Here is a 144179-nt window from a genome sequence, read left to right as displayed (position 1 = left end):
AAATTGAAGATTAATCTTCATTTTAAAAGAGCTTATAATTATGAAAAAAGATCTAAAAGTAAAACATCATTTTGTAATTTGTAAAATTTCTTAATGTCAAAGATGAAGAGATCTCAAAAGTTGCCAAGAGAGGAAACAAAAGCATAATGTACAAGAAAAATAAAAATAGATCATTGTGAAACATTTCATTGCCAATAGTAAATGCTAGAAAACAGTAAAATAGAGCCCTCCAAATTCTAAAAAATTATTTGCATCCTAGAATTCTGTAACTAATGAAACTAATGTGACTAGTCACATCATTTTCAAATTTGTGAGGATTCTGAGTGTTTATCTCTTTATTCAAGTTAGTTATTTGAGGATGTACTGCAGCCAAAAAGAGGTTCAGTCCTAGAAAAATGAAGATATAGGTGGATCTAAGAAATGAAGGAACCAAACAAGAGTCTAATTAAAAGAAAGATCAGGATGACCTTTATGCCAATGAGAAAATATTTAAAAAATAGTTGCCCTCCAATCAGGAGAGTTTCAAGAAGTGAATAGATTCCAAAGAGCAGTTAGAATGATGAAGAGCTGGTCAGTATCAATCTCATTTTTCTTCTCTCAAGTCAAAAGACATTAAAACTTCAGAAAGCAAACAAGGATACTGTGTCCCAAATATAAAACAAATTGGAATTCAAAGTTTAAATTCTTTCAACATTTAGACAAAATTAGAACTATTTATATTCATTATAAAAAATGCGTTATCAATCTTGATAATATAAAATTTAAAAATAAAATACCTTTATACTATACATCTGAAAAAATTGAGAAGAAAAAAAGGGAAATGACAACATGTAACACTATTAATAATTTTATTTAAAAATTATAATAATTAGTTTTTTTAATGTGTTAAGGGACCGTATGTAAATTTATTTGTGGTGATAAGACTATCAGAAATTAGAACAGAGAATAAACGTGCACTACTTCTATCTTTATTAATCAAACATGAGACTTCCATGAAGATATGAATGAAAGCATTGGTTACGTGATGTCATTCAACACACTATTCAAAGGAAACCTCTGAAAACTGAAGCAGGGATCTGTACATTAGTGGCATAATGTCTGGCATTTAGCAGCCCCAAAAGAAATATTTATTAAGAGAATTAATACTTTTTCCTTTCTGTTCTTCATTTCCCATCTTGAATCATTTTTTGTTTTGTTCTGTTCTGTTTTGTTTTTGACAGAATTGGTGCACACACTATTAAAGTTAAGTTAGATTTTTGGACTCAATTTGACATCGCTGTGTAGCACTTACAGTAAAACTTATACCAAGTAAAATATACCAAGGAAGGAAACAGATGTCATCTCAAGGAAAATACATAGAAATCTCTAATGAATGGTTTTCATGAAAATTAAAGTCACAGTTATGCAGTAATTCCCTGAATTGACTTTTGGATTCTTCTTAAAAGAAGAAAAATATCTAGTGGAGAACAAGATGATGCTTTCTAATCCTATGTCTGTCTTCAGTCTGATCAATTAGAGAGATAGATTATTGTCCATCTGAGTGGCTAGATGGTCCATACTTACCTAGTTCTTTTCTTTGACATCATTTCTATCAGTTGTGGGTATACAGTTTAATTATCCAAAAGTTTAGTTTAGCCTCCCCATCTTTATTCAACATCTCAAAGCTATTTAATAATTTAGCTTTTTCAACTAGCTGCTTTTCAAACCTCAAAGAATGCTTTATGAATGAACATAAGCCCACACAACATTTCTAAGAATATTAGAACAATATTCTCTACATATCATTTTCCTCTTTACTCTCTTCATATATGACCAGAGCTCACTATTTTCCAGATTCTCAGTATTGACCCCTTTCTTCAAATAATAGGCTATTTTCAACCTGATTTGAAAGGGTAAATTCTGCCAAGAGATGACCTTTTCTTTCAAGTGACACCTTTTAAAACATAAAATGAGAGAGCAACTGATTTGAAACAATTAAGGAGTTAGTTTTCTTCATCATGACAATGCCATCAATGAGAGAATTAACTGTTATTTCTTTGCCTTTATTTAGATAGTGAGCTACTTCAGCCAGAACTGCTGGATTCTATTACTATAGCTGGTTGGGCTCATTGAAATTGATATAGAGTTTCTTGCTGTGTAAATTCTTTGTATTTTATGGCTATCACATGAAATAATGTCCATTAATCAAAGAGAGCGAAGTTAAACAGAAATTTGTGCATTTGTATCTTGTCCCCCCTTGGAGCCCATGGTCCAGGCTCTGGCAAGTTGCTCAATTTGCCATTTTCAGGGATATTTTTGCAGAATAGCCAATTTACCTCAGGACCAGAGTGGCTTACACTGAGTGAAATAAATGACAGGCATGCCATAGCCTGTCAGCTGCTGGAATTAAGTCATGCTAACTACCACAACTGCAGAAAGGGGTGGTTCAGAATTATAAAATGGAAGAGATTTATGGGATCATGCAACATCATCATTTCCTGTGTGAGAAAAGTAGATTCAGGGATTAAAGTGTTTATTCAAGGTTACACAGGTACTTTATCAAGGCCTTATGGTGTTGTGATTTCTTTATACTCCACCTGCTGACCACATTCAGCTGCTAGAATGAGCCTCTGCCAAGCCAGTTTTGTTACATCCCTCCCCTCCCTGGAAACCTTTAGTGGCCCCTATTGTTTCTAATGTCAGAGCTGTGAGGGTTGAGCAGCTGGTGGAAGCAAGCTCTGTCAGGTACCAACCACCTACAATGCGAAAGAAATGGTCAACTCTAGTACCAGCTAGAGAAGTCACATGACACTGAGACAGATAATTTTGGTTCAATTCACAACTGCATCAGTAGCACAAACTCTGTTGACTTTGAATAAGCCTCTCTGACAGTCTGGACCTTGATTTTCTCATCTGCAAAATGAGCAGGTCAGATCTAATGGATGTCAATCATCACCTCCAACTTGAAGAGTCAATGGACCATGGCTTTCTTCGAAATCTTCCAAGTTGAGACTTAACATACCCACAATCCCTTTCTTCTGAGCATTTTCTGGCCTTCTCTTTATTCCAAACATAGAATGAAAACTTCGTACTTTTCCAGTCTGAATCTTGTAATTTTCCACTGGTGAAGGACAGCCAAACTAGAGAAATAATTGAAATCCAACATTACCCTCTACTCAACGAACTTATTTTGTACAACTTTCCTCAACTCCATTTTGAATGATCTTTGTTTTCCAGCTTGATCCCCCCCACCCCGCCCAGGATCTTCCTTTCCTCTAGCATTCTCTTCCTTCCATAGGTTCATCCTTTACTACTGCCATCTTTCCATTCCTCTTTTCAGCCTTTCCCTTTCCCCTCTGTATCTTCTTACTTTGTTTCTTTCATTCTACCTTGTTTTCTTTCTTTCTAGTGACAAACATTACCTGTCTGTAGCCACCATCAAAAACAAGGATTCTTTTGCATTCTGGAAAACCAATCAGTCAATCAGAAGAATTTCCTTTCAATTCTAAACCCTCTGGACTGATGCGGAGCAGAATAGGAATTCTTAAAAGGACAGAGAAGGCAATTTTCCCCAGAGCAGAGAAATAAGATTTCTAGCAGGAAACGACCCTGGCCTTTGTCCTCTAACTTAACAGAATCCTTAACCAAACTGTTTTATTCGTCCAGGGGGAATCACCAATGTAACTTTGCAGCAAATACTCTCCTGAAATACTTGGCGATCTTGCAGGAAATCCCATTTCACTGGTTCCTCATGAGTCGTGTCTAACAAAGGAAAAAAAAGGACCAGTGTTATTCCATGTCAAGGAAAGTTAGCAACCCAGGCCGAAAGCACGTCTGAACACTGACCTCTGGGTAGATTATCAATCATGCAAGGGCTGCAGCTTCAGGATCCCTGAGCCTCTCACACTGCCCCCCTTTGACCCTTGGCAAGTAGCTTTTCTCTGCAGTGAGAGATGAAAAAGAAAAGAGAATGGAGGAACTGAATACAAGGGGAGAAAAGAGGTGGAAAAAAACCCCAGTAGAGTAGGAGATAGTAGAAGATAACAAAAAGTGAAGGCCCTCCACAAGGGAGATTTTATTTGACTGGATTTTGAAAAGTGTTCACAGAATATGCAAGCTGAAAACCCAGGATTCATTGCGCGGTGGTTCCCAAGGCATTGTTTTCTTTCCATGCAATTTCTTTTCCCCAAGTCTTGCATTTGCAGCAGCCTTGGTTATGGTTTGGGATATTTCATCCATTTGTGACCTTTCCCTCCTGACACCCTGCTTACAGGCAAGTGTTCATGTCAGTTAACTTTCCCTGTTTTCCCCAGGTGACCTTATGAATTTCCAACAGGAAAAATACAAAATCGCCAATTTGTTTTTTCATTACCCAGAGGATAAACACAAAGTGGGGAAGCCTTTTATCTTGCCGCACCGGCAAACCTCCTCATTACTCAGCATCGAACAAACATTTACTAACGGTTAATAAATCCAGCGCATAGCTTTCTTTGTGCAGGGAATGTCCTGCCATCCAGGGCAATCTCTCATTAAGGAAAAAGAAATAGAACATACTCATATTTTATTCATGGGCTCAGAATCCCAGAGAAAAAAGTCCAAAAATTTATAGACATGGAGAAACCCAAAGCAAAAAGGCTTGTCCTTTCTTATTTCCAAGGCCATCTTCTGACTTCTGACTCTCAGCCTTTTTGAGAAAGTGCTGACCCACATATTCAGTAGTACGAACACCACCACCATCTCAGTTGGCAGTCTGAGGGCTAACATTGAGCCCCAAGACTTTCTACCACATCCCACAGTTAAAAGGGACTGAGGTTTATTAAAGCATAGCCCTGAATAAGTCAAATAGGTAATGCATTTTTTGTCATCAATCATAAATATCCTCGCAAGGCTATTTAGTCTTCCTTTCCCAGCTTTCATCTGCTGAGGTGTCTGGGCAGAAGCTACATTAAAGGCATCAGCATAGCCACTCCAGTAAGTTTTAATTTACCAATGATTCCTATTTTTGCTAGCCTAGAAAGGCTTTGGTGATTTATTGGACCTGAGCAGAACTCTCATCCATTATAGTTTGTCTTAACTTAATCAATGGTATCTTCTCCCTTCAAAGCACCTCACCTACAAACTACGTGGTCACCATGATAAATGTGCCCGTTTGACTTCTTTTCCTGATTATGGTGAATGAAGCATCACACGCAACTTGATACATTCTGCTAATGCTGGGGCTGCAGTGTGGATATGGCTGGAGTTATGTTGTGCAGCCCTGGCTGCATGGGGAGCTAGAAGGTGATTGGATGGGGGTGTTGACTGAGCGATATAATTGATGATTGAGAGTAGAAGAGAACCACAGGGAATTCTCAGTTTAAAGGATCAACAAAGCAAAGCAGTTCCCGTTTATTGACAGAGAACTTTTATCCTCCTACCAACAACAATATGCATTCCTCCTCCCCACCTCCATCTTCCTCTCTTACTCTCTCTCTGTCTCTCACACACACCTATACACACGCACACCACAGAGAGCCACCATCTATGCAGAATGAATATGTAACTTAAAATACCTTTAAGTCTAAACCCTTCCTAAACACAATAATTAACAGAAATAAGACAAGGATATACCTGAACAAATAAGGACAAGAGGAAATACAGTCTTAACTTTTGGTATAAGTAATACACTATAGTAAAAGGAAACAGAATCATGAAATGATCAATTATTTTTCTATATGGCAGAAATGTCTTATTTTTAAACGGCTTATGAGAACTGTTCAGGATTAATCTCTAGATTTTACCTGTGAACTTTCTAAATACGTAATTGTTTGAAAGTGATAGGGCCGGGGATTTAGCTCAGTGGTTCTTGTGCCTGCCTCGAAAGCACAAAGTCCCGAGTTCGATCCCCGGTACCAAAAAAAAAAAAAAAAAAAAAAGTGATGATCATGAATTTAAAATGTTATTTTCTTGAGCAATTTACCTAGGTTTTCTTCTTTGAAAATTCTGAGGTCCTGCAAGGAAGTGGTGGCTTTATTCATTTGCAACCTGGTAAATGTTTTCCTAAGGTCCATGTGTTAAAGCCTAGGTCCTCAGCCTATGGTGTTATTGGGAAGTGGTGGGAATTTTAAGGAGTGGGACCTAGGGAAAGGAAGTTGGGAGTGTACCTTTGTAGGGGATATTAAGATCCTAGCAATTACTTTCTCTGTATATTTGCTTCCAGGCAAAGAGAACAATGAACAATACTCCTTTACCCCATTCTCCCACCATGATGCACTCTGCCAAACAATAGGCCCAGACAATCATGGACTGAACCCTCTGAAACCATGAGCTAAAATACATCTTTCTTCCTCATTAGTTGCTTATCTCAGGTATTTTGTCATGGGATGGAAGCTGACTAACACAAAAACATTGGTACTTAAAAATGAAGCTGTTGCTATGACTAGACCTGATGATATGGTTTATAAGCCTTCGGAACTTTTGAGAGGAATTTGAAGAAGTTTGGAGAAGTAGCCTAGAGAAAGCCTAGAATGCTCCAAGCAGAGCTTAAGGAGAGAGTCTGGTGAGGATTCAGAACAGCAGAATGCTGATATAAATAAGGACAGTACAAGTTATGCTTATAAGGTTTGAGATGAACAGAAGGACTATATTGGGAATTGGACTACAGTCCACCCATATAACATATAGCAGTAAAATTGGCTTTCATTTGTTCATACTCTGAGACTGTGGGAGGCTGAGCTTAAATGAAATATGCTAGGTTATCTGGCAGAGGACATATCAAGGAAGCAAAGCAGTTATGGGAATGGTTTTAGCTAAATTACAGGGTAAATTTGAAACAAAAAGCAAAGTGGAAAGATTTGAAAAATTCACATCTTGGTGAGAAGAGGAGCCTGCAAAAGGCTAAGGAGCATGTAGAGATTAGAGCCCTTTTAAAAGAAAGCAAAGGCTCTGTACCTGGAAAACAGGAAAGGTGCCTTAAGGACATCTCCGGAATTGATAAGGCTCCATACATCAGACTCAAACATGTGAAGGTATAAATGTAATTCAAAGACCTTCATTTGAAAAGAGACCCCTGGGGAACTCTACTCCCATATGCCCATCTGGAAAATTGTTTTCCTGGAATTTCTTTTCCCACATTCGGCCATCAAAGCACTCAGAAGCCACTACAGCCTGGTTCAAACTGGCCCCACTACAGTTGACACTAGAGACACACTTTGGTAACCCAAGAGAATGGTTATGTAGGGAATAGCCATCAAGAACACAGAGACAGGGTGTGTAAGCCATTAGAAAGACATGTTCTGCCATAGTGTTTCCTGGACAACAGATGTGGAAACTCAGAATTTAATGTTTCTCTATTGGATTTCAGTCATTCTTTGGATCAATTCTTTCTTCCTGGGTCTCTATTATTTTGGAATGGGAATGTTTACCTTGTGCCTTTGTATCTTGGGATTATGTAACTTGTTCTTTTGATTTTTACAGGTGCTCAGAGCTGAATTTTCCTTGAGTCTCAGAGGTGACTTTGGCCTTGAACTTTTAAGCAATTCTAGAGCAGTTAAGATTTTAGGGACTTTTGGAGAGGGTCTAAATTAATTTTGTATGGTGAGATGAATATAAGCCTTTGGGGACCAGTGGTGAAACACTATGGCTTGGATAAGTGCCCCTAAAGGCACATGTGAATCAGGCTTGGTTGCTATCCTTTAATGTTGTTGAGAGCACATGGAACTTTTAGGAGATGGGGTCTAATAGAAGGAAGTTAGGTCCCTGGGGTGAAGTCTTGAAGGAGATATTAGGATCATGAACCCTTGTTCTCTCTTGGCTTCCTGGCTATCATGAAGTGGCAGCTTACACTGTCACATGTCTCCACTAGGACATACTGTTTCATCCAGACCCAAAACAACAGGCCCCCAAGAATCATAGGATGAAACCTCTAAAACTGCGAGCTAAAATAAACCTTTCTCCTTATAAGTTATTTATCTCAGATTTTTAATTTCAGCAATAGAAAGCCATCTAGCACATAATCCTAGCAATTAAACCAAATGTTTGATCTGCTTAAGATATTTACATTCTAACAGCAAGTCAGCTTGAGCTTATCAGTGGGCAAACCCACTGATGAATACAGTGCCCCAATGATCCAGCAACCTTCCAAACACATGAGGATTTGGGGACATGCCCCAGATCTACACCACAACATAGTGAACATATTTTATTCTGTTCAATGCATTAGAATAGGCTGTTTTTATAGTGTAGTTTGTGGAAGAACACTTGTAAGAGGGCAGAGGACATTGACAGTCAAGTTGACAGGTTAGATTGGGGTCAGCAAAAGACCTCCCAGAGAAAATCCTACTTATCATCTGTTTCTGTAGGTCATATGAGCTGTACATATGACATATTTGAAGTATTTGATGGGGTAATAAAAAGTAGTAAAGAAGAATGTGTAACAGAAACCATATGTGTCCTATAAATCCTAAAATATTTACAGACTATTAAAAATATTTAGAAAAAGTTTGCTGGCTCCTGACTGAGATGATATTAAGCAACCATGGTTTGAGAATTTTTGAGTAAAATGTAGTGTAATGAAGGCTGATTTTTAAAATGTTGGTGGTGTTAAGGATTGCACACAGGACCTCATGTTAGGCTGTACTAGCAAGGTGCAGCCCAGGGCTGATTTGTACACGTGTCACTCAGAAAAAATTAGAGGAAGAGCTGTACTCATAGACCTAACATAAGATCAGCAGTTAGTGAAAAGTGAGAAGTTGAGCCCACCATCTTTTCTATCAGTATATAAGTTCTTTGAAGCTAATACATTTACAGATATTTCTGGGAACAAGCATGATTTTATAAATTTTTATTGTTTCATAAGAAGTATTTAGTTTGGGTTTATTCCTGCAAAAGAATTAATAAGGTATAGAAATTTAAGTTAATTGAACATATTATTTATTTACATTATTGCTTCTATCATTATAAATGTGTCTGCTGTCATTCTAATCCATTTTTTATGTTAGTCATCAATCTCTTTCTGTATATGTAAATTTTGTATTTGTATTTTATGAGGACCTATGTACTAGATTCAGCTTGTTTGAGGCAGCTTGAAAATGAATACTTTTTTCAATCTATGGGTTTATGTGATTTTTAATTAAGAAAAACTTCCAGCTATCATTTCTTTCAAATCACCTGCCAACTTCCCTCACTCCTTTTAAATCTATTAAAGCTGTTGCAGAAATTTCTCATTCTGGTTTTCACATATATTAAAAGTTATTTTAAAATTTTATTTCTTTATCTCTGGATGATTTCCCAAACAACTCTTCCAGTTTTCTAATTATTTTATTGTATATGTTCACAGATTATTTGCTATAATTTGTCCACTTGTGTTTCACTGTAGAAATACTATTTGATTCACCTTCATGTCTCTCACTATTTTTCATAAGGTCTTAATTCACCATTCTTGATTTAGTTCTTTCTTTTATCTCTTCAAATATTTGAAACATACTTTACTGTCCCAAATTGTACTCTTTTATATATACTGGTCTCTTTGAGTTTTGTGTAAGAAAAAGTTATAAACACCAGCCACTCGCAGAGCCGCACAGGCAGAGCCGAACAGGCAGAGCACCCTGGCCTGACTGAGCCCAGCTCTGTCCAGCAGGCTATGCCCACTTGTGACCAGGAGCCAGCCATGGCCACTTATTATCAGGAGCCGGTGAGGACCCCCTGGGCACACAACAACAGAGGGCCCCCCTGCCTCTGGCCTCTTGGCTGTGCAGCTACCTGGTTCCACATTACGGAGGCACATGGGGACATAAAGGCCATTGTCCTGAGCTGCAGAACTGAACAACAGAGAGAGAGACTCTCTCAGGCTCTCTGAAGAAAACTGAAGCCCACTAGAAAAATGAAGAGAATCTCTGCAATAAAGGCACACCATACCACCCTACTTGGTAAGTTGGAGAGATCATCACCTCCTATCGGAACCTGGACTACCTTCAGAGGAAAGGCAGCTGGAACCTGCAATAGAACCTTGCACAGTTCAACCCTGCAGGAGGACAGGGAGCTCAACTTGGGACTTGCAGCCAGAAATCTGCCTGAATCTTACTGAGACTCATTGACTTATATTGGCACACTGCTGCCCATATTGGCTATTGTGACAACAGAGACATACCCTGAAGAAGGCCCTTCACTTTTATCTTCTGTTATTTTCAAAATTATTTTTTTACTCTTATTTTTAATTTTTTTCTTCTTTTTCTACTCTTTTAAAATTTTTATTTTTCTCTTTTTTCTTTCTTTTCTCTTTTCTTTCTCTCTCTCCCTCACTCTCTTGCTGTCCCACATTGTTCTTCATCTCCCTTTGTGTTCCTGTTCTGGTCCTAATTCCTATTTCTTCTTTGTTTTTCTTTTCTTCTCTTTCCTTCTCTCACCTGTGTCCTCTGGCCTCACTGCTAACCTTCCCCTATCCTTCTATCTACCTATCCCTCCCCCACAAATCCTTGTGACTCCCAATTCTGAAGGGTAAAGTTGCTATATTGAAGAGCTTAGTCACTAGGAACATATGTTGGGTTGGTCCATGATTTTGATCTAATTCACAGTTAAAGGTGATAGTTTAGTAACTACCACAAATTGTCATTTTCTAAGAGGTACTTGATGGTATTGTGTTGCTGATTGTATCACTTTGGCTAAGGTGTTGTGATTGATCAAATCAGTTGTGCTTCCTGGTATAATGAAAATGAGATACACTCAAAGCCATTAGAAACTCAAAACCTAAAGACCAGGTATATCTGGAAGACACCTCTGAGAAGCAATCATTCCATAAGGGTTCTAAATAGAACAATAAAGATACTTACAATAAGCAACTTCAAAGTATCAACCCAGGAACTAAACCAAGGACAGTACCACAAACAAAAATGAGAAGTCATTTAAGTAAGGTACAAACTCAGACTTCCACCCACAAAAGACAAATTCTGGGGGAAACAAGGTGGAAATATCTGATAATCAACCACTTGGAGACCCTGAACTGATAGCACAGGAAGTAACAAAACACATGAATGAGGCTCTAGAAAAATGTACAAGAGAAATAATCTCTCAGATAACTACAGAGATGGTGAGCAGAGTGAAAGACATGATTAGAGGCTCTAGAACAGAAACAGATAAAAAAATAGATGAGCTCAGAAATATGCTGGAAGCCATGATTGCCCAGTGTAAGAAAGAAATGGAAGCCATGAAACAGATTCAAACAGATATTCAGGAGATTAAAAACTCCATTGAAAGCATGCAGAGCACATTAAGGGAATCTAAAGATAGAATATCAGATATAGAAGATAAGATTGCAGTTAAGGACCATGACAACAGAGATTTCTTAAAAATAGTAAGGGACCACGAGAAATCAATTCAACAGCTGCTAGATGATGCAAGGAAGAATAACATAAGACTCATAGGAGTCCAAGAAAAAACAGGAGAAAGTACAATTGACATTAAAATACTGTTCACAGAAGTAATAGTAAATAACTTCCCAGACAGAGGTAGGGAGTTGGATGTACAGATAAGTGAGGCATATAGAACTCCATCCAGCCATGGCCAAAAAAAAACTACACCTAGACATATAATAGTCAAGATCCCAGAAACCCAACAGAAGAACAAAATTCTACAGGTAGTTAGAGAAAAGAAACAAATCACCTACAAAGGAAAGCCCATCAGAATCACAGCAGATTTCTCAACACAAACCCTCAAAGCAAGGAGAGCCTGGAGTGAAGTATTTCAAGCCCTAAAAGAAAATAACTTCCAACCTAGACTGCTGTATCCTGAAAAATTATCTTTCAAAATTGATGGGGAAATTAGATACTTTCACAACACACACAAAAAAAACAAATGAGAAATTTCATGAACAGCAAACCAGTGCTCCAAAAACTTCTAAGGAATATCCTGGAAAAACACAATGAAGGTCACAAATCCATGAGGTCCAACAGAGGGAAGCCAACAGGCAAGGTAAGAAACTAGAGGGAAAGGGGGAAAAAATAAATAAAAGAGAAAACAACAGTAAAACATCATGACAAGGATGAGTCAATATCTATCAATTATAACTATCATGTTAATGGTCTCAATTCACCAATCAAAAGAAACAGAATGGCAGAATGGATTAAGAAGCAAAAGCAAGCAATATGCTATATACAAGAAACACACCTAACTCAAAAGGAAATTCATAGACTGAAAGTAAAAGGATGGAAAACAGTTCTCCACAACACAGGAACCCAGAGAAAAGCAAGCACAGCAATCTTATTTGCAGACAAAGCAGATTTCAAACCAAAACTAATTAAGAGAGACAAAGATGGTCTCTGCAACCTTGTGAAGGGAACAATCCAAGAGGAAGAGATGACAATCCTAAATATATATGCACCAAATACGAATGCCCCCAAATATACAAAACAAATATTAATGGACATGAAAAACCAAATAAGCACTAATACAACTGTAGTGGGGGACCTCAACACCGCTCTATCACAAATAGACAGATCATCTAGACAAAAAATTAATAACAAAATTCTAGAACTGAACCAAGCTATTGAACAAATGGACTGAATAGATGCTTACAGAGTGTTCCACTTCACAAAATCAGAATACACATTCTTTTCGGCTGCACATGGGTCATTCTCCAAAATAGATCACATGCTAGCTCATAGGACATGTCTAAGTAAATGTAAAAGAATTGAAGTTACCCCTTGTATATTATCAGACCATAGTGCAATACAATTGGAGATCAATAACATAAGAAACTGCAAAACTCCCACAAACACATGGAAACTGAATAACACCCTCCTGAACAAACAATGGGTCACAGAGGTAATTAAAGAAGAAATTAGACAGTTTCTACAAGTAAATGATAATGCCAGTACAACATACAGGAATCTATGGGACACAAATAAAGCAGTTCTATGTGGGAAATTCATGGCAGTGAATGCCCATATTAGGATAACAGAGAGAACTCAGTTAAATAACCTAATGCAGAACCTCGAGCTCCTAGAAAAAGAAGAGCACAACAAACCCAAAGCTCATGCAAGAGAGGAAATTATAAGGATCAGAGCAGAAATCAATGCAGTGGAGACTAAGAGAATGATACAGAAAATTAATGAATGAAAGAGTTGGTTTTTCAAAAGAATAAATAAAATCAATAAGCCTTTAGCCAACCTTATCACAAAAAGGAAAGAAAAGGCTGAAATCCATGCAATTAAGAATGAAAAAGGTAAAGCCACAACAGACCCAGCAGAAATCCAGAGAATCATCAATACCTACTCTGAGAACCTGTACTCTAATAAAATGGAAAACACAGAACAAATGGACAGATTCCTAGATACATATGAATTGTCAAAGTGAAATGAAGAAGATACAGAAATTCTAAACATCCCAATTACAATCAGTGAAATGGAAAGCATAATAAAATATTTGCTAACAAAGAAAAGCCCAAGTCCTGATGGCTTCAGTGCTAAATTCTACAAGACATTTAAAAAGCTATTGCCATTACTCATTAAACTCATCAAGGAAATTGAAAGGGAAGCAAGGCTTCCAAATTCATTCCTGGAAGCAAGTGTTACTTTGATTCCAAAACCAGGGAAAGACCCAACCCAATAAGAGAAATGCAGGCCAATCTCCCTAATGAACACAGATGCAAAAATCCTCAACAAGATACTGGCAAACAGAATACAGAGGATCATCAAGAAGATCATACACCCTGACCAAGTTGGATTTATCCCAGGGATGCAAGGATAGTTCAACATTTGTAAATCAATAAATGTAATACACTATATTAACAGAGTCAAGGACAAAAACCACATGATCATCCCAATAGACGCAGAAAAGGCATTTGACAAAATCCAACACCATTCATGATAAAAACCCTATAGAATATTGGAATAGAAGGCCTTTATCTCAACCTGATTAAGGCTATCTGAAAAAAACAACAGCCAGCATCATACTAAATGGTCAAAAACTGAAAACTTTCATGCTAAAATCAGGAACAAGACAAAGATGCCCACTATCACCACTCCTGTTCAATATAGTTCTGGAAACATTAGCCACTGCAATTAGACAAAAGAAAGAAATAAAAGGAATAAAGATAGGAAAGGAAGAAGGTAAACTGTAATTATTTGCTGATGATATGACACTTTACATAGAAGACCCCAAAAAACAGGCCAAAATACTTCTAGACTTAATTGCCAGATTCAGTAGAGTAGCTGGGTACAAGGTCAACACTCAAAAAACAATAGCCTTCTTGTACACAAATAACAGACTCACTGAGAGAGAAATTTGGGAAATAATTCCTTTTTCAATAGCATCTAAAAAAGTGAAATATCTAGGAATCAACCTAACAAAGGAAGAAAAAGGCCTCTACACTGAAAAAACTACAGCGTTCTGAAGAAGGAGATTGAAGAGGATACAAGAAAATGGAAAGAGATCCCTTGTTCCTGGGTAGGAAGAACCAATATAATGAAAATGGCCATACTTCCAAAACTACTATATAGATTCAATGCAATGCCAATTGAAATTCCAACAATATACTTCACAGAACTAGAGAAAACAATCCAAAAATTCATTTGGAACAGAAGAAACCTAGAATAGCAAAAGCAATTCTAGGCAACAGAGACATGGCGGGGGGCATTACAATCCCCAACTTGAAACTATACTACAAAGCTACTGTGATAAAATCAGCATGGTACTGGCAAAGAAACAGACCCAAAGATCAATGGAATAGATTAGAAGATGCAGAAACAACTTCAGACATACTCAGCCACCTCATGTTGACAAAGGAGCCAACCACCCTCATTGGAGGAAAGATAGCCTATTTAATAAATAGTGTTGGAAAAACTGGATTTCCACCTGTCAGAGATTAAAACTAGACCCATGTCTATCACCGTGCACTAAACTAAGATCGAAGTGGATTAAAGATCTAAATATTAAGTCAGAAACACTAAACTTGCTGGAAGATAAGTTAGGTAGAACTCTTGATGACATTGGCATAGGAAAAGACTTTATGAACAAATCTTCGGTAGCATGGGAGCTAGCACAAAGAATCAACAACTGGGATCTCATTGTATTACAAAGCTTCTGCACTGCAAGAGAAACCACCAACAGAGCTAAGAGACAACCTACAATGTGGGAAAAAATTTTTAGCAGCTGTAGCTCAGACAAAGGTCTACTATCAAGAATATATAAAGAACTGAAAAAAATCAGATCTCCCAAATTCAAAGACCCAACTCAAAAATGGGTATCTGAAATGAACAGACATTTCTCAGACAAAGAAGTAAAAGCAGCAAATAAATATATGAAAAAACGTTCAACATCACTGGTCATTCGAGAGATGCAGATGAAGACAACACTGAGATTCCACCTCATCCCACAAAGAATGGCTGCTATCAAGAAATCAACCAATAACAAATGCTGGTGGGGGTGTGGAGAGAAAGGAACCCTTCTCCATTGTTGGTGGGAGTGCAGACTGGTGCAACCACTGTGGAAATCAGTATGGAGATACCTCAAAGAACTAGGCCAAATGGTCCCATTTGGCCCAGCTATTCCCCTGCTGGGAATCTTCCCCAAAGAATTAAAAGAATCATACCACAGCGATATATGTGCACCCATGTTTATAGCTGCCCAGTTTGTAATAGCTAAAGCTTGGAAACAGCCCAAGTCCCCATCAACTGGAAACTGGATAAAGAAAATGTGATTTTTTAAAATAAAACGGAGTACTACTCAGCCATAAAGAATGAGAAAGTAGAGACATTTATAGCTAAATGGATGCATATTGAGGCCATACTCTTAAGTGAAGTAAATAGGCCACACATGTGTAAATACAGAATAGTTTCTCTAGTGTGAGAAACTGAAAGTGTAAATAGGGATTAAAATGATTAAAATGAATAATTGATAATTTGAAATAGGAAGAAAAGGTCCAAAGATGAAGGAGTGAAGGGAGGGGAAGGGGAAAGGAAAGGAAGGAAAGGAAAAATTATGAGGGAAAAAAATGGAAACAAAGTCTATGTAAATAGGGAAAGGTGGAAGGGGTGAAAGGCGCACAGGGAATGGGGAAAAATTAAGAACCAAGATACATCATGTACAGGTACAAGCACCCAATCTTAAATGTAAACATATTGTATACCTAAAATGTGCCAATATAAGAATTTAAGGAAAAAAACAAAAGAAAAAGTTATAAAGATTAATGAAAAAAATCATAGGAGTGGGTAGAATATGATGTGTAGCCTTACATCAATTCAGTATTCATGGAATACATCACAATTTTTATTTTTTAAAAATTTTTAATATATATATTTATTGGTACATTTTAGGTATAAAATACATTTACATTTATCACTGGGTGTTTGTACCAGAACATGATGCATCTTAGTTTTTATTTTTTCTCCCATTACCTGTGCACCCTTCACACCCTCCACCCTCCCCTATTTACATAGACTTTGTTTCCATTTTTTTCCCTCATAATTTTTCCTTTCCTTCCTTTCCTTTCCCCTTCCCCTCCCTTCACTCCTTCATCTTTGGACCTTTTCTTCCTATTTCAAATTATCAATTATTCATTTTAATCATTTTAATCCCTATTTACACTTTCAGTTTCTCACACTAGAGAAACTATTCTGTATTTACACATGTGTGGCCTATTTACTTCACTTAAGAGTATGGCCTCAATATGCATCCATTTAGCTATAAATGTCTCTACTTTCTCATTCTTTATGGCTGAGTAGTACTCCGTTTTATTTTAAAAAATCACATTTTCTTTATCCAGTTTCCAGTTGATGGGGACTTGGGCTGTTTCCAAGCTTTAGCTATTACAAACTGGGCAGCTATAAACATGGGTGCACATATATCGCTGTGGTATGATTCTTTTAATTCTTTGGGGAAGATTCCCAGCAGGGGAATAGCTGGGCCAAATGGGACCATTTGGCCTAGTTCTTTGAGGTATCTCCATACTGATTTCCACAGTGGTTGCACCAGTCTGCACTCCCACCAACAATGGAGAAGGGTTCCTTTCTCTCCACACCCCCACCAGCATTTGTTATTGGTTGATTTCTTGATAGCAGCCATTCTTTGTGGGATGAGGTGGAATCTCAGTGTTGTCTTCATCTGCATCTCTCGAATGACCAGTGATGTTGAACGTTTTTTCATATATTTATTTGCTGCTTTTACTTCTTTGTCTGAGAAATGTCTGTTCATTTCAGATACCCATTTTTGAGTTGGGTCTTTGAATTTGGGAGATCTGATTTTTTTCAGTTCTTTATATATTCTTGATAGTAGACCTTTGTCTGAGCTACAGCTGCTAAAAATTTTTTCCCACATTGTAGGTTGTCTCTTAGCTCTGTTGGTGGTTTCTCTTGCAGTGCAGAAGCTTTGTAATACAATGAGATCCCAGTTGTTGATTCTTTGTGCTAGCTCCCATGCTACCGAAGATTTGTTCATAAAGTCTTTTCCTATGCCAATGTCATCAAGAGTTCTACCTAACTTATCTTCCAGCAAGTTTAGTGTTTCTGACTTAATATTTAGATCTTTAATCCACTTCGATCTTAGTTTAGTGCACGGTGATAGACATGGGTCTAGTTTTAATCTCTGACAGGTGGAAATCCAGTTTTTCCAACACTATTTATTAAATAGGCTATCTTTCCTCCAATGAGGGTGGTTGGCTCCTTTGTCAACATGAGGTGGCTGAGTATGTCTGAAGTTGTTTCTGCATCTTCTAATCTATTCCATTGATCTTTGGGTCTGTTTCTTTGCCAGTACCATGCTGATTTTATCACAGTAGCTTTGTAGTATAGTTTCAAGTTGGGGATTGTAATGCCCCCCGCCATGTCTCTGTTGCCTAGAATTGCTTTTGCTATTCTAGGTTTCTTCTGTTCCAAATGAATTTTTGGATTGTTTTCTCTAGTTCTGTGAAGTATATTGTTGGAATTTCAATTGGCATTGCATTGAATCTATATAGTAGTTTTGGAAGTATGGCCATTTTCATTATATTGGTTCTTCCTACCCAGGAACAAGGGATCTCTTTCCATTTTCTTGTATCCTCTTCAATCTCCTTCTTCAGAACGCTGTAGTTTTTTCAGTGTAGAGGCCTTTTTCTTCCTTTGTTAGGTTGATTCCTAGATATTTCACTTTTTTAGATGCTATTGAAAAAGGAATTATTTCCCAAATTTCTCTCTCAGTGAGTCTGTTATTTGTGTACAAGAAGGCTATTGTTTTTTGAGTGTTGACCTTGTACCCAGCTACTCTACTGAATCTGGCAATTAAGTCTAGAAGTATTTTGGCCTGTTTTTTGGGGTCTTCTATGTAAAGTGTCATATCATCAGCAAATAATTACAGTTTACCTTCTTCCTTTCCTATCTTTATTCCTTTTATTTCTTTCTTTTGTCTAATTGCAGTGGCTAATGTTTCCAGAACTATATTGAACAGGAGTGGTGATAGTGGGCATCTTTGTCTTGTTCCTGATTTTAGCATGAAAGTTTTCAGTTTTTGACCATTTAGTATGATGCTGGCTGTTGTTTTTTTCAGATAGCCTTAATCAGGTTGAGATAAAGGCCTTCTATTCCAATATTCTATAGGGTTTTTATCATGAATGGTGTTGGATTTTGTCAAATGCCTTTTCTGCGTCTATTGGGATGATCATGTGGTTTTTGTCCTTGACTCTGTTAATATAGTGTATTACATTTATTGATTTACAAATGTTGAACTATCCTTGCATCCCTGGGATAAATCCAACTTGGTCAGGGTGTATGATCTTCTTGATGATCCTCTGTATTCTGTTTGCCAGTATCTTGTTGAGGATTTTTGCATCTGTGTTCATTAGGGAGATTGGCCTGCATTTCTCTTATTGGGTTGGGTCTTTCCCTGGTTTTGGAATCAAAGTAACACTTGCTTCCAGGAATGAATTTGGAAGCCTTGCTTCCCTTTCAATTTCCTTGATGAGTTTAATGAGTAATGGCAATAGCTTTTTAAATGTCTTGTAGAATTTAGCACTGAAGCCATCAGGACTTGGGCTTTTCTTTGTTAGCAAATATTTTATTATGCTTTCCATTTCACTGATTGTAATTGGGATGTTTAGAATTTCTGTATCTTCTTCATTTCACTTTGACAATTCATATGTATCTAGGAATCTGTCCATTTGTTCTGTGTTTTCCATTTTATTAGAGTACAGGTTCTCAGAGTAGGTATTGATGATTCTCTGGATTTCTGCTGGGTCTGTTGTGGCTTTACCTTTTTCATTCTTAATTGCATGGATTTCAGCCTTTTCTTTCCTTTTTGTGATAAGGTTGGCTAAAGGCTTATTGATTTTATTTATTCTTTTGAAAAACCAACTCTTTCATTCATTAATTTTCTGTATCATTCTCTTAGTCTCCACTGCATTGATTTCTGCTCTGATCCTTATAATTTCCTCTCTTGCATGAGCTTTGGGTTTGTTGTGCTCTTCTTTTTCTAGGAGCTCGAGGTTCTGCATTAGGTTATTTAACTGAGTTCTCTCTGTTATCCTAATATGGGCATTCACTGCCATGAATTTCCCACATAGAACTGCTTTATTTGTGTCCCATAGATTCCTGTATGTTGTACTGGCATTATCATTTACTTGTAGAAACTGTCTAATTTCTTCTTTAATTACCTCTGTGACCCATTGTTTGTTCAGGAGGGTGTTATTCAGTTTCCATGTGTTTGTGGGAGTTTTGCAGTTTCTTATGTTATTGATCTCCAATTGTATTGCACTATGGTCTGATAATATACAAGGGGTAACTTCAATTCTTTTACATTTACTTAGACATGTCCTATGAGCTAGCATGTGATCTATTTTGGAGAATGACCCATGTGCAGCCGAAAAGAATGTGTATTCTGATTTTGTGAAGTGGAACACTCTGTAAGCATCTATTCAGTCCATTTGTTCAATAGCTTGGTTCAGTTCTAGAATTTTGTTATTAATTTTTTGTCTAGATGATCTGTCTATTTGTGATAGAGCGGTGTTGAGGTCCCCCACTACAATTGTATTAGTGCTTATTTGGTTTTTCATGTCCATTAATATTTGTTTTGTATATTTGGGGGCATTCGTATTTGGTGCATATATATTTAGGATTGTCATCTCTTCCTCTTGGATTGTTCCCTTCACAAGGTTGCAGAGACCATCTTTGTCTCTCTTAATTAGTTTTGGTTTGAAATCTGCTTTGTCTGCAAATAAGATTGCTGTGCTTGCTTTTCTCTGGGTTCCTGTGTTGTGGAGAACTGTTTTCCATCCTTTTACTTTCAGTCTATGAATTTCCTTTTGAGTTAGGTGTGTTTCTTGTATATAGCATATTGCTTGCTTTTGCTTCTTAATCCATTCTGCCATTCTGTTTCTTTTGATTGGTGAATTGAGACCATTAACATGATAGTTATAATTGATAGATATTGACTCATCCTTGTCATGATGTTTTACTGTTGTTTTCTCTTTTATTTATTTTTTCCCCCTTTCCCTCTAGTTTCTTACCTTGCCTGTTGGCTTCCCTCTGTTGGGCCTCATGGATTTGTGACCTTCATTGTGTTTTTCCAGGATATTCCTTAGAAGTTTTTGGAGCACTGATTTGCTGTTCATGAAATTTCTCATTTGTTTTTTTTGTGTGTGTTGTGAAAGTATCTAATTTCCCCATCAATTTTGAAAGATAATTTTTCAGGATACAGCAGTCTAGGTTGGAAGTTATTTTCTTTTAGGGCTTGAAATACTTCACTCCAGGCTCTCCTTGCTTTGAGGGTTTGTGTTGAGAAATCTGCTGTGATTCTGATGGGCTTTCCTTTGTAGGTGATTTGTTTCTTTTCTCTAACTACCTGTAGAATTTTGTTCTTCTGTTGGGTTTCTGGGATCTTGACTATTATATGTCTAGGTGTAGTTTTTTTTGGCCATGGCTGGATGGAGTTCTATATGCCTCACTTATCTGTACATCCAACTCCCTACCTCTGTCTGGGAAGTTATTTACTGTTACTTCTGTGAACAGTATTTTAATGTCAATTGTACTTTCTCCTGTTTTTTCTTGGACTCCTATGAGTCTTATGTTATTCTTCCTTGCATCATCTAGCAGCTGTTGAATTGATTTCTCGTGGTCCCTTACTATCTTTAAGAAATCTCTGTTTTCATTGTCCTTAACGTCCTTAACCGCAATCCTGTCTTCTATATCTGATATTCTGTCTTCAGATTGTCTTAGTCTGATCTGAATGCTTTCAAAGGAGTTTTTAATCTCCTGAATATCTGTTTGAATCTGTTTCATGGATTACATTTCTTTCTTATGTTGAGTGATCATATTTTCCATTTCTTTCTTATGCTGGACATTCATGGTTTCCAGTATGTTTCTGATCGCATCTATTTTCTTATCTGTTTCTGCTCTAGAGCTTCTAATCAGGTCTTTCACTCTGCTCACCATGTCAGTATTTATCTGGGAGATTATTTCTGTTTTGAAATTTTCTAGAGCCTCATGCATCTGCTTTGTTACTTCCTGTGCTATCAGTTCAGGGTGTCCAAGTGGTTGCTTATCAGACTTTTCCACCTCATTTCCCCCAGAATTTCCTTTTCGTGGCATGGAAGCCTGCGTTTGTACCTTGCTTAAGTGTCTTCTCATTTTTGTTTTTGGTACTGTCCTTGATTTAATTCCTGGGTTGATATTTCAAGGTTCCTTAATGTAGGTATCTTTGTTGCTTGTGTTTAAAACCCTTGTGGAATGATTACTTTTCAGAGGTGTCTTCTAGATATGGCTTGTGTTTGAGTTTTGAGACTCTAATGACTCTGAATCTATTATATTTTCCGTATACCAGGAAGGAAAACTAATTAGATCAATCACAACATGTTAGCCCAAATGACGTAGTCAGCAATACCACAGCATCAAGCACAGCTTAGAAAATGACAATTTTTGGTAGTTATTAATCTATCACTTTTAACTATGTGAGTTAAAATAAAACCAAGGACCAACCCAACATAAGTTTATAATGAATAAACTCTTCAATATAGCATCTTTCCTCTTTGGGGTGGGGAGTTAAAAGGAGTTGGGGAGGGAGGGACAGGTAGAAAGAACATGTAAGATTACCGGTGAGGCCAGAAGACACAGAAAGATCACACAAACTCCAAGAAGTTGTAAAGGCAAGAGAAAATGGCAGAATGAAAGAACAAAGATGTGAATAGAATCACCTAACAGTAACAGGGAGGCTAGATACCAAATTTACTTTCCTTTAAACCTAATGATAATCAAGAGAAGGAAAAAGAGAAGAAAAGAACAGTAAGGGAGCAATCCGAATTCAGTGCAGAAAGGAACAAATGGGGAGATGAAGATCAATGTGGGACAGTGAGAGAATGGGAGAGAGAAAGAGAGAGAGAGAGAGACAGAGAGAGAGACAGACAGAGAGGGAGAGAGAGAAAAGATAAAAGAAAGAAAAGAAAAACTTTGAAGAGTAGAAAAAAAGTAAAAATTAAGAATTAAAAATAAGAAAAATAATTTTTTTTTTTTTTGCAAATAGCAATAGAAATTATGGGCCTCCTTCAGAGTATGTCTCTGCTGTCACAGTAGGCAACGTAGGAATCCCTGTGTATATACAAGTCAATGAGTCTCAGCAAGCCAGCAGCAGACCAAGCACAGTGGTCTGATGTGCCTTTATTGTAGAGTCTTTTTACTTTTCTGCTGAGCTTCAGTTTTCTTCCAGGAGCCTGAGAAGTCCTCGTTCTGCTACTTCTCTATCTTGTGGCGCTCAGGACAAGGGTCTTTATAATCTCCTGTGCCTCTGTAGTGTGGGACTAGGTAGCAGAAAAGCCAGAAGGTAGGCGGCTCACGGCGCGGGGTGGGGTGGGTTGGGGTGTGCTGAGCGTTGGAGGCGCCCGCGAGGCTAAGCGGACCTCACCGTGCCGTGGGCGTGGCCCGGGACGGCCGCAGGAACTTCAAGCTGCTAGTCTTGGGCCGGTTGCTGGTTGCCGCAGTTTAGAGAGCCTCGGGTGGGGGTGGGGCTGCAAGACGCCTCTGCGACCTCACCGTGCCATAGATCACAATTTTTAAAAAGGAGAAAAGATTCAAAAGGTAAATTGGGACAAACTTAGAGACAAACATCTCCTTAAGTTTTAAAATACTGGAGTTTGCAATGTAGGCAATGGAGTACCATGGAATCAGTGAGTATCAAAATTTTAGGAAATTTTGGCATTTTTTAAATACAAGTGCTTTAATTATAAGAAAAGAAACAATTTGTAATATTCTATGTTGCTTGAAAGCTGAGGGAAAAGTATTGTATAGAAACAAGAAGCTAAAATTGATAGGGACATGAAGATTCAGCTATGTAATGATAAGGTCTTATCTAAGTTAGTAATATTGGAAATAACAAGGACAGAATAAAGGAATGCTCTATAGCAGCATCCCCCAAACTCTTTGCCACCATAAACCAGTTTCACGGAAGACATTTTTTCCATGGACTAGGGATGGGGAATGGTTTGGGGTCTTTTGCTCTTTTTAAAGAAACTCTCCAGTGGTGTTTGTTTTTTACTGATTTTAACTAGGGTTAGCTTGGAGGCTTACCAAAACTGTGACAAGATAAGTATACACTGCAGGGAAGTGGTCTGGATTGAAGTGGTACATACAATAATGGGGGGGGTGGTCATGCATGAACTAGAATTAAGTGTCAGGTTCTGTCTTAAAGCCTTTACCAGATGCAACTGTACAGTTGAAATATGCAAACTCACTTGCCACTCTAAATCCTGCCACCAGAAACAGCTTAATTGTCACTTGCTATCACTGTTAGGATTTTATAAGTCTGCAAGCAATTGATTTATTATGGTCTCTGTGCAGCAAATCTCTGCTAATGTTTACCTGTATTTGCAGTATTTGCAGCCACTCACTAGAGCCAGCATCCATGCCTCTGCTCCACCTCAGATCATCAGAAATTGTATTTTCAAGAAACATTCAAGAAGCTTTCAAGAACAACCTAGATTCCTCACATGCATAGTTCATAGTAGGGTTCATGCTCCTATGAGAATCTAATGCCACCACTTACCTAACAAGAAGCAGAGCTCAGGTGGTAATGTGAGTGATGGGGAGTGGCTTTAAATGCAGATGAAGCTTTGGTCAGTGGCCCACAACTTACCTTCTGCTGTGTGGCCCGGTGCCTAACCCGACATGGACCAGCATCCATTTGTGACCTGGGTGATGGGGACTCCTAATCTATAGGGCTCTTGAATATATGTATATTTATGGGATAGTGCATGTTGGAAAGATAATTCTAAACTGAAAGCTCAGACAATTGTGGGCCCAGTAGATTACGTTACACATGAAAATGTAAAAGAAATATTAAGATTTTTCAAGTATAGAATAATGGTAGAAGGGACAGAGCTTCAGGAACTTAATAGACATGTGTACAACACATGTGTACATTATTATTATTATTATTATCACCACTGCTATTATTATGATTTTACTGCATTGGAGAGAATTGTGGGCTATTGGGAAAAACTTAGATTTTGAAGTAAAAGAAAATGTATAGACTATTTGGTATATTACAACCTTTTTATGTCTTAGGCTTCTCATCTTGATACTTCAATAGAAAGTTTTATGAATCAAATATGACAAGGAGTCATGGTTTGGGTCAAAAATGTACCCCAAAGTCTCATGTGTTCAGAGGTGGAACTTTTGGCAAGTGATTGGATCATGGTGTTAATAATTATTAAGGAATTAATCTGCTGATGAGTTTAAAGCTGAACATACTATTAGGAGATGAGATGAGGTGGAGGGAAGTAAAGCACTAGGAATGTAACCTGGAAAGTTATGTTATTGTCCTTTTTCTTCCCTCTGATTCTTTTCCTTTCACTTTACTTCCTAGTTGCCAGGAGTTAAGCAGCTTTCCTCTATCCTGATTTTGCATCATGAACCTTCTCTTTTGGAGCCACCCCACCACAGACTGTAACCTCTGAAACCTTGAGCCAAAACAAACCTCTTCTTTCTTTAAGCTATATGTTGGGTGTTTTGTCCTAGCAACAAAACGCTAATACACAAGATGATGTAATAAACTTTGTAAATTACAAAGCATCATTTTTAAAGTGCGAGACAGTATTTTTCTTAGCCACAATATTACAAGCAGAGTTAAATACCACCCACTGCCTTTCCAGCATAGATTTTGGAGGCTCAGCTTAGCCACTCTGAACTCTGCAAAATTGGGCCTTTTAAAAATATTACACCTAATTTTATGAATTCATAAAACATGAATAATTACAGTATACATGGAGTCGTTGGTTAAATGCTTATTGGGATAATGCATGTGAAGTCCCTGACCAGTCAGTCGGCTGATATTTGATTACTGTTAGTTGTCACTATCACTACTATGATATGAAAGAGGATGGGTGTGTTGTATGGCTGTGATTATCTTACAATTTTGTCATACTTGTGGCTTGTAAAAGCAAGTCTGCTTTCCCAGTTAAAGTAAAGCATAATTTGAACAAGGCAGAAAAAAATGAAGACAATTACATTTTTAGCTTATCAGACATATACAAAGTGCTAAAAAGGAGAGCATTACTGTTTACTCAGCTTTTATAGTTGGAAGTGAAGAAGTTACCTGGAGAGTGCCAACTTTTATTTTCTGTCCTATGATCTTGCACTGAGCATATATTATTTCTCTGAAAAGATTCATTTTTTGAAGGTACAGCTCCCAGTCAGCTTCTTCCCATTATTTTTTTCTAGTACTGGTGATTGGATGCAGGGCCCTTGCACCATGTTACATCCCCAGCTCTTTTTTGCTTCTGTCTGTTCTATGGCCAACATAATACTTGTACTGACTTTTCTCAATCTCTGAAAGTTATGAAACGTAAGTTTCAAATATGACAATTTAAAATGAAATGCTGTGGACAATGGGGCTACTGGGTAGAGATTTCAAGAGTTTGCCAAGGCCCAAGAGCAAGAAAACCATTAATTTCTAGGCCTTATATTGACCCGACAACTGTATGTACCTAGTAGATGTTGCCTCAGAAGCCACGCTTCCTCAAAATTAATGATATGCCATTATTGTAGCAATTTTTCTAAGTCTCTAGAGTGTCTGTAATTAAGAAGTTTAACTGTACTTAAAATGATATAAAGTGTTATTAGTCTTGTGCTAAATCATTTCAGATAACTAATTTATTTGCCACTGAAATTATCCAGGTAATTTTCTCAACCTGACTAATGTAAGTTTTCACACATAATCATTCCTACCGCATAAAGCTTTGAATTTCTTTTGCAGAAAAAGAAAAAATTGGTTTGAAGCTCCACAATATTGTAATATGCAACTTTGCTGCTCAGTTTCTTCACTCTTAGCCAGTTCTTCTTTGAGGAAGTTGAATTAGACCAGCGGCTGTCATTAAATTTGCACAGCCCCCCTATACACATGTGCATGATCAGTGGAGTCCTTCCTTCAAATACAATCAGAATTGAACACATTGTACCTTCAGCTCTGGCTGAAGGGGAAATCAGAAGACCTTTACCAACTTTCTGCCTATCCCTCTCAAAACTTCTCAAAGTCTTTGGACTAAATCACCTTTAGATCTTTCTAATTTCTTTATTTCTAAGTAAGGTTTTCACTTCAAGTGTCTGGTTCACTGTCATATTTTTATTCTCTATATCTTTACCATAAAACTGTTGAAAGTGATGTGCTTTTGATTAATAAAGGAGAAGTCGTGTGCAATTTGCTTTTAAATATATAGTCCAGTCTCTTGCCCATGAATAATGTCTATGAATAAAATATTTAGAATTAGCATAATGTTATGCAGTTTCCAGTATGCTAAGGAGGGAACAGGGTCAGGTGTTCAACACAAAATAATAATTTGTTTTCATTGACAAACTCTTCACTGTATTGCTCTGTTGAGTTTCATTTTCCAACTGTGGCTGTTGTAATTAGATCAATTGTTTAGGTTTATAGGGTAACCTAACAACCAATCCAGCATTTTGCATAGATTTGTTCCAGCTTCTACTGCCATGGTAAGAGATAAAAGGCTATAATTCAATTGGAGTAGGAACTGACATAAGATGTATGAAAGAAACTAATAGAACTTATTTGAATCCAGAACTCTGATATTTGTGCCATCATTGCTAAACTGTCCTTGCTGTCAAGAAGACCTCAAGTTGCTTTATAAAGATTGTCCACATTTTACCCTTTTTAGTGATTTTCATTCCTCTAACCCTTTTCTGTTTTGATCTGAGACAAAAATTAGCTGCCTAAAACATTTTCTATAGTATTTTAAGTTTGTAAGCCTGCTCTCTTTATTGTTTGTTCAAAAATTATTCTTTGAAGTTGACATCTTCATTTAGGTGTGAAATCCAGGTAGAAAGTTATTTTGTTCAACCCTGTAATGATGTGTCATTGTCTTTCTGCTTCCATCATTTCTGTGTAGAAGTCACCTGTATTCTTACTGTTGATCCTTTGAATTTAGTGTATTTTTCCACTCTTTGGATCCTTTAAGACCTTTTTACCTTTGTTTTCACTTTCAGTAGCTTTTCCTTAATATATTCAAGTGTAGTTTTCCTGTATTCATCTCACCTGAAATGTCTGGGGTTTTAAAATTTTATTTGAAAACTTTCTATGTCTTAAATGATTATTTCTACTCAGTTCCTTCTTCTCCTTCTGGTATTTCATATATATGCATCTATAACTTTTTACTATGTTTCATATATTTTACAGATGCCTTTCTGTATTTTTAATTTTTTTCTGCTTCAGTGTAGGTATTCTCTGTTGTTTATCTTTTAGCTCACTAATCTCATCATTAGTTGCTTCTTACCTATGATCAAATCTACTTACTGAGTTTCTAAACTTTCTGTTCTAGAATTTTCTCTATAACTTTTAGTATCAGCTTTCTACTGAAACTCTCCATATTTTCATTAAGCTTTTAAACAACATTAACCTGAGTGGGCTGGGGATTTAGCTCAGTGGTTCTGGTGCCTGCCTAGCAAGCGCAAGGTACTGAGTTTGATCCCCGGTACCAAAATAAAACAACAACAATATTAACCTGAGTAAGATTTCATCTTACCATTTTTTTTTGTGATTCTCTGTCTTAGTATTTTTGTCTTTTATCTTTTCATCATTTGTCCTACATTCTGACATGCCTCATAACATTATTGAAAGTAGTCCTGATGCCAGAAAATTTATACAGATAATTTGAGCCTCTAGACCTTTTCTTTTCTTAGATCAAAGCTGTCCAGTATAAAATCAACTAAGCATATATAATTTTATCTTTTGGATCACTAATTCTCTCATCAGTTGCTTCTTATCTAGAACAAATTCATCTACTGAGTTGCTAAACTTTCTGTTCCATAATTTTCTCTTATTCTTAATTTTTATCAGCTTTCTACTGAAATTCTCCACTTTTTAATTAAGCTTATAAAATGTATAGACCTGAATAAGATTTTCATTAACCATTTTCTGTGGTTCTCTCTCTTAGTATTCTTTCTCTTATCTTTTCATCATTTTCTCCTGTATTCTGGTATGGTAGCTAACATTATCAAAATTAGTCATGTTTTCAGAAAATGTATACAGATAATTTGAGGCTCTGTATATTTTCTTTTTCTAGTTCTATGCTGTCCAATTTAAAATTAACTAAACATATATGGCTATTTAAACAAATTAATCTGAACTTCATTTAATTTGAAATTATTTCCTCAGTTATGTTAGTCACATTTCAATGTGCATTAGCCACATGTGGCTTGTGGCTGCCTTTTACATCATCACAGAAAGTTCATTGGAACAGCTTTAATCCATAGCATTTCTTTTTGCTTCTGGAAAATAGTTGCTCCAGAGTGGGTTGAGGTAGGTAGAAGCTGGGTTTTACTCTTTAGGAAAGTTAGTCTAATCCTGGTTGTTTTTACTCTTCAAGTGAAGTTGTTCAGAATTCCCAGGGGAAATCTTGGTTATTTACTACTTTTTCTTCTCTATAACTTTTTGTCTTTTCAGCTTCATTAGATTGTCTACGGTTTGGATGACTTTTTGGATTTCTTGCCTACTGCTTCCTGTGTTGCCTTCCAGTCTAATCTAGGTATCATTGCTTATAGTAAGCAAATGCCTAAGAAGAAAGTATATATATATTTGTTTCCTGTGTTCTTTGTAGAATTTATCTTCTCTATCAGAGAAGAGACATAATCTATTTCATTATTACTATATTCTCAGGGCCAGCCACATGAATATATAAATAAAAGTATATCTTCATGTTACAGGTTGATAGTGGAGAGTTTAAGCAATTTAACACCAAACACACAGTTACTAAACTGATTCTGGTAGCCCACTCCAGAATCTATGCTTAGTTCTTTACTGCACTCTCTTCTAATGGATAAATCTTTAATTAATAGCCTGGGCCATATGCATCCACAAATCCTATGTGGCTTACAGGAATTGGGCCAATAACCAAAAAAAAAAAAAAAAGTGTCATTCATCGGGCATGCCCCAAACACTCCTTAAGCCTTACTTGCTTTCCAAAATGGTGAAGATGTAAGGGAAAAAATTCTCCCTAGTGGGAGCAAGATTGAAGCCCATTTCTAATCATTAGTACTTTTAATGTCAAGATAAAATAAGGAAAATGTGCAAGAGAAAAGGAAGAGAAAATGGAAAAGGGAGGAGGGATGAAAGGACAGAGGGAGGGAGGAAGGAAGAGAAAGCAGAAAAGGAGGAAGAGACAGAGAGAAAATACAGCCTCCAGCAGGTTCAGATTTTACTTTTTTCTTATGGCATCAAAAGTTTACCAGAACATTACCCTATAATTGTATAAATATCCTTTACATTGATTCTGACTCAATCTAAGGAGAGGAAGAAGTTGTAAAATGAGTCATGAACTCTCCTTAGAATCCCACACACATAGCTTCTTTTCATAGTTTCATTTAGTAGGACAGAACAAAAGAAAGCCAGAGGAACATGGAGCCCTGTTAGAGAACCAAGGACCCCAGTGATAAGACCTTTTCCAGAAAGACTCAGATGGTAAGTAGATGAAGGATTAATCCAGAGAAGTTCATAGAACTTCTGATTTTTGTGCTGATTTTTAAACTAGTAGAAAGGGAGCGACACCCAGAGAACTTCTGATTTTTGAGCTGATTTTTAAACTAGTAGGAAGGGAGTGACACCCAGAGACTTAGGAGTAAAAGAGTTTCATAGTAGAGGTTAGCAGACTACTCAGCTTGACTTTTTAAGACTACGTTTAAATAATTATATAGAAATGATGCAAAATCTAGTTAGAAAGGAAGGAAAGCTTCTGAGCCATGTTTTGTATGTATCTTTATGTCTAAATGTTTGGTCTAAAAGAGATCCAGGGGTTTTACTTTCTGAGGACACATTTTATGTATGGAAAGATGTCTGTGGATAATATAATTTATTTACATGTGAAGCTAACCCCTGCCTCTGTAGTTTTCTCAAATGGCACTACTCTGCAGCGGTAAACCATGTCTATTTCCCCAAATATCAATTCTTCAAGTACTAGTTAAAGACAGGTTTCATATTTCCCTATGGACCTCCTCTGTCCTCTACTATCTGGTTTCAACTCTCACACTAGCTAAACTCCAAGCTCACATTCCAATCCTTTGCTAGATATTTGGATCACAAAATCACCTTGCTCATCTCTTAGATTCAATGTGGCTCCCTAGACCAACTCTTATCTCTGACTTTCCCATCTGCCTTACTCCATGGTTTTTCTACCACAACCACATATTACATAAATTAACATGTTTTTTGCGAATAGTACACATTTGTCCCTTCTTTTCTATCTCCTCTGCCTGGGGCTGGAATCATAACATAATTACCGCTTCTTCATATTTCTAATTGATCTTCTCACCTTTGATTGCTCTTTTATTCTCAAAATTGTTAGTACTTAATCATGGCCATTATGTAAAATATAAATTCCTTAACCAAGTATTCTAGGAAATAAATCCATGCTATGGTGTGACCCATGTGAGTTTTCTTGCACTAGGTATCAACAACAGGAACAGTTAAAAGGTACAGAAGGTACTATTTCTCAGTCTCTATCTTCATGATTGTGTGTATCAATCACCAAGTTAGGTTCTTATTAGCTCATTTATTTATACCAAAATCCTATGATAGGGGTCTATTATGAACCTCATTTTGATGAAAATGATAACATGGGTATTTTATAAATGAAATAAAGTGAATCTGACATCCTACTATTTAGTGACAAGGTCGGGATTTAAACACAGAATGAATTCATTACAAAGCATCAATGGTTAACCCCTATTACCAAGAAAATGGGAGACATTATTGCTTTGTATATTGGGTACTACTAAAATACACCTCAATCTGTAAAACAGAGAAAAACATGCTCCTTCATAAGTGTAGGTCAGTGGTGGCAGTGAGTAAAGAAGAAAGGTTGACTTGGATACAACTTAAAAATATACTTGAATATGTTTCAGAAAGCTTATACTCTGACAGTTCCTCACATAAAAGAGAAAATCTTTGAAGAGTAGCCAACTAAATCATATGCTGCGGTGAATTCAATTTATCAAACATTCACTGAGGGTCTCCCACATGCCAGGCACCATCCAAGGTCCTGAGCAGGCAATGAATTAGTGTCTGACACTGAGTAGACATTGTGAATGTTGAATATATGGTTAGTTCATGAATGTCTGAGTAATGATTTAAAATACACAGCTCTGGCTTTAAAAGTATTCACAGTCTGATAGGGAAACCATTAAGCAATGAGAATTGCAGCACAGTCTGATCTGTTATAAAACAGCTAAGTCCGGGGTGGGGGGGGGTGGACATAAGAACATAAAGGGCTACCTACTGAAAACCTCTTATGGAGGAAAAAGGCCAGGGTTTCTAATCTCTTGCATAGTTGATAGAGAAGAAGGTTTCTAGCTAAGAAATGCTATGGAAACTTTGTACTTAGAGTATCCATGATCCAGGAGTGTGCCCAGCTATTTTTAATTAGCATTGCCAATAGGAAGCATGTGTTATCAACTCAAGGAATGTAATGCTATCCACCCAAAAGCCCAAGGAGGTCTGTGTTGACCTCACTCCAACTCCTCCTTCCCTGCCTATGTTCAATCAGTTGCAAACTCTTGCCTACTATTTCTCCTTAATAGCTTTCTAATCTGTCTCCTATTGTTTCCCTCTCCATCTGTTACTACCACTGTAGTTCAGGTCCTGATAAATTCTCCCCTGGATTTCTATGTCAACCTCCTAATGGGTCTCCTGCCCCCATTTTATCTTTTCCTTCTATCCTGCAGCTGGAGAGAACTTCCTGAGGACCAGAGCTGATCACAGTCTTCCCTGTCTCCTAATCCTGAGTAGCTCTCTGTTGCACACAAGATAAAATAGAACTCCTTCTCTGACTCAACCTAACTTGCTCACAAAGTCTGAATTAGATCTTCTATTACAGCAGCTATCATACTATGCTACAATTATCCCCTTTCTTGAGTTTCAGCATGTTGTGTTGAAGGGAACTCACTGTCTTTTTTTCTGGTGCCTAACACAACCCCTGTCACATAGTAGGAACTCAATGAATGTTTGTTGGTGTAGCTTTTGTAGTTAATCAGTCCTGTAACAAATACCCTCTCCCCTCCAATAGGCAGCAGAGTTTGATTAGAGGAGCTATCCTAAGAAATGCTATGTAAATTAGAGGTCAGATGAAGATTGTGAATAGATATCTGTGGGTGTCCCAGTAAATAAAGGGCAATTATGCACCATTTATCTGATCAGTGCTAACTGAATAGAGAAAATGAACTTGGAATCCAAGAGCTCTCCCCTGCCCAGTGTAGTTGGGGTAAGCATCATCCTAACCATTATTTAACTGGTCACTTAGAAACACCTAGCCTCCTGAAGACACTTTGGCAGCCACAACTGAAGAAATTTTCCCCCAACAATGAGTTTTTAAGTCTTCTTTTCCAATGTCAAAAATAGATAAGTATCTAATACTCCATACAGATGATAAAGAATGTGATATGAAGCTCATACCTTATACATTACATTTAATTAGAATTATATGGAAGTTAATAATGGGAATGTTTTCTGTAGGAACTGCTACTATGATCAGTAAAAATAAAACTGAAATAAAATTATAGAGAAGGAAATATCACACCTTTGTTCCTAAAGAATTTGCATTGAGCTCAAAGAGAGCAATTAATAAGGAATGAAAGGAGTCTTTGTTATTCAATGATTTCTATGATCTGCCAAAATGTCAAATAATCCATTTAATCAATCAGAAAATTAAAGGATGTGACAAATCTCAAGGTAGCTTGAGATTATGGCTGTGCAAAGCACTTCAAGTATAGTACAAAGATATGTCACAATAGCAATTACTTAATGACTCATTTTTCTCACTTTGTTGATGCAAGAATACAATTTAGGTTTCAAATTAATTGCAGCTGTGCTCTTATTTGAATCCTGTATACTTTACTTAAGAATGTTTACACACATTCTTTTCAACTTCTACTTTAATGAATCTCTCTTTTGTGGCAGGGCTACATCTATTAAAAAGGAATTCTTGCTGTGTTTTAGCCAAAAATTTGATTGTAATCTTCAAATCTGTTTCTTGGAATGGCTTAAACTTTGTAGACCATTTAAATTTTTTTTTAAGAAACATACAACATTCTTATAACTTACTCTGAAGTAGAGGAATCATTCATTCAGTCATTTAACAAATGTTGAGTTCCTTCAATGCACCAGGATCTCTAGTAAGTGCTGGAGAAAATTTGGGATAAATCTAGAAACAGTCTTTTTCATGGTGTATAAGTTATAGCTAAGAAAAAGACCATGAATTACTCACACAAATGAGTAATTATTAGACACTGAGTCAAGTGCCCTGAAAGAATGTAGCAGATGAAATGTATCTGGACTGGAAAACTAGGCAGATAGCTCGTGGAGGAGAGCCTGAGGTTGGAGTAGACATTGACAAGTCAGAGGGAGATAGAAAGTTAGACAGACGTGGTGAGGCTTCCTGATAGAGGTAGCTGTGTATGTAGAGGCAGAAATGCACAAATACCTTTTAGGAACTGAGGGACAACAACACGATTGCCCAAAGCAATGGGGCTAAGGCTATAGAAGTACACAGGGTCCAGGTCATGCAGTAGCTTGAAGAATATGGTGGTGACTTGGGCCTTTATTTTAACAGCATTAGAAAAGGCATTAAAGGTTTTTAAGAAGAACAGGATGCTGACATGTTGGGATTGAATTTAAAGGGCTCTATCTGGCTGCATTGTGAGGCTGGAGATGCAGAGAAGATGCTAAAGTAGTAGGCTGTTAAAGGAGTTCTGCTATATTGGCTCGGATCTGGCAGTGGGGAAAGAGAGAAGTAAATGGATTAATAGGTACATGAGAGATAAAAATCACTATCATTTGGCATTAGATTAGAAATGGATCAAGAAGTACATCAAAGATTATTCCTGGACTTATACTTTATACAAATGGTATGACTTGCTGAGCTGAGAAACAATGTAGGAGGTTTTGATAGAAGACAACTTGTTTTGAATATGTTTCAAGTGATATAATTTTGAATATTCTAGTAGTAATGCCTAGAAGACAGCTGTGTGTATGCATTTGAAATTCAGGTTAGAGACCTAAGAAGAAGTGAGTGGAACTATGGGATTGGAGGACAGTTTATGGGGGAAACAGAAGATGTGAGCCCAGGAAAAGACCCAGGAGCTGGAATAACTTCAGTTTCAATTATCTGGACAAAGGCAGGAAAGTCTAATATAAATAGATCTGTAGACAGGCATATAAAGAAAAAAATCTTCATGTCATAGAAGCCAGAATGACACAAAAGAGAATATATATATATACATATACACATACATATATGTATATATACATATACACACATACACACACACACATAAGTCACGATCAACAGGATAGATTGCTATGGAGAAGTCAGTAAAATGAGAATTTAAAGAGCTTATTAGGTTTAACTGTGTAAAGGTTATTGGAAACCTTATCAAGAGCTATTTACAGATGTGAGTCATGAGCTATAAGGCAAACTGGTGTGAACTGAGACCAAGTAGGAGGTAAGAAAATAGGAATGATGATTATAATCATAATAATATTATCTTACACTTGTGCAACTTGTACTATGTTCTAGGCACTATTTTCAGCCAGACTTCATTTAATCCTTACTGCAAGTCTTAAGAAACACCTTGTGGCTTCGTTTTCCTGAACAGAGGGGCTACATAATTTTGTCCAAGGTCACACACAAAGACAACACTCTGAAGAAGCTCTGTATGTGAGGAAGAGGAAAGATTTATTTAAGAAAGTAGCTGGAGACTTAGGACAGTAGCTGGATAGCTTTGAGGTTGACTTGTCCCTAACTTTAAGGGAAGCCCTCAGCTTGGACGTTAGCAATAGGAAATATATTTTCCTCCCTGAAGGAAGTGGAGCTTTGGCTCTCATGTTCTACCAAGAAATGGAGTTGCACCTCCATTAAGCTTTGGGAGACACCAAGCCCCGCTCAGCTAGCCATGGGGGACTAGAATGGAAAGTACCTTGTGAAAAATTATCGCCTTAAACTGGAGAGATCCTTTCAGTTTTATTTTTCCACCTGTATGTCAGTAGGAGCTACTTTGAATCCGCTATAAGGTGTGGAAATTGGACAGTGAGAGAATATGGGCTGTGTAACATGGAGGAAGTTGTGGCAGAAGTCTCTCAGACCAGAGTCAAATGTCACTTCTTCGGGAAGCTGTCTCAGATCCAAGAGGATGTCCTTTATTTCTCCACTGAACCCTGGCTGTCTTTTCCACTATAACCTCTCATTTAGTCTGTGTCCCCAAATCATTAATCACCACTGGGGATTGCATATTTTGTTCTTGACAATGTCTGCATTTATGGCACATGGATTGGCAAATAAATATCAAACATTTACAGTACATTTCAAGTAAAATGACATTTTTTTCAATTTCCAGTGTAACAACCTTGCTGATGTTATATCTCCATAGCGCTATTATAGTTCATCAAAGCAATTCTACTCATGAATGTCTTGAGCTGATCCTTAAAGCAACCTGAAGTAGGAAGGATGGAAATCATCCCTGGACTACAGATGAGTAACTTGGGCTTTTTGAAAGTAAGTGACCTTGTCATGGCCACATATATAGTCAAGGGCAGAGCGGGGCTCTTTTGCTGTAATCCTATCACCCTGCTCACCAGTCACCATTGTACATTGTGCTCTGTGTTCCAGTAGCAAAAGCTTCCATGGGTTTCAAAAGGATGGGTGAATTGCTTTCAAATCCTTACTTCTTCTTTCTCATGTATTTGTGATGTCACAGACATCCCCTCATAGCATTAGGATACAGGCCTTCCTCAACCGCATTGTCTGTGAAGGAGGTAAGGAAAAGTAAAAATCCTCTCCAAAGGACCCAGTGATCCTGGACAATTTGGTGCCCTTATGGGAAGCTGGAACCCTATTGCTCAGGTACTCAGAGAACGTTTTGTCATAATAGGGCTCATCCTGCCTTTTCTAGCATCATTCTGACCCTTAGCAAGAATTAGGGAAAGAGGCAGACAAGGGACAGAAAGAAACAGGGCAATTGAGAGGGATCTCATGCCTTCCCCTTTCTGGGCTGCCTTCACCATTGGTGGGCACAAGGAGAGGTTCATACCTATGGATAGGTGGGGGAGGGAATGCATTCTGATCTCAAGCCTCTGAGAAGGAAAAAGGATCTTAATGTCTCACTATAAGCAAAGCAAAAAGTAGAATTGGAGCTGAGAGATAATACCTTAATAACTGATAATACCCGGTATGAGTCATGCCTTCAGTTTGAAGATGGACATCAGAGCTATGACAAAAATACTGGCAAAAGGAGCTAGCAATCACATATAACCTCTTGGAGCTCCACTTTGCAATATTTAAAGAAACAAACAAAAATGAGATTACTCTTCTAGCAGTGCTATTGAGAGGAGTAATCAAAGTAATGTATGTAAAATACATAGCTTTTGGTATGGTTTAGATGTAGATTGTCACCCCAAAGTATCATGTGTTCAGAGGTGAGACTTTTGACAGGTCACTGGATCATGTGGGCACTGTACTCCTCTGTGGATTGGTCCATTGATGAGTTCACACCTGAATGTGCTGTTAGGAGGTGGAGAGCTGATTCGAGAGATGTGTCACTGGGTCCCTGCCTTTGGAAGGTATATCTCCCTTCCCAGTTTCTCCCTTCTCTCTCTGCTTCCTGGATTAAATGAGGTGAACAGCTCTTCTCCATCATGCCCTTCCACCATGATATTTCTGCCTTAGAGCCAGCTAACTATGGACTGAATACCCTGAACTGTGAGCCAATTAAATCTTTTCTTTAAGTGGTAGTATCAGGTATTGTATCTCAGCAATGGGAAAGTTGGGAGTTTGTTTTCTCAGTTTCTATGCATTTTGAAGGGGGTAGTTGTGGAAATAAAAGGGGTGGTGGTGAGGTCATCAATATCGTAAGAGAAAGTTACTTTCTAGACTTAAGAACCTATAAATGCTGAAACATAGTTGAATTCCCTTCACCTAGCTTGAAAAATTCGGACTTGATAAAGTTAAAGAAATGTGTGGATAAAAATAAACCATAACCAACAATACATATGAATTGTGAAAAAAATTCTCAAAAATCATATGCAGTGTTTAGTAAATCTTTGTTTTGCTCAGGTAAGCCTCATATCTTGCTGCACCTGAACTTAAAGTAATTTGGGGGCCCTGAAGCAAATGAGAACACTTGCACATACACATCTGTATGTATGACCACAGTGAGCAACTATTGAATCATTTGTCGTTGTTTCCTTTGGGCACCTGTCAATTTGACTCATTTGTATTACCTGGGCTCTTATATTTTCTTTAAAGACATTTAGGCCTATCAAAAAATCATGTTATATTCTTAGTTTAGAGTTTTGGATCTCTTATATTTAGAGTGGGCACCCAAGTAAAGACATAGATTCACATACTAATGTTTTATTTTTTAATCAGAAATCAGCACCCTATTTAAGTGATCAGCTGATTCACCCTCAAAATCTGTCTGCAAATAGACAGAACTCTTTTAAGTGTTCTTCACCAAGGATGTTAACCACCATCTGAATTTCAGTTATGACATTCTTATAATAATTCAATTCACAAATAAAGTAAGAACACCTTATGTAAAAAGAAATCTTAAGAAGGCATGTGAAAAAAAAAAGCAGGACTGGTTCTAAAGATTTCAAAGGAAGAACAAAACATATCTCTGAGTTTCTTATTAATGTGTTTTTCTTTACAGAGCAATGGGAGATTATATGTGCTTATCAGTTAAGACAAATGTTGATATGTCTTCAAAGATATATGTTACTATACATTCTGATTTGAATAGTTGTTCATAGGCTGGTGATGTAACTCAGTGCTCGAGCACTTGCCTTACATGGCATGAGGCTCAGAGTTCAGTCCCCAGTTTGCCAAAAAACAAAAACTGAACTCCTACAAAGTCTTCAAATGGCAATTTGATATTGGCTCCAGAGAAGAACAAAACTCCTTTCTTTAGTGAGAAGATGATCCAGTTGTTTTATTTGTATTAAAATGATGCAACAAACACTCTTAGTTTCTTGGTTGCCTTGTAATTTTATGAAATTCAGAGAGAAGAAAAATGTGAAGGAGCCTGATTGTGCAAGAGAGACTAAGATAAACAAAGGATTCTAGAACAAAATAACACAGTCAACAGAACAGGTAATACAACTTGAAAGTTATGTCCTGTACATCATAAATATATCTAATCTCTCAACATCAAGAGATTATTCCATGAAAAATAGGAACAAAATCTTTGTAAATAGGGAGGAATGGAGGGGTTGAAGGGAGGGCTGGGCAAGGGTGAAAAATAAGAACCAAGAGAGACTATGTAAAGGTGCAAATTTCCAATGATGAATGTCATTATATTGTATACTTAAAATGTACCAATGATTAGAATGAATAATCGATAATGCAAAATAGGAAGAAAAGGTCCAAAGGGGTAGGGGTAGTGGGAGGGGCAGGGGAAAGGAAAGAAGGGAAAGAAAAAATGCTGAGAAATGGAAAAAATGGAAATAAAGTCTTTGTAAATGGGGAAGGGTGGAGGGGGTGAAGGGAGGGCTAGGAATGGGGAAAAAATAAGAACCAAGATGCATCATGTAAAGGTACAATTCCCAATGAGAAATGTAATTGTGCTGTATACTTAAAATGTACCAATAAAAGAATTTAACAACAACAAAAAATAAATTATTCCATGGATAATTTCACATTCACTTTAATAAGGAATAGCTACACAGTGGTAGTTAAGGGGTATAATGGTTTACTCTGATTTCTGCCAGATGACTCATGGTTCTCACATACATTGGGGTGCTAACTGAAAGGAGTCAAAAGTCTTGCTCTTATCAGCAACCAGTAGGGTGGTTACATTGTATATTTCCTCATATGTAGACCAGACATATTAGAAACAAATTATATCTTCCTTCAATTTCTTAAGTAATTTCTTTCATCCCAGAAGTCTAGGGATAAAAATCAAAATCAAAATGAAAATAACACCAATTGACAACTGTCCCAGAAAGAAAAAGCGAAAGAATGATGACAGCAAGAAAATCTAGTTAACTTTTTAGCAATCAGCATAACACTCATTTTTAAAAAGTCACAGAGACTATTCTGGCATTTACCTTCTGCTAGGAGAGTGGATTGGTATAACATGCCTGGAAAACAACCTGGTTATAAATACATGAGGAGCCATAACTTCTGACTCAATTATTCTACTCCTCAGAATTTATCCCGAAGAAGAATAGGGATAATAATTGATGGTCAAAAGATGGCTGGGGATTTAGCTCAGTGGTTTCGCCGCCTGCCTTACAAGCTCCAGGTCCCAAGTTCAATCCCTGATACCAGAAAAAAAAAGATGTACTGAAGCATTATTTGTAAAAAAAGAAAAATGAGAAAACAAAGCTATGTGTCTCACATGGAGATTATGGTGGAGTAAGAGCTCATTCATTTGGTGGGAGACAGTGATTCCTTGTTGTGTTGATACATAATGTCAGTATCTTGATACATGAACACCAGGAAGTATCAGACCTGCCTCAACTTCAATCAACAAATATTTGAATGTGTGGTACGTACACAAACAATTCCAGACTCTGGGGACAAAGTTAACAAAAGAAGCAGATTGATGCCCTGGCCTCCTGGAGCTGATGGTCTAGTGAGGTAGGATAAATCTTCAAGGCAATGCAAACAAGTAGGTCAATGTATCATTTAGCAGATGGGGAAAGCCACTATCTATCCATGGAGAAAAACCAATCAGGGTAAAGTGGTGAGAGTGTGGAGGAGGAGACATGATTTGATAGAAGACAGTGAAGGCAAGTCTCACTGATACAAGATACTTGAGCAGAAGCAGTGAGGGAGTGAGACAGGTCGATATCTATGAAGAGTACTTTCTAGGTAGAGGGAATGACAATTTCAAACGCTCTAAATAAGGACCCATTTAGTGTATTCATGGAATAACCCCAAATCAGTGAGGCCGGAGTGGATGAGCTGGTGAAAGCAGTAGCAATAGTGGAATGGTGAAAGCAATAGCAAATGAGATGAGAAAGACGAGGGAAACACAGGCCGTATGAGCCTTAGGGGTCCCTATGAGGACTTTGAATGAAGTAAGCAATTATTTAATCAATATTTATTGATCCCTCCTCATGTAACCTAATTTTGGATTACCAATGAGTTGCTAAAACATACTCCCAGGATATTTTTTTTAATCTCTTGGAAGAAAGTTGTTTTTGTTTTGTTGATTTTTGTTGTTGTTGTTGTTGTTGTTATAGTGCCTAATTAAATATGTGAAGGGGAAAATAAATGGAATGAAACAATGAGCAATGAGGGTAATATAATCCAGCCAATTTATTTTGCATTCTTTGTGATAAGGACTAAAGGTGAAGACCAAGCAAAGAGGCCTGGGGTCACTGGTCTCCTTCTCTGGGTTGCCCAAGGTCTAGGAGTCTCTCTTATGGAAGGTGTATGGAGAAGGACCACCCAGTAGAATGGTGAGAAATACTCTCAGACCTCATTCCATTCCACCCTTTTACCACCAGCATTTTGATTCCAAGTATAGTCTAATCTATAAGAACAGGGCCTGTGGCAGCCTTCTTGGGAGTGGCTATCCTTGGAAAATCTGATTGTAAGAATTGGTCTAGAGAGGTAGAAAACCTGAAGGATAGGAACCAGTGTCATATTACTTGACGCACATAGAATTTCTGGGCTCTGCTCTCCTGTGTAGGTCTCAGTTTGATCCACAGCTACCAGTCGAGTCTCATTTCATGTAAGCCTTACGTGCAGATTTGGATGACACTGGTGATAAAGGTAGGAGAGAGAGAGCATGGGTCAGTCAGCCGGAGCCCATTCCACCAGTGTAGAGACAACTCAGGGTGCATACCTACTTGGTGAGCCCCAACTGTAGCTGAAAAGATCAGGTTTGCTAATTGAATCATGGACTCAGAATTTACACTCAATGAATGAGAGAATTCTGATCTCTATTTCATCTCCTTAGGAGGCATCACAATGCCAATTCCGTGACACCATTTTGGAATATGACTGTGTTGGACAATGTGTGGTTTTTCTTACGCAGCCCAAACTTAGATCTCACAGCTGTTATCTCCCATTGACTGATCCAATGTTGCTGATGTAACTCAAGAGAAATTTCTGATAAGGCATGGCGTGAAACACTTCACTCTTTCCTCACATCATGTGTGTTTCCTGCTATGCCAAGTCCATTGGCAAGTTGGAGACATTAGCTCATTCACTTGCTGAGTGAGATTGCTGTTCATTGCAGCATTTTGCTAAGGGTCACCCTGTGAGGGCCAATGTCTATTGAGGGGTGCTGAGCCCTTCTTGAAAATAACTCCTTTCACCTAAGTTACCTCCAGTGTTACACCAACTCTTGGAATTTAAGGACAACCACATAAGAGTAAAAGAGGAGGAAACAGCACAAATTTATGGCCATCTTTGAAATCAGGGACTAGCTGGCAGCTTAGACTCATCCTGTCCCACAGGAGTAATAGCTAATTGTAGCTCACTGAGATTCAGCAGCAATTAATCAATCTAAATAAGTGTGTCCATTAAAATCTACTCTCTGCTTTTATAAGTAAATATATTCTTCATTTATTTTGCAAAACAATTTTTCCAAGTACCACTCAGCTTTACATGAATTCCTTGACAAATTAATTTTCAAATCTTTGACTCTTACCTGTGGAAATTTGGCTGATGTACTATATTCTGATAAGGATTGTTTCCCGATTCTAGGGAACTTTCCTTGTTATAGATCCCTAAAGATTTTGCCTATGTCATTCATATACATTTTATCCTAAGTGACCTCATACTATCTACTGTCAACTTAAACTCTTATTTTTACAGTGGGCTTGTATTCGCTCTACTTCCCTAAATATAAAATATATTTCTCATGGTGATACAGCCGTTTTCTTCTTTGTTCCTCTCTTTGTTCTCTTTTCCTTTCCTCCCCCATCTTTTTCCTCCCTTCTTTTCACACTCATTTATCCACATATATTTGAATATCTCCTAAATATCAGATGCACTACTAGGAACTGGAGATATAGGGTTAAGTATAAGATTTGAAAGACAAATCCAATCATAATAAAAGATTTTTGAATGCAAATGTGGTGTCACCCAATTCCATTTTAGTCTTTGTTTTATATTTATTTATTTTATTTATTTATTTATTTTGGTACTGGGGATTGAATTCGGGTCCTTGCACTTGCTGGACAGGCAGTGGAAACACTGAGCTAAATCCCCAGCCCCTAGTCTGCTTTATAATAATGCACTTACATTATGCTGCAATTTTAAAAAGTTTCAGTGTTTGTGTACTTTAAAAAAGTCCTTTCCCTGATGGACAGTTGTTCCAAAGACTTTAGTGATACTGTCAAATTGTAAATTTTATATATTTAAAAGATAAATGGACATGAAAGTTATAACTAAATTGGCCATCTTCCCAAAAACACTGATATGCAGAATAAATGTAGGGAGGAAGGGTGATATAGTTCTCTTTGTGCCATGAGTGAATAATTTGTAAGCAAAAGGTACGATTTATCCTTTTAGGCCAGACTGTCTAGACAGCTTGAAAGAACAGGATAAAAACTCATAGTGTGGAGGAAACAGAGAGGCAAAAGATAACACAAATAATTTTTATTAGAAATCTCTCTCTCAAATAAGTACAGAAAAGCAGTAAACATGAGTACAGGTCAATAGTCAATATTAAAACAGTTCCAGCAAAAATGAATATACAGAAACAGTAAAAATTCAGATAGGTCAATAGTCAACATTAAACAGTTCGAGCTAAACAAAATTAAACTATTGGTCCAACCTAGGCATTTAAGCCCCATATGGAAAGGAGGTGCAATAAGCCATTCTTGAAGAAGTCTTTTCTTTCTCAAAGGTGTTGCTTAGATCCAAAGGTGCTGTTTTAGACTAATATCTGAAGGATGGGGAGGAAACAGGAAGGAGAGAGAAGGGAACAGGAGGAAAGGGAAGGAAGGAAAACAACTAATATTTCATGAGTTTTAAAAAAATAATGTTAGATGCTTTGTTAGGCACATATGCATTACTTCATTTAATCCTCACAACTACCTTGCAGGGTAGATTTTCTTGCTTCCTTTTTAAAGTAAAGGAAAGAAGGCCATAGAGTTTAAATCACTTGGCCCAAGGCATATAGCTGAAATGGCAGAGGGGTTATACTCCAACTCCAGTCCAGACTCCTTCTTCTTTCCTCTAACACCAGACGTTTCTCCACTACACCATATCTTTAAGTGAAAAAGGATTCTCAGGGGATTTACCAATCTCAGAAGGTGTTGATCTAGCCCATGCAAAGTATACCTTTTTTGGAGCTTGGGAGTAGAGAAATCTGGACCACGTTTCCAAGAGGACAAGTCTGATTTGTCTATTTCTTCCTTGTTTCAGAAGAAAGACCTCAACAATTGGCGAAAAAAGGCATAGAAGGATGTTGCCTACTGAAATGGGCTATTAAAGTCCCCCTAAAGTATGGTCGTTAGTAGAAACAAGGAAAAATGTATGATAAACAGAAATGTGCAAAGTCGAATGTGCATGTTAATCAATGATTGCAAAAATGAGTCGGCTCTTATAACCTAGATTCTCAGCTGTCCAAATCTAAGGATAAAGAAACTCAAGGAACACTAAGCACACGGCAGGACTACACACTAAGTCATTTCTCCATTGCGTTCACAGCACCACCGGCTAATGTTTTCTATACTGATGGCCCCTTCTTAGTTGATGATTTTTCACAATGTATTTCATGGCTTCCATCCCTACATGAGACTTTATTACTATCACATAGGAATAAAAAGCCATAAAGCACTAGAGTGAATTTATCTTGGTCGGATGCAAAACTTATTTTCTTCCCATGACTTCACAACCATTTCAGAGCTAGCCAATCATTTCATGCTACATTAAGAGACATTTTAAACTACACATAAGTGACAGGAAGCACACTTAAGTTGTGACATCACAAATTAACAAGATTTTATCCTTCAATGACATTCTTAGCTACAAGGACCAGGAAACAAGACCAGAAAACACTCAGCAACATTCAACCATTGAATTCACCAAAAACAAAGGACACTGGGGAGAATTCTTGGAGAAAAGCTCTTCACTTTGACATTGAACTTGGAAACACATAAGGAAAGACAGAAGACAGACAAATTCACTGGTACAAACTAAAACCAAGGGAATTGTTTCCAGCATCTTGCTTCAACTTCTCTCCCAAGAAACTTTCTTATATACCCACTTCCCACTTTCAGATTTTTCACCTTGGGGCAGGGGGAGGGGGGTGAGTTTAGCACCTGTTTGCACTATGTAAGCATAAAGGCTTTTACACCTAAATAATAAAAAAGAAAGAAAAAAGAACAAATCTACAGCATCCCAAGGGACCACAAGGGACTGAAACTGCTCATCTAGTGCTTTTCAGGGAGGCTGACATCACCCCTGCCCCTCTATGGAAACAAGTATCTGACTACTTCCAGAAACAGTCATGTGCAAGAAAATCTCTGGGTGATCTAATAACTCAGGCTCAAACTCCAAGAGCATCCTTTATGCTACACTCAAGTGACCTTGCTCTTAGTTTTATTGAGACACTTAAAAGTGGACATACTGAAGCCAGCTCTCTAGGACCAATAAAAACTCAATGCCATAGTCCTGATGGGTTTTCTGACTTTTCAAAAATGAACTTGGAGTCCCTATTGACCAACTCTTGAAACATCATTCCATACTAGTAAATACTACTTCCTGCTTCTAAAAAAATTGATTCAAATTCAAAATTTAGAAAAGCCCCACAAATGTGAGTTTCTCTATAGGAGTAAAATCTGGGCAAGCTTTGTCTACCTAGAGGTTGCTATAATGAAATCCTAGTTTGGGTGAATCACAGGGAGACTGGAAATAGTTAAATGGAAGGAAGTGCATACATAAATTCAATTATCATGCATGAAACATGCAAATGATTTGAGCACTGCATCTGAAACTCTAGTTTATATTCATTAATTTCAGGTTGCACTTTTGAAGAAGCAAGGCATGCTAATTGGGTCCAGATTAATGCACTCCCAAACCTCTCCAATTTGTTTTAAGGTGAGGGTTAAATGATATGTATTAAAATAAACACAGCTGCTCATCTCCCTACACCTTTTCCTCCCCCATTCCACCTCTACCTCTATGCCCAGCTGCCTACCTCCTCTGCCTTACTCCACCCCAGCTGGCTCCCCTCCCAGCCCACCCCTCCCCAGCTGGCTCCCCTCCCAGCCACACTCTTCTGCCCTTACAGAAGGGATTGAGAGCCCTAACATTGTCCTTTCAAAATACGCTGGAAGAATAGCCATTTCTCAGCCATTTGGATACTTTCCTTTCTCCCACCAAACTCCAGAAAGAATCAGTCCCATCTCAACCCTGATTGTGCTGAACTGTGGCATCAAGTATGTGTACAGAGCAGTCAAACATTTTCCCAGACAGTGTGTTCTTCCCATAAGTTTAGGCCTGAGTCCTTTGGACCAGAACTGCAGGATAGTATGAAAGGGTCTAGGCACATGCTTGCTTGAAGCCAAAATTGCTTAAGGTTGGCATGGCGATCCTGTGACTCAGTTATGTGGGAATCTAGAGACTCCAGAGAGGGCCCTCATTTTCCCTTGCCCTCCTCCCTGGCAAAATTAGCCTTGAAAACAGAAGAAAATTATTTATTCACTTATATTAGTTTGGGACGCAAAGAAATAATGTTTTAGGGAGACTCTTATCTTGTAAGTAATGAGCAATAAAGCATTTACAATAGTAAAATATTATTTTCCTAGATCTGATCTTTAGAAAAATAAAACAAAGCAAAAGGGACGATGGGTTACTGGGAATAAACTCAGGGGGAAGCTGGGATGGGAGGAACCCTCTTTGAAAAAGCAGCCATGAAGGAGTTAAACCAGGGATCAAATGGGGGTGGGGGAAAGCTTCAAACTAATTTCACACTGCAAGTGATGTTTAATTTGAATCCTGCTTGTCCCAGAGGGAAAAGGTTAGCCCTGTCACTTGACTCATAAACCCTCCCCTTCCTCCTTTCCTATGAATTAAAAATTCAGATCAACCATTAATCATGATGTGACATGTTCTCTCTCCTTTTCTTTTTCCTCCCTTCTGTTCCAAAAATCAAATGAAAGCTTTGGATCACACCTGGGTACCCATGGATGGGCTAATCCTCCCAACCTACCTTGACAACAGAGAGAAGACAAGAACAGGGACACACACACATACAGAGAGATGTCAGTTACTAGACAGCACTCACAACGAAGCACACAAACAGACAGCTAGTGGTTGTCCCAGGCTCCCAGAGACCCTCTTCTCCACCCAGACTGTTTTCTGCATATTTGCAAATGTAAAATGAGTCATTGTAAATAACAAGGAGGGCAAGACTGATATTCAAACTTGCAACATTCTGACAAATGCCCTGGTACTCTTTGGTTAGGAAATACAGACAGGATAGTCATGGGTCCTAAAAGAGAAAATGATTATACGCTAACCAAACCCTAGGTATAAGCTAAAGGTATTCACCTTGTGAAGCCATTCCTCAACTAGCCCCTTGGCACTCACTGGAATTATTCGCAGCACGAGCTCTACTTTCTCATTTTCTGCTGTCTCCATGTAGGTAATTTCTTCCTCATGATTAAAAGTGAGCTTGGCAGATCCTTCAAAACATGGCTTTAGGTGTAGTGTGGATCCAAGCGCATCCTTTGTCTGGGCCAGCTTTGTAATGATTCATCATGGGACTACTGGACAGACAGGCAGGTCCGGAGAATATTCATGGACCTAAAATGATTTTTTTAAAGGCAAACTTTATAGATATCTTTATCCAAACATGTTTTTATATGGTTGCTGGAAGATGAAATGAACTGTTTACCTTGGAAAGAATAGGCAGGCTTTTCTCTTCCAAATAATCACTCCAGCCTTTCTGAATGCCATCCAGGAGTGATTCTGCATCCTTCGACTTATCCGGCATCTGAGGTCGTGAGATAACCCTGGTCCCACTGGCCTCCTTCCCTGGCCCTTCATTATTAGCCTCCTGGTGGGTGAGATAGAATACAGTGAATGTAATAACCCTACTTCACACAACAGGCTCGCTCTCTCTTTTAAATTGAAAATCCCCTTATTACAAAACAAGGGGTGTTCTTTTTCTTTCACCTCTAAGTAGGACTGCCACATTCATTGCTTTTCACAAAAACGCAGCTGCTTTTTAAGCTACAGATAAATAGAATCTGCTAGGCGGTAATTCAACTCAGTCTGAATGCATTATTTTCTAAGACACTTTGGCGAGGGGCTTTTTATTATAAACTGGAAGGAACAAGGAAAGTCCTTTTCTCTTCTAATTATGAATGTGCTTTGTTCCCTACTATTAACCTACAATGTCAGATTGATCTTCTTCTTTCTCTGCAGCCAGTTCAATAAATCAACATTTTTTTCCTGGAAAATTAGAGGGCTAATGATTAAGTCTTCATGAACTTCAATGACAAAAACAAAAATAGAATGAGGGAAGAGCAAATGCAAATGCTAAAACCATGTATAAAACAATGAAGGGGCCCTCCAACATCCAAGGCAGCGAGAGCCCTGTTTTGACATCCAAAGTTATGTCAAACAGGATTTACTTGTTTAATTTCAGTTTAAAAAAATTAAAGCTCTCGGGGCATTTTACTATATAGGCTCATCCAGAAAGAAAATATATTCACATATATGTAACATTTCTCTACAGTGTCCAGACCTTATTTATGATTCACTTCTTCCTTGGGGCCAAGAGTAATTATATCAGTCATTCTCAGACTTCTTGAGGCAGTGAAGTGAAGGGCCAAAGCGGAAGAGGAAACACTTTGACATTCTGCTGACATTGCTTTAACTCTGAAGACAAACACAAGAAAATGGCGAGTTCTTCATAACACCAAAAGGCATCTAGAAACCCCATCGGCCTGGGTGTTGGCTTAATTTTGATCCCAATGTTGATATCTCTGACTATAATATTACAACCGACCACAGTGGCTGTGCTCTAGGTCTGTATAGACATATGGCCTCTGCCAAGGGGGGAGTCCCGCAGGGTGTCAGTGGGGTTCCAATTAAGGAAAAAAAAATACGGCTGCAGCCCTGACTGGGAGGGGAGATTGCCAGTATGTCACACAGGCAGGTGCTCACGCTTGAAGTCGCAGATCGAAAGTCCACGCCGCCGTTGCCTTTCCTTCCACAGCAATAGAAAGCAAATTGCTGAGGAGTAACTGTGTGTGCTGAGGGGTTTCAGAATGGTTTACTGTTGTTCGTTTATATTATTTTGAGTTTTCTTTCAATAAGGGTGATAGCGAGAATCAGAAGAATCTGAGACCCTCCTACAATACAGTCTTTCATGAACCCTGAACTGAGATTGCGTGCATATTTGGACCAGAGAGAGAGAGAGAGAGAGAGAGACAGAGAGACAGAGAGACAGAGACAGAGAGACAGACAGAAAGACAGAGAGAGCTTGAAATGGTTTTTGTATCTAAAACCATGCTGCACTTTCTGTGTATTTCTGTGTGGAATTATTAAAGGGCAGATATTTATCCCAGCACAGTGCTGTCTGAGTTTTGAGAGCTCTCACTCTAGGAAGAGTGTGTTGCAGTGAATGATGGTGACAGCTTTGGAGATTCTACTACTCTGCTTGGATTTGAATCAATTTCCTCTCCTCTGATATGCCTGGGAACAACTGATGGGCCACCAAGCTGCCCATCTGGGCATCAGGAGTCTGAGGGATGTGGTGGCAATCCGAGAAGCCCAGGTCACCTGGAGTAAATCAATGAGCCCTTCTCTGAGCATGAATTATGGTATAGTAGGCTCCACTGTAAGAGTGAAATTGAATCCCACCTTATCCATATCGCCACTGAGTCGACATCACAGTAACAAGCCTGTTTTGGTAATCAAGCATGTTTATTTTTGTAACAGAAATATGTGAAGCAAATGGATGAAAAATGACTCCACTTGTATATTAGAAGGAATTTAATTTCCTAGATATCCTGATACAGAAACTAATTTTTTTTTGGTGGTAATGAGGATTGAACCAAGTACCTTCACAGTGAGCTACATTCCCAGTCCTTTATTTTATTTTATTATTTTTTAAGACAGTCTTACTAAGTCACTAAATTGCCTAGTCTGGGCTCGAACTTGTAACCCTCCTTCCTGAGCCTCCCAGAGTGCTGGCATTATAGGCATGCACCACCATATCTGGCTAAAATACATTATTTCTACAGACACTGATTTTCCAAGATTACCCACAAAGATATCTTTGAACATCTGGTTCCCTCAATCCATTCTTTCTTCCTTTTGACCTTGGATGTTCATTAACACAGACAAAAGGTAGATAGACAAGGTTGAATGTGAGCTTGTGAGGACAGCATATAATCACCATCATCTGCCACTTGTATTATTATTTTAATAAAAAGTATGTGATAATAATACAAGCCACCAATGAGAACATTTAGCCTTCATTAAACTTTTGAAATAATGAAATTAGTAGCTCTACTGAAAACAAGTCTGTAACCAGGAGAAGAAAAATGCCTATCCTACTACAGAAGACCCAGTGGAACACTGTTTTAATAATCTGGCCTCACTGTCTTTGAGACAAGTAAAAAAAGAAGTAGAAACAAAGTAAGAAGGAAAAGAAGGAGAAGGAGGTGATGAAGGAAGAGGAGAAAGAGGAGGAGAAAAATTCAAATTGCTATTGAAAACAAATGAATTATTTTGCTCCTTTCCATACAAGTAAAAATAACTCTCCTCTCATAATCCTCCTGCCACTGAAAAGCCAATTCACTTTATAAAGTCTCTAAGCCTCAATTTCTCCTCCTTTAAGTCAAGGATAGTTATATCTGCCTTATTGGTCTCCTGTAAATATTGAGTGAGGTTCCAGGAGCTATCTAGGAGATACTTTGAAATAGCTGTTACCTAATAAGAAGCAGCTAGCACTTTACACTCCGTATTCCCTTTCTTCTTCACTACTGGAAAGTTCCTGCAAACTCCAAGAACAGCACACAAAGCGAAATACCCAGTACAAGCCAACCCCACTCCCAGTTTATTCCTTCCTCCCACCAGCTTCAGATCACTTTACACTTTCAGTGGAAAGTTCAAACATTGCCTTTGTTTTACCTCTGGGTCCTGAAGGGTAAGAAAGATGATTAATCTTAGAAATGAGAAAAGGGGACCCTAAATGTATTATGATTAGAGTCACAGTGAGTTCTGGAAGAGTTGCTGGGTAGAGTCAGTTCCCAGTGGACTGAGAGGGGACATCCACAGGGAAAAGCTGGAATCTATTTGGTTTTGGAGTTGTTGCTCCCTCATCTCCAGTTCAGGTTAGCATGCACATCTCATATCTGCCTGCACACACAGGTGCAGACACACACAACTGCATTCGCCACCTGTCAGGTGTACTGCTGCTCCACCCAGAAAGCCAATCTGCTTTAATTACCACACTCTTCCCCAGGCAGTGATGCTGAAATCACCAAGCTCCTTGCAAACGCTGGGTGAGTTTAAATTTCCAAAACTGCCAAAATAGTTCATCTCTACTAAGTAAAATGCCAGCTCAGCACACCAGGATTGCAAAAGGACAGCATCAGGACTATGGCTCCATTACTAAAATAGAGTATATTTCAAGTGACAATATACTAACTTACTCTTAATCATACCTCGTTGACTTCGCTTTAACACCAAACGTGTAAACACTGTTTTAAATGGAAAATAGAAGCTACATTATGAAGATGAACATTGGCATAAGTATAAACAGTTCTTTTAAAGGGCAAAACACGTTGTTTTGAATAAAAAATAGTTCCCTCATCATCTCTTCTCCCTCAACTCTACTTTCTAAATCGGATTGTTCAACATGATTTCATTTCTAGAAAGCCAAATATAATGATCAAACTCAAGAAATTAGTGTATGAGAAAATACAGACTCTCAGAAGGGCAACTTCCAAAAGACATCTTCCTGCTGCTGGCTGGCTGCTGGCGAACATGATTTCTAAGTCAGAAAAGGGCTCCAGACTGCACTGAGCACAGGAAATCCAGCCAAGATTCTAATCTCTGCAGGAGGCAGGACAGAGGTGACGGATGGGGGACAATGGAAGAGAGGACACTATTGAATGTGAGGTGTCCTACCATTGAGGAAGCACCAAGCATCACATTCCGCATGGAGATGCTCTGAACATGAAAAGTACCACAAACTTTTTACCTCCTTGGCAGGGCTACCTGCCACCCAGCACTTTCATAGGGTCAGGCAATGTGTCCCCAGCTTCTGTTTTCTGTTCCCCTTCAGAGAACACAGTGAAAAATGAGGCACTCAGCATCCCCTTAGCACATCACACTTGGATAACTCCCTTCCTCACCAGCAAGTATGTCATGGCATTTGGACTCACAGAAGAAAAATTAAAGTCGAGATAGAACAAAAGAAATTTGTGTATTTTTGTCCTATATTTTTAGAGCACCCGTAATAGAGTTAAGTTGAAAAATTTTGTATAATGAAGGTCACTGAAGCATAAATCACAAAGGTAAAAACTGAGATGTAAGATAGGACGAAACCTAGAAGCTAATTAAATTCAAGGAGGGCTTCTCAAAGGACGCCACACTCACTAATCTTCTTGTGCTAATATTTTGTGTTTGAAGGGGGCAATAAGTAAAAAACCGTCATGGTTGTAAATTCCACAGTGTGATTTTTTAACAAAAACCAGGGGGGAAAAAGATGAGATGCATGGCTTTCTGTGCTGAATGGATGCCAGGGCCAAGATGCAAAGAATAGATAAGTTAGAGAAGCAGAAGAACTAAATTTGAAGCCAGACAGTAAAACGGATTGAACCTTATTACCTCCAGTCCCTGAGAAATTCCCAAGACAGTTGGATGCAATTTGAAAAGGTCAGAAAAAATATTTCCTGCACAGCATTACCGCTTCGTGGTTTAAGGGTGTACATTTGTGAGATGCCAACTCTAATCATTTTTATTGACTTTGCTTTCTAGAGACAGACAGACAGTCTGGGAGACAAGACCCATAGATAAGAGAAAGGTATCTTATAAATGAAAATCTCTCTTATTTTGTCCTCTCACTTATGACTGTGAACAATTCTGAATCTTGCCCATTTTCACTGAAATTACACCAACTTCCCATGGAAGACTGACAGAATGGAAAGGAAATCTCCATCTCCAGGAAAGCATCACTATAATTCTGGTGAGGTTATTTCCTTTTGATCACTATTTCTTTCACTTCTATGTATATGCTAAGCATTAGGAAAGGTAAACAATGTTACATTTTAATCCATGTGTGAAGGAATTAAAATGAAATACCATAAAGCACTCCAGAGTATGGATGTTAATTTGTTCTTTGAAAGAGTGGCTCCATGAAAAAGGGAAATCCACAAGAAGGGGTAAAATTAAATGAAATGTAAATATACACTCAAGATATTATTTTATTGAAAGCTGTATTGTCACTGGAACCCTTCCAAATGCAAAACCAAAAGTTCTCCTTTTACTTTAAATGAGAGTTGTATGCAATAACAATTTTTGGTAGCAAATCTCTTTCCTTTTTGGCATGCAATTAGAAGTCAAAGCTAACTTCTCCACACACAGTGGTACCACCCATTCCGGCTCTATAGAGTTTTAATTAACATCTGACTTTTCTTTCTGTGAGGAGCAATGTCTTACAGAGTAAAACACAAGCCTATTACTCTTTTCTTGGTTAGCAACAAAGCTAAAACTTTTTAAAGGCCTTGAGGCCTGCTACATGCTTTTGTGTAATGGTCTGAGCTCATGAGGATGTCCTAGCTGCTCACTTAGGGTTTTGCAACCAGCAAGATGTCTTTTCCTAAGGGCAGCCTTCATTCTGCTCAATTCCACACTGCACAGTGCTCAGGGAATTTCACACTATCCTATAATCCACTGGCCACCACTACCAGCAACATGAGAAGCCAGTTACAGAATGGCTTTTCATTATATCAGGTACCAGAAAGAAAAGTGGAAAAGCTAGCTCATAGCTACACATCTGAATTCTTGGCAATGAGAGTCAAAATATCTTGCTTATAACTGACTTTGTTCTTTCTGTCTCATGTGAATAACTAAGATTAGTTGAGTACAAAGCAGTACAATTTAGTGAGCTTTAAAATTTTTCAACTTATGCAACATTGTAGACATTTTTTAACAAGTTTTTATTGAAATTTTGTGATGATGTACAGGCCTCCAATGAATCACATTTAAAACATGAAGTTTCCCACATTTCTCTCTTTCTGTGTCTCTCTTTCCTTCCTTTCCTCCTTTCATCTTTCTCCAGAACTGGGTATTAGATCCAGGACCTTTGCATTGAACTAACCCTTTTTAAAATTCTTTATTATAAGACAAGGTCTTGTTAAATCATTAGTTTGCTCAGGCTGGGCTTGAACTTGTGATCCTCCTGACTCAGCCTCTCAGAATGCTGGGATTACAGGCATGAATCAGCACATGTGGATTGCACATCTTTATTTTTAAATCTCTGTTTTATTGACAGAAATACATGTATCTTTTGGTTTCTACTACTTAAGTTCTCCATGAAGTAATATTCTGCACCTTTTGCCTAAACACTAGCATCAACAAGAATGCCAATAAAAATAACAATGATAATAAAAGTGATGACCATTAGTTGAGCATGTACTATGAGTAGGTGTCATACAAATATATCCTCTCATTTAATTTTCTCAGTCAAGGGAAATAAAGTAGATGTGACTTTTTTTTCCTTCTCCTAATGATACCCATGAGGAGAATGAGCCTCAGGGAGTTAAATACATTAACCTAGGTAGAAAATTAGTAGGTATTGGTGCCCAGGCTTATCTAACACTACTTCTTACTATTTTAAAGCTGTTAACCACGCATCATGGACATTACAGAATCAAGAGTGCCAATCCTCAGCAATCACACAGAATTTGGGAACTGTGTTAAATCTCACTGCTCATGTAGACCGAACCATGCCCACTAAATGTTTGCTAAGGTCCACAAACTGCAGGAACCTTTGAGAGTTGCAACTAATGGTTGCTTTTAAGTACCCTTCCTGTTCCTACAGAATGTAGCTTGTGAAGAAAATAATACTTAATCAGTTAGTGTAGCTCACCAGCACCTAATAAATTCTGGAGCCTAATGACACACAAATTGCTTTTCTATTTGAATTATCTTTGAATTATGCTCAGAGATGAGCAGGAAAATTTCTTCTTCGCTGGGGCTGTATTAAGGCCAAATGTGTTAGTTCAATGAATCATTCTTCAGACACAACTTTAAAGGGAAATATGTAGCTATTTTGTTATCACAGACAAATATGCAGAATAAAAAGAAAGTAATGATGGGTCACGGGGCTTAGCACATAAAACACTGCGCGTCTTTGATTGCAACAGAATGCACCAAACATTGCCAGGTTTCCACAGAAGGTTATTTTGTCATTATTTGGTAAAGGTTTATTCTAACCAACTTACCAACTATATCCCTAGCAGTAGTTCTTTCTATTTATAGAGATTATGACCGTAAGTGTCAAATGCTGGTTGGCTGTCGCAGTACATGTCAGGTACCTGTTTTCCCCTGCCTTTAGGAGGATCCCTCTGATCTCTTCCTGTCCAGCGAGAGCCTAGTTTGCTTGTCAGGCCTCCTTTGCAGAGGGAGCCCTTTCATCCAACCATGAAAGGAAACTCTGCTCCTGACACAGCTGTCTTGGAGTTCAAGAGGCAGTAAAGTGAGTCAGTAGGAGCAATACCAGCAGCAGGGCTTCAAGTCTTGCACCATACTGTCACTGTTGAGGTCTAACAGTGAAAGCATTTAACAAATAGAAAGGAAATTAGGTGCAGCTACTGAAAAGTGGGGAGAACAGGTAAAGAGGAGTCTGGTCACAAAATGAACTTAGGTCTGCGTTACGGATTGCCTGGTGTTTTTGGCTTCTTGCTTTTCTTCTGCACAGAGCAGGGCAGAGAGCAATACAGAGGGGTATAATATGGCCTCTTTTCTTGGCATCTATGAAATGGAATAAAAGGAATCCAACTCTGCAACAAGGAGAGGTGTGAAATACCTTCCATAGTCCTCTAACTTTTAATGCTTCATGTCAACGAATTTAATTTTAAGCTCGGTCCATCTTCAGAAAAAGATGCTTAAGAATATTTTTAAGACAGATTAATTGGCTAACTTCTATTTTTTTCAAATGGAAATCTGCTCTCCAAACAAATTATAATTTCATTAAAAACAAAGTTCTGTAATGCAAGTGCTGGAAGAAACCATCACGCTTGATTATTATATGAGATTTCTATTTTAACTGATTCTTCCTGTAAGCACAAGCTCATCTTCAGGCATTAATATCATTAGAATTAACTTCTAGAAATGATTCTAAGAAAAGATGACATACAATTAGAACACAGTATTTATAGCAATACAAGCAGTTAACACACCTCAGGTGTTGTAGAGAATGAAAACAGCTAGCTTTTCCTTTTTCCTCTTTAGATCAAAACACAGTAATTTAGTGATTTCTAAAAGTTTTTATTAGATTTTTATTTTAGTCATTCTTCCAACATTTCAATGTCACAATGTTAAATGCTTTGTGTACCTGGCTGTCCTCAAGAGGATTTGGGTAATATGAGAACCCAAATGCTATCCTAGTCCATCTTCTGTGAATTAGAGGATCCTCCAGAGCATATTATTTCCTTTGCTGGGAAAAGTGTGGCTTAGCTTTTTTCTGAATAATTCTCAAAATCAAATTTGCAAGTTTTCAGGAGAGATGATCCTCCCCAGTGGGTGATATGAAACATAACCCGAGGGGCAAACATGCACATAATTAACATAAAACGTACTAGTCTATAGATGCCTCTGAAATAATAAACAGAAAACCAAAACACTTATCCCCAAAAGAAAGTAAGGAGAAAATATGAAGTTAGTGTCTACTTCTGGCTTGACGACCCTAGCCTGAAAACCAAATAGCACAGTCTCATTCCGAGAAGAGTGAAATGTCTAGGGAGATGGAAAAATTGCTCTCCAATTCCTTCTGTTCGGATTTGTTTTGCTCTTGATCACCACATGGCTATTCTCTATCCTTCACCTCATGCCGTCCCTTCTCTCTGTAAAACAGACAAGAAAATTGCAGGAAAACCAAGGATCTTCCTCTCTTTTCCTTTAAGAGCTGCCGCCATGTCCTTGGATTCAGTATTTATTTTTCTTTTTTTCTTTTCTTTTATCCAGCTTTCTGTTTTTCTAGATGGTGCACCAAATACTGAGTTTGGTGATTCGATGACCAAGAAGCCTGAGGAGCCTCATTTTAAAAGTGGGAGGGAGCCTGGTGTTTTTAAATAATGGGCCCTGAACTTCATTGTCTCCTTCTATATTTTAAATGGGTAGCACCTCTCAGGATGGTAAAGGTAGCTTAGGATGGATGATGTGGTAGTGGGCGGCGGGGGAGAAGCAGATCTTTAGTTGTGGTCATCTTAAAGTCTGACCTGGGCAAATTTAGAAAAGTTGGGAGAACACAATTAGTTTCGGTTTTCTCTTCTACAAAACAGTGATGTGGGAGTCTGCTTGTCTGGCTTATTGTGAGAATTTGAGGGTATTCATGGAAACTGACTAGGACACAGTAGATGATCAACCAAGGTTGCTCTGTTCACATTCCTCAGTGGCATTAATAAAGACTCCATGATTTTGTCATTCAAGGATTTGGTAAACCAACTACCATCTCCCCTTCACTTTGTATTTCTGTAGTTTTGGATGAATGCATAGACCCAAAGAAGTTTATTGAGGAGAGATGTCATAAAATATGACATCTTGTTCTAGATCTATAGTGGCATGGAATTATGAAGGAGTGATACAAATTGCTCTAGAAACTATACAGTCAAGAAAGTTAAAGTCCTAACAATATAACTCACCTCCATGAGAATAGGGTTTTAAATTTACATTTAAACTGTGCAAAAACTGGTAGGAAGCATAAATATTTTATATGATTCAAAAGAAGCAAGGATTTGCTACTACACCTTAAATTACCTGACATGGGTGAACCCCTTGAGCAAGTCCCATGTTGGACAGTTGAAACATAGTGTACCCCACTTAGAGAGCATGTACACTATTTTGGTCCTTTTGATATTTAGTTATTTTTAATGGTCACCTATTTAGAATTTAAAACACAAAGAGAGTATCTCTAATAATACCATTTGATTTTCTCAATTTACTCTCAACTTTGAACTCTTGATTGATACTAATTACTTAGCAAATTCGTGTTTTGATCTCTTGGCATAAAAAATGAGACAGGAAACACTTTTTACAAATTAGTAAATTCTGTAGGGATTTGAATATCGTGGTATGAGTTCCTTTGTTCTCTTCTGTGGGGTACAGGTCTTGAAGCTATCCTTGCTTATCTAACACTCGCCCACATGTGAACAGTTCCATTTCTATGAAAACCTACCCATCAATTTCTTGAATGCTTATACTGCCTCATCATTACCTTAATTCCACCCACTGGCACATAATTATGAGAGGGAAAACAAAGAAAGAAAAACTTCCAGAGGTATATTTTCTCGACAAATTCATTGCCTAGTTGAGAGCGTGATAAGCACATTGCAAAGAAATTTTTACTTCGCTGCATGTACACAGATTAATGGTTCTAAGTTTACATTTTCCTGTTTAAATGTACCTCCTTGAGCCTATATCTTGAGAAAAACACCATGTTGTGGGCATTCCTGCTGAATGTCATTTAATTCTCATCTTTCTTATTCATGGGGGACTAATAGAGGCCAAGTTTATCGCCTTTTGAGGCTAGTTTTAAAAAGAAAATATTCAGAAAGGCACACTTCAGTAAATAAACCAAAAGCTAGCATTTCTTTGGCTTTCAGAATTTGCAAATACTTTGATTGCCTGCATGCTTCTGAGAATGGCTCCTCTTGCGAAGAAGGGAGGGCCTGCTCCATCAATCAAATTAATACATATGTATACAAGAGGTATTATCAATGCTCTGTTGGTCGTATGCTGAGGTAAAACATATATTTTTTTTGTAATCCAAAAAAGAATCTGAGGCTCTACCAATTTGTCCCCTTAAGAAAATTTCAACTTCTAGGGCCTGGGATTTAGCTCAGTGGTTCCGCTGCTTGCCTTGCAAGTGCAAGGACCCAAGTTTGATCCCCGGTACCAAAAAAAAAAAAAAAAAAAAGAATATTTTAACTTCTCACAGGGCTTTGTTTTAATACTAATGATGTACAGATGCATTTGTTCTATAGTTGGTTTCAGAATTTAAAACAATACAAAAGGAATAAAATTAAACTGTTTCAAGTCAATTTACAGCAGTTGTTTTTAAGTTTAGTTAGTTGCTTTTTCTTCATTTAAAAATCTGTGGTTAAATATGGAGTATTTTACACTCAGGTTGGAAAGAAAGAAGTTAAAATGTTCCTGTTTGCAAGCATATGATCTTGTTTATAGAAACCCCTAAAAACTCCACCAGAAAAACTGTTAGAGTTAATAAACAACTTTAGTAATGTTGCAGAATACAAAATTCATATATAAAATCAGTAGCACTTCTATGCATTAACAAAAATATATCTGAAAAAGAAATCAAGAAAACAATCTCATTTATAATAGGTATAAAGTTTTTTAGAAAACCTTGTAAATAAATTTAAGCAAAATACTTATACACTGAAAACCATAAAACATTGATGAAAGAAACTAAAGAAAGCACAAATAAATGGAAAGATATCCCATGTTCATAGACTGGAACAATCAATGTTAAAAGGTCAAACTGTCCAAAGTGAATTAAAGATTCAGTACAATCCTTATCAAAATTCCAATAACATTTTTCACAGAAATAGAAAAAAATTTTAAAATTCATATAGGACCACAAAAGACCTCAATAGATAAAATAATCTTGAAAAAAAGAACAAAACTGGAGGCAACATACAGCTTCAAGGTATACTGCAAGGCTATGGTAATGAAAATAACACTGTATGGAAATAAACACATGATACATAGAGCAATGGAACATGTTAGACACCCCAAGATAAACCAATCCATTAACAGTCAATTGACTTTCAACAAAGGTACCATGAACACACAATGGAGAAAGAATAGTCTCTTTCAATAAATGGTGCTGGAAAATCTTGACATCCATATTTAGAAGAGTGAAACCAAACCATAGCCTGCACCGCACAGAAAAATCAACTCAAAAAGGATTAAAGACTTAAATGTAATAACTAAGTGTAAAACTGTAAAACAACTAGAAGAAAACATAGGGGAAAACCTCTAAGACATTGGTCTGTGCAATAATCTTTTTGATAAAAAACTTTTTTGGACACCAAAAGTACATGCAATAAAAGTAAAAATGAACAAATGGAAATTACATCAAACTAAAAAGCATCTACACACCAAAGGAATCAACCAACAAAGAAAAGGGTTAACCTATGGAATAGAGGACAATTCCTGCAAGATGTATCTGTGATAAGTGGTTAATATCCAAAACATACAAGAATCTCAAACAACTCAGGAGCAAGAAAAAAATTAAAACAAAAGCAAAGGACCTTTGAAGAGAGATTTCTCAAAAGAAGACTTACAAATGGGCAACAGATATATGAAAAAATGTTCAACACCCTTAATTACCAGAAAAATGCAAATTAAACTGACAATGAGCTGTCACTGCACACTTGTCAGAATGGTTACTATCAAAAAGATGAAAGATAACACATTAGCAAAGATGTGGGAAAATGAGAACACTTGTATATCCTTGGTGAGAATATAAAGTAGCACAGCCCTTCTACAAACTAGTATGCAAGTTCCTTAAAAAATTGAAAATAAAACTACCATATGATCTTGCAATCTACCATATGATCTAGCCATCCCACTATTTGGTGTAAATCCAAAGGAAATGAAATTAGCAAGTCAAAGAGAGATCTCCACTTCCATGCTAAGAGTAGCGTTAGTCACAAGGGCAAGATGTGGAATTAACCAGTCATATGTACATCAGTGGATGTACGAAGAAAGAAAATGTGGTATATATCCACAATTAAATGGTATTTGGCCTTTAAGAAGTAGGAAATTTATCATTTGCAACAATGTAGATGAGCCTAGAGACACATTAGGTGAAGTAAGCCAGGCAAAGAAAGACCTCAATTATATGAGGAATCATAGAGTGGAAGAGTGACTACAAAGGGCTGGAGGCAGGAGGTGAGAGGTAGGGGTTGAGGAAATGTTGTTCCAAGGACTCAAACTTATAATTAGGAGGAAGAAGTCTAAGAAATATATTGTATATCAAAGTGACTACATTAACAAAGCTAATCACGTACTATATTCTTGACAATCTCTAGGAGTATAGAGTCTAATGTCTCACCACAGAAAAGAAAGATAAGTATGTGGAGTGATGCATGCTAATTAGCTTATTTTACATTGTCATTTATTAAGATTTGTTATCATAGACTTAATATTGCTAAGCATTTTATAACCATTTTCTCTTTCAGTTAGTGGGGGCAGGAGTTAATATCTTATCACATTAGGTAATACCAAGACCGTATATTATATAAAAGAAATCAATAGGATTATGTAAACCCAAATAAAAGATATTTCATTTTTGAACTGGATTTCATAGAACTGATTAATTCAGGAAAAGAGGTGATGTAAGAAAACTGATTTGGCCATCTGGCCCAATTGGAGAAGGTAGCAGGGAGATTAGGTTTTGAAATAATACTGCTGTATGGATGTATAATAGGAAATGCTTCAAGGAAATGTGTAGGGAACAAACACAATTCACAATTCTAATGTAGACAGGGTGTCTCTGGGAATGGAGCTCTGTTCCTCTTCTCTGAAAACTGTGTCATTTCTCTGAAGTTACATTACTAATTACATTCTACGTAGTATTCACTCTATGTATCAGGAGATTATTTCACCTGCTTTTAGGGGAATTTATAATTCTATTTTGGATTCTCCTTTTTTGCCAATACTCACCTGGGATGAAACCCGCATCACCATGTGGGTTCTGTCACCAGGTACACCAACTAATTTTTATCATCTGCCAACCCAAATCCAAGGGGCTGACAGCTTTGTGGTTAAAAGTTTTATATTTTCATTTCAAACCTAAATTTCAGTATCTTATCGCAATATGTGTAGGCATGAACTTAAGTATCTATGAACAAGCCAAGATAAAGTCCCCAATACCAATTTTTCTACTTAACTAGTCACTATGCTTTGGGCATGTTAACACAATATCTTAACTTGCGCCGGAACTGAGAGTGTTTCTTTACAGGATTAACCATCTAGTTTCCTTTTCTTTTTTCCTTTTTCATTAAGAGATAAGAAGGTAGGAAAATCAATGAAGAATGCAATACAAAATAGGAAATGTGACTGTCTGTATAGATTCCTACATCTGAAAATAAATCAGGAGTTTGGGTCGAACTGAACAGCATTTTTAAGAAGAGTACAGAACTAGTAGATCATGGTAATGGGATGATCTTTTGCAAATTGAAAAGGTAGATAAATTCTTGAGACAACTTATTTTCAAATCCTGGGGGCTACATTTTGACCATTTGAGATGTAGGTCAGACTTGCAGGTTTGAATCCTGGTTCTATTTGTGCTTTGGTTTTCCCATTCATAAAATAGAGAGAGTAAGAGCCCCCATATCAAAGGCTTATTGTCAGATTTAGATGTAAAGGGATGAGAAGAGAGATCAGCACAGAGTAAACATTACATAAATGTTAGACAGCATCACCTTTATTCACAATCATATGTTCATCATTTAGGAAACAAAATCTTTGTGTTATGCTGGCTTCAGCATGAAGAAGAATCACCCTCATTTCATTACCTTAGTGATACCCAATTTATTCATTATTATATAGAGTACTTACTCTGCACCAAACACTACAGTATGAAACAGCAGAAAAATGTCCTGTCACGATAGTGTTTACAGCATAGGGGGATAGGAGATAATAAATAGATTTATAATATAATGTTGTGCAGTAGCGAGCACTACAGAGAAAACTAAGAGAGGGTGGAGAAATGTAGAATAGTTGTTCCTCTGTCCTCACACTCAATCCTATCTGAAAAAACACCTCAGTGCCGGCCCTCGCTTTTACCCCAAGAGGAATTCTCATGCTGACATTCTAGGTAACTGCTTCGCTGAAACCCCAACCATTTGGATGTAACAAAACATAATCCAACATATGAACACATCCAGATAGACATATGTACACTGGTTTTCTAAAATGTAATGTGTACGTAATTTCCCGAATGGCTGGTGTCACATCCATCTGGTCTTATTTCCATAGTACTCAAATGCACCACGCGGCTATAAACCCTAAAAGCTAGAAAACAGAATTTAAATACCCAAACACATATGAGGTGTGTTTTCAAAAGCAGCAGACCTCAAGCTAGCACTGTGGAAACTTCATTAACTCCTCAGCCACAGCGGAGAGTGGCTGAGACTAAGTATAAAGGCCACAGAACATAAAAGACATTCCACAGCAGACCTCATTAAGTGGGCTTAAGACAAGCTTGACAAGCTAATGACAAAAATCTAATTTGGATTTTCTCGACATAAGAACCCTGAATAAGTCCAAATACACCAAGATTCTACCATGTATGCTATCAGAAAAGGCAACAACTCAGTGTCAATTAGGGGCATGGAGCTCACCAATCAAAGGCCAGAGATGGATGTTGTCCTATTTAACCACATTGAATAGGCAATTGTGTTCTATGTGCTTCGGGGCTTGGACATGCATCCTATTTAAATTGCACAGATGTTGTAGGTCCCTAAGAAACAGTGGTCTCCAGGGAAATGTTCATCAGGCTGCCTATCTTGGACAAAGGCATGGCTAGATCTGGACAGCACACTGTACATAAAGCCTTTTTGCTATTATTTGCCTGTTCTGTGAAAGCCCCTTCCTACTTCTAAGTTCTGACAGCACTTACAGAAATTGGATGAAGGCAGACTGCACTTATTTATACACCATATTCAAACGCTCTGGGTCCTCTAGGTATGTGTATCTCAAACCCTCTAATTGCTTTTACATCCTTGACTAAAGACACATTCACTCATGAAATAATAATGATAGCACTCATGTGTGCCACGGACAGTGGGAAGTACCTTAAAATATTAATCCCCATATAAGCAATGTCATAATCAAATCAACTCATGAAGCTCCTCAGGAAGCTAAAAAGTCACATAATTTGCCCCACCCCTAATTAGTAGAGAACCAAGCTCATCTGACTTCCATACACCCATCTGTCTTCCACTACCCAGCACAAAAAAGAATAAACAGTTGTTGAATGAATTGGTGCATTTCTTAATATATTTAAAATTAAAAGAGGAAGAATTTACTAAACTATACTGCTTCTGCAGTAATAGATGTATTATCATAGAACAGTTATTTAGAATCCTCAAAAACACTGTTCCTTGTATTTTCTAGGTCTCCACAATGCCTTTCTACATACCACCTCACAAATAGAAGGTGCTTGTAAGATATTTGTTTAATCAGTAAACTATTTTAACCAGCACACAAAAAAATTATAAATGTCTAAGATGGCTTTTTTGGGACATTTTCCATCTCTTGTGACTAACTCTTAACAAGAAGGAAGGATAGATGTGCTTTTCTTTTTTCTGAATCTGGCTCCATGTGCTAATTTCTTCAGAAATCTCTGCATATTTCCCCATGTTTAGATCTCTGGGCCTTTTTCCAGGCCTAAGGGAAACCTCAGTTCCCATTTCCACACAAGTCATAGTACTATCAGTGGAGACAATAATATATAGCTACCAGGAGCAATGTTAATGAATCAGAATATTCTAATCAATGAGTGTTGAGGGGAAACTCACTCCAGGAGAAAACCTGGAGAATGTTCTGGATTTCCCAAGATACTCATTCTGAGCCCTGTTCTCAGATCCAGCACTACTTGTGTAGGACTTCATTGTGCCCATATTCCATGGAGAGACAGTATTAGCTTCTTTACCAAATAGTCTAAAAAAAGAATGCAGGTTCTATTCCCCTGCCTTCTGTGCTGTCTGTTCCTCACTGCAGGAGGAGAGCATAGGTTAGTCACTTGTGAACATAGTGCTACTTATTCTGTCTTGTTGCTGTGAAATTGCATAGGAGAATGTGTACAGAATTATTTTTGAGCTAGGAAATGTTAGATAGCCATTGGAAATTATTAGAAAAGAAGGCAGCCAGAAGTTCATGTGTCATATACCTTCAGGAACCTAGGTATTTCATTTTGTCCTTCAATGTATGTACAAGGGCTGATCAAAAAGTAACGAGGAATGCTTAAATTTAAAAAAAATATTACAATAAAAGATGCATTGCTATCGAATAAAATATGCCCTCATGCTGCAAACACACTTATCTCATTGTTCTTACCACTTTCTGAAGGGGTTCTGGAAGTCCACTCTTATGAGTGTCTTTAAAAGTTGTATCCAAGGCCGGGAATGTAGCTCAGTGGAACAGCACCTGCCTGGCAAGAGCGAGGCCCTGCATTCCATTCCCCGTACCAAAAAACAGAAAAACAAACAAAAGAGGTGTATCCAAAAATATGGTGAATGCTGCTTCTGACTGCCATCCAATAAAATTCAGGCTCCTAAAAACATTACAGTGTGTCATCATCTGCCTCATTCGTCAGATCTGGTACTATGGGACTTCTAGCTCTTTCCCAAAGTCAAAATGACCATGAAGGGTAAATGTTTTGAACTGATACAGGATATCAAGGCAGCCACAACAGTGCAAGTGCATACACTCAGGACAAAGAATTTCTAGAACTGCTCCAGAAAGTAGTGAGAACAATGAAAAGATAAATGTGTTTGAAAACAGGGGTAGTAGTTTGAGGAGGATTAATGGAAATGTATCATTTACTGAAATAATTTTTTTATTGAACACACCATATTTTTCAATCAAATCTCAAAACACACACACATACATGCACACATAACACATACATATGTATGTGTAAGAAGATTTACTGTAGGGCCGGGGACTTAGCTCAGTGGTTCTGCCACCTGCTTTGCAAGTGCAAGGACCCGAGTTCAATCCCCGGTACAAAAAAAAAAACAAACCAGAAGATTTACTGCAAAAAAGTTTAAGTAAGTTAATGACCGCTACATTTCAAAATATTTCTTTAATAACCTGTGTTGGTTTCTGACACTGGTCTGCATTTTATGTAGTATAGTAGTTATAGCTACTACTTCTTCTCAGTGTTAGGTACTGGGTAAAAAAGGTTTACATACAATATGCAATTTATTCTTCATGTCCCCACCATAGATGGATATTATATCTCTCTTTTGCAGATAAGTAAACTAAAATCTATGAGTTAAGAAAATACCCCAAAGTTACTCTGCTAGCAAATGATAGTGGCAAAAGTCTGAATTTAGGTCTCCCTGTCCACAAGGCTTTCCTTATCAATCCAAATCACATTCAGTTAATGTTTGCATTAATACCAGTGTAGCATGTACACTGTCTCCAGGAAACAACTTTAAATGTGTCTCATCCTTTGGGAAATGTGAGACTTCCTTTGACCAGAATATAAAGCAATCAAAAACATACAGCTTTCTCAAAATAAGCAGGATCTTTAAAACTGTTTAAATGTCCTCCAAAGGTTCATGGTCCCTGAGTTAGGTGATGTACCATATCTTGTAATTTAGGTAACTGAAAGGTGCAAATGGGATTAATGGTCATTCATTTTGTTCACTTGCAACCATTGTTCACTCCAGGAGCATTTCTGAAGCCCTACTCTGTGTGTTGGAATTCTCATGACCATGACGAATTGTGTGAAGGGAGAGGGGAGGGCCTAACCAAGGAAGTAGAAGAATTCCCTCAGGGAGCCTGCACCCTGTCCTTTGGAAAGGAAACCAAAATACTCAAAGCACTGAGAGTCAAATTAATCTTAGAATACATTAGCAATACTTAGAAGTAATAAAACTAAATCAAAATTTCTTCAAAGGATTTAGTCCTTCAGCCTTTAGCTCAGCCAGACCTGCCTCCCCCACATGCCAATTAGAGTTCAAAGAAAAGATTCATACACCTCATTTACAGATCCATTGAACCCTGGGCACAAGTGATAAATCCTTAATAAGTCAGAAAGATAGCTATATTTATTCTTAAAATTAACTAATTTGCACACTGAGGTTAAATGATTTGCCTCAAGACAATTTATTGGAATGTCTGATAAAACTCTGCAGTTCCATTTCTGATTTGACATCCCTAACCTACTCTCCTGTTTTAAAGTTACCCTATAGAAATGCTCATAGGTGTCAACAGAGATCCCGGCACAAAACAAGTTCACATCTACACATGGAGACAAAACAACTTTTACTAACTTCTTTAGGGAAACTCAGAATGACAAAACAAGAACCTGTAGTGGTTTAGCTAAATTGTGTCAACTTGATGGTCCTTGTGTAGGGAATTAGTACCGCACATTTCTTGTGTCTGGGTGGCTCATGGAGGCGTGACTCTGCTAATTTATCTCGTCCCTTGCCCTTGCTCTCTTCACTGATCCCCTGGTCTGCTTTCTGCCACCATGAACTAGGCAACTTTGCTAGCCACATCCTCTGGCATGATGGCATGATGTTTCTGCTTCAGCATCAGCTGATCATGGTCAACCAGATTAAACCTCTCTTCCTTTTGTGGGTATTGGGTATTGGGTCTCAGCAACAAGTAAACAGACTAATATACTGCAACAAGCATTATGTTGTAAGGGGTAGCTCCACTTTTAGTGAGGATTTTTCTTCCTTTGTTTATGTCCTAAAAGTAGACTTAGATTTTTTTGAGAAATTGCTTTAGTGAACCCAATAGTACAGAAGGTAAGCACCTCCAACAATAGAACTGGTGTCTAATCGAATGCAGTGTCTAAATTGCTCTTTGCTTGGGTGATGTACATATTCACACAAACACATACGCACACATGCACACTTTAGTTTTATGATATTGAATTTCTTGGACTATTCAGAGAACATTCCATAAGTTATCTGTAGTCATTGAGAAATAAAACTTTCCAAGTTTTCTCCTCAAAGAATGTAGAAATTCATTTTAAGCACTTTTGGAAGGAATGATGCTAAAATGATAATCAAAGGCAACACGATTCTCAAGATGACTTTTACAGCTGTTTTTCCCTGAAAGTATACTACTAAATAATCACAACTATGACATACATAAATTTCATTTTAAAAATACTTTGATCAGCTTCATTGATTGGATAGCAAACAGTGACATGGATATTGATACAGAAAACAGAACAAGTGGCTCAAATCTCTTCCTTCCCTTCCCTGTCTTCTTCCTTCCTCCCTTCCTTCTTTCCTTCCCTCCTACATTGGACTGAATCTATTTCAGGAACCTCATATTTTCCTGGGCTACATAATAGTACTTTAATATTTTATAGAAAAAATATAACTACAGCAGAGTCATTGGCGCAAATTCCTCATCTTTACCATTAGACGCCATTGTAATTTTGCTAGATTGCAACCTATCTTAGAACTCAACTTTGGGGATAGAAATTAGCATAATTGAAATAATTCAATTTTAGGTAATTATAATTCTCACTTAAACCTAAATTAAATATGTCAAACTATAATTATGTTCAAATTTGCATTGGAAAAATTATCCCCATTTTGCTCATGGCATCTTAAAATATCTAGTCAGGGATAGTAAGCCCTTCAGGCTGAGTCAAGAGGCCTTATCTTCACAGCCTTTGGGAAGAGGAGACTTATTATGCATTAAGCACAGTTATTCAGCCTCTTGGGAAAGGGAAAATGGTCCATTACTTCTGCACTATAAGATATACAGGATTTGTACTATAATCTTCAGATTTCTCTAAGTTACAGTGCCATTAATGAGTACGGAGTGACAGCAGATGGGAAAAGATTAATGCTTTCTTTGGAGAGAAACCATAAGCAAACCAGGTCATGTTTTAGGACAAAGGTAATGTAAATTGAGGACACAAAAAAAGGTTGTAACATTTCAAACCCGGCACTTGAAAATAAGCTCTGCTTTGTGGTACATTTAAAAATGATTAAAGATTCAAGACAGTCTAAAGGCATTGAATGCTCACCTTTCAGCCCCACAAGGTGCTCAATGATTGTTAAGAATCCTAGGATCAAATCTTCCTTACAGTTATTTACTTGCTATGCAAAAAGAAAACACCAAATAAAATACCACTCAGTGTAAGCTGTCTGTAAGACTAACTTTTCCGCTCTAAGACTAAATTAACCAGCCGATGTGATGAAACCGCCAAGATGGTTTATCGACCTCTATGGGACACTAGCTGGATATGGTCTGTGAACGCATGGGTCAAGGAACAGATGAGTCTGTGTGTATAGGTTTGACATATTGTCAAAGCATACAATGAGTTTCTTACAAAACCATATGAATATATCTCCAGTTGAGTAAAATACTCATACTAATAACAGAATAAGGCAGAAGAACCCTGGCTGACATCCCGTCTGTTCTTATGAATTAAATTTAGAAATCATATGTAATATAGACATTTCTGTCTGAATATCATACAACCCCGACACATCCAGGCTTTCATTAGAAAACTCACAATGTGACTTGAATAACAATCTGTCTTAGCTAATTAGTATTTTCAGTTTAGCATATTCACTTCCAGACATATTGCTGTTTGCACATGGTAATTTAGGTAAATAGATACCATCCACAGCTGCATCAATTAACACTGCTAATCAAAACTGAATTCAGGTAATTAGGCACATTTATGCAAAAATGTGTAATTTTGGAAAAAAAGCTAGATTCTTCAGTAATATGTCAATAAGTAAAAAATCTCATTTTGCTTATGAAGAATAAAGGGAGAGAAATCATCATTAATGTATACATCATGTACGCAGACTAAACTTCCTAAATTAAGTCTCTGTCTTTAATTGGCCTGTATTTTCAGAAATTGGATCGTATTTTTCATAAATGTTTTCTTCAATGTTTCCATATAGTAAAGCAGATTCACATCTGCCTAAGGGTTTAATCATCATCAAGCCAGACTCAAATGGTTAATGAAATCTCAAGTACTTATATAATTAGAAGAGATGTTGGTCAAACTTGTTCTATCTTGCCTAGCATCTTTTAAGGGAAGATTCGCTCAGTATGTCTGCTTCTATTAGGTACTTTAATTTATTCTGCTACAAAGTACTTTCTTTTGCAATTAGAATCACAATAGTATTTTTGTATCTTTCTGCCAATATTTTTCAGCTTTCCAAATTTTACACAATGCCCTTGACTTGCTTTTTCCTTTGTTTTCAAAATGAATATTGTACATTATTTTTCTGTCATTTTACAAACATAAGCTAAACTGATCTTTTGATTAAATATTCTAATTAGTTCAGGATAAAAATCTAGTTTAGCTGTTGTTAAGTAATAAGTGGCTAACTAGTGACTAATAAGTTCTGGGTGGAGGGACATTCATGAACATAAAGTTAAGACTAAAGTAGAGGAGAAAATAAGATCATTTTAAAAAAGTATTCTGAAGTAAATGTGGAAACAAGTTAGGATGAATCAATCTGTCTGTCTGCGTCTCTGTCTATCTATCTATCTATCTGTCTGTCTGTCTGTCTGTCTGTCTATCCATCTATCCATCTATCCATCTCAACTTCTTTTCCTTACCAGACCTGAAACTACAGCTGACTTCTAATGCAAACACTTGGCTTTATAATGAAGCATTAGATCCAGCATTCCTACCTTTATTTTAATGGTAAGAGCCACTTCCAACTTAACAAACATTTCCTCAGTGCCTACCATGTATTAGAAACCTTCTAAAAGCCCTTGAGTGGATACCAAGGTGGATTTAGACTGGTCACAATCCTCTGAACCAACTTCAGAGAGTTTCCAAACCAACAAAATCAAGTTTCAAAAGGTAGATAGAGTCACCAGGTAAAAATTTAACTGTCAGCTCCAAACTTGGGACTCTTTTGAGCTCCTATTGCTGAAGTTTACTGTTTGCTAACCTCAGCATCATTCTTTTGTTCTTTTAATAAGTCAAGAAATGAGAACAAAAATTTTTTTGCCAAGTTGCACAGTATCTTTTTCTCACATTGCAGTGATCCTGTACAACTTACATCTCTGCTTTAATATTTATCTAAGAGATTACTTCCACACATCTTTTATATGCACTTGGCATAAATAACTGGACAAGTTCCTGTGGCATAGAAGCCTAAAAGACACTGTGCCTATACCCAAATTCAAGATCAGAAATTATAAAATGTGGAGGTAGATTTATCAGAGGGTTGTCAACTGTTTACACCAATGAAATTGTGTAGGGTGGAACAAAGACACCTCTAAATTTTAAGGTTCTGTAAAACAGAATGACGTAAGAATTTTAAATGAAAAGGAAGTAGAAGCATTTTAAAACAATTTTTATTTTTATTTTTATTTTTATTTTTATTTTTGTTTTTATTTTTATTTTTTTGGTGCCGGGGATCGAACTCCAGTCCTTGCGCTTGCGAGGCAGGTGGAAAACAACTTTTAAACAAGCCCCATGACTAGTTTTCAGTAAACTTAATGATTAAAATTTGAGGAAGAGAATTTCTGGTCTCCACAAAATGAGCCCACTGCAGGAGTCCACTGAATAAACACCCTAGTGAACAATCCATAGCTCCATAAGCCACTGCTCTTCCTTCCTCAGACCAAATGGGACGACTGATTCTTTCACTGTAGTTCCTGGGTTTCAGTACATTCCTTTGTCTAAGGAAAGAGAGTAAAGTTCTTTTCTAAGAATCTTGTTCTCATTCTCAACAAGTTTTAGCAAGGGAAAATGCTACAGGCATCACAAGAACAGCTTTGGTAATGGAAGGACTTGGGATGTCATCAATTTCCAACCCAGCCAGGCCACTGACTAGCCATCCAACTTCAGGAAAATCACTGCCCACTCAGTTTGGGTTTCTTGTCCATAAAGCGTGGCTCACAGATCCACCTCCCTGGGTGCTGGGGGGATACTTGGAGCATACATAGTGCTCAAGAAAGACACAGTGGCACGGATCACAGGCCAGTGATGGCTCCAGAAATGCTGAAGCTGAATGCATCTTAGGTAAAGGTAATGTTTTTAAACAGTTCTCCCAGTTGCAAAGGACAGTCACCTCTCTATATCTGAAGGTCCTCACATGTGGGTTCAGTCAACCGGGATGGAAAATATGTTTTAAAATTTGCATCTGTACTAACCACATAATGGCCTTTTTCTAGTCATTATTCCTTAAATAATACAGCACAACGACTATTTACATGACACACTGTATTATAAGTGATCTAGAGATTATTTAAAATATCGAGAGGATGTGCATAGGTTAAATGTAAATACCATATCATTTTATGGAAAAGGCTTCAGCATCCACAAATTCTGGTATTATCAAGAGTCCCAGAAACAATCCAGCAGAGATAATGAAGGACCAATATCACATATAGAGTTGGCACGACAATTTTAATACAAATCACACAGAATATATCAAATAGGCTACACACCACTACACTACGTTTGGTCATCACATTCCAACTCACCTGAAAACTAGTTCTAGGAAACTAATGTTCCCCCATAAGCTGGAAAGTTGATGGGGTATTCATTGTTTCTAGAATATTTCTATGAAATTATCAAATAAACTAGAAGAAATAGTTCAGTTGACCAATGTCAACCAAATAATTTTATACTAGAATGATCTGTTCGAAAATAAGATCTTGAAAAATTCACAGGCAACTACTTTTTTTTTCCTGTGAAAACAAATGACAATTCTTATGTTTGCCATATGCCATGTCTCTTTTGTCCAGAAAAATAAAATTATTTATGGTAGACCTGCTCTCAATGTTTGTGAAATTAAATTAAATTACTGACTCACAATATGCAATGGATAAAACAATACACAATGAATAAAACAACATCTTCAGTCATATTTTTTAAACTGTTGCTTTTTAGACAAGAGGACTCCAGATGAAATATTGGTCCATGAAAATATCAAATGAACTAATCCTAGCTTATTAATATTATTTCACAACTATAAGGGAAAATGTCAGGTCTGAAACTAGGCAAATTAGAGAGGAATCAAATGCCAGAAAACAAAGACAACATAAGGAAATAAAAATGTCTTTACAGAACACTGAAGCAAAACAAATGATTGGATTTGGGGTTTCACAAAATATAGTCATTTCCCTTTGCTTTTTCACTAACACTTTTTTTCCCTAAAACAATATAAATTTCACCTTGCCAAGCCATGATCCTCTATGAAAAAAGCTGATAACTAATAGCAATATAGAAGAAGATATTATCAGTAGTTTGGCACATTAGCTTTTTATGCTTAAAGAATGTTACTGCATTTGCAACAAATGTTAATACTGAAAGTCATTTTTATTAGTTCTTGTAAGAAGTCAAATAAGATTATTCTAATGTAAAGAAGACTTTTTAATTATATCTGAAGAATTAAGAGTGCATATTTTAGGAATTAACATAGCAGTTGTGTTTATTCTTTAGCAAAAATTATCTTTAATAAGAAAACAAGTATTATGAAACAATTGGATTTTTAAAAGTTTGACAATTCACTATACCAAAGCTAATGCTGATCGTCTACACTTTATCAGACAAGGAACGGAATGCCGTATTTGTTTATATTCTGTGGTGAATGCTTGTCCCACAATTAAGAACTAGTAAATGATCCTTACAACAAACAGATCTTAGCTAAACATATTATTAATCTATGCTTCAAGGTATTATCCAATTCTCTGGAAGATTACAGAGTCACTTTGCAAACTGAATAATCTCAGCTTCTCTCCTGTAAGTATTTTATCTTTGACTTTTTTCACAGGCCTAGAGTAGAGTCCTGTCTTTCAGAAGGATGTTGAAAGCATACATGAAAAGCTTGTGAAAAAATAAACTAAAGCCCCCCAGGCTTCTTAATTTTTACACTATAATGCCTTGAACTTTTCTACCTTAACATACTCAGAATGAATTCTTTGATGAAAAGAGAGAAATAAATTACCTATGGAATGAAGAGAAACTTTATTACCATTTTAATAGTTCACAGACACATAAAAGGAAGACGTAGTCACTGTGTGGTGGGACCTAAAAGTAAGGCGATTCATTGGCTTAGTAATAAAAAAATTAATGTGATACGAAAAATGGAAACAGTTTTTGAAGGCTTCACAAAGCTTCAAGAAAGCTTAACAAATAAAAACAAAAGTAAACCATTAAATAGCATCGTAAAAAATTAGAGTTTGCTTCTCCTATAAATTTTTGAACTTAATGAAAAGACTGATGGCATCCTGAGACTATCAGAGACCATGGGAAATTAAATATCATCTATCCAAAGTAACCTTTCAAGAGCTCCTTCTTGTGCAAGTGCCCCCAAAAGCACACATTTTCAGCGGCCATTGTGTAGATTTAACACGGCATGCTATGCAGTTTATCTGCCTGTCATTTAGCTACAAGTGTCACTGCCATTTATTCCTATCCTAGATTGGCTGGCTATGGAGAAAATGCAGTTTCAATTGTGTGCCATACTTCCTGCTTTCTCGGGGTGGTGGTTTTGATGTTTTGGGGGAGGTGGTACTTGGTGCATTTTCCCCACATGTTCTCAATTATTTATACATTATTTTTTGATTCTCTGCCACTGGGACACTCTTGCCAAAGCTACAGTTCTTCCAAAGTAGCATACCACCCAGATGCACAAAAAATTAAAATTAAAATAGGAGGATTTTTAAAAATTATTATTTGAATGACAAAGGACCTACTCAATGTTTACATTTAAATTGGTCAGACTAATTCAGCTGTGGCTTTTAATTTCAGAAAGGTTAATCATCCTAACAAGGGCCAATCAGACTGTAATCATAAAAAACCGTCCTATAGCCCCAGTCACCTGCAGGACAGTTATTCTTTTCCTATTTCCATGCAAAAGAATGCATTTCATTCATTATGTATTATGAATCTTCTAATTCTTTACATTAGCACATTTTACCAAAAATATTAATTTCTTCGAAATTCTGACAAGAAATTCATCTCTACACATCTGAAGAGATAGTCTCATTTTAAAGGGAAGGGAGTCAGCTTTGAACAACTTTCCAGCCTTTTCTAATCCTCAAAGACTTCTGATTCCCCAACAGAGTTCTTTTGCTACCAAATCTCAATCACACAAAAAACTATGGAGGTTGAGGTTAAAACCACAGTATATATTTTAGAAATTTAATTGTCTGTATTTTCTGTGATTATGCTATCCTCTACTTGTTTCTATTCACAATGTTTACTGTGTACAAAAGTTATTGAGTCAGAGGAAGTAAATGTTAGCCATAATTGAATAGCAGTAGCAATACTTATATTCATTAATTTATTCACTTGATGAATATAAATGGAGTGCCTATTATATACCAGATACTGGGTGGAAGGGGAATCAAAGTTAAATAATTTAAAAAGTCTCTATGATGAAAATACCATTCTGTGGAAAGGATGTCCAGAATATAATAAAAGAATGATGAAAACCTCTACTTTGTTTTGCTAATCAGCGTCATTACATTTTAGTCACAATAAAAAATATATGAAGTCAAATTTTAACCAAAATTTTGATAAAGTGTTTTAAATTGTTTGGATACCTGCAGGCTTTCAAAATTCATAATTCTGTTACATAACTCATTATTTTTATTTGAGAATATGAAAATTTAATGTCAAAATTTAAAAATTGATATATTGAGACTGTCAAGCTTCCTGTAGTTAGGAATAAAACTATGAGAAAATCTAAATGGACTTATTTAAAATATACATGCTGTGCATTAATTTGTTTTGGAATGTTTTTCTGTGAGGTTTAAAAATTGCTATTCACAGAAAAGACGAGAGTAATGAGCAAAAGACAAATTGTGGCTCTATGTCATGGTGGAGTGGCCTGAATGACCACAGAGGTAGAGCCTTAATGTGTGTCTCTGATTATATTGCAAATTGAGCACTGCGCTCTTATGACCGTGGTGTGACACAGCATAAATAGCCCAAACTTGGCTTCTGCACACTGCGTGAGACCTCTGCCTCCCTTTTCTGTACTCCGAAGAAGTGCACCGGCAGATAGCAGAGGCACAGGCCTCTCCTCATCGATATTCACACTTATTAATTAGCAATATGGGAAAACTGTAACTTAGGAAACACCCCAGAGTTTGACTATTTAAACAATCAAGGCAAATCACGGTAAAAAGAAAACATGATTATAACATTCAATGCCCAGAATGGCATTCGAGAATAGCACATAATGTTTCAATAATTGTTTTAAAAAGCTCTAATTAATTTGTGCGAGGTTTGTAACTTTAGTCAAGACCTCAGACCCCTCCCCACCTCTCCCTTTGAGCACTTCTTGGAACCAAAATAGAACCTCTGCATATCCTAAAACTGCCTTTGCTTTGCTTTTTCTTTCTCTTATAACTGGGTTGACGCACAGAATAAAACAAAATAATGGCTTTTACATTTTTGAGAGAAAAAAATCCGGTGCTATACAATACAAATGTTCGGTTGATATTTGTTACCAAATAGTTATCCCCAAAACTGATAGAGGTTAACTAGACACCGCAACAGGCAACATAATGTTTCATATTCCACTTTTAGTATCAAAAAGCTCCTTCGTCATGTATTTGAATGTTTAGATTTTGGAAATAAAAACCCCAAAGCTTTCAGAGAATATATTACAAATACTCAAAAATCATATAAATCTTTTTATGAATCGTTTCACTCATAGAAGTAAAAAGAACCCACTGACCATCAAATGAAAATCTTAATAAGCAAACTGAGCATATGGAATTATAAGAGAACTTACCTTTGGTTGAGCAGGCTTGCAATTTCTCATCTTGCCTCCACAGATCTGTCGTTCCACTTTGAGCAAAAGTCCACTCTGTCTCCCTTGTGATCTCTGTGACAGTGCCATCACATCACTGGTAAATTTTTTGATTAAACTTTGCGGTCAGAGTAGCAACTTTGTTAATTATGATATTAGCCAGCTGGCGGGTATGATCAGTCACCCGCTGTAAAAAAGCCAGACAAAGAGACATCTAATCATTGCAACCGGAACAGATAAATTTTGTTTCTTTCTTGTTTGTGTCACAGATTCTATCCCTCCTGACCCTCTCCTCAGCCATCGACTGTCAGATTTAGATTCAGTGAGCTCCCAGCTTTCCTTTATCCCTACCTCAGATCTGAAAGTCCTGGTTATCAGGAAGACACACGTCACTAGCTGTCTCAGAGCAGGAAAGCAATCAGGTGAATACTACTTATTATCTTGCATTGCTTTCTGAGGAGTGACAGATTGATTTGGGACCAAAAACACACCCAGATCTCACACATGTGGTTTCTAGGCTTTTGCATTCAGATAGGGGAGGGTATGTGAAAATTTGCAATAGGAAGGATTCCAATGCCAATGTTAAGGCTACAGGCTATTAGAAATTTAAGGAACATTTTAAAAATCTATTGGAGTTTCTGTTTCAAATGCCCTGTGTTTCCTTTTCAACCTCTGTGCTGCCGTAATGTCTGTGAGCAAACCAGTACCTACCAAATCTGGCTTCATGGCCAGGTAGTCTTAAGCCAACCCATGCAAGCAGCATTCTGACCTTATAAAGTTATCTCTAACCATCCCTTTTCATATGCAGACATTTCTGCAAGGGAGGGTATGAAATCCTCATACTTGCTTATTTAGTCTAAAGACCTGAGAAGATAAGTGTGTGAGCTGTTTTAGATATAAGCTGAGCTTATACAATGAGAGTAAGATGATTTGTTCTAAAATTCTACAAAAATTGGATGGGAGCAGAAAAACATGGCTTCAGGAATTCCTATAAGTAATAGATTTAGGCCAATATCAATCTAGTATATTTCCGAGAGTAAGATAGATTTTACCCTTCACCTCCTGTGATGATTTAAAAATACAGCAAAAGAACGAAAAGAAGTGGAACTGTCAGGGGGCACAGGTGTTTTGTGGGACCATGTTGAGGATAAGAAAATCTTTGATTATGACTTTAGGTAATGTGCTGTTTGAAAATGAGCTGTTTCTGTCACATTTGCCATTGCAGCTACTTTAGCTTTGATAACTGCCAGGGGGACCAGCACATAGGCAAACTCGGCAAATGCATGATGATAAATGAACACTCACACGTATTGCAGACACTACCCTCCACAAGGCCCAATCTACGTACTTTTAAAACTAAATAATGCAAAAATTCCCTCTTGCCCTTGTATTGGCTACTATATGTTGATCATTTATATATTCACTCAAAATAAATACTTTAAAATACTTAGAAAGACATCATTCCTTAGAAGAGTTAAAATAGACCTTTCTCTCAAGAACCCCAAATAAATGTTTCAATAACACTTGACTCTCAAACTGCTCCTAACTTAGGTAGCTAGAACGAGTCAAAGAGATCTTCACGCTGACCAAAAATAGCATTTTTTTCCCAGGAAATGTAAGAAGAATAAAATATGCTATGTACATTCATTCCAGCAGAATCTATAAGAGAAAATAAAAATAGTGTCCCCAAAGAAAGAAATTAATACATAAACTTTGGTGACTACTTGTAGGCAGCCACTATATGATAATGTGGAAGACTGAGAAGCCAACTTCATCTTGCTATTCTAAATTTTTAAAATAGAATATGAAATGGTTCACATATAGGTTACTGAGTATATTAGAACAAAATCTGGAAAGAGAAATCCCAAAATTGGAAATAAAATCATCCCCAGTATTCCTGGAACTTGGTGCCAAGACCCCCTTTAAAAGGGGAGGGTTCTAGATTCTAAGGATGCATGAGTCCCTTGTGTAACATGATGTAGCAGCTGCATGTAAGGTGCACACATTCTCTTAAATACTTCAAATCATATGTAGGTTACCTATAATAAATAACACAGTGTAAGCACTCTGTAAGTAGTCATTATACTGTAATTGTCAAAGGAATAATAAGAAAACCATCTCTCTATGTTCATTCCAGATTGTTGCTTTTTTTCCTGAATATTTTCAATCTGTAGGTTTCTGTAGTGTAGTGGTTACTGAATATTTTCAATCTGTAGCTGGCCGAATCTATGGACATAAAACTGGAGAACACAAAGGGTTGGCTATGTTATGTAAAATTAGAAAGTATTTCCCTTGGTTTCAAAAGCTTAACACCATTAAATTGTTAATCTCAAACAGTTGAATAAAAGACCTCATCTATCAAATGGAGGAAAACAATAATGCTACCTGATAGTAGTATGGTATTAAACTAGACAATGTGTACAAAACCATTGCATGTTCTTGACTTGCAGTAAATACCTGTGATATAGTTCAGTTATATTTTTATAATCATATAATTTTTTTTCCGGTACCAGGGATTGAACTCAGGACCTTGTGCTTGCCAGGCAGGCACAGCACTACTGAGCTAAATCCCCAGCCCAGATTCACCATATAATTTTAACATCTTCATTTTTTCTATGAAACCCTACCAAATTCACTTAGTTAAATGAAATATTCTGAAACAAGGAAAACTGGTGTTTTAAGCCCAAAGACCAAGCACATAAAGATGATCTAGGTTATAAAACCGATTGATAGAATAATGACAGCAATAAATAGTAACCAACCAAAACATAAGACTTCAGTTACAATTACAATTTATATGGGACTTTTAAGACTTTTTTGGACCAGAGATTGAATACAGGGCCTTCACACTGAGCTACATCCCCTGTCTTTTTTAATTTTATTTTTTAATTTTTATTTTGAGACAGGGTCTCATTAAGTCGCTAAGTTGCCCAAGCTAAGCTCAACTTTGCAATCCTTCTACCTCTGTCCTACAAGAGTTTTATGATCTTATATAACCAACAGGTCTTGGAGAGTGTTCCACTGTTAGCTTCTCTACACCTCTGAAAAGATGCTGCACTGCACTGCCAGAAGACAGAGCTTAAAACACAGACACTGACCTGCAGAAATCGGCACCACCTTGAGACATCTCAGCGCTATTCATTTTCTTCCTCTGAATTTCCAGTTTTAGCACATGCTGATTTCTGCTCCCTGTGGCCACAAAGCCCAACTCACCACACAGCCGTCTCAGACCGCCTTTTCTCCAGGTCAGGTGAATGCCACACATCACAGTGGGTCATTGATTACATAAATACAATGCCTAGGTGCGGAATTTTTTAAAGGATGATGCAATCAGTGAGGACAAGGGAGTCCGGATTTGGAAACTTTCTCCATCTGGGATCCATGCAGAACGCCAAGCCTGGCTGTCTACCGTGCACCCTTTCTTGGTGGGCCAAGGACTCTTCTACTGCCTCTCACCATGGCCTGACCCTCTGTAACCTATTGATCACTTGAATGTATCGAATTAAGCCTTCAGTGGCTACCATTCTGTTTTTCGAATGCCCATAACAACATAACATAATAAATGTTTTCCTCTTCAAATTCTTGTTCCTTGAATTTTTCTAGGTATAATATATGAATTTCATGCAAAAATTTAAAACTACAATCTTCACCATAAATGAGTTAATCTGATATGTATGATAATTTCATTTTTCCTTCCAGCCTTCTAGGTGTAGAGACAAATGCCTGAAATTAACTTCCCTGTTGTGCCTGAGCCTCAGGAGTCAGACATTCTGCCTCCCTTCCATTCCTAGTGCTTACCTTATTAGCTCTGAGACTTTGAACCACATATTAAATTCCAGTAGGACTGCTAATCAACCACATCTGTAATACTGTTATGAAGATTGCCATTAATGCATTCAGACACTAAGCACATAGTAGATAGATATCCAATAATTGCTTTGCCACTACAGAAGAAGCAGTAGAAGAATTCAGAAGCCATACAACCTAGCAAACGGGGGCAAAGGATCCAGAGTCAAGCTTTGTGAATGGATGCAAACAATAATAATATCTTCCTCATAGAGGTATAAGAATTAAAAGTCTACTTATAAAGGACTCGCCACTGGTAAATAGTGTTTCCAATTATTCAATTATTATTACCTTGACTTTTATGCTAATTGGTTATTTCTGTGTCCCCACCCTCACTGTTTGACAATTTTCAGTAAAAATAAACCAGGCCTTTGTAGGTGAAGATATGCTTGATAAGGATCCTAGTTGCAGCACTATTTCTAATAGTACAAGATGGAAAATGATCTTAACAAACCACTAAAGGTAACTAGTTAAATAAGATATGTTACATTCCTACCATGGAATGCCACACGGTGTTAAAATAAATGAAGTAGAAGTACTGATATAAAGTTATTTCTATGATGTATGTTAAGAAAAAGGAGAATGGCACCAAACTGTGTATGTATTGTATACTATGCTCTTGTTTAATAAGGACTTTGCTTGTAGCATTTACGTATTTTGAGCATATCTCTAAAAAATACATAAGAAACTGCTCATAATGTTACTTCAGTAGAGGGACTTCAGCCTGGCAAACAAAAAAGGAGAGAGGACTACTCTTCACAGTATATCATTTAGAGTGGCCTAAATTTATATTATATATATGTAGCTCTTCTTTTAAAACATTACCAAATTTAACAACTTTTTAGAAGAGTCATTATCCCCACTTGACAGTGCAGTCTATTTCAGTTTCTTTCTAAAAGACCCAGAAATCCTCCCTTTCCTGTCTAGTGGACACAATTCATCAGCTTCTGTCTGCCTGGGTGACCAGCAGTGCACACAGCATTGTCTTTCTGCACCTTCACACAACCTCCAGACTGTTGGCTTCCAATTTTCATTTCAACACTATGTTCAATACCATCAGTTGCACGAGTTGATCTTCCTCATTCAATAAATGTCAAATATTGATATGCCTGCAGTATCTGCTTTCTCAAAGTATGTCTTTTTTATATAAAAAGGATTTAATTCAGCACTAGAGAAACAACCTGCTTTCCTAAGTTCTGTCCAATTCCAGAGTCATTTCAAGTAAGGATCATTTTCCTCTTGTTACAAATGCCTCAACGTTTGTCCTTGGAGAAAGGCAGTTAAGCCCTCTAGAAGTCAGCAAGATGTCCAGAGCTAAGGCTCCTAATGGGACAAACAATGCCACATGGCACACACTCTCAGTACATAATAAATTGTGAAGTGATAACCCGTGGTTTTGAAGTGCAATAAAAATTAAAGTATTACTTGACTTTTTGAATATGCAAATTTGACAACTATTGCTCCTTGCAAATATAATCTGAACAAATGTTAATTGACACCTTCATAAGAATCTTTCAAGGGTCGCATTTTCTTCACTTTTGAAATAGTCATTCTTAATTTTAAAAGGAGCAACTACCAATCACAGACTACTTTGGGCATGTGGGATCCCAGTCATGAGAATGCCTGGGATTATAGGAAGGTAATGAGCTTAGGCAACCTGATGCCTCAACTGCATCTTCTGTAAACAGCTTACAAAACTCACAGGGGAAAGATGCTGGTTATGCCTTGCTTGAAGGACTAGATGAAATGACTCTTGGAAGCCCTCGATAACTAGCCAGTGTCCTCATCATTAGAAGTGTCACTGTTGTCACCAGTAATTCTCAACATCATTAGGGGTAGTCAGTCACAGCTGAAGAGTATGAAACACTGCTGGTTCTTTCCACTTACTAATATTTCTTTCTTGGAGCAAATGTTACCCATAAAGTGCACATTGGTCCATACACCAATTGGTAATACTGAGCCTATACACCAGCATGTCTCAAGTCTTAATGATCATGTAAAATACCAGGGATCTTGTTAAAGTGTAGATTTTGCTTCAGCAGTTCTGGGATGGAACATGCCATCTTATGTCTCCCAAGCTCTCATGTGACACTGTTCCTCATGCACCAAGGTTGTGGAGTAGCAGGGTTCTTATAATCTCTCTTCCTCTCTCTCTTTTTCTCTCTCTCTTCCCTTTCTCCCTTCCTCTCTCTTACCTTATTTAACTGCACTTAAAATCTCTCAGTCCTGAGATAAAATGCAAGTGAGGAATACAAAGTACAGCTGGAGTTTCTTCCCTTTGTTAACTTCTGGTGGATACAATGAAACAAAAACCAAACCATCATACCATCTTTAATGAAAAGAAGGCCATGTGTACAAAGTTTTTGAAAAATGAAAATGGAGTGACTTTAAGCAAGAGGTATTTTTAAAGAATGATACCTGTTATTTTCTTTTTTGTCATACCTCTGTACACAGTCATGGTTTATATTCATTTGGTTTGGCTCAATAACAAAATATGATATTAACAAAATCCATTTTATGTGAACTGTATGCTTCTCTTGTGCAACTAAATATTCATGTTTGTTTCTTATACAACAACTTAAAGCTAAATGGTTTAATTGATAAGAACATTATACTTTCAGTAAGCGGATACAGCCTAGCTTGTAATAATTCTGCAAACATCGGCTAAGTTTCCATAATTGCTATCTATTGCCATAAGCTAATTCCTTTGATTTGATTGAGGATAATTGTTGAAAAATAATAAAATTTGAATATAGGAAAAAATAATGTTTTAAATTCAAAAGCCCAGCAGCTAGGCAAAAGCTTACTCGAGGCTATCTGGTTTAACTGAGTGTTATGTTTGTATTTTGTTTTTCAGGCGTTTGTTTCTCACTGAAATCTATGTTTAAAAACAAATATTTACAGCACAGTTAACTACCACACAACTCAAACTATCATTGGAAAAAATCTATTTATGAAACAAGTCTTATCCTGACTACATACAATACATTCTTATACTTCTAATCTTTTTCTTTTTTGTACATGCTGGTTTTGAACTATCTACTAAGTTGGTTTTGGGAGTCAGCAATTGGTCATTCATACTTCTAAGTTCGGAAATAAAACATCTTTGGGCCAATTCTGGGATTTGATGCTGGTTCTCTGAAAGATAATGGGTACAAAAGATGTTCAAGAAGTGAAGCAACAATGTGACAGAGCCATAGCCAGAGGTATGGTCAGAGAGCCAGTATAAGGGTATGGTAGTGGAAGTTAATAGTTAGAAACAGTATCTCCACCAATACAACTAATATAAATGTTTTCTCCTCTACTCTCTCTGGAGATAATATAAGAAAATCACTTTTCATATTTAGGTAGAATAATAAAGATGAATATTATTGTTAGAAAATAATAAGAAAACATGCTAAGAAATAAATACAGGTCAGAACTGATGAACACAAGGAAATATCCAGGAAGTAATTCATCATCTTTTAGATAAATTCTAATGTTGTAAGCACATTTACCTAAGAATTATATCAATGGACCAAATGGTCATTATTCTAACAAGGGTGGAAATTTTAGAGACTTATAAGTTACAAGAACACGTGGAAATGGAGTCAGAGATTTTAATTTTTGTTGATCCATTTCATGTGAGAAAGGCTAAATCATACCTTTCAGAAGTTCAAGCCACATGGAATCATTATAGGCTAGACTATATAGGCATTTTTGTTCCATTTTATAGAAGGAACAATTAGGTGTATGCGATAAGAAATTAAAGCAACTAAGGTCGGCAAAGCTAAATGAGGTGCACTGAAACCACTTATCTTTGCTTGGATGGTACTAGATCTTTCCTTTCAAATCAAAGCATTAATTGGAAAATAAGTAAATAGAACAACCTATAGTCCAGTTGGTAGCAAGATAGATAAAATGGCTCTAGAGAAATAAAGTATCTTTAGTGCGTCTCTGAGGACTATGCCCAAAGGATTAGGGAGCCCCTCACATTTCCTTCCTGCAGATTTATCCTCAGATTCTACACTGGAAGTAGAAAATTACTGATAAAAATCTCCCTACACATTTGGGTTCCACATATACTCTTGAGGGATCTTTTCGAGTGGAAGAAAGTTAATCGAACATTTTAAAAACAGCAATACTATATAGCTAGGATGACAAATCAAGTTCTTTATTTATTTTAGCTCTAAATGTGTCTGAGGAAATGTGTATTCTGACAATTCGCTAACAGGTGTGAGTATGTTTTGTATACCTCTATGGGGGAAAGTACATGTTAAATAGTCTAAATGGTCATATTATGCTCTTTGTCTGGAGAAGACTTTTGCATAACTCAAGGGCTTCTGGCTCTTAGGAAACAACAGTTCAGTGAAATTATTTTGACAGCTTGACATTACATGATCATCACAAAATCCTGGTATACTGAAAAACAAATGAAGAACTGTGGAGAATTAAAATCAAAATGAAATAATACCGGGCCAGGGATTTAGCTCAGTGGTTCTGGTATCTGCCGTGCAAGTGCAAGGTCCCAAGCTCAATCCCCGGCACACACACAAAAAAAACAACAAATTGTGGAGACATGGCAATGAAACCTTGAAATGGTACATCAATTTAAACTCTTATGAATATATATCATTTTTTCTCTTCCCAGAATCTTCACCAACACTGAATATTACTTACTCTTAATTTTTAACAATATGACAGTATTATAGATAATGTACTAATTTTTCTAATGATTACCCAGGCTAACTTTTATTTATCTGAATGTTTAGAATTAAGACCTTTTAAAAATGAGAATTTAAGGTAAAATTCAAAGGAAAATAGGTTTTTTAAAAATATTTTTTCTTTTGGGTAATAAAAATGTTTTATATCGGTTGAAAGTCAGTTATTTTTAAAATCAATTATGAAATAAATATTGATATTTATTTGGAGCAAAGATAACTATTATTACTGCACACCTGAGTTAAAATAAGAAATTCTGATTTTAGTTTCTTGCATAGAGTTTATTCCCATTAACCTTCCCTTCCCCAAACTCTAATATATTCTTTCATTCTCTTCTCCCAAAACACTTTTGAAGTTCTTGCTGTCTTATAAAGATTGAAGATAATACCTAACTTGGGTGCTTGTCCAAAACCCTTGCTCCCAGCTCTCATCCTTGGAGATTCTGATTCTCAATATCTGGAGTATGTTTTGTAACTTGAGTCTTCAGTAAGAACCTCAGCTGATTCTTAAGACTACCTCTTGAGACAGACTGGGAGAAAGAGCTTACCTTGTTTATGAAGTAGAAAAGATTCGTAATGACCTGTGCTACCTTTTTGAACTCATGCATATCTTTCCCTATCCTACGCACAGTGGAATCACACACTTTTCTCAGACTGGATTTTAGCCTATTCTATCTCTGTTCTTCCCCTCAGGAATGCTAATTCCCTTCACTCTATCTCTGCCTTAACTTTCTCAAGCACTACATCAAATTCTATCTCTTGAAGACCTTTATTTGTTTATCCCATAATGGTCAACTTCTATAACCTGTATCTTCACAGGTTTAACATTTAGGATTTAGTATTGTTACTTGTGGTTTATGTGGGATTTTTCATTGTCTCTCATCATACCTTATACATAATCAGCACTGTAAAGATGGGTCAGTAGATTGCATAGGTAACAGTGTCATTATACAATGGCAAAGGAGGTCATAATCTGCTGCTTCAACCCCGTGAAGTCACTTCTTGAGATTTTGTGGCCTGTTATTCCCCACGGAAATTTTTGTTGCTCTCACTTCCAATTGGATATTGCTTATTTTGGTGAATAAAATGAAAGCTAATGCTCACCATTTATTTGAGTCTATTAATTGCATGCTTAAATAACTTGATACCCAGTGTGTGAGAAACTTAATTCAAACCAAAGTTCGAGTTTTTAGATTCTCTTTGAAATGTACTGTTTTAACACCAAACGGTTTTTCTCCCTGGTGAATCTGTATTGCTAAAGGCCCTCTTTCTTAAAAAAGTAGTTCAGCTTTCTTAAAAGAAAAATATTTAATGCTCAAAATAACTTATTTATCAGTAACTAGAATATAATATTGCATTGAGTTCATTAGAATAAATGTAACATTTATCACAAGCACTGAATCTTTAGTGCATTAGCTTCCTATGGTGTAGTCTTACCATATGAAACTAGATTATATAATTTAGGATAGTATTGATTATAACCTGGCAAGGCATTCATAAATATTGGGATATTGTCATGCTATTAAAAAGAATAATTTCCTAAGAATGAAAATGGAGCTATTTTTACCAGTGTTTTTCAAGATTGTCTTAAGAAGAGTACTTTCCATTTGGCGGGTGGGGGTGGTCTCTCAATACTATTTCCCGTATAGGAAAATTTTTCACTATTTTTTCTCTTATTTTGAAAATCAGGCACTTGGTAAGTCAACTTGGTGAAACAGAAATGATTTGTTAATTTGTCATTTGCCAGGACTAAAAAGCTCTTGACAAATAAAAGGGATGTCCATCAGACACATATCACTATCTTTTAGCGACTTGGTGCATGTGTGGATGTCTTGTGATGGTCTCCCATAGGTTTGGCTGTGCAGGAGCAGGTGTGGGCTTCCAGAATGTCTTTACAAGTGTCTCCGTGGGGTTTCCCTCCCATGCCTCTGCAGGAGACAGCTCATCTGTTTAATCCTTATGTTTCAGTCAACCTTTCTTATTATGCAGACAGGGCTCTAAGGCTCAGCTGGATTTTGACACTCCGAATGAATTGATGGGGCTCTTTGATCTTAACTATGTATTGCATCTGTTTCATCTTTCTTCCAAACTCCAATTCTAGCTGGCACTCTTACAATATATTAATTATTATACAAACAAAAATTATCATTTAAAATTCAGGTACAAACCCCACTTTTGAATTTGGACTATTTTCTTTTTTTTTCTTTGTGGTGGTAAATTTTTAAAATATCTTCAAAGCAATTTAATTGCACTGCTCTACAAAAAACCACCAGGCTTGAAAGTATTTAACACCATATCTGTGGGGATATGTTTCATAGAGCAGGGTCATATTTGCAAAGAAAATGCTAACAGTTGATATTTACAATTTAGTAAAGTATATAATAGCATGATATTTTATTAATAGGGCATATTGCAACAAAAGGCACAAAACCTTTTTAGAAAAAAGAAATTTCTCTTCTATTAGAGAAATATGAAGATCCTGTTGGACAAAATTCCTCCTTTTGATAGGAGCAAAGAAGATGCATTGCAGAGACTCTCATTTTGAATCCGAGAAAATTATATGGAGAAATCAGCCTATCACATAGGATGTTAAAATCTTTTTTCATAAAAAATCTTTAAAATGAAATGAATGTATGTGTTCTTGTGTGAAGTGGAAGTTGAGAAATATTGATAGAACAGTATAGATTGTTTGCTCATGCACATGAAAGCATATAGAGTTACGATTAGCTGAACCAAAAAACATTGACTTTTTATCTGAATAATCCTAATCTAGTATTTTTGACACTGATATTATTTCTTTTCTTTTTTTTTTGGTACCAGGGATCAAACTTGGGACCTTGTGCTTATGCAGCAGGTGCGAGAACCACTGAGCTAAATCCCTGGCCCCTCCACAAATATTTTTTTTTTTTTTTGGTACCGGGGATTGAACTCGGGTCCTTGCACTTGGGCAGCAGGCGGCAAAACCACTGAGCTAAATCCCCGGTCCCCTCCACAAATTTTTAATCACATACATGTGAAAAATTCCTGTCATTGTAAAATAATGTTCAAAACAAATCATTTATTGGAGAAAACAAATTATAGAGATATATTTATAGAGTAATGCAATTTTGAGGGACAAAAGCATTGTGGGTTCATATGTGTATTTATGTATACATTTCTTCATTTCTAGAAGAATTGCAGTTAACAGTAGATGTGGAAAACAGGACAAGAAATAAGGTAAGATTTTCACTTCTTAATTTACATAGATTGGTATCACTTCAATATTGCAATGAGCAAAAATTTGCATAAAAAAAGAATCTTCAAGAATAAATAAAAGTTTAACTTCAAAGTAGCTAAAAAAATTTATATAGCATTTGAAAACTTCATTAAATGGTTGCCAAGGATTTTAAATAACTTTAGAAAATACAGCCACTTGAGATAATGTGGAGGAAAAGCTGGTTTCCTTTCCTTTGCCTAATTCATTCTCAAAATTTAACGTAATCACAGCCTTTAAAATCATTCAGAAAAATTAATAGCGTAGTCATTGACTTCTGTATTACAAAAAGCTTCCTATTTTAATTAGACTATCAATCATTCCATCTGATGGAGAAGATTTTATATTTACATCTTTGAGGAGTACAGTCTGATATAAATACATATGATTAATATTAGAATTCTTTGGATAAATCGTGTCATTATTCCACTTGATACTTTATCAGATGAATAAGACCACCTTATTCATTTTTAATTTAATACTATTAGATTCCTGGTCCTCAGAAATATTTTAAATCAAACAGGAACCAGTTTAATAGCAATTTAGTTTTTAAATGGTGCTCAGTAGGTGATACTTAAATCACTAACTTTATATTATGCAAAGATAGGCCTTTTTCCTACACTTAACATAGCAATTTTAAAAGTAATTAACACAAATCTAATTCATGAATTTTTTAAAAGCCAGAAAATTTCCTGAGCTTTTAAATCACATAAAAAATATTGTTATCATGCAATTCTCTATTGTTAAGTAGCTTTATATATTTTCTAGCTTTTCTTTTTCAATTTTGGTTGAATTCTGAGTTTAGGTTGCCTCCAATTTTAAGAAATATGAGGGGTAAGTGAACTATAAAATAGTTATGAAATAAATTAAATCAAGTTTCCAAGTATTTTTAATAGCACCATTGATAGACACATGTCCCTCGAGGGTTGTAGATGTCATAAGGGAAGGAAGAGCTTTGCTAAGTTGATTCAGTCGGGAAATAATGACAAGAAAATTGTTACTGCCAGGGTCCCTAGAACACGACAGCCATTGGAACATCTACAACTGTTCTTCTATGTAAGTTACCTTTGAAATCATGTTTTTAACTGTGGGTTAATTATGCAAAGATGAAGTTTTCAGCAATATTCATCCCATAAATGTAAAATTACAATTTTCCAGACAATGAAAACACAATATCAAAGGTTTTCTCTATATGCTAAAAGGAAACATTCAACACTTGTTGAAATAGTTTCTGCATCATTTAACCACAAATCTGTAAAAACTGGAGACTCATCTCTCTACTATGTGGATAACTTTTATAAATTCTTTGAATTCAAAAAGAAAACCTCTGATATTATTTTTCCTGAACTTTTTGAATGTTTAAATATTTGTTCTGCCTCATGAATGTTCTTTTAATTTATAGCCGGCCCTACCCTTGGAACATTACTCTGCAGCCATGTGAGAATTATAAAGATTAAAGGTAAAATGTGTAGAATTCAATGATACCTACTAATAACTCAGCAACCATTGGTTGCTGTGATTTTTATTTAGTTCCCCTGCAGGAAAATTTATTTATTCATGTAACAAATAATAATGAGTGTCCACTTTATGCTAGACAACATGTTGAGTCCAAAGCTGATGGTGAGAAGATAAATAAATGAGTAAAGTCTGTATTCAGACATGAACTAGTTCCCTTGTTACAATGCTTTCTTCAGAAAAAGTAATTCTGGTAATGATTTTCAAGCCAGTTACAGCTTAGCTCAACATCTTAAACAATTTAGTATTTTTTTTTATTTTTGTTCATATTGTAAAAACAGTTGACATACATTGAGCCTATGAAAAATATGCCTTTAAAAAAATATTGTATCTTTTAGCTTAAAAGGCAGAATAACAAACACGCAATAACATTTTGTCTATTTAGGCCTAATTATAAAAAGCTTAGAGTGAAAAGGAAACCTGTAAATTTTAAATTTAGATTGCATAAATCATATCAGAAACATAGACTGTTCCCAACATACTTCTTAGTATTTCAAATTTAGCTTTCATCAATTATAATCTACTTGTTTTCTCACTTAATCTGCAGCCATGCAGCATGCTCAGGTGTGTTGAGGGAAAATGTCATAGTTTTAGCTTTCAAAACAATGGCTATAAGGGCCAGGGATTTAGCTCAGTGGTTCCAGCACCTGCCTGGTAAGTGCAAGGTCCCAAGTTCGATCCCTGGTACCAAAAATTTAAAAAAAAAAACAAAAAAAACCAATGGCTATAACATTTTTAAAAAGACATCACAAAACCAACACCTTGAAAAGTATGAAAATTTGTCTTAATTCTTTACAGTGTTTGTGCAGCTACAGGATTTTCTTTTTGTCTTGAAATGCTTATACTTATCAGCAACAGGTAAATTCACTGACATTATTAATTCAGATCTTTTTTTCATTTTCGTGAGCCCTAAGTTTATCTCATTAAGCTCCTCTGTCTCTGTCTCTGTCTTTGTCTCTCTCTCTTCTATAAAATATAATCAATCTCTATTATAGTCATGAAAATGGTATTTGTCACTTTGCTGAGAAAAAAATCAATGTATCTTCCAAGACTGAACAGACAGTTAATGCAATATATTAAAGACTGTTAGAGAAATTTAGCTTGCCAAGAGTTTAGGACAAACTAATTGAAATCCAGAAAATTCACAGAAGGATGGGCTGATGAAATATATAGATATGCCATAGAAATTAATATTTGGGCATTAAAATAACCTGTCATTTCCAATCTTGACAAGAAAATGGATTTAGTCAGGCACATCTCCAAGGGGTCACCATTTAAAAAAAAAAAGTGAAATCCATGTATCAAGAAAACATTTCTTGAAAATGGTTTATAGATAAAGAAGGACTTCATTTTCTTTTTCCATCAAATGTACTAGGTAGATAAATACTGAGAGTTGCAAAATTGTAAGAAACCGTAAAGGTGAGAAACCTATAGGGATGTTGTCATATGGAAATACATTGCTTTTGAGGGTTTTGTTTTGTTTTGTTTTGAGTATTGACTATAAATTATTGCTGTGGTCAAGTAAAAAACAAAAATGATGTTGCAGAGTTGTAGAATCAAAGCATGTCCTATCCATTTCTGAGACAGACGTGTGCCTCGACCTGTCCTTCAGGCTTCTGCTCAGTTACTTCCAGAAAAGAAGAAGCTGGTTATCTTTTGACCCTGGACATCCCCTTGTTTACAGAATAGCTCTTCTAATTAGAATAGGCACTGTCTTAGGCTAAAATTTACATTTTACATTGGAATGGGAGCTCAGTCTTGAATCAGCCTCTTCACATGCTAACGGCCAATTCGTATTTCTCCTGAAACTTTCCTTTCTGGCTGGACACTTCTAGCTCTTCCACCCATTTCTGTGGCACACCTCTTACCATGGCAAGTGTTTTTCAGGAAAGTCATGACTTCATTTTCACAAGACCTTCCAGTTTATCAACATCCCTTTTGGATTTGCATCACCAAAAATGAACATAAGAAGACAACATTCGAGCCTTGGCTTATGTCTTTGCAAACTGCATCTATGTGGGTATATAAAAGTTCATTCCTGGGGCCCAGGATTGAGCTCAGTGGTTTTGCTGCCTGCTATGCAAGCGCAAGGACGGGAGTTCGATCCCTGGTACCAAAACAAAAAGTTCATTCCCTCTTTCTTTCTTGTTGCAACTTCATGTAATTTGTTTAGGGCTAAGTTTATGATCAACTAGAACAGAAGCTGTATGAAGGCAGCAGTTCTTGTTTGTTTTGCTTATTCTCCATTTTCAGCATAGGCCCTCAATGAGCATGAGGTGAATGGATGTAGAAATAAACCATAAGGCTTTGGATCTGCAGAAGACCATCTTAGCTCAAGTGTTTCTGGTAGTTAACTGGAAGGTGTGTAATGCCCCAGTGAGCCTGTGAGACTTAGAGGACTCAGTTATTTTGTCTTTGTTACACTCCATCATTTTCAACTATAAAGTAAACATCTCTCCGTTCCACTTTAGTCCTGCTATAATGAGTTACTTCCTTTACTCTTCAAAACAACAATCCTCACTTCCTACATGGGACAACTGAGGCACAGCAAGATTACTAACTTGCCCTGGGTATACCATCAGTAAATTCTAAGCTGAGGATTCAAGAGCAGATATCTCAGACTCCAAGTCATTCTACTCACTATTCCATGCAGTAGTTTCTTGAGAATTGAAAGATAATATGAAAGGGGTAAAAAAGAGCAAGGAATTTCTAAAGTGAGATTCTCTGGAATAATTTGTATCCACTCTCATGAAGACAGAACTATAAATTGTCAAAGTTCAACCAAAAAAAAGAAAGAGAGAAAAAGGTTGAAGGGGGGAGAAAGAAAAGAAACCAAGGGACATTTAAAAAAAAAATCAAGCCAGGTGTGGTGGTGCATGCCTATAATCCCAATACTCTGGGAGGCTGAGGCAGGAGAATCATAAGTTCAAGTCCAGTCTGTGCAACTTTGAGTGACTTGATGAGACTCTGTCTCAAAATAAAAAAATTAAAAAGGGCTGGGATGTAGGTCAGTATGAAGGCCCTGAACTCTATTCCAACCGGGGAAAAAACCAAATTAAAACAAAAACAGAAAAACATCCCATCTATTTGATTGGTGGAAATGAGCCTAACAAACCAGTGGCACATTAAATTTTTAAACATTTTTGACCATTTTAGTGGGTGTCACATGAGTGAATATTCATAGTAAGTGTTTAGGATATAACTTACTGCGTGAAAAAAAGATTAAAATTTGGCCAATGAATTCAAGCCACTAACAGGTGAACGCAAAATATCCCTCTCAAGTAAAGTGATTACATCTACCAAGAGAAACTGGTATTGTTTCTTTGAATGATGGCATTATGACCACACAATGTACCAACCTTTTGAACTATCTTGAAAATTCACTTTTGTTTTTAAAGAATACATGATTGTCCATCATTATTTATAACAAAGCTGTGAATGTTGATTCATTGTATGAGTTGCTCAATTCTAAAATTAAAAAGTGACTCAGAAATCACTTACTAGACGACAACAATGAAAGCCAAAATGAAAGCTTATTTTCTCTATAGGCTTAATCTAGCCCATTTTTGATTTTTATGAATATAATTTCTTAACACTTTCATCCATTGTTGACACCCTAAGAAAATGCTTCCCAGAGAAGTTCAACTATAACTTTCACCAAAATCACCAAGTTGCTTTTACTTCTGAAGTCACAGAACAAATGAAGTTAATTGAATGGATTTCTTCATATTTAATATTGGAAATGGTTATATTATCTCTCCCCTAAATATGTTTCTTCTATCACAAGCCTCAGTGTGTAAATTAGTGCACTGTAGATGTATATTAAATGAATCCATTAGCTCATAATTTACTTATCCAACAAATCTTTATTGGCTACCTACTAGGTGTCAAACACAGCCAGATGGTGGGGATCTGAAGAAATGAGGCACAGTTCTCTTCTTCAGGTCACAAAGTCTAGTCATAAACACGGTCAGAAAAATCTCAAAACCATCGGGGTACAAATAACATTAGAGAATCATTTAAGTTCACAGATGTCACCAACACCTGGGAAGGTGTCTGTAGCACAGTAGCCCCTTGATGCATATTTATGGACTGGCTGAACAAGTGAATGAGTCACCACTGTCCTAGGAACTCAAAGGAGAGCCACCTCCCTGTTGCTGGGACATCTGTGCTGGGCCGAGGGGTGCAGGACAAGATGATTGAACTTATCCGCATTTGTCTCTATAGTATTCTGACCTCATGCAGTATGAGAAGGGAGAGAGAGAGAAAAGGAAGAAGAATGGGGGAGAGAAAGGAGGTAGAACCCTCTCAAATGCCACTCTAAGGGAATTTTCTACAAGGCCATTTCTGATTTCTCAGGTACAGCAGGCTGTCAGTTGGAAGTTGGAGGAAAACAGGTATTTTTACCCAGATTTCCTGGAAGCTCTGAGATGTAAATGGCACATTTTGGATTTAAGTGGTTGAGGGCAGAATCAGGCCAGCAGTTCAACCTCTGGTCTACTCTGTCACCCCGTAAGATTTAGTAATGAAAAGGCTTTTTATACCTCAACAAATCTCAATAGCAATAAATTACAGGTTTGAGTTCAGACTCTGAAAGACCAATCTGAGTATCAGCTGTACACCTACGATGAAATCTTTAAAGGTAAATGTACAATGATCCCTTCCCAAAGGTCTGTCTTTGCTACCTTGTACTAACTAAAATGCAAGGGAGAATTCAAGCAATTACAAAGGTAGCAATTGATACAAAGTAATGATGATCTCCTGGTAAAACTCCTCTTCAAAGGATGAACTAAGAACTCGTTTTACAACAAAAACTCAAGAAAATTAAGGCAATGAGTCTAACTTTGCTCCATTTATGCTGCCTTACACAATGATGAATCTAGTAAAGAAGAGAAGCTGATTCCTGTCTAAATATTTGTCTTCTTTAAAAGCTGCCTTGGAATAAATTAAGTCTTTCTGCCTACACCTCTGAGACTGTTGTGAAAATGAGAAGCAATGTGAGTCTTGACTACTTAGTCTCTACTGCACTACACCTTCCCATGATACTTTCAGACATTATCTTTTGCCCCCCTGACCTGCTGCATACTCTGCATCAGCCCCACCTCTGAGTGAATTCACCTCTCTTCTCGTGTTCCCAAGCTCCTCCAGGATGCTGAAAAGAAGCTACTGCCACTGGGCAAGGTGACACTCTGCAAAGAAGGGAGGGCTACATGTTGCTCTTTCATGACCTTTTCCATCGAACTTCTTATCCCCTCAGGAGTGGCTCCAACAGGCAATGTGTTCCTCTTCCTTTTCTCTTTTCCCTTACAAACATTTTTCCTTACAGTTGTGCTCAACCGTCTCCCTTGCTCAAGAATTTTCCTCTTGACCTCACCACCCCTGCAGTCACCATGTGCTCTCCCTGATTTTCTTCAGCACCAAATTGGTAGGAAATGTAGGCTCCCTACAATGACTGGGTCTTAACTTCTGCAGGTCCTATCCATTTTACCATCCCTTGCGAGGTGGCTTAGAGTCCTGAGAATTCACCGTTTCTGAGATGACCATAAACAGCCTCATTTCCCACCAGAGGTTGATACTACCCAGCCTGTCTTCATACTACTCACAACTTAGTCAAGTCTCATAGCAACATGACTCCTTTCTGCTCAGAATCCACTTTTGCCTTGGTCTCCATGGTGTCACTCTTGTCTAAGTCTCCTTGCTTCATTCTGTCTGTCCCCTTTGACAGACTCTTCCGACCTACTGACCCATCAAATGCCTGCAGCTTTGCCACATACCCAGGCATAGAGTTCCCCATGCTTTCCTTCGTTCTCCCAAACTACAGGTAAAGGAAAATGGCTACTGCCACATACAAGCTCCCCCTCCATACAAGGCTCACAAGTTCCAGAGGCAGGAAATCAGAGTGAAATAGTCATGGTTGTTGCATTCCATACCCATATTACTAACCTGGGGTACTCTCCTCTAAAATTTCTTACAGGTTTTTCAAACATTGTATTTATCTCTCTCTTTTTATTTTCATTAAATTGGCCTCCTACATTCTCGATAAAGACATGCGTATCTATTACATCTTTCCAAACTAGCATATGTAGTGCTATCTTCAATTCCTCCCTTGTCTGCTCCATTACATACAACTGGTCACTAAGATCCACTGATACTAACTCAGAAATGTATAATGAATTTAATCTTTCTTCTTTAGTCTCATTACTAGGCCCCAAACCTGCTCATTATTTGGGGACTGGAAAATTACAAAACCTTCATAGTTTATCCCTGCTTTTTTCTTCCCCTGCCAGCACATTCTACTTTTCCATGATTGGTAGAGTTACCCATTTTATAGAAACTCTAACAAGACCACACTCAAATCACAAGACTCTTTAAGAATCAAAAGCTCAGTCATATACCGTGATTAGCTGTTTCCTAAAAGACTGACAATCTAGATTCCTTTGCTTTGTATGCAGAGCTCCTCACCATCTGGTCTCATCACATCTTTCTAACTCATTATTTATCTTCCCCCCTTCACAGACAGTCATGCTCAGAGCTCCGCCATATTGAAATTCCCAATTTAACTGTGAGATATCTTTGTAGATGTTATTTTTCTGCCTAGAATGATTTCCCCCTATGTCTTCATTCTGAAGACTTTAGCAATCAACTTAAAGGTTATCTTTCTAGGTGAAACCTTTTCCAATTATTTCATAGAGATTTACTGACACAACCCTTTCTAGTTCTTTGTGTCATAATTTATCCATTTTCCTGTCACCAGACTTGACAGTCTGTAGATCAGAATTTATCTTACACGTACCTCTTTCTTCAGAGCTGAGCACAATGCCTGAACTATGGAAGGTAATCAGTATATATCATATGCATATTTTTGATAAGTAAGTATTTTACATTCATCAATGAAAATTAATGATGAGAATTCAGATAGGGGAAGAAATTCTCCATCATTTTCATTTCAATATATCTGTCATGTTAAATACAGACTATTTGCATGAATTAGATAAGTTTTAAAGCCATACTGTAAATTATATTTATAGTATAAATTTGAAATGTTAATAAAATAGCTTGATAGCCAATAAATACCTTTTGGGGGGTACTAGGGACTGAATTCATGGCCTTCACACTGAGTTAAATACTCAGCTTTTCTCTAGTTTTTATTTTGAGACAGGCTCTCCAATGAGTTGCCCCAGCTGGGTTGAACTCAGGATCCTCCTGCTTCAGCGTCCAAAGTTCTAGGATTACAAGTGTGGTTCACCCCACTCAACTTAATAAATGACTTGTAATTATATTGCAATATAAAATCAAATGTGGACACATTTATTGTTTTAATCTACCTGATTTTTCTATTAAGAATATAATACATCATGAAATGCACTTAACAGCAGTTACAGCTGGGTGTGGTGGTGCATACTTATGATCCCAGTACTTGGAAGGCTGAGGCAGGAGGATCACCATGAGTTTGAGGCCAGGCTGGACTACAAAAGGAGGCCCTGCCTCAAAAAAAGAAAAAAAAAAAGGATTGGGGATTTAGCTCAGTGGTTCCACCACCTGCCTCGCAAGCACAAGGTCCCGAGTTTGATCCCCGGTACAAAAAAATATCTAATAAGAAATAAATTTTAAAAAACAACAGTTATAATAGCCACTTTCATTATAAAACATGCTTTAAAAAATCTAAAAATGGCTTCAAATATACTAAAGCTAATAAACATTTTAAATGGCTCATTTCTGCATATTAAATTTATTATATATTTATTCTCTTGGTAATGTAAACTGCTTTTCAGGCACCAAGATCTGACTATAGGTTTTTTCCTATCCTACCTAAAATTATACTAATCATTTCTTTGTATTTTTGGCAGTAAGCACCTTGTAAGAAGTTATCTTACATTCATTCTTAACGATCCATCACAGCACTGATATTAAATTTAAATTCAGTTCTGAAAATTGTCTTTGGGTTATACTGAAAACTCTAGAAAATTAAAACTAAAATGATCTTAATGAAACAGAAGCCATCTGCGTGTCATCCACCCACTGTCAATAAGCAGCAGCGACTGTACATTTCGTTAGTTAATAGGAATGACAGAAGCTGGTAACACATGGGATTGCCACCATTGATATTTCTGGTTTCCATGCGAGAAACCATTTGTAATTCAGAGAGACACTTGAAGTATTTGTTACTGCAGAAGACAAGTGTTAACTCTCAGTCTTCACCATAAACCTTCTCAGTCTTTGTTGTCAGAACCGAGCATCTGCCACTGTGCTGCCCGAAAAGAGGTCTACACACAGAGACCTAGACAGCTGTTGACTTTTATTTAAACTTTTGTCAAAACCCAAATTCATTACAAGTATCCATTTGTTTGAAAAGATGTGGAATCATCATTGATTACCTAAAAAATTGTGTGTGTGTGTGGGGGGGGGGTACTGGTGATTAAACTAAAGTGAACTCTACCACTGAGCTACATCCCCACCTCTTTGTAATTTGAGACAGAGGCTTCCTAAGCTTCCCGAGATGGCCTTGAACTCACCATCCTCCTGCCTCAGTCTTCTGAGAAGCTAGGATGATGGGGATATACCACCACACCTGGCTATTAGGGAATCTTAAATCAGGACCATTTTTATGTTCACTTGTGATTCTGTTAGCACAACAAGTTCAGTATTAATATTTTTCTACTTGCTTAGGAGATATCATTTCATTGATTTGGACTTAGACATCTCTATACAGTTAGACACAATCAGACAACCAAATTTCCACCTATTTCAAAATACAAATCCCACAGAGAAGCTAGGGAGCAAATACAGTAATATCCCCTATCCAGAACTGTTCTTTCTGTGGCTTCATTTATCCACAGTCTGTATCAGTCCAAAAATACCAAACTGAAAATCCAGAAATAAACAATTCATAGGTTTTAAATAACTTTCACTATGCTGTATTGTTATAATCATTCTATTTTGTAACTAGTTATTGTCATTAATCTTCACTGTGCCTAATTTGTAAATCAACCTTTTCATAGGTGTGATTTATAAGAAAAAACATGGTATATATAGAGTTTGGTACTATACAAAGTTTCAGGCTTCTGCAGGACATCTTGTAACCCACAGATACAGAGGAAACCATTATATTTTCTAATTAAAATCTTTCATAAGCCATGACTAGCCTAGTGAAATAAAAGTGAACACAACATGAAGATTAAAATGAGAAGCTCCCTTCCAGGGTGACCAAGGTTTCTGGGAAGTTAATCCTTCTTATATTACTTCCTTTACCATTTCCTTCTTAATCATCAACAATAAGTCCTAGAGTTCTTTTCCATGCATCCAATGGGTAGAATTCAGTAGAGAAATAAGTGAAAAGAAATCACTCATTTTTCTTCCACTCATATCTTGGATACAAATCAAATTGAAGTCTGAAACCATATGCATTAGGATATCCAAGGAGTGTTGAAAATAAATATAAAAATAAATGTATCCTCTTTTTAGCAAATGCAATTTTACCCCCAGGAACCTTTTTTTCATATCCATAAAGAAAAATACCATACTCAGAATCCTTTTTATTGGTAATATAAAAGCTAAAAATAACAGATGTGATTTTAAGATATCACTCCCACTAAATGCAAATTACTGTGCTAATAACACGTTAGAACAATATTTTAATACTACACTGAAGATGCCAACATAAACTGAGAAGAATATTTTAAGAAATCTAGTCTTTAAAGTTTGTATTAAACCCAGCATTAAAGTATATATGTGGCTGTGCATTTGTAGTCAAGTATTTACATGTATTTGCAGCTGGCTCAAGACTTAATATAGCTTAATAAGACAGAGCCATAACAATAATCAGTTAAGAAGGTTTACATTTCTTGCCCCACTTAAGAAAATTTCTAGGAGTCCATTAGAAACAATCACAGGCTCTACATTTGCACATTTGTGGTTTTAAACAATTCTGAAAGCTGGAAGCCAAGAAAAATGAGTTTTAGAAGACTTAACTTCATGGGGGGAAAGTACACAACTCGATCTTAGTAAGGTATAGAGAATAAAAAGGAGCACAGGGAGACAGATGTGGTGGAATGAGTGAGCATGAAGACAAAGCAAAAGGAAACTGACCGATGTTAGAAATTTGAGTTTGACCCAGTATGTAAGAGAGCTACCTGAAACATTTGAACAAAAGAGTGACACGGTCTGTATACAAGTCAGCGAATCTGGCTCTGAGGGCTGCATTAGGTTTTATAGGAGGGGAAAAAGATGAAAAAGTAAGCAAAATCCCTCGACAGTCTAGTGTCAAGGAACATAAAGACTGCCATTTACACTCAGTATTTTAGCTCAGTATTCTGTCTCTGCGCACCAAAGAGACTGGCTCACTTTTATGACCTTGATGTTAATTTCAAGTGACTGGGGATGTGTTTATTCACCTTTATTTGTCTGAATCTGAGGTTACAGTGCACCAGACTGAATTAACAGATGTGTGTGTGCATGTGTTTAAGAGTGGGGGTAGAGGTGTCACATCGACCCACACTACAGTATCATTACTTGAATAAGTCACCAGTGAAGTTCACATAAACATCTAAATTTCCAGCTTTAAATTCGGATCTTTAGAAATGTATGAGTTAAAATTAGATGGAACATGAGGCTATCTCTATTCATCACATGACAATACATTGTTGATTTGTAAACAAGTCCAGCCTTCTCCAGTTTGACATAGCCCCCAGTATTCCAAATCATTGTTCCAGTGGAGGTGTCTTCACTAATGTCAGTCTCCTAGCTCACTGGAGTTCATCATCTCTCATCTAGGCCTTCTAGGAATGATTCATGTTTTAAAGTAATCTTCCCCAAATGTTTTCTTTGCTATGTAAAGTACCAATCAACAGAAACTATCTTGATATATATATTTCATTGCTTACAAAGTACTTTCATATATTAGTACAATCTGCTGTCACTCTGAATTAGGTAAAGAATACATCGCTTCTGTTTTGCAGGTGAGCAAAAAGAAGCTGTGAGAGACCAAATGACACACCCAAGAATCTGAGTTGATATCTCCAGCTTCCAGGGCTGTACCTCTATTCTTAGATGCTAAGATTTAGCTAAGAGGTCTATTCAGTGATGACATCCAGTTCTAGCTCTTGTCTTTGCTCAGCATTTTCTCCCATGCTATCCTACCCCTGGTTTCCAAATTCTACCCAACCTCACCCTTTATTCACATCTGCAGGCTTCTACCAGTCCTGAGCTCCCATCAGATGCTTCAACTGCCTGAGGAAATGTTCTCAGATGTGCCATCACTCCAACATTCTTTGTTAACTATCCCTGTCATGTACTCTATTTACCATGTCACATGCTTAACCCACTGTTAAAACCACTAGATGTGAAGACCATGGTGAAGACCATGCTGGAGACTAGATTTGGGGCCAATGTGCTACAAGATAGAGAGTGCATGTTCCTCTTTCATTACAGTGTCTCCGATAGCCAGGACTATGTCTGGTTCACATGTAGGCATGGGGCCAAATTTTTTTAAAGTATTTGAATTGCATCAATCTCTTTAAATGAATAGCAAGTGATACTAATCAAGCACTGCCTATCAATATCTTTAGATGCACAAGTCTTTATGTGAGAACTGCAGCACTCTGAACAGAGACAGCCAATATGTCTATGCAAAAATAAAATACTGAAATTCATTCTGGCTACTTTCTGGACATATGTATGTTTTGCTATGGTCACACTTTAGCTAACATTCCTTGTGGTGTTGTCACTTATTGATGACTTTTAAACCAAGGTCTAATTCACATTGAAACATTGTGAAGTGGACTAGAGGGCTCACTTGGACAATTTTTCCAGTTGTTCAACATTATTTTTTATCTTTATTGACTCTGTCTGGTTTGCAGTTACCAATAATACATGGTTACGGTCTTACTCCTCAAAGTGCTTATTTATTTATTTATTTATTTATTTATTTATTTATTTATTTATAACATGCACCACATTTTCCCTCTGGGGTTCTTTAAAAGTAGTCGTAGGGAGCACTTAAAATTTAAAAATACATCTAATCTTTCTACACATTAGTAATTATTTTTTCAAACAAAATCTTCCATTTCATCAGAGTTTTCATACATAAAGTTGAATACATATAAGTTCTTTTTCCAAAAATTAAATGCTAGCTTGGTTGTTTTATATCTTACATATCCATTAATTAGTGATGAATTTTGTCAAAGAGAAGGGAAGAAGTAAAAATAATCAATAGAAACTAAGTTTTTGAAACTAGAAAGAAGCTGATGCTAAGCAAGATGGAAAGACAGCAATAGAGAGATCTGATATTATAAATAATATTTTGCTTTAAACTACACTAACTCTTACTGTGGTACAGATGCAAAGAACGTGATGTGGAGAAACGGGAAAAGAATATAAAAGGTTCCATGAAAAGGCTCATTCCTTCCACTGGAAGATGAAGAATCCAAGAAAATGGGTCCTGAATGATAAAAGTCCAAGGGAGGTCACACGCTTTTTGTTTGTTCATATCTTGGTTACATGTCAATACTTTATGAAGCACCTCTTAACTTTAAGCACCCAAGCTTACCAGTCGTACAACGTTCATAGGTCAGTCTTTTCATTTATTATAGCAAGTGCTACAAAGTCCCACATCTATCTTTGCATCTGTATGTCTCCCCAAAGTCCTAGAACCAAGTCTTTACAAGTCTATTTCCAAGATCCAGCAGTTTCCCACAGGACTTGGTATATAATGGGTGTGCCATAAATGATCAATGTTTGAATTAAATCTAAATAATGGACAAGATGCCAAGATAGAACACTGCTTAAGAACAAGAATAGTTCTCTTCCTCACTCTTTCTCCCTCCTTCCCATCAGCCATGACTTGAGTTCGTTTTCTCTACTGTATACATCCTGGCATGACATGCTGTCTCACCCAGAACCCAAAATCAGTGGAACCAAATGACTATGGACTGAAACCTTTGAAACTGTGATCCAAAATAAATTTTCCTTTGAATTGTTATCCTCAAGTATTTTGTCACAGCTCTGGAAAGCTGACTAAGAGAGTAGCTTTTAGGTTTCTTTTCTCTCCAGTCCACAGAGTATTAAAACAAGCCAATTATATCCTCTTTAGGACTGGGACTGCCCTTTCCTCTTTATTAAAAAATATGAAAAGAGGAAGAATGGAGTTTCATCTGAATGTCAGGGTACTATGGTAGCCAATGTAATGATCACCAAAGGCTCCAGTATAAGAACAAACAAGGGTCCTTTCTAACTTCTGCCATTATTTTACCTCCACTGATTGCAAAGAAAGCTCTACAATTGACATGGCTGTAACACATGCCACTCAATGACTGATTCAAACAGACCCTTCAAACCTAGCACTTCTCTTTCTTCAAGTTAAAGCTCAATTAAGATTTGTCATAACCAAAGCAAGAATCAACTTAATACAAGGCTCCAAAATCCAGTTTTGTGCCTAGAAAGATGAGCCAGGAATCAAACCAAGTCTTGTCTTGTAGTCTAGTTGCCAGATAAACATGAAGAGTGATTCTTACATTTTTTATTTATTAAGTCTTTTTCTCTTATTGATTTTCCACTAGTAATTCTATCAGTGGATGCAAAGATAGGTTCCTGTTATAGTTCTTGGTCTTTCCCGGGAACCATGGTGTACTATTCCTGGCCATTCTATTTTACAATTTGTTTAATGCTGGAAAAGGCACTGACACTAAGCTCATTTGCTTTGTCAGCAAGAAGAAAACCATTTCTCTGGGCACTGTGGGAACTAACCAGCAATGTTTTGCTTTGCTGTCCCTGCTATCATGCTTCTTTTAATTTCTCAAACCTGCTTGAATACAGTGGAGAAGAATATCAATTAATCAACACAACAATGAGCTTGTCCTCTGGAGGGAAAAGCAATATACCCACAATATATTGACATCTCTATTGCATCAAATGAGCTAATTTACAGTGGTCTACATTTCTTGGTCATATAAGTTTGAGTAATTGACACATACCACATAAAATTAATTTAATTCTTGCTAGACATTCTATTTAACTTGAGTTAGAAAAAAAAACAATAGAAAAGTAGATGGAATGGCTTTTAAGTGAATTTTAGTCTATTTCCTACTTGGGTATTATCAAAGGCCTCACTGGTAAATATTGGAATTTAAATCCCTGCTGCAAGACTTCTACCAATGAATGAGGAAACTGCCTTATCTTTAGCAAGGTTATATTCCAAGGTCCTACAGCAAAACTCCTCAAAACCTCGTGCATGGATGGGTGCTATGTTTAGCAGTTGTGTTACCAGACCACCACAAAATCAGCACAGAAATCAAAGCAAGCATTAGAAACATCTTCAGCACTGGGATCTATTCATTTTATGACTCCTAAGTCTGATAAGAAAAAGTGGAGTTTGTGTTTTGCATGCCTGTCCTTCATTTTTCTACTAATTCAATTTTATTCTATTTTATTAAAATATTTATAACAGATTCAAAGTTATATGGAAAAAGGGAGGACTGAAGGTGAGCTTGGTAGAATGCTTCCCTATGCCGGGGATTTAGCTCAGTGGTTCCAGTGCCTGCCTCGCAAGCACAAGGTCCTGAGTTCGATCCCCGGTACCAAAATAAAGAATGCTTGCCTATGGTAAACAAGGCCCTAGGTTTACTCCCCAGCAATACTAGGGGTAAAACAATAAACAGAAAGAAAAGGAAAAAGGAAAGAAAGAAAAATATTCAGAAAGGCAGTGTGATACAGTGTGTAGTGACAAGCCAACATCTCGAGCTTCCAGCTCTTCCACCAAGAGCCATGTAGACAAGTTATTAAACGCTCTTGTGTCCCAATGACTTCAGTTGCAAAATGCACTAAATGACATCTGTTTCTTAAGATCCTTGGGAAAAAAATCTAACAACCACTGGCTTTGGCATCAGACACCTCGCAACTGTAAAACAGGCATAATAATGTGCCTCAGGGTGGTTTAAGGATGAGATAAGTTGGTGAAGTTTGTAGCTGGTGCTTATCCAGGGTCTACCAAAACTTCAAAGTCAGTCATTATGATTATTGAAATTATCTTACAGGCACTCAATTAAGTATTAACTTTCTCATTGGTGTAGAGCATCCTAAACATATCATGCTTCATGGCCTCAGCCCAAACTCCTGAATGACGCAGGGGCCTCTCAGCCTGACCATGCCTTACACAGATGCTCAAAGAATGACCTGGTCCCTGATGTAGCCCACCAATAAGGCCCCTTCTGTTTAATAGTGGATGGAGCTGGGATTTACCTCAGTGGCACCGCATCTGCCTCCTAAGCCCAGAGTCCTGGGTTCAATTCCTGGTACTGGGAAAAAAAATAGTTGAATAGTGGACATTTCTCCTGTGATATTTACTTCAGAAAACATTCTCCTCTGGGCTGTCTCTGCATTAAATGACACAAGGCTGGGGTTAATTCCTGACAGTCATATTGTAGGAATGCACAGATGAGCTATTTCCGGTAATGAGGGAAATGTCAAAGAGAGATAGTCCTGTCTCTTCATCCACAAATTACCAGAACAATGGGCCTCTTCATGCTTTCTGTTTGAAAAAAGAAATTACTTGAGAGGTGTAGTTGGAATGAAATAAAAAAGACAAAAAAAAAGTTCCTACAGGACTTTCAAGTTTACAAACTACTGTAATCTGATTTTATTCTTACAAACTACGGACAGGCACTTTTAGAAATTTATTGCCACATCACTGGTAAGACTGAGAAATGAAATGGTTGTCCAAATATAAATCACTACTGAAGACACATCTGAAACTTGAGTCCAGTCATTTAAATCCTAAAACCCCTGCGCAGATAGTGCAGGTGAAGCAAGTTACATAAGAAAGGAGAACAAATGTCTCATAAAAATAGTCAGAGGTTTGAAAAACTTTAAATCATGAATACAAACCTTTGTGAAAGAAATACAATAGCCAACTAAGAATGGATATATGGACAAGAAATGGGTAGAAAAAATTGATGTATATCCAAAAATAAAGAATATTCAGAAAAAATGTTCAAAGGACTTAGAGCTAGTGTCTGAGGCATAACAAGATTCAAAACCTACAGACACAAATAAAAAAGAAAAAACTGGAAATGCTGACAGCCATTGCTCACTGGCCCTAGGCTTAAAGAAAGGCAGCTTTGAGGATGTCGGAGGGAGGAGGGAAGAACCTTGCAGAGAGCCCCAGCAGGTGCCTTCAGCAGCTGAACTGACCCTGTCCCTCAGCCAGGTTGGTTAACTAACCTTACCTCTGGGGGGGTGATGTCATGAGGGTCAGGGGAAGATTGCACCATCAGACCAATCCCACCAGATACTCCCAGTGTCTGCACTCTCCTCAGATCCATACTTGATCCTTGATAAGAGGCCAGCCACCTTTCCAAGGGCAGCACCCCAAATGTGAGCAGCTTTGTGTGGATGAATTGCAGGTCCCAACTTTAAAGGAGGTTTTCCCAGCAGAGGGGAGCAGAGAGGCAAGGCACAGGGCATTGGGAGGGAGTAAGAAGAGAGTGCACCTGCTCAATAGCAGCTGCCAGTGCTGAAGGCAGATGATGCCTTTTCACGACTTCCCTAAGGTTAGCCAACAGTTTGGGAATGATGATACATTATATCACAAATGTGGATGTGTGGTATGTGTGCATGTACAGACACACAATAAATAACAGCCATCCTAAGCATCGTCGATCCTAACATTTATTGGCCTTTTACCATATGCGAAGCACTGTGCTTTAGGTTCACTGTCCCATTTAATCTTTACAGACATCCTACAGGGTGGGTATGATTACTTTCCTCATTTTAGAGATGAGGAAGCAGGTTTAGAAACTGTTTATACAGCTAGTAAGCAGTAGAGCAGGAATTCAAACCAGTCATGCCAACTCCAATTTAATTGGCACATTGATGTACTATACTTAAGCTGAAATATTTTCTTCATATCACACCATAACCCCCACACACACCAGTATTCTAGACCCCAAAGAAAGGAGGCTGGAGCTCCCATCCTCTGAGCTTTTAATCTCTGGTTTAATAGAAACAACCACCCACAAGTTGGACTAGGACAGAAAAAATACAGTTGCAAATGCACCAAAAATTGCAGTTTATCCTTAGAAAAGATGAGCAATGAAGAGGAAAAAAGGGGGAAATTAAATAAAATCTTAAAGTGTGGAACATTTGTCAAAGGTAGGAATGGAAAATAAAGAATTTTCCACCTCTCAAAAGCAGACAATGAAAATATTACCTCCTTAGGGGTGAGACAATCTCTTGAAGTTCAGCAAAAATGTACAAATAGTGAGAGAGCTTTCTTCTAAATTCTAGATGACCTAAAAATCTCGTGATATTTATGCACAGTATCAAGAAATTATGCTAATTCATAATTCCTTTATCTATTGCCAATTCATCTGGTTTATAACCCTGTATTTTCTCCATGCTTTTGAAACTTGAAGGAAGTATCTGAGATATGTGAGCATTTGTGGGGAGAGTAGGTTGAATAGCTCCAGGTACACAGGGCAAGCTCAATAAATCTTCTCTCAGAGTCAGGAAAGGGCAGACAGCACCGCCACCTCAAACACAGGTTTCACTCTGATGTAAGCAATTAAAGGTTCTTCTTTATAATAAAGTAATCATGATGTGTAATAGGATAGAATGTAAACTGTGAGTAAACTTCCAAGCTTCAAAATAAAAATGGTCTTTCATTGTTATCTCGAACAAGGGTGCACTAATGAATATGTATATGCAGATATCTGACCTGGATCATGGACCACTGGTCTTCATATTTGCAAGTGAATCTGTTCAAGATAACTATTATCTTTATGCCCCATTTGAGAGAAATGCTGCATCTTTTTAGCTGGAAGCTTACTAGCAGTTTATCAGCCTAGTGGGCCCCAAAGACCTGTGGTAGCTGAAGGATGACTTTCTCCTTCCTTCACTCCTCATCCTGAGAATTACACTGTGATTTACATTTTATGCAACCATTTGATCCAAAAACATACAAAAGAAATTTTATTCTCTAGCATTTTAACATATTAGAGAAACAAAAAATCATCCTTGTACTCCATCCCTCTAAACTTCATTCTCATCCATGACCATACTGAAAAAGTGTTTTGCAAAGCAAGAAAAGAAAAAAAAAACACTAACTAGATAAATGTGAGGCTTACACTCTTCAACAAATGAATGCCTGTAGCTCTAAACTGGAGGAGATAGCCCTGTCCAGGATCTGAATGAACCAGACAACGTCCATGATGGTGTGGCTATAGTTAAACAGAGAAGAAACTTCAAAATATTGTGGGCTTATTGATCCTAAATGTTTCTTTAGAAAATAAATGAGTACCCAAGATTCCCTGCAGACCTCGAAGAACATTTATAAATAGAAAATATTTGTCAACCCAGACAAACTGGCTAAAAGATTTATCTGTTTGGCCGGGGATTTAGCTCAGTGGTTTCGCCGCCTGCTGCGCAAGCACAAGGACCTGAGTTCGATCCCCAATACCAAAAAAAAAAAAAAAAAAGACTTGTCTGTTAACATAGAAAGGACCACATGCCCTTGATTTCAAGTAAAGGCCATGGTAGAGGTAACCACTGGCTTACAGTTGTTTATATTTTTTCTTGCTAAAACTTAAAAAAAATGCCTACATTTTTCCAATGCATTTCCTGTGTATGTTTGATCCCATCTGATAAAAAATATCTATAGGATTGGTCATAGATAAATAAAAAACACCAGATATACACTTCCTGGTAAGAAAGCACATATCAGGGGCTCCAGCTCGAGTGAAAAACAGAGGCTTTCTAAACTTTATTTCAATAGAGAAGTGTGTGGACACCAGTTGAGGAACATTTTGATTCATTCATAAAATGAGCTATGGCATTATCACAGCAATCTGACATATCTCAGAACTTGGGTCTTCCCACCATAAATGTAACTGTATTACATTCATTCATCCTAGCTGACTGCAGTAGAGAGATATAAACTTCCTTCAAAATACATTCCATATGAATGCAAACTGATATTATTCATCCCAATTTCACCATTTGCAAGGAAATTTCCCTCTGAAGAGACATTCCACAGCCTGCGGCTGCTCAGGAAAGGAGCCAATGCCATTCCTCACCCTTCACCCACTAAGCTCTTTAAGGCAAGGACTCGAGGAAAAGGCATCCAGCCCAGCACAGTGCAAGTTGGAAAGGTCAAGCATCAGTATAGTGATGTGTTGTGTGATATGGCTGGATCACTGAGCTCCATGGCACACGCAAGGAGATTGATACTTACCACTTAGGTAATGGGAATCAAATTAATAGGACACAGTGAAATGTCTCAATTTCTCACTCTAATAGAAGCAAACAAGGACATGTAAGATGTTGCATCTGAAGAAGTGTACCATCTGAAGATACATACATTTCATGGGAGTGTTTTCCCTATTTAGCTTCTAATAACCCAGGAGTACAACGATTTAGGATTCTTCCACTACATCCTATTTAGGCAGTAGTAGGAAGTAGTCCAACAACATGCTGAGTTGAAGGGGACACCCATTTGACTTGACAAAATCCACCATAGTAATCCTCGAAAGTGAAATTTCTGCATCCTATAATCAGGAGTTCCTGGGTATTTGATTAAATACCCCAGGCATTTGATCCCTAGCCTACTTTCATTGCTCCCTCCAACTGACAAACAAGAAAAATTAGACCAAGAAGCTGAAGAAACAAAGTGTGTATTTTAATACTGAAATGCTTTTACCTGCCTTCCTGCTGTGCACGAAATGGGCCAGGCTTTCACAGTGTTAGTCAGCTTAACTCCCAGCTGGTGGCACTGGGAAAATGTAGCCAGACAGTCTTATTGCTCTTTCTGTCCTTTAACTGCCAACTGGAATACAATAGAGGAGTCAAGGGGAAACAGTAGAGAGAAGGATCCAGAAAACCAGAAGGAGACAAAGCAGCAAAGAAAATACCAATGAGTCAGACATTGGGTTCCACAGTGCTGGCATTTCAGGCTGTTTGCACATTGAAGATAATTATGCCTTAATTAATTTGCTCCTCTTCCCTCAAAAACTTATGATACTTTACAAATCACAAATTGTGCAGCAGGTGTTTGTCTTTGCAACATTTTAGGGTCAGAAGATTGGCTCAATCAAAAAAGAAGAGTGACTACATCACATTGTTTTAGATAATGTTTCTAACACATTATGGAAGATTTTAGTTTCAACATACAGGGTAGCAATGTTGCAAACATGACTACTTTTGAACCATAAAGAGAGTATTTCCATTTGGACCGATTATAGCATATGTGCCACATAAAGAAGGTGAGATATTAGAACAGCCTTTTCTTGTATTCACAGGCACTTGGAGCTTTACTTACACCCAGCTACTTCAGCATCTCACCATTGGCTTTTGTGCTTCATTTTTTCTTTCCAGTAAACGTATTTTTATAACAGTAAACACAAGGCTGCCACTTACCACAAAATATTTATTTACTCTTTTAACTTTACAACACTGCAAAATAAGCTATTCTCTTTGTCTTGTTCACATGTAAGAATTCACACATTAAAAGTAAAACCTCGGCAAGAATTAGAAAACAGCACGTCTTTTCTCCCATCATAATCAAAATGTATGTCATTGATATTTTATTTAAATACCTGGCCTGATATACTGAGTTTTCTAAGCTGTAAAGGATGGAAAAAGAGTACAAATAATTTGACTTATACATAAATAAAATCATTAACTAGCCCAGCTTTAAACATCTCTAATTGGTTACAGTTTAGACAGTATATATGAGAATTATAATAAAGGGTTCTGTATCACACCAGTAAACGTAAACTTTCTTGAGAATGACATAATGATACAAGCAGGTGAAATTCCATGGGACTCAATGCAATCTTACCTCATCAAATGGGGAATCTAAAATCTTGCATTTTCCAGTTATTTCATTAATAATACAGTATCATCTTTGTCATAGTCTCTTTAACAGAACATGGTCTTTGGATGCAATCAGAGTCAAAGCAGAATATAAATTATATACAACTTTTGTTGTTTCAGCCAGCCTGAAAGTTCAGATTAAGGAAAAAAAAATAAGAACTTTCCACTTGTCAATAAAAAGAAAAAATAAATACTGTAAGTCATAGCACACTTTATGATGCACTTGCTAGAATTTTATATTTTAACTTTCTTATAATCAACTTCTGATCCCATAAGTTACTATAACTAAATCATATCTATATCTCTAGACAAAGCAAGGCAGTAATCTGGAAATTTTCTACTTTGAGGCCCAAATTATCTTCTTTTAATCATCTACTCTGCTCAAATTCATTATAATAATGACTAATTTACTACCTCACTTCACATGAGGAAGACAGTACTAAAGAATGTGGGTCCCAAAGTAGAACTACCAAGTGGTACCTGGGGACAGATGAGTACACTATAGCGTGTGTGAGTACCTTAAACTGTTCCAATTATTCTTTTGCTCATAAAATTATTTCTATACTCTCCATTTCCATTTGTAAAAATATACATGCTGATGCAACACCCATTAGCATACAACATTTCCTGCTTCTGGAAGCCAACTCACAATAAATCTCTTACCTTGTAGAGAGATGGACGAGAACAGGGCTCATAATAAGATGAGTGATGCGTAAAATGTTCTTTAGCTGACTTCCCATGAGATTTATACTTCTCAACCTAGGAACACCGTCTGCCTGCATGGATGGAATGCTAAGCAATGTAGTAAAACAACCAACACATTATGTATAGGTTTTCAGTGCTGAGAAATCTAGAAGAAACTGTAAAATAAGTAAGCAAATAAGCAAGTATGTATCTAAAACTCTCAGCACAAGTTAGTTGGGAAAATATACAGTTTTAAACAAGGAAGGTTAGTGATAGACTCATATTTTTAAATGAGAGTGTATAAATGATATGCTTTTGCTTAGAAACTGAAGGATTATTGTACCTTTCATTAACGATGTAAGAGAGGTCCTGTTTTATATTGTACAACACAAGTATTCCACAAGGAAATCACCAAGTATGACTTACAAATGAAATGACAGCCAAGGAATTATATTTTTTTTAAAGTATTGAGGAAATTTTAAAAAACAAATCTAAGAAACACAAATGAGATAATTTTATATGCTATAATTATAATTAGATAGCCACATTTATTTGTTAGAAAAATCATTACTAATTTTTTGAAAGTATAGTTTCAAATCACACTTGTTTCCAATCTAAATTTAGCCTCTGTTCTCTTTGTCATATTTCTTCAGGCATGAGAAGGAAAATCAATGCCCTACTCACCTTTGAAAGAATTTCGCTGCCGAGTCTCCATGGTTCTGTGGGATCCAATAATCCGTGGCTCAGTATTGATTTTTCTATGACACCTGTAGAAACAGCCTCTCCTTCCTTTCTAACAAAATATAGCAACAAAGATTGTGTAGTTTCTGAATGAATTAAAGCATAGGCAATGAAGCAAAACTTCATCCTGGAAGGAAATGTGGTTTGTATTTTCTGAAGATGTTAATATTGCTTGTTTTTTCTGAGCCACTTAACAGCTATTTAAAGATAATGTGCACATCTATTTTTGAAGGTAATTTGAATGTAATTTCCTTTGGTTTCCTGCAGCTAACTCATATATTACAAATAGTATTTATTTTTCAAAGGAAATAGGCAAATGGTAAAACCTATCAAAGTTCAAGTCCCAATTTTCAAAGATCTCCAAAATCAAAACTCTTCTTGAATATGAAAAACCACAATCATGTTCTTAATATCTAAAGCTTAGTAAAATAGATGACACTGAAGAGACTAGATTAGAGTATAGAAAAGCCTAGAAGAAAGGGTGGGTTAGACATGGGCCTAGATTTTGCAGAATTTTACAAGCACCAGGGGAACAAATAAGAGACACCATTGTTCCCACTCTCCTTGACAAACACAGATGCAAATATTATATATATATATCACCAAGAGTTGTGTTTCCAGCATTCTTCACACACCTGATTTAAACCTCCAATGTATTTGTTTCACCCTGGGCAGACTCCTCGGGGCACGTCTGAATATATCCCCTGCAGCCATTCTGCGCAGAGTGGAGTAGCTACAGATGGTAACCCCATTTCATCACTTTGCTCCATCAGCCTGAGAATCTGCAAAATAAAAATGCAGTGTTAAAAATTCTTTTTTTTTCCTTTCACGATTTCTTTTCCCAGGAAAAAAATCCTAGACAGGCACACACAAAGCAGGTTGTTTCTCACGACCTGTGTGACATCTTGGTTAAAAGTGACACGACTGTGTTGCACCCTGACAAGTTTAGTGTTAGGACCTGACAGATATAAACCCACAGTAACAACCTCCCTGCCACAGATAGTTAAGCCCAAGTTAAAACTTTGATTTGATAGTCCCTTGATTAGCTTTCGCCACAGTGAGTGCAACTGCCTTTCAAGTTCATTATAAATTATGTTGCTCTCCACATTACTGTCAGCTCAGGCTCCCACTTTCCCAGAATGCAGGGCATTTTAACCACTCATAAAACCCATGCACATTTTTTGAGTTAAAGAATTAGACCAATCCAAAGTCCCGTTCTCAAGGAGGAAGTTCCATCATTTATCAGGCCATGTCTACACTGGCTGAGCAAAGCGCTCTGTTCAGAAGGAGAAGCGCCTTTGGCAGCTAGAGTCCACATAGCTGACCCATGGAGGCTGGGGTGGAGCTTCGTCACCTAATTACACCAGGGCAATGGAATCACTCAGCATTTGATGATGGACAATGACCCATGATGACAAAAAGCAGGCCATGTCATTGTTCAAATTTATTTGCATGATAGGCATTCAGAATGTAATTCAAAGAAGCTATAAGAAAAATGCATACACTTGGCAGACAGGATGGGTATGAGTATTGAAATAATTAACTACTCAACATTTGGTTTAACCAGAACCATTCTTCCTTACCACACAATGGCGGCACAATTTTAAAATGCAGTCCTTTTTCCTAACTGGTTTAGATTAAGCTCATGACGCTAATAATATTTATGTAGAAAAACCTTCAGAGTTCAAATAATTGAAAAGATGATTTTTATGTCAAAAAAGAAAGGGTCAAATGATAATCTATGTTCTGGAGGAAATATTTACACTTCTCTGAGTTACGCTGTTAAGTACCAACTTTGGGTTGATTCTATTCTGGTGAGAGTATAGTGCCCTCCAATCACCCTGAATGTTGAGGTTCTTTCAACTAATTTTTAGAATAAAGAGAGGTTTAGCAGAAATGTTCTACTAATAGCTATGAAATTATAGGCTTTCCCTTCCATCCACCCAAACATACTCTACCCAGTAAAATAACAGATACAACACTAATCACCTTTGGAATTTTGCCAGCCTTCCTCACTGGTGAGTTGGCAGAGTTGGACCAAATTGCCTTGAAGGAATAAGGCCTGTCTAACCCTCTGTGAGTGCCTTCAAAGGGTTTCCAGAGAATCCAATCCCATTCTTCGAATAAAGCAGAAAAATGAAGATTTAAATGTGTGGGAAACTATCAGAATTGTTACCTGGGAGATCCATTTACTTCTACTAATATCATCCCAGGATAAATTAGGTCAAACTCCACCCCCTCGGTTTCCTAAACACTTGGATTTTGCAGCCAGGAGTATCTTACACTTCTTGCCATCTCTAGCTTCAGACTGTCGATGAGTTTTCAGATTCTCTGTTTCAGTTTGGGAATCATGCAATTTATGTACTGAATCTTTTTTTGCTGGGTGCAGAATTTCAACTTCGAACACTGTCATAGTGGTGATTGATTTTGAAATTACCACCCAAATTACAAAACAAAATAATTCTAAGTGGTCCAAGAATTGTCTTATTTACAAAAGTTCATCTGAGTTGAGGCACATCTTCTTTTCCCACACGAAATCCCTGACACATTCTAAATACACAAAACCACTGTCAGTTTCTTTGCCACCTGCTTTATGTACTTCATGATGATGACGAAGATGAAGGTGGTAAGACAGCAGACACCCAACCAACAATGTGCCAGGCACTATTCCAGATCTTTGTATAAATTTGCTCATTTAATCCCACACCAACCCTACAGGATAGGTACTATTACCCTCATTTTATGGGTGAGGAAACAGAAGCACAGAGACAGATAGTAATTTGCCCTTAGCCACTTAGCTAGTAAGACGGGGGGCTGGGATTTAAATACTGGCTGGCTCCAGTATCTCTGCTCTTATACTTCATGGTAATGTGTTTGCCTGAGCCCTGGGTACCCAAACAGACATATCACAATACACAGAGATTTGAATGAAAATGTGGTTTCTTTACATTGGGTCTCTCCTTCCACTCTTAGTGAAGTCAATATGCCTGGAACGGAACTTTATGGACTATCGTGGCTGCCAGGCTCACTTATTTACTTCTCGTGAAGATGTATCTTCTTCCATACTGAACAAGGGCCTCTTCTTTTGGAAATGGTCAGGTACACTTTGGAAACAAAATTTATTTTCCCTGGTCATCATTTCAGGATACCAATTATACCTTTAAAACTTAAATTTTAAGACGCTCACGAATGTGGAAAACATCAAATAAGAAAATAACTGTAAAAATAAAAATGATCACATAGGACATCTGTGAAGAGCAGTATCTAAATGTATCTTAATGGAAGCTTTTGCAAGTTGGGCGAGTTATTTTGGTTTTCTCATCTATAAAATGGGAATAAAAATAATTCTACTGCTTAGAGTTGTGAGGATTAAATGAATGAATTCATGCAAAATGTTTAGATCAGTGCGGGGCACAGAGAGAGCCTTGATAAATATACACTGCTGTTGTTATCACATTTAGTTTAGTAAACGAGCCTCCAGCTATAGCTAAGCACAAATAACAATAAAAAGGTGTCATTTTGGTATGAAAGCATTTAGCAGGGATTTTAGAAAAATCATTTGTGGTTCCAGGATATCTTTTTAATACAGAGATAAGTTGGCTTTAAAAATTTCTCGACACACAGTTTCATTATTAATTTTATACTACTTTAGTTTTTGAGAACACAGGCAAATCACAGAATATGATAGAAACACCCTAAAAGTCATCAAAACTTCCAACATTGCCACATACTCACGCACCAAGCTAGAAAGGAGCTTTGGCTATGGGGTAAGGATTTCTGTAATATGAAAGATTTCTGGCTTAATTGGTTTTTTTATATCATAGTCCATGTTTATGTAATTGCAATTGATCCGGATAGCAGTGATTTAATGCTAACTACTGTGAGTCAATGGTCGGAAAATAATTTGAACATTCTGCTGTGTGCTTCGTCTGTTGCCCCTTTCCCTTCTCAAGGTTCTAAATGCTTGGGCTTTTTGCTTAAGTCTCCACTCTTTGAGGCCACATGGGTGACTTAGAAATGGCTGCATAGGAACCTAAAATAGAAATTTCCATCCCAAAGGAGAGTAATACAAGTACTAGGAGAAAATGACTGGCTGGATGCCCACTTGCATGGAGCTATTTGGTAAGTGCTGTACACAGAAAATGGAATGGGCTGAAACTTTTTCCTCTTCAGTTCTAAAATGGGCATCAACAACAGAGAGCATGAAAAGCCCAGGGGCTCAGCAGGAGATGCACAGAGAAGCTATTCAGGGTCACTCTCCCAGGATGCACTGATGGGCACTTTTGCAGAGTGGGTGCCACAGGGCCGGAGAACTACTTGCTGGTCCTCAGAAGGCTGTCAGCAAGAGGACTCTGCTTCATTTCCTAGCACCTCACAGACCAGACCTTCTCAGCCATCTGGAGGGAAGTGAACTCTTCATCAAGCAGCAGGATTTAAATGTTGAATAAATGGGTTAGCGTGTAGCCTCGTGTGGGATAAAGGGAGTGGAAGGGCCACACAGGATTTGATTTGAATCTTCATGGTTCTGAAATGAGATCTTAGCAAGCCTCAGCCTCTAGTTCTCTAGATAAGGATGCACATCCAGAAGACAGTCACTTGCCAGCAGTGTCATCGAGGGTATGACAGGTCTAGGATTGGGATTATGGAGGGTAGAAGTTGGTCAAAGTATAAGAAAAAATATTAAATTCCCTGATAGCTATTCAATTATTAGAAGGAAAATGGAAAGGTCAGGAAAAACACAGAGAGGTCCGATCTTCAGCTGCGAATTTTCTGCACAGCCCAAGAGGCTGGAAGAGGCTGAGATGCTGTGCAGGACATTAGACAACCAAGAGGACTTAGAGAACAAGCACTGGGAGGGACTACCCAAGGCTTCTTATCTGTGATGATGTTCAAGCTTGTTAATTACCTTCATTTTTTTCTTTTCTTTTTTGGGGGTCGGGTAGGGAGAGTGACTCAGTATTGAACCCAAGCCCTTCAAACAAAGCAATATTCACAGTCATTTTTAATTTTTTAAAATTTTAAACAGAGTTTCACTAAGGTGCTGAGTCACCCAGGCTGGGTTCAAACATGCAGTCCTCCTGCCTCAGCCTCCCAGAGTGCTGGGATTACACACATGATCCAGGACATCAGAAGCTGCTGCTGACACTGTGGTCACTTTAGGATTTCCCACCCCCTGCCTACATTCTCTACCCCCTTCTTAGCTTCCCCAGGCCATAAAATGTGCTGTTCATATCTCCTTACTAAAGCACACAGTTCTTACTTTCTTGTGGCACTTTTCTTTTCTTTTTTGGTACCGGGGATCGAACTTGGGAGGCAGGCGCCGGAACCACTGAGCTAAATCCCTGGTCTCTCTTGTGGTACTTTTCAATTTTTTCCTATAGTTACACATTTGGGCTGCATTTAAGGCTCTCTAAATTCTTTAACCCATATCATTTTAAAAAGGATTCTACTTATTGCAGATCACATACCAATTCCAACAAATAAGCTCCAAACATCAAGTAGAAAGTTGAAAACAATAAAAAAATAATAAATAAGAAAACCAAAAAACCAATAAGAGCCACTCTACCCAGGGGCCCTCAGCCCGTCACTCTACAGACTTGCTGTCATTTCTCATTATCCTTATTATTTTTTTTTATGATTCCACACAGAAATTCAACCCAGGTGATTTGGTTGTTAACAAAATGAATGTGAATTAACTCTGATCATACATTTTAATGAGACAACACTTCAGAGGCTCTCAGGCATTCCAAATACAAAACTTATCTTTTTTTGTGGTGAATCTGGAAATTCTCTTTCTTACAAAGCCTTGATTGTTTCACCTCTGCTGTTTTTCACTTAATGAGAGACAATTTGCATATCAGCAAGGTCAGAGGGGAGGGAACTGGAGTCTCAAGCTTGCCATCTCCCTACCGCCAGCCAGCCCCACTGCCACGCATTCCTCATTGCCTTTTTCTTTGCAAGTTTTATGATCTCACAGAATTCCAAGTCTGACACTCAGGCTGGTCTTCCTACGACCTCCAATTGTTCCAAAGGATGCTTATCCCAGAATGGTGACAGAATTCCTTTCTATGTTTTCTCTCTTGGTTATTAAGTGGTAGTGTCATACTTAAAGGAAACTGTTTCTAGGACACTCAATTCTTTGAAGACCGACATCACATTAAAAATTATTTCTCCTAATCTCCTATTCATTGTATCCCCAGTGTACTTGACATGTCAGAAATAATTATAAGTGGGTTAAGAAATACAGGAGACCTTTCTCTTTAATATTCCAGAATGGAGGCAGGATTGCTTTGTTATCTGCTTTATTCTGGTTGGAATTTTCATTCAGCACCAGCAACACCTCATGAGAAAGTACAGGCCTGACTCGATGTCTTGGCTTTCTCTGGCCCTGTTTGCCTCCTCAGTGCTCCATGTCCCTTACAGGTAACCAGTAATGGCAAAGGCTCACCTGCCTCATAGATGTCCCTCACCTTCCAGTGCTGGGATCAAGGCAGTGACTTTCCTATGTCATTCATTAACATCAAGACAGTTTGTTTAAAAACAGGTTTCTGATTACAATGAAGAGGGAGAGGAAAAAAGCAAGAGGCAGTCATAAAGCCATGTGTTCCGAGTTATTTCTTATTTCACACTCAACACCGAGAATGCGCATGGCCTGTTCTTTTCAGCAAAGGCAGAAAATCTATTTTGCATCCAAGGTAAAAGGAGAAGGCCCATATCTATAGTTCCTTTCAAAGCTGGCTATTCTCCTATGTGGTAAAAAGCTATTACAAAAGGCCCTACTTTATCATGGTCATGGTTGCATTGTAGGATAAATAAAGCTGTCCTTCTACAGAACCATGTATCCTGCGCACCCCTCTCCAGGCAGGTTAGATGCACAGTAATATTGGGACATTATCCCGCTCACTGATGATAAGGGTCACAGCAGGTTTGCTGAAACTCTGACTTCTCTGTTGATGTTACCTCCTCTGACAAGCTTTAAGGGCAAAAAACATTCTAGATGAGTCCACAAGTGAAGAGGCCCAGGGTTGGCTCGAACCCCCTGACTCAGATTCCAAGGGATGAGCTTCCCAGAAAGCTATGGCTTGATGGGAAAAGTTCTTGACTCAAGCTGATGAAATTGTTACTTCTCTGCCACTTATTAGCTCTGTGGCTTCTCCAAACCCCTTTTGCTGCCTGAGGCTTACTCTATGAAATGTGGTAATAATATCTTGTGGGGCTTATACAATAAATCAGATAATGTATATCACACTGAAACCATTGGTTTATAATAAAGCATCACACATAGGGCTGGGGATTTAGCTTAGTGGTATCTTGAGTTCGATCCCCGGTACAAAAAAAAGTAATAATAAAATAAATAAATAAAATAAAGCATCACACCGATGCTCACTACTGTTTATCTTCAGTGAGGAACTATGGTTGATGAGCAAGTCAGTCAAGACCATAGAGAGAACTCTAAGCAAAAACCTATATATAAAATACAGAAACATTACTTTAACACTAAGACTAGAGTTTTCTTATAGAAGTAGTATCATGAGTAAAATTTAATCTTATGTGTACATCACATAAACAGGTAACTGATTTCCAAAGAATGGCTATGCAGGAAAATACTCAGAGCTAAGTACCTAACAGACGTAAATTATCACCTCTTACTATTTAGCATGTATTTCATTGTCTTACAGCACCTAAGGGTCATAGTTATGATTATCAGGGGCTAATTTATTAGAGGAGTGGATGGAGGCCAAATGACTCTATGACATAACTAAGAATAAATTTTTGGAATTAATCTTTGCTATCCATTTTTAATACGGTCATGCGTCTCTATTTCAAAAAAAGTAGCATGACCGCAATGATTTTAAGTTATCTGACCTAGCCTTTTAGTGATTTGTATTCTGTATAAGTGGATGTTAACTGCAGCACACACTTCCACCTTCTAACATCTCATCAAGGAGGAGGCCCACACACTGTGGCTTTTGGGTGATGCTCAAGGCTGGAGTTCTTCCATATCTCCAACCTGAGAAACCAGGTTTGGAAAGAGCAGCAGGAAGTAACTGCAGGGATGTGAAACAGGAAATAATAAGCTCTATGCTGACTAATTGATGAAACTGTTCAAAAAGATGCAGTGAATTAACAGCTGAGTAAGTTTTATAGCACTAGACAGGTATAAGGTGTTAGTGTGATTTTAATAATCTTACTCCGTTTACAGTGGATGAGTTATATATAGGTGGAAAGAGAAGAGTTCTTTTTCCAATGATGATACATTTACTCCTACATCATCCAATTCTTGCTCTCAGCTTATCTCCCAACCAGCATGAGTGACAAGTGTAGTCTGCCCCTATTTTCATCTGTTTTTGTCAGTTTGACATAGTTGAAATAGATGGGAAGATCTTGCAGCGGATAAGATGGCTGCAAGCAAATTCCGAAAGTTTAAAAATAGCTGTCTCTGAATAGTAAGATAGAAAAGTGTCTGCATATAGGAAGGTAAAGATGTTCTTTGTTAATGTGGCTAAAAACATGTAGCAATTATTGTAGGATGGCAGAATATTCTGAAGGCTCGACATCCACACACTGTCTCGTTCAGATGCCTTTGTCACAAAAGCCAGACATGTGTCACAGTGATCTGCACTTGTAGCCTGGCCATCTGAACTGTCTTCTTGAGACAAACAAATCTGTATAGTATGGGGGGGGGGCTCTTACAGTTGCATGATTACAAACACATACACAGCTACAAAATATATCACTGTAAGAAGTGAGGTTACACTTACCAGAATGCTATAAAACTCAACAATAATCACTGGTGAACCACTTAAAAGTAAAACTTAAAGTAAAGTAAAAAAGTAAAACTAGATTTATAAGAGTAGATATTCATTTTTCCACCATGGGGGCAAGACTGATTTTAGCTCTTTATTAAACCAATGCAAGCATCTTCAGAGTATTGCTATAAACACAGAACAGTCTGCAGTGCTGAATAGGAGGAGAAGCATAAGATGGAGTATATTTACAAGTAGAAAGAGGGAGATTTACATATGCTAGCATGGAATAATTATATTCCATATATTAAACGAGAAGGCAACTTGTAGAACATTTAGTATAACATGGTCTCATTAGCATTTTGCACACATACACATGAGTATATTCACAGAAAAAAAGGGGAAAACACACCAAAAAAATCAATCCATTAACAATCGTTCAATCTTGGAAAGGAAGTGAACTTGCAAAGAAAAGGGAATGAGGTTGGAAGGGGGTTCTTTTTAATCATTAAATTTCATTAGGGCTGCCACTATTTTGTAATTAATCTTTAAAGAAATGAAAGCATAATAAGCCAGAGCACCTGTACTCAGGTACACTGAGTGGAATACAAGTCTTCTGCAGTCAAGCACACCGCTCTCTCTGTTGGTCACATAGTTCTGTAAAATAAATATTTTTTAATGGATGGAAATAGCACCTTTCCTGGCATGTGGCCACTTGCCCTTCACAAGTACTTCCACAGCTCCACCCAGGACACTATCCCCATGTGAACCCCAAATCTGAGAAATAGAAAATACTAGTGAAACATCACACTCTCAGCCCATACCCACAGCAGATAGGCTTGTCATCATTATTAACTGCACACATCAAAGCACTAGAGACAAGAATCATAACTCTACTCATTAAAAACTTACCCATACAGACTTCAAATATAGAAAAGAGTAAAACTATATCAACCTTTTGTAATCCTTAAATAATTCAAGCATTTGTCATTGATAGAACCCAAGGTTTGATTCATGAGCGAAGCAAGCATTCCTCTGTATTTTCACAGAGATAAAAATCAAAGCAAAAGAATTACTACTGGAAATAATGTGCTAATTGTGGAATCAGGAAATATAACCAGGGAACTGAACTCATGTCTATCTGTCTGTCTGTCTCTGTGTGAATGAAGTTTTATGGGACCAGGATCACACTTGTTTCTGGAGTTTCTCTGTGTTACTTTTCAGCTACAGCAAAGAGGTGGATATTCCCAAAAGAGACCACAATGGCTATGAAAGCTCAAATATTCACTAAACTGGTTCAGTACAGGAAAAAGTTTGCTAATCTCCAATATGTTTATGCAAATCAGACCATACAAATGCAAAATGAAACTACTATTTTTTTTTTTTTTTTTGGTACCGTGGATCAAACTCGGGTCCTTGCGCTTGCACAGCAGGCGGCAAAACCACTGAGCTAAATCCCCGGCCCACAAAGGCAAAATGAGATAGATCTGTGTATGTATTCTCTATTTAGGTGTGTTGGGGGGAATCCTTCAATTAAGAAGCAATTCTAAGAGTGATTCCTTAAGGCATGTGTGTTTGTTCCCTCCCTAATATTAGAAGAAACAAAAAGAGAAAGTGAATAAACAGTATTGTTAAATCTGGGTAGAGGGAATAGAAGTTAGAGTGGCTTGGCGAGCAACGTTTTAAAATCTGAACTCTGTCAATTCATTTACATGCATGTTTGGCAAAGACCGGATTCTTGTGTCGGGTGTGCAAAAAAGGCCAGAGCTGATTGAGGCAAACATAGTGGGTCTTATTCAAACAGTCTTTAAAAGTGTTTGCCATGTTGCGAGGATTTCCCAAATTTCTGAATGTCTCAACTTCATCCTAAAAAGAATATGGCCAAAACATTAAAAATGGCTTAAGCTAAACTTTTGCAAAACATTTGCATGGATGGAGTAATGCAGCCTCCTGCCAAAGATGCTCTGATTTAATTCTGCCTGGCAAGTTGGCTGGGCTTGTTTGGCATTTCATTAACAAAAAATAAACCTTACTTTTCTTCCTGAGAAAATTGCATGTGTAGTATTTTTGGGACAGCAAAGCTCAGCATGCTACTTCTGGGTTTGAAAAAATATATATTTCTGAAATGTGGATAAATAGTTTAAAAAGCCTTTCTCTGCATAGTACCTGGTCACTGTGGAAAATCCATGTCTTAGATATGTGACTGAATAAGTGTCACAAAACATTTGTTTAAATATCACAGAGAAGCAGAATCCTAAGATGGTAAGAGAAGTGATCTAGAAATGGAGGAAATAGATGCCGGTGGCACTTCCACTTTTGCGAAACTTTTATGCTATGATGCTCTGTGCAAGCCAATAACTTAGTCTTATTAAAATTTAGCTTCTTTGGGGGTAAAATAAAGTGTGGGTGTTACAAGAGAAGACAAAATAAAGATACCTTGAAATCTGTGATGCAGTTACTATTCCTCAGAAAGAATGAAAGATAAAATTAAAGGTAAAAAAAATACAGCTTCCTAACTAAGTTTTCAGCCGCGGAACAGTCAAAGACCTTTCTAGTTCTGCACCAAATTCTTTTTCAAAGAAGTCGGAATGAAATAAATTGCTAAGAGTTATCCACAAACCGCATAGCTCATATTAACACAAATTGGAAAACCATATTGTTAAAGCAATTACTGGATTATACACAAGGAAGGTATTGATATGGCTAAGAATACCTAAGATGATCATGGGGACAAAACACATAAAAGAAAGGCCCTTGGAGAAGGTGGCATACTTGTTTTGGCTACAGGAAGACTAGAAGTGAATCAGGAACGAGGGAGATACGAGTTGGAAGAAAAGCAGACCATAGGTGCAAAGACAGGATATACTGGATATGTAGAATCCTAAGCTGCTGCCTGACAGAGGAGAGCAAAATTGAAGACAGGAAGTACTTGAGAAAAAACTAGAGTGAGGCAGGAAGCAGTAGATTTAAAGTAGAATGTAGGTTGAGACTATCCATGTGCTTGATCTGGCAGGGTGGGGAAATACTAGAGGAATTTAAACTTGCACGCAGTGGGTCTACTTTGGGATGCACAGTGGCTGCATTTGAAGCTGACAGGGGTGACGGAAGAAAGGTCATTTAGGTAGTGCTGATGTCCAAGCAGGAAATGAACCATTGCTGAGGGCCACAGTTCTGCACTACAACAGCAGTAGTTCTGACGAGCATTATAGATGGATTCAAGAAATATTTATGACAGAAGATTAGCAGGTCCTGGTAATAGGCTTGATGTGGAAGAGAACAAAAGTGGGGGGAAAGAGGAGGCACAGTGAATCTTGGGCTCCTGGTTTTGATGAGTGAGTAGACAGTGATGTTCCAGAACCAGAAAGCAGGGAAACAATGATGAGGTTACTGCATCTGTGCTGGTGAACAAGGCAAGTGGCTTGATATTGGAGTCGGAATTGCAGGAAAAAGACATGAGCTACATAGCAGATTAATGAGAGGTTGCACATCATGACGGTGGATGATGATATTGAGTGAGGGCAGGTGGGAGGAGAAAAAGCAATAACGTGAGGATGAACTCAGGGAGAGAGGAAGAAGACGAGTCCATGACACAGAATGAGAAGCAATAATGAGAGAGTCCTTTGGAGGACATGGTGCCATGGAAACTGGAGACACGGAACTCTCAGAAAGAGGAAATGAGCAGCAGGGTCAAACTCACAGATGTGGGAGAGAAACCAAGAAACTATTTGAATTTTGCAATTTGGCAGTCATTCTTAGTTCCATGATGAAGTAAAAACAAGCAGTAGATGGTGGGAACTGGAAAGCAGAGACAAAGAAACACCCAAACTCTGCAGACATCAAGTTCTTGTGAGATGTAAAGGAGGTGAGAAAGAGAGAGGTCAGAATGAAGATGGAGAGAAACCAGGATCAGAAGAAGGAGAGGATGTTCAGGATAGGAGAAACATGAGCATCCACTCGAACCAGTGACCATCAGAGCCTGACTGCCAGCCCAGCTCCACCAGTGGCTGAACTACTCCCCTTTCCTCGACCTTTTGTCTTTTCTTTTCCCTGCCACATTCACATTTGAGGAGATTTCTGGGCAATTTGCCCTGGTCTTAGGATGGCAGCCTCTTTAGCAAACAAAACATGGGAGAAGATGGAGTCAGATTCACCATTTTCTTATTAAACTTCTTAAAGAAATCAGACAAAAGATAATTCATTTCTTAAGTAATTACTATCTGTGAAAAATCTCTTCTTTCCATCCTGTTTAAGCCCTGCGTATCTTATTGTATTTTATAATAATGCTTTTGAGATAGGTGTACATTATAAGACACCTAATGTAAGATCTGATTTATTAGTGAATGGCAATTATTGTCACCAGTACTTTTGTACAGCTTAGAAATTCCTACACTGGGAAAGGACAGCACAGCATAGTTAAAAGAGGCTCATTTGGGTATGAATAGATATTTGAGTTTTTCCTGGCTGTGTCCCTACCTAACCACATGACCTCAAACAAGTTGTCTTCATTGGAACTGTGAAACCAGGTACTTCCACTTCATGGTTTCCTCTTTCAGAATTTCCAGCTAAGAGAAAACTGTGATCCATAACCCAGTTATACACTCTAACTAACATTTAGGAAATTACATCAAAATATGTTTTGTGGGAGCTGAAGAAAATATTGAGCAGTTTCAAGGTCATAAAATTATGGCATACATCTTGGGAGAGAAATATCTACTGGTAATAATTAGGAAAGATAGCTCTACACAGAGCCTTTTCTTTTTTCAAATGAAAAGCTCATTTGAATCACACAATATTTTTCTTTGCTTTCAAAGTCCAATACCAAGGGTTTGATGACAAATCAAAGCAGGATTGTTCCAGCCTTAGCACACATGCCAGCGTCTCCAAAAGCAACATCAGAATGACAATTTCTGGAGATAAATGATTCATTTCTGTTTCTGCTCTATTCACTAGAAGAACATAACCACAGTTGAGATTCAATCGGGGGCTCAGCAATAGAAAATCTATGCACTTGGTTGCCATACAGACGGCAGTTTCTGTAGTGTCTCCCTAGACAATGCTGAATAAATGACCTCAAAGAACTCTGGAGTCCGTGGAGGGTGGGGAAAAGGGAAAGTGAAAAATTAAAAAGTGCTTTTAGCTTTGTATAAATTTAACTAACACATACTTGAGACCTTGGAGATAAAATGGGATAAATTAAACAGCAAAAAAAAATCCTTCTTTCTTTTCTTCTTTATTCCGGAGACAGAAGAAAAAATATGCCAGTAAATATATCTGGTCTCCTTTCTAGGATTTGCAAGAGACTGTCTCCGTTCTGACTTAGCTTTGCTTTTTGAGTAAGATCTTCATCAGAGAAGCAAAAATTTCAAACAAATTTTAATTCCTTTCTATCCTTTACTGTTTCTGCACCCTCTTTCTATGGTACTGGATTTTGTTGTTGTCTTTTGTTTTGCATGGTTATTTCTCTCACAATGACTAAATTTACCACCCTTTATATTACATCGTTCTCTGTAGTCTAAATGTAGCACTTGTTAATCTTTCTCCCCTGGCTTCTTGTGGCCTCTTTTATCTGGTCCTCTGATATTTGGAAATTAAGAACCTTTATCTGCCTTTCTAAGGCTCTCAGTCATCATAGCGATGCCTAATGTCCATGTTCAGGGGGTTTCCATGGTCATCACATCCCCTCCACTTCCTCCTTGGTGTACACATCGATATTGCACAAGAGCTTTGCTAGCTTCACAGTGCATGTGGCACCTCACCCCTCTATACCACTTCTTTCTTTTCCCTCTCTAGTGCTCTGTTCTTGGGCAAGTCATCTCAATGGCCACTTCACCCAACCCTTCGTCTTTCATCTTAAAACCTCTCCCACAGTGTGTCCTGAGTCTGTACCAAAGTCTTCAAATCATCCTGTCTTCCCCCTCTTCTCCCTCAGCAATGCCCATCCCCAGTCTTCTGTAAGAAGTCGACTTTCCTGGAAACATCTGGAATCCAAATACCCCTTAGTTGCAATTTCTCAATCATTCTGGATTCCATCTTTTTTTCATTACTTAAAATTACCCTATGACGGGCTGGGGATTTAGCTCAGTGGTTTTGCTGCCTGCTGCGCAAGTGCAAGGACCCGAGTTCGATCTCCGGTACCAAAAAAAAAAAAATTAACCTATAACTTGAATATTTCATGCTTTCATGACTTCAGTAGTATTTTCTCACTCTAAATTTATTATGTCTCTATCTCCTTTATTAGATTTTAAACTTCTCAAGTGTAAGAATTACAGCTGTAAATCAATCTTTTGGAGTAGTGTCCAGTTGTAGTTTTTAAAATGTGGAAAATCTAATCGTGACAGTAAAGTAGAAAGTACTATGGAAATTTGCCTGTTCTTCCATGAGGACATAAATGGCCAAATTGTCATGGTAGCCACAATCATGTAGCTTGGCTCCGTCTGCTCCCCAGTGAGCCCTGAAAGCACTAAGCCTATTTCTTACCTTGCTGTCGGTCCTGTGGAGCTAATCCAACCACAGACTTGCCTTTGAAGTCAACTGGAACATCACGCATGGGTGAACTCCACAGAGCACACAAAAGAAAGAAAAAACTGACATGTTCCTCTTAACCAAAGGGGCTGTGCTATTTCTGAGTTTCTATACAGACATGGACAACTCACAGACTTCAACAGCCTGCAGATAAGGTAGGAGAATAAGGTATAAAGTCAGCATAGTCCTGGGATTGGGCAGCAGATAAAGCCACAGTAGAATGAAGGTTTTAACTCCCAAGTAAATCATTGTTGTGTTTTACTTTTTGTTATCAAGGGTCCTACAGATGACAAAGAGAAAATTCTTTAAAGCAGTAAAACCACTCCCTGAAAATGTCAAGCTCTTCAGCAAATGGCTTCCACTCCTCATCTAAAGTATAAAACTTGCCTTGTAGACTAGCATTCAATTCCGTAAAACAAGTGTTTATCTAGAATCTTTACTGAGAAGGAGTTATGTGCAACAAGTTGAGAGCACTATCAACAGCTTCAAAGAGGAAAGCATGATGCAACTCTCACTGTATATACAGCCCTCCAAGGCCACTTCCAAAGTACACTCTCAAATAGCATCAGTATCTAATGTAATATCAGAGGTGAAACAGTTTTATACTACAGTATTAGCATTGCAGCATTACTGTAATCCCATTCTCCAAGGCTAAGCTAAATGATGCTTTGGAAACTATCTTTATTATGTACACATTTTTTGATCCTGTAAGTCCTTTTCTAAAAGCAAATTATACTGAAATAAAAGAACCAAAACGTAAGAGGACTCACTACTTAACAAGTACTTAGGTATTTGGGGGCAGATTTTCTTTACTGCTTAAGACCTCTGTAGTAAATGGTAGATAATATTTTAAATTTCCTTATCATCCTAGTGGTTATGATGTCTGACATACGCGAAGTAGTCCAAAAATATTAGGGGCATTATACTCCTTGTTTCAGAAAAAGAAAGTATGTTTTAAAGATATGAAGCATTTTGCCCAAGGTAATAATAGGTCTGAGAGCCAGGCATCGTGGGGCATGCCTGCAATACCGGCACTCAAGAGGCTGAGGCAGGAGGATTGCTGTGAGTTTGAGGCCAGCTTGGGCTAAATAGTGAGTTCAAGACCAGCCTCAACTGCATAGCAAGACCTTGTCTGAAAGAAAAAAAAAATAGTAGGGCAGAAATTTTAATATAATTTGGTTTGATTCCAGAGCCTATATTCTCTTTTTTTTTTTCTTAAATTCTTTATTGGTACTTTAGGTATACAGCACAATTACATTTCTCATTGGGAACTTGTGCCTTTACATGATGCATCTTGGTTCTTATTTTTCACCCTTGCCCAGCCCTCCCTTCACCCCTCCATTCCTCCCTATTTACAAAGATTTTGTTCCTATTTTTCCATTTTCTCATATTAATTCCATTCCCTTCTTTCCTTTCCCCCACCCCTCCCACTTCCTTCCCCTTTGCCCCTTTTCTTCCTATTTCACAGAGCCTATATTCTCTTTGCCATGAAGATTGCTGCTTCCAAGCTCTGGAGTGAACAAGAAAAGGAGACATCAGCCGAAAAGATCCTCAAACACTATCACACAAGGATGCCTGTACTCTAATGGTCCTCTCTTCAAAGTCTGTGTTCAGGTATTAGAACATCATAATTTCATAACCATTGGAGACCCTTAAATCACAGGTTACCACCTGGCAGAAACCATGACTCATCAGTGCAGCCTAGAAAAATGAACACACACCTCAGAGTTTGAAAGTCATTAATTACTGAGGAGAAACAAATCCACCAGATATGCAAGAAAATGGCTCTGTGCCACTGGACATTGCTGTAGGGCTATAACCTGGATTTTATATTTAAATATTTCAAGATGAAGCCTAGAAAGTTGCATTTAAAAGCACCATTATTCAAAACATTTTGACTACCTTACTGGCGTAAAGAACTCAATGGTGATGAATAATTTATGTCCAAGTTAAATTGTTATGAATAAGCACATTGGCAATGTACCAAAGAGGTGTACCATCTCCTGACAGCGAACCATGCCAGGAAGCCTCCTCAAAAACATACTCACTTCTGAAGTACCAAACTAAAACTAAATTTGAAGGAGATGTTTAGCAGCATGATCGAGCAAGGGAAAGTAAAACTGCAAAGAGATGAATGTACAGTTCAAAAATTGATTTTTTTCACTAACATTTTCTTTCATCTCTTTTGATTTACAGATTTGATCATATACCACTCTCTCCAATGTGTCATACTTTCACTTTCTCAAGTTTTTTAAAAATTTATTTCTCTTTTCTGCAAATAGTGGAAGCCTAAATATGCATTGTTAGAGAAAAGTCAGAAATAATGTCTTTTAGTCTGTTCCTGTTCCATACCACTGGATGAGAAGTAAATGGGGAGGGATAGAACTCCAACTGAAGAATTTCTCAGCCATACCTTTCACGTCGTTTGGCGCTCAAAGGTGCCTTCTGTAATTGGCTATGGAAGTGTAATGCAGCTCAGGGCAGAATGCAGAATACCAGAGGCATTTACAGGGAGGGGTCCTGACTGCTGCCACTACCTGCTTAGACAGGAGAATGGGAAATTCTGCCTCCCAAAGACATTGAGAGCCAGGAGTGCCACATCCTAGAGAGGGTGCTGCTACCTGTTCTCCAAGCGGACCCCAGAAAGTATCTTTTGCCTGGTGCTTCCCAAGAGGTCTCTAGTGTAAGTCCTTCCGTGCAGTAGGCTGCTCCCTCAGGACAATCAGTCCTTTGCCTCACCCTCTCCCCATCTCCATAAAAACACATCTGTTGTTCCCCACTTAGAAAACACCTCCAGCTGCCCATAGAAGATGTCAGGTAGGGATTCATAGGCATTTTTCTATCCAATTCGTCCTTTGCTAAGTAGAGTTGGAAGAAACAGCCAAACCTCTGCTTTCTAAGTCTACAAAATACAAACTCCACAAGTTAAAAGAGAAAAATAACCCAGTCATTTCTGGGCTTTTGCTTTTCAACACAGGTAACTAAGAGCAAACCTTTAAGACTTTTGAACTTTCGAAGTGAAATTTCAAAAAGTTTGTGGCCAGCTAAAGTTTCACTTTCTTAGAAAATGGTGACAAAGACATGCCTACAAAATTATGGTTTTTCCTTACAACCTAAAATGTTATATTCAAGATAGAAAACAAGAAACTGAATCAATCCCAAAGCTCCTTGCTTAATGTTGACTTTTATTTGGAATGATGTTGTTATCTGTGTGGATAGGTGGCATAATATTTTTTTTCAGAGAATGAAGTATGAGCTTTATACATCCATGGACATTAAAGTCTGAAACCTTTTCCACCACATAGAATGTGTTAGCTCAATTTCTCAAGATAGTGAGGCAGCTGAAGTATTTCAAAGGATAGACACATAAACAACAATGTTAGATATTTTAAAACCATTTCTCTTTAAATTGATATACAAATTTTAGAAGAATTTCAAGAAGCATAATTGGGGCAATAATAAATTCCACTAATCTTCCAACACACACACACACACACACATACTCATATTTTGTTATAATCTTCAATAAAGTAAGGTACTTGTAAGTTTTAATTGTTTATTAAAAGTATAGCATAGCCAATTTTTTTCAAGTTCTCATGTAATGAAAATCTTGTGGTTCTGCTGATGAAATCAACTGAAAATCCTAGAGATCCATTTTGAAGGACTAGCCTTTATTCCAAATATTCTTATTATTGTTCTCACAACAAATAATCTGAACCAATATTCTGAGCCTAAAAGCTACATCTGATTGTTAATACTGCTTTCCACCTGTGAAGAAATAACTTTTCCCTTCACAACACTGAAGATAATTGCTGAAAGTAATTTCTCTGTATTATCCCATTAGTTCTTTATGGTTCTTTCTCTCTCTCCACTTATACTATTGTTGACAAGGGAAAGATCACATTGCCTCTTTATAAAATTCTTTACAGGGCCTTAGCAACACTGGTCAGATGAGATAAATAAGGTGGGGCAGGGGGATGCTACAATAATTGAGTAAATAAATGACTGTAAATCTTTTCAAATTTGTGACAATAATCATGAATATCTGGTCAAAGAGATATCAGTTAAAAAGACTATACATTATACCAAGTTTTATCCAACTTGGGGTAGAAAAATAAAATTCCTTGGCCTATGTAAAAATTCTGAATTCTTTAGAATATTTGTTTTTGCTACACGTGGTGATGCAAGCCTATAATCTCAGCACTTAGGAGGCTGAGGCAGGAGGATCATTTTGAGTTCAATCCCAGACTGGGCTCCATAGTGAGTTCAAGGCCAGCCTGGGCTACATAGTGAGTTCAAGGCTATCCTGAACCACATAGCGAGAACTGTTCTCAAAAAATTTTTTGTTTGGTTTCATGTAAAAGAACCAGAAATCTACTGCCACATATACCCATATGTCTAACTTCATTTACCCAGCCAAAAAATAAAATAATACCATCAAAGTGATAAATGACAGGAAGATCTTAAAATATTCATAAATATTAGCAATCCAATGAGTATCTAGATGAAGTCAAATGGATTGAACTTCATGGCACTGAACCAGCAGAATTAAAGTGAATTCTCTCAAACTCTGGACCCAAATATTTCTAGTGCTTTGAAAGTACCTGGCTAAAATATAAAGCAAAATTTTTAAAACTGAATCTTTGGGATACTGTGCCTATCTTCCCAGATAATTCTGTGCTACATCATTTCCCTACTTGTCAAAACTATCTCCCTGGACTGAAGAAAAACACAACCTAACATGAGCATCAGTGTCTCTCCTTCATTTCCTTTCTGTTCGGTATGTCTGCTGGCTAACTTCCTTGTCACAGGAGTGGTCTACCATTCTCAATATTTTTTAAAAATTAAAATTAAAAGCTGCTAACATGAAACTATTTTTGTAAATGTCACCAAATGGAATCTCTTCTAAAGATCAGCAGCAGCATCATGCAACATGACTAAAAACGGAATGGTATTATTCGTGCGTCACTTACAGCCTTTTACATATTAAGTCCCCAGCCAACTCACAAAACAGAAGACTCCAGAAACTTTTTATCTTTTGGCCGAAATGAATTATTAACTTAGCATATTTATAAGTATCTTTCTTGTACACTCAAATGATTATGCCATGTGAATTAAATGGATGTGACTGTACATTCAAATTAATAGGCCATGTCCCCAAATGTATGTTAAAGTGAATTGAAGAGAGAACAAAAGGCTTGATCTTTACAAAGAGGAAACACCCAGTTAATTCGGAGGGAAAAAACATCTTCAAGCAACTTAACTGATAGGGATTGCATTGAAAAAAACTGACTGATTAAATATTTCCCTTTCCCACTGCATGTGGTGTGTTCTTACGGCAAATCACAGGAGCTAAACATTGTTCTCCATTAGCTACTCTCAATTGTGCACCCAGGTGGCAGTGAGAGACCAACAATTACACACTGCAGCTGAGTGCCAGGGTTCATGCCTGAAATTAGTGTCAAAATGAAAGGAGGGTGGAAAGTTGAGGTTAAAGGGGAGCAGAGCTCCTCTCCTGCATTTCACCAACATCAATACAGCATGAGATAAGCATTTGGAGCACAGCTCATTTTTGGAATTCACATGGCTGTTCAGCTGCTGCTATTACAGTGCAGTCTGGGGAAAGAGTCCTTGTCTCTTAAAAGCAGAACAGCTCCAAGCCTTGTGCCAAAAGCCTCATCCTTGATCATCTCAACTAGCAAGCAGGCATTCCCGAAGGATGGGGCAGCTCCCGCAGAGAACACCCCTGAAATCAGAGTGCACACACCTATTCCATTCACTGGTTTGAGAAACACCTTTTCCAGCTTGCTTACCCAGAGAAACATAATATGTCCTTCATGTATGTTAAGTAGTAGTGATGTCTCCTCAAAGTCAGCCCTGCATTCGTATCTACATTTACAAGTCTGGTGCTTATTGATAATAAAATTAGCTACAAACAGAGGTCATTTGTAGTAGTTGCTTTAAGAAATATCCACTTGGATCTCCATAAGCAGTAAAATTTCTACCTTAATAGCTTGGTTTGAAAGCCCATGAGAAAATACCTGAATCTGTAATGTCATGTATTATCTATCTATCTATCTATCTATCTATCTATCTATCTATCACCTACTACCTATCAATTTCTCTTGCGATTTCAAGACTATAGTTTCTAGTACAACTGAGGGAAAAATATAAATGAAATTAACCTTGAAAGCTGATTGTTAATAGAGCAATCTCACACTAGATATGTGAAGGCTGAATTTGGCTTTCATTGACAAAACTACAACATGCTGTGTTAACTCATGAAACTTTACAATGGATAAGGAAAAGGTTTTTGGGGGGTTGAAGGAGGTGGCCAGCCACTTTTATGATATTGAAATATGTCCCAAAGAAAAGAGAAGCCAATGTGCTGCCAGTTGCATTGTGGGCCTGAATGATGGAAAACAAATATAAACACAATTGCACTTGTTTTTCAAAACACCAAAAGCTCGTTTTATTTCAAGAAAATGCATGAATGTTGATAAAAGTGACATCTTTTCTATCAAGTGACAACTTACTCTATCAAAAAGCAAAAATGTATTTGAAGGTAAAGACCACTGTATATATCTATATACTCCGTAATAGGATCTCTAACCTGATTATAAATATTCAAAGATCTTTAGAGGCCTTGGATTATGAGTTTAGGGGTATTATTTCCTGTTTCTCTGTGAGCATGCCTACATTTACCCTTCTCTCCTTCCTTCTTTCTCCTCCTCTCCTCTTCCCAGTCTCGAATGTGTGCTAACTGTGCACCCTAATCCCAAGCACTGTGAGAGGCAGTGGGGCTTTTCTCCCAAACCTTCCAGTCTTAACCCCCTGTTCTTCCTTCCTTTATTTCACTGTTGGTTCTTTGAGCTCCATGCCAACCTGTCAGTTGGGCACATCCACAAACACAGACACAAGAACGTGTGAAGCTACATCTAGCCTCCAGTTGCTTTAGTTGTTGCAAATGTCATGGATCAAATGATCTATGCGAATAAAAGAATTTTAGGATTTTGTTCCTAAGATAGGTTTCTTTTATCCAGACTATTGGAGGATAGAGACTTTGAGAAAACCCAGGAAAAATTGTTTCTAGTGCAAGAAGAATCCAAGAAAATCCAAAACAAACTTTGTGGGAGCAGTGAGAAAGTCAGTCTTCCAGCGTAGAATTCCCATTTAGTAATAGGCAATGGTGCAGTTAGAAAGAAAGACTGAACTCAAATGGTAAAAGGCCTAAAAAGGTTTGACATGTAATAATTGTACTCTATGGGCTCTGAGAACCCCTGGATGTGGAGGGGAATAGCATAATGAAAGTATCAGGGTGTTTATGGTACACCTTGATTCTAAAGGCAATAAAGCTAAGGGCTTTAAAACCTGTTATAGCCACAAGTTTATATGGAGCAAGCATCACAGACAATTGGTGATACTTGTTGAATGAGTATTTGTTGAATGAATAGAACCTAAAGGTACTTAAGATTTCAGATATCATGGCTGCTTTCTAGCTTTGTGACCCTGAAGAAGTTCCCGAACTTTTCAAAGTCTCAGTTTCCTCATCTATAGACAGGCAGTGACGCCACCTTTCTGATAAGGTGACTGAGAAGATTACACTAGAAAACAATTGTAAAGGGCTTAGTGCATTGTCCTACATGTAGAAAATAAGTGTTAGCTACTAATGATCATAATTAGAAACTCTTTAAACATTTTGAGAAGCCCTGGAAGAAAGAGTTAAAAGCAGCATACCCTAGTCAGTGTCTGCTGCCTTGTGGGCCTGAATACTGAAGGGAAAGGGATGCATTTAGACAATGTATTTAAATACATTTCAGTAAAATAACTTTCTAAAGCATGTTCTGCCTATCTGGTCTACATATTCCTCTAAACTGATAAACTACACATTCTTGTAAGGCTGCTATTTTAAGCCCTGTAAAAAGTAGACAAGAGAAATATAAGGTCCAAAATGACAAGGATTATGAGGTTGATCACATATGTACAACTAGTGAAATTCCAATAATACACAAAATCAGGCAAATAATATTGGATATTGAATTCATAGTGACTATTAAATTAAGAGTCACAAGAATACTTTCTGGTACACTATAGGCTATGTAATAAATGTTCGTTGAATAAATGAACAATTTCTGCATCCATATAGGAGATTTTTAAAAATAAGGTATTTGATTTCTGTGTTTCAGTTTTCTATCTAGCAAATTGAATTCTTCAAATACTTCCTCGAAATTTAATATTTTAAAGATATCTTCAGTAAACTACGTCAAATATTTTAAGGCTGTTATAATTAACTATACACCATATATTCCCAACGACTGAATGTGATTTTATGTTTCTACCTTTAAGGGAACTCCTCCCATCCTAACGGTATATTTTAGTATTTTATTTGAACTGTGAACTCAATTGTCAGAAAATACATGAAATTCAAGGATTTATACAACAGAAGCACACAGTGGCTAAATAATGTCAAGAAACATTAAGGACATAAATGTATGGCTTGGAGTTATTATTAAGGATGTAAAAAGTTCTATACACTGTTTGGTGTAGTATCAGAAAATCATGAAGTCTAAAAACTTTAGATGGATTCAAGATCATTACAAATATATATAGGCTATCTCTTCAAAAAGAGATCATAAGCACTATTAAGGAAATACAATTTTCACATTCAAAAGTCTGAATAATTATTAGTGAGTGATATGAAACTGCAAGATTTTTTAATACATCCCTATTTCTTTAATTGTTCTGGTATTATTTAAACAAAAGCTACCCAAATGAATGCAATGCAAATTAGAATTTACTGTTGGATCAGGAAGATGATTAAATACGAAACCTGTAGATAAAATGTGATCATAAACCCTTTGCAACATGCTGGGACAGCTTCTTGGTGTGATATCTCGCTAGCTATCTCAGAAGGTCCCTCCCCTGCCAGTTAACTCTATACAATAAATGCCCCGGATGAAGTTGTGGAAAGCTCACTGAAGTAAGGCTTTATTAAATCACACAAAGAACTTGCTGCTACTGGGAAAATCCACCTGCTAATAACCCCCCAAATAACATCTCAATATCTCAATGCTTCACAGAAAATTTCTAATAAAATAAGTTTTGAGGTCCCCTCTCAAATTCAGACAAATAGGTAAGATAGACAGCTTTAAAGTTAGCACAATTTTCTGGGTGACAGAGAAAAATAAGAGGATTCCAAAAAGACAAAGACCAAAATTATAGTAGGCAGGAAGAAATCATGAGTAACCATATACTCTATGTCAATGGTATTTGGAAAGGTATATTAATTACAAAAATAAAACAAGCTTTGGGATATTTTCAAATACATCAGAAGAGAATAATCAGATATAAGAACTTCATTTTATTTTTATAAACAATTGCAGTAATGACATGTTAATTCAGTGATATTGTATTCTAACTTTAATATTCACTTTAATTATTTTAAATTGTATAAAATATATTTCTAATTAGTACTTTGAACAATGCACTTTGGAAGCTATTGGCTGTGCGTAACTTACACAGAAGATTGATGTAAAAATTTCATTTTGAGTTACATGAAAATTGATCTAATATGTCACAACTCCGGTTCCCACAAGATTTTATCCTTTAAAAGCTGTGTGATTAACTTTACTTGTGTGTGCATCTCCCAAAAGAACTGAAGTACAACGATGTTTCCGGTAACATTAGGTACAATCATGCCAAGTTGATCTGTCTGCACTTACCTATTTAACACAAATAGATATAATAACTGTACATTTACATGCAGGGCTTTTCTTATTACTTAGTTCAATTTTAAATTTAAAAAACACATTACATCTAAAAAGCAAAGTAAAATCAGTTTTGTGATAGTGCTTGATATTTATTCCTTCCATTTTCTCAGATTTCCCTTACTTGCATACCATTTTGGTTTTCTTTTTTATACCACAAGCCATCATATCATGTAGGGTTTTCTTTAAGAAACAACTAACTATCCTTAGGAAATCCTGTACCAAATTAAAGTAGAAGCAATCTGGAAATACTGTGGTATCTGAAGAGTTAAATGCAATTGTTTGAGCTGAGATAAGTGCCTGAAGACTTTTCTGAAATAACTTTTACATAAGGATAAAATGACTTCCATATAAGAAACAATTACCAGGCACCATTATTAGCACTAGAAAATTGTAAGCTAGAATGAGCAATAAAAACATTGTATTTGGAATGAGACATTAAGAGAATAGCTATTAAAATATTTTACTCAATTTCTATTACACCTTAAAATGAAAGTCATCAAAATGTCATTATAGGCCTTTTCCCCAGATTCTTCAGAGTGAATTTAATCATTTCGGGAAATGGAACGCTTTCCAATATTCGCTTAAGTCCTTTGAAATAACGGCTGGGCAAAACAAGATGTGAAATTTAGAAGATATTTTATATAAAAATATGTTCATATACGTACATACATACATACATAGCAGGGAGTACTTGTCTTCAGATGCCTAGAATTAAATATTTCTTGTGAAATTAACCACTTAGCAAATATTACCTTCAAGAAGGCCTGAAGGAAGAATGCCTAGCAAAGGAGCCACAAGTTGAACTCTGCAAAAATCTCAATTTAACACAGCCCTAATATATCAGTCTGAGGAGGGAAAAAATAACTGTAAATGATCAATTATTTGAAAATTAATTTCAGCCACAATTATTTCTTGTACACAGGAACACAGAACTTTCGACTGTTACTCAACTAAAGAAAGCTAAGCATCAGCCAAATAAGTGAAACTATAATAATAAAGGCATCCTTAGGCATTCTTCCCCCAAACTGGTACTTTATGAAGAATTTTTAAGGCAGAAGAGACCTTTGACATCACCTAACCTTGGCTTGTAATTTACTGGTTCTGGAAATCAAATCTACATAAAATAAAGATTGTTTTTATTAATCCCCTCAGTGATCATTTCCTCTTAAGAAATAAAAAGCTATTTCCAAGGCTGAAAAAGAAACACGCAAAGCACCTGATTGCATTTTGTTAACAAAGGTACCAAATCTTTTGAAAAAGACTTAACAATAAATTTCTCTCAGTTGTTCTTTTTATACCTTTTATATCAAAAATAATTTATATTTTTATAGTCACATTTATAAAGCAATTGCACTTTAAAAATACTGAATTTTTACCTTTCAATTCGAAGAGGGTGTCACTTTCCGATCCCAAGGTCCTGCAGATACTCAGCGCTGGCCGATTCAGAATAAAAACCATTAGCACATGACTTTAAAAAAGAGAGAAAACTACCCTACAAAGCCGCAGTTGGTGCTTGTAAGCAATAAATGCCTTCCCTGGTACCTATTTTGTCATCATCACCTTATTAGCAGAGTGTGCATTCCCTGCAACATCCATCAATTAGCAGTTTTGAAAGGGACGGGCACTGGATTAGGGCTCATCTGCTGCGCCCGGCTGGCTGTCTCCGCAGTCCCTTAATCAGCTCCTGCCTAACAAGGGTCTCTCCCGGAGGAAGGCCGGGACCATTAGTGGCACGCACGGAGCATGCCCGGGAGTGGCCAATATCGGACACAACTTTGCCTCCAGGATCCAGCCCGCACTGATGGCGACGAGGGTCGCTTGCAGCCGAGGCCCGCACATGTGCCTGATGGTGCCCCAGCGCTTGGCGAGGCGGAGGCGACGCCTTCAGAGAAACTACTCCTGAGTCTGACTGCCCGCTCCCCTCGGCCCAGGGCAGGCATGCGGAGAGGGCCGTGACGGGCCAGAGCTAAGGTGAGGAAGCAAACAAGGCTTCCCCTTCCCTCCTCAGTCCACGTAGATCCGTAACAGCATCCGAATCCCAAATGAAATGCTAATGGGCGAGAAAATGAATGTCAATTTCCTCCACTTTGCTCCAACTTTCAGTGGCCCTCTACAATAGAAGATAGCTGCTTGTGGAGAATGCCTTGTTCCATACCATTAACTCAGAACAAAACATATTTTTAGTGGGACAGCAGTGTTTACTTGTAAGAACTGATGAATCCTTCGGCACCATTTATCACTCGCAGACAAAGACGTTCAGCCACAGTTTTGGACATAAATCAAGGTACATGGTCCTCAATTAAAAAAAAAAAAAGACAGCTTAAGTCCCCAAAACCACAGAGATTGAGGTCAGACTGGCCATAGCAACCAGGAACAGAACTTGGGCCTCCAGAAGGACCTAGCAACCAATAAATGAGTTTAGATCTCCTTTCATCTCCACTGGTGTGAAAGCCAAAATTAAAAAGATTAGATCACCCTGCACCCATGACAAAAGGTGCCACAATGAAAAAGTCATTTCCAGCCTCTGAATCACATCAAATAAATAACATTCATCCCCGCCATAATGAACAACTTTCAAAGTAAATTGAATCTCCATAGCACTGCTTCCCCTGGCTGCACAGTATTTACATAACAATATATCACAGGAAGCCCGGAATGGGTCTTGTAAAGAGGGAAGCAGGATAAAAAACATCTTTAGCCCCATTACTGTACATTCAGACTGCTTTCCAGTGCCCCTTATTTAAACAATGTGTAGTATCAGGAATATAAACAATGTCTTCAGATTGTGGGAAATGAAAGTTTTTGGTACATTTTTAAATGCCTGGAACTCATCCCAGTCCACCCTCCCTTTGTGGGGCAAGGAGGACAGAAAAATTACTTAACCTCCTAAATCCATGCCCCCGACTCCTTTTTGTGACAAAGAATTCTCTTCCGTGTGTACCCTTGCTCCTTTGTTCATGACAGCAATTCTTCACCCAAAATATCTGCTGAGTTTTTAATATATTACGTAAAATGAAAACACATTTCCAGATTGTTTTAGCATGTGGCTCATGCATTGTCATTTCCTCGAAAGTACACGATATTTTCCATTGTCATAACAATAATATCTATGAAGTTTTAGTGACTGCTCCACACAAAGTGTTCATCCTGGACAGTCTAATTTGGACTCAATGTCTCCTGGTCATTAAAAACAAAATTAAGGACTTGCCTCCCAAATCACATCGACTCCCATAAACTATTGTATATTTCCCATATTTCAAATGGACTATGTTCAAACTAAGGCTGCAAAATCTATGGTATAAATATACCAGCTTAATCTTATCTTTCTGTGGCAGCTCATATAGATACTACTATTTGAACTCCACAGGGAATCTCATTAATTTTTAAAACCCTCTGACCTCAGTACAGTTGAATGTAAAAATAATTACAAATTAAGAATGAAAGAGCATCGCTTGAATTCTGCCCAGCCATATGCTCCACACTGCACAAAACACCGCTAACTATCATCAAACAGAATTTTTTCCAGATATAAATTTAAGCAGCATGATAAATGTCACCACACAGACATAAAAACCAGCTCACCCTTCCACCAACCAGGCTCACCCTTCACCTCCGATGATGATTCCAGTAACACAAAGCCCGGAGAACACAGGTTTACAGGCAAGTAGGCAAATGACAGCCAGCACCCGATACCCTCTCGGATTATTTCCCTGCCAAGAGACGCGCCTTCCAGCACAATGTCTCAGCCACAAGGATGCAGAAATATAAGTGTCCAGGAGGCTTATATATTTTCTTACCTAAAACTTGTCAGCAGCACGGTCTTGTCATTGTTGTCACCTCCGATGCCCCTTCTCGCCACTGTGGAAATTGGCTCGCTATGTTTATTGCTCTGTGCCTCAGTTACAGCTGTGACACTCATCTGCCTGCACAGAACCTAGGAGGGGGAAATGAGAAAGGGAGGGAAAGAGAAAGAGAATAAGCCCCGGAGCAAGAGGGAGGAGTGTGTGTGTGTGAGAGAGAGAGAGAGGAGAGAGAGAGGGGGAGAGAGAGAGAGAGAGAGAGAGAGAGAGAGAGAGAGAGAGAGAGAGAGGCAGGCTGCTGACTTCAGACTAAGAACCTAAAACCTCGGGCCAAGTCAAGCTTGAACAGAAATGATCAAAGCTCTGTCCTTCATCAAGAGACAGATAGGCTTTTTCTCCTCCACTGAAAAGTGGGACTGTCATTGGGGATTCTCACCAGGAAAGCGCAGACGGAGGCAGACCTTCTCCAGAGTGCTAGCGCTGCCCAGCCGTCCGTGCAGAATACAGGTACCTATTGTTCCAGAGACAGATATGTAGCCAGCCAGTCAGACTCTGACAGATCTCAGCAAACCAGTGAGCCTGCCTTCATTTTAACTCCTTATTTACTAGTGCTTTTTGGTGAGATGTAAAGGTCTCCTAGTCACCCAGAAGAAATAAAGGGAGATGGTATAGATGACCTCATGGGAGGGACTAATCCTGCATCTTTTACAAAGAAGGACTTTACTAACACTGAAAGGTTGAATTTGATTCAAATATCTTATTTTTCTAGGAAGAAATGAAGCATTAGATTACACAGGGAAGACTTAGCAAGTAGAGGAAAACCTTGACATCCAACATGAACAGTGCAGCCAGTTTAAAAAGAAAGAGAGAAATTGGGGGTTTTCAAAATACCAGCAGTGTCAATGTATATATCCAACACAGATGGGAGTCACCTAAGCCAAAGAGGTCCTAGCCTTTTGGCCCAGGGGTGTGACACATTGAAAACATTCTTGAAAAGCCACCCCAGTAGACCTGTTTCCCTAGGGACTAAAGTCTTCTGATTCCCTTTTTTTTTCTAGACTCCACTGCTTTTTCAAGCAGCCCCTCCGACATCACCCATCTCCGATGCCTCACTGATGTCTAAATCATGCAAAATTAAGGAAGCTCAGAGAAAAATAACTTATGCTTCATTCTCCCTGATGGATCCCAAGATTTAGGGGGCATATTTGGTTCTTTCAATTCCTGGACCACATGGATTACAGTGGATGCCCAACTTTCATTTTTGTGGGTTAATTCTATAATTTTTTTAAGGAGTGAAAGAAGGCAAGATGCCTTGCATTTATTATTGAATAATAATAAAAGGCAGAAACTAGAATAACAATAGGAAAAGTAGCTTGTCACTGAGTTAAGACAAGAGGTAGACCCTATTCTCCCCTGACAGAGTTTATATATAAGTACTTTGATTTTTTTTTTTCTGGAGTGAACACCAATCTTCATTAATGGTTACCAATCACCCAAGAAATAGTGCGCATATTCTGAGATAGCAGGTGTGCTACACAGTATAGAAAGTGGTTAAGAAATTCCTTTGTAAAATCCACTCTTAGGCATTACTTTACAAAGCCAGAGGGTAAATATTTAAAGCAGTAGGGGGATGTTTAGCCATGCATGGTTGTTACTGGTAATGAGACATGTAAAACATATCTGTGCACTGCAGAACAGATTTTCCTAAGTATCTAGGGTTTGTGTTAGTTATTTTTAAAAGCAAACTAATACGAGATTGCATCATGGTGCTTAAATACTCCATAAAGAAGAAAAAACTCTAGGAAATACAGTGACTTCCTTTTAGGACTGTCTCTTGTCCTAAATCCCAGCATTCTGAAATAATTTCAAGTCATGCTGATTTAATAGGACTCTAAGCAATTAATATAGGCTTTAGAAACTCTTTTCGAAGTTAAAATTGCTTAGCTTGGTGATACCTGAAAAGGCTGCCTTGAGGTTTGTACTCAGGGAGAGCTCCTATTATGCTCAGGACATCAAATGATTTTACCTGAACACAGAGAGAAGTATAGAGGGTTTCTTACTAAACTCAACCTGTAAGCCAGGAACAAAACAAGAGAATCTTGCAGCCTTTCAGGCTGATTTTTTTTCACACCCGTTTTGAAGACCATCCATATATATTTAAGTTTAAGGGACAACTTCATTTATCATGACTATCTGAATAGCAAAAGAGCAGAGGCCTCTTCCGTGAAAGGAAGCAGGACAGGTGATAGGTACGCACAGAACAGCACTGGATCTCAGCAGAGGCAACAGCTTTCACACACAGCTCCAGTGGCTGCCTCCAAGACTGCTGTTTCAAGGGGCCGTGTAAGCTCTCGTTCCGGAGCATGTGATAAGACTTAGGTGTAAGCACCTTTAATTAGAGCATTACCAGGCCCCATCGAGATGTGATTATCTTTTCTGTTTTTTTTTTCTTTTGATCTTTCTCTACCACGTCTGTTGTCTTCATAAAACCAAACTTGGCGTGCCAAACAGATTTTAAATATTCAGCTCTTAACATGTTTGAATACAGACAGTTCTCACAGTCGGGGTCCATTATGTCCTGGAGGCATGTGCACAGGGTTATCAACATTAATGAGACTCTCGTGCATGTGCAAATAAAACACAGATACACCTTGGGGAGAGTGTGGATGTGGATGTGTGTATGTCCGTATAGAAATGAGTACCAGTGTCTGTGCAAGACACACATTTTCGTATGTTCATAAGTTGAGAAAAAGATCTTCATTTTCTCAAGAAAAGTTTTTGAAGTTCCTACCAGGATGCTTCTGTCCCTGGAACATCTCTGAGGTCTGTCACTTAGCTGTAGGTTTATACTTCACACATCAATCCCTAATTTGCCAAATAATTCACATCAAGCAAGGGTCCAACATGAAGTGTCAACTACTTCTTTTTTTTTTTAAAAAAAGTCCCATGTGCTGGGTTTTTTAGGCATCAATATAGGAGAGTTAGGGGAATCACAGTCGCAAGGGGTAGCTCATTCCTCTGACACTACACTGAATATTTATCTTTTTGTCCACATAGCTTGATCTGAGAGATCTTAAATTAGGTTTCCCAGAGGATGTGAAAGGAAAGCAGAATGTCTTCTTTATATTACAGAATATTCCAATTTTTATAATTTCCCCCCAGGACATGCTACTGACACATTCAGCTATTCATTCACATAATGGACCTCATGCTGTTATAACTTCTGAGGGACTCTTAGGGAATATTGAAAGTAACCCAACTCCAGTAAAGTTAAAAATAGACTCGCCACCAAATTACACATTATCTAAGTTCTCCACGTAGTTATTAAATACATAAAGATCACCTCTGTGCATAATCTACAAATGGCTTAGATTACATATTAAAATTCTAATTAAAAGTCTTCGTCTTATCTCCGTTGGCTGATTTGAGATTAGAGAGTAAATTCTAGTTCAGAGTGAAGGCTCAGGAGGAATTGAGATTTCTGATGGCAATGTGGAAATTAATGGCAGAATTTTGAAGTGTTTCTAATAGAAAAAAATATACAAAACTATGAACAACTTCCGAGGCCCTCGTTAGAGTCTGAGTATCTAGTGTCACAAGGAAAATCCCTGGGGACCTCTACTCCATAG

The 144179-nt window shown here is 37.4% G+C and overlaps 1 protein-coding gene and 1 pseudogene across 2 annotated transcripts; both read right to left on the bottom strand.

Annotated features, from left to right (window-relative positions):
* Window positions 1–43003: 43003 nt before the first annotated feature.
* On the bottom strand, window positions 43004–109237 carry LOC147823592 (uncharacterized). 2 transcript variants are annotated; one of them, XM_087192644.1, is made up of 5 exons: window positions 109112–109237; window positions 76093–76297; window positions 47268–47429; window positions 46922–47176; window positions 43004–43307 (listed from the first exon to the last, which is right to left on the bottom strand). In XM_087192644.1, exons 2-4 carry the CDS (start codon window positions 76198–76200, stop codon window positions 47129–47131), a joined length of 318 nt encoding a protein of 105 aa, XP_087048770.1. In that variant the 5' UTR covers window positions 76201–76297; window positions 109112–109237; the 3' UTR covers window positions 43004–43307; window positions 46922–47128. The 2 variants fall into 2 exon arrangements, with proteins under 2 accessions (XP_087048770.1, XP_087048771.1); XM_087192645.1 differs by lacking the exon at window positions 109112–109237 and having other exon boundaries at window positions 76093–96380.
* On the bottom strand, window positions 95042–112464 carry LOC147823591 (uncharacterized; annotated as a pseudogene).
* Between the last annotated feature and the right edge of the window lie 31715 nt (window positions 112465–144179).

This window comes from Heterocephalus glaber, unplaced genomic scaffold (assembly GCF_053883595.1).
Source record: "Heterocephalus glaber isolate CG9 unplaced genomic scaffold, H.glaber_assembly_v1.0 deba00001572, whole genome shotgun sequence".
Lineage (NCBI taxonomy): Eukaryota > Metazoa > Chordata > Mammalia > Rodentia > Bathyergidae > Heterocephalus > Heterocephalus glaber.
The sequence above is the reverse complement of the archived record's forward strand: the minus strand, read 5'-3'. Positions and strand labels throughout refer to the sequence as shown.

Excerpts from the sequence above, each read along its gene's own strand:
- LOC147823592 (XM_087192644.1), bottom strand. The coding sequence starts at position 76,200 with ATGGCACTGTCACAGAGATCACAAGGGAGACAGAGTGGACTTTTGCTC. Across the intron at positions 47,430-76,092 it reads GCAAGCCTGCTCAACCAAAG|GAGGCTAATAATGAAGGGCC; the intron begins GTAAGTTCTCTT and ends CTCACCCACCAG. Across the intron at positions 47,177-47,267 it reads GCCTGCCTATTCTTTCCAAG|GTCCATGAATATTCTCCGGA; the intron begins GTAAACAGTTCA and ends AAATCATTTTAG.